The 121896-nt window shown below is 41.8% G+C and overlaps 2 protein-coding genes across 11 annotated transcripts; both read left to right on the plus strand.

Annotated features, from left to right (window-relative positions):
* Positions 1-8532: 8532 nt before the first annotated feature.
* On the plus strand, positions 8533-84769 carry LIMS1 (LIM zinc finger domain containing 1). 8 transcript variants are annotated; one of them, XM_074909473.1, is made up of 11 exons: positions 8533-8664; positions 66575-66734; positions 73066-73132; positions 75210-75330; positions 76166-76315; positions 77487-77637; positions 78453-78545; positions 79968-80016; positions 82221-82296; positions 82551-82742; positions 83135-84769. In XM_074909473.1, exons 1-10 carry the CDS (start codon positions 8624-8626, stop codon positions 82696-82698), a joined length of 1056 nt encoding a protein of 351 aa, XP_074765574.1. In that variant the 5' UTR covers positions 8533-8623; the 3' UTR covers positions 82699-82742; positions 83135-84769. The 8 variants fall into 8 exon arrangements, with proteins under 8 accessions (XP_074765574.1, XP_074765584.1, XP_074765554.1 ...); XM_074909483.1 differs by lacking the exon at positions 8533-8664 and adding an exon at positions 9698-9910; XM_074909453.1 differs by lacking the exon at positions 8533-8664 and adding an exon at positions 48640-49137.
* Positions 84770-87851: 3082 nt separating this feature from the next.
* RGPD4 (RANBP2 like and GRIP domain containing 4) lies at positions 87852-121227 on the plus strand. 3 transcript variants are annotated; one of them, XM_074909527.1, is made up of 29 exons: positions 87852-88084; positions 90468-90535; positions 91009-91120; positions 92005-92157; positions 92947-93177; positions 93605-93750; positions 95182-95374; positions 96043-96133; positions 96987-97196; positions 97750-97928; positions 98016-98191; positions 98513-98636; positions 99003-99164; positions 99500-99637; positions 99728-99874; positions 100349-100531; positions 100609-100692; positions 101194-101332; positions 101490-101587; positions 102143-106727; positions 112219-112386; positions 113801-113893; positions 114795-114988; positions 115487-115715; positions 116229-116327; positions 116500-116642; positions 118201-118474; positions 118612-118946; positions 120656-121227. In XM_074909527.1, exons 1-29 carry the CDS (start codon positions 88010-88012, stop codon positions 120959-120961), a joined length of 9135 nt encoding a protein of 3044 aa, XP_074765628.1. In that variant the 5' UTR covers positions 87852-88009; the 3' UTR covers positions 120962-121227. The 3 variants fall into 3 exon arrangements, with proteins under 3 accessions (XP_074765628.1, XP_074765619.1, XP_074765635.1); XM_074909518.1 differs by having other exon boundaries at positions 87853-88084; positions 114792-114988; XM_074909534.1 differs by having other exon boundaries at positions 88023-88041; positions 114792-114988.
* The last annotated feature ends 669 nt before the right edge of the window (positions 121228-121896 follow it).

Raw genomic sequence — 121896 nt, forward strand, 5'->3', positions numbered from 1 at the left:
TTGCTCCAGATCTCGGACATTGAATTCAAACTCCTTATTCACAGCTGGATTTGGTTAATGTCACTCAAAAGAATGCCAAAACAGAGCGACAGGAGAGATTTGAAATATGCATAAAAATAAGTGCAAGTCATTCTCCTGCTGTGATTTTTAACAATGGAAGCACATGAGTGGAAGGCTATGATTTTGTCTTACTTAGTTCAAAATCAGTTTGCAGCTGACCTAATGTAGTCTCTTCTGCACGATGTTTGCTCAGCTATCACTAAAGAGCTGTGACAAATTCCTTTTAAAGTTCACATATTTCAGAACTGTAGATTGTTTTACATTGTAAGCTGTGAATAAATGTATGCAAGTAACATATATCACTGGCTGTATTAAATACCAGTTGCTTATTGACTTACTTCAAGTCTAAGTTGCATGCTCACTGTTTTTAGTAAAACTCAAGTATTGTTCTTAACGAATGTAGTGGACAACTTGCATTACTATTTTTTTTTTTTTACAATGGAAGATTAAGATCTTAATGTAAAAGTATTTTATTAACTGCTACTAAACTGTGTTCTGTTGCTGAGATTGCCAGAACTTATCTTTGTGGCAATAAACTGTCTATAAGCAAATATATCAAAGTTTAATATACACTTGCAGTAAATGGCATAGAAGAGTGTGGACTGGAAGCATAGAAAACTTTTTATATGTCATATATTTGCATTTGTAATGTACAGCATTGTAGCTGTGATTTGCTTTCAAAAAGCAATTTAAAGTTTAACTAGTACTGTTGCTTCTGATGTACTGTGGTGCTCTTTTTTGGAAGAGCACTGTGCTGACTTTGCTTTCTGGTTCTGTTGGTTGGTTGGTTGGTTTGGTTTTTTTTACAGTGCTGCTGCCTGAAGAGTTTACAAGCTTAGGACCAATTTTTACTCTTCTATCAGCCTGCGTTCAGCCCAAGCCTAAGGAGTATATATTAAAAAACAAAATGGGAGTGGCTGGATTTTTAACTGCCTCTGCTGACTTAGAAACAGGTTATATGCCTTTCATGTTCCCTTTACCCAAGAGGGAGACTCATCTGTGCAGGTGAAACATACTCCAGTTGAAAGACTCAAAGACCAGAACTGGTCAGGCTGTAGTGTAGATATGAGCAGTTGGATTTGGGGTTTGAGATGGCCAAAGAGAACTCATGTTAGAAGTGATACGTGGGAGAGCAGAGTTGCTTTTTTCTTTCATGACCCTCCTTCCCCAAAATGTTACTGAGTGTACATGGGTAGATTATTTTCTAAGTTTAAATCTTCCTTTGGCGATCACCCTCCATCCTTTTGCTTTGCTAACAGATAATTTATCCTGAAATTGTGAAGGAATACTTAAACTCTCCTTAGTTTGTACTAAGTGGCTTTGAGGGCAGCTTAACCACCTGTGCTTCATTTGGCTTATGCCTTAGCTTCACCCAGTGCACCAATAATTCCTCAACTACCTGCTAGTTCTGTTATTACTGGTACTGTGAAAATACCTCCTTTAGGAGCCTGGCAAATAGCAGTTACCATCCACAAGCTGAGAAACCAAATGTTTGAAGAGATAAAAATATATTTGATGTAGTAACTTCAGAATTGCTAATCTGAATAGATAAGTGTTTCGGTTGGAAATACGTCTTTGGCCTTCTCATGTGGCCATCACTTCAATAAAATTCACCTTTACCCAACAGAGTGTCTTTCTTTTTTCCTGGATGCGTGTTCTAACCTGAGAAAATGCTACTCAGGTGCAGGGTATAAAACAAGGGGATTGTTTACTGTAGTATTAAAGAGAAAATTTTATGGGTCTGGTATGGTAGCTGCAGTCTTTACTTGGGAACACAATAACAGTGATGGATACTTCTGGATGAATGGAAGAGGAAAAGAAATTGGTTTGTTACGGGGTTTTTTTTAGAAAAATAAGTTTTCAAAAACAAGGCGCTCTTAAATTACTTCAAATGTATTACTAGATTGTCACCAACAACCTGACAATACCTGACATGGGGGGGGGGGGGATGCAGAAGGTATTAATGTGCTTGTTGGAAGGACTGCACTTAGTACTGGTTTTATTAGACACCTTTATAAATCAGCGTTCCTCCTTAATAGCACTCAGCTTTGGAGTGGACATAACAGCTGCTTCCCTAATTCCCTGTGGTAATTATTCTGTATCTGCACAGTTGTCCTAGTGCGAAGATCAGATGTTCTGTGGATGAAGAGGGGTTGGTTGGTTTGGTATAAGTGAGAGCTTGGTGTGTTTATATTCTTGCCATCCATTTTTTGTTAAGCTACGCTTACTATACAAATACATGGTCACAGAGGGGATCATAAGGTGGAAAAAGAAGTTGACATAACAAACAGATATAAAACAGTTTAAAAAGCCTGATCTTTAAAGTCAGCTTCTATTTCACATAGATGTGTGTATGCATAGTGGAAAGGAAATAATAATCTGACTACTTTTCAAACTGAACTGGATCTAAAATTTATAATATTGTCCTGCAAGGATGAGAAGGTGCTTCTTGGTTTCAAGAGCTTTTTTCTCATCCTGTGTTCTGGCTCATCCTGAGATTCAAGGCTGGGCTGAATAATGAAGACTGAGGATAGTAAAACAAAGTGGAAAAATGCACATCACTTACTGCTTCCAACAATAAAATCCACTTTGGTATTAGCGAATAATTTTTTGCTGTCAGTTGAATGCCTGTAGGCTTCTTAAGAGTTAGTGTAAAAAAGGTAAAAAAACAGTCTAAAAAACAATGTGCTATTTTGCGCATGGGCACAGTCCCTGTCTTCCTACAGTGGTCTTTGAGAGTGTTTTAAATTGTTAGACTTTTGATAGCAGCTGTATATGAGTACAGGAATTAAGGGGGGTTTTGTTTTTTCATCTGGAAGCTTAATTGCTTGAAAATCGAAGCTTGTTCTGAGAACACTCAGACCATTTCCGGAGTGGAGGTACATATTAGTTCTTGGATCTCTTGCCATTTACAGCATGCAGAACATCTCAAAAGTAAAAACCATGGAAACAATTACAGAACTCCAGAAAAGGGCTTTTACTTAAGTAGTTTTACTGCCATTATTCCCCCTTGCAGAGTTAAGTTGCTGATGCTCAGCATTGCTTTTGGCAAGGGAGAAGGCAAATCATACCATTTTGGCTTTTAGCATCTAAATATTTATACAGACTAGTTAATGTTCCTCTCATGAGTACTCACACTATTTACTGAAACCTGCAGCGACAGCAATCTAGGTGAAGCTGCCAGCCTTTGCCGGGGGACAGATGGGTGGTCACCCCGTGGGCAAGGGTCTACTGCCTTTGGAAGAGTGGAGGGAGAAGCAGCTGGACGCAACGAAAACTTAAAACAGCTCCTGTTGATGATGTGGTGGCTCTCTGTCCCTGCCCTATTGTTCCCCACCAGCCTCCCTCTTGGAAACTGGTTAAACCAGTTTGCAGAGCGGTCAGGGACAGTAGATACACTTTTCTTCCAAGAGGAGTATTTTCAGAAAACATAGAAAACTTAATGATATTTTTTGTAACATTTTGTGAGGAATAGAAATTGCAGTGACAAAAAGTGTAAAATAGAAAAATGACTTAAATTACTTGGGGTTGGAACTTGTTTTCCCCTGCCTCTAGTTATCCTGAGGTATTTGACTGACTTCTGTGCTGCTTGACTCGAGCTACATTTCGCCTCTTTGGAGGAACTATGAATTCTAGCATTAGCAAAACCATCCAAATAACCTTACAAAATAATAAGCAGGTAATTATAACTAGTTGTATCAAGTTGTTGACATCAACATCAAACAATTACTTTTTTTTTTTTTTTTTTTTTTTTTAAACTAATGGTGGTAGAACTGATCTTGCCATAGCCAGGGATAGTAGTGCTCAGATATGGTCCATATGCGGTAAAGAAGGATGGGGCTTGTCAGCAAGATTTGCCATCAAACTTGTTCCCTACCTTTGGCATTTTAACAGTCATGACTTTGAAAAACTATTTCTGATGGGTGGGTCAGGAATGTGAGGTAGCTCAGGGAGTGGTTTATTTTTTATGATAGCAGGAACATAATGAGGATAGCCTGGTAAACAGAAAGGATGACTGTGTATTAACTCTTTTTTATAGCTTTATCTGCCAATGTAGAATAAGCTTTCAGTTTGGAACAGACACCCTGGACTTTTTTAAAGCATCCCTAACAAAACACATCACTGTGGACAATTCTCCATATTCCTCTGTTGTATGCAAGTGGTATACAAGTTTAAATAAAAAATGTCAGCATGATCACTAAAAGTCATTGTTACTTTTTAAAGTACCTGTTTTGTGGAGCTGCCATGTGCTTTTTCTTTAGCCACTAGTGTGTCTATCCAATTACTGACCTTGTCGTGAAGCAGAAATTTATGCTGCTAAATATGAAATTTTAATGATCAATTTTGCAGGGTTTTGAGACTGATCTGTAAAAGTTATATCCCTGTTCTTGCACAACATCCTTCTTCCAAAAAAAGGTGAAGCCAAATTTACTAGACATGTCTAAAATGCATGAAACAGAAATTTGCCTTGGCTTTTATGAGGATGTCAGACTGATCACTAAAGTCTTAGCATTTTGAATAAAGTATATACTCTTTTTAAAAATAGCAAAGATTTTTATAGAGATCAAATAGTGGTCAAAATGTATTTGTTTCTACAACAGAGTTATGAAAAATTAGTGATGCTGAGCAAGAATGTGAAACTGAAATAATTTGTTACTTGTGAATTTATTGAAACAGTTTTGCTAGGAAAGTTTAGCTGGACACCCTGTGTTCAAAAATTATTGACTTAAAGGTCAAATTTTGCTGTTGCTTTAACTTCATAGTTTTGGAGGTATGACACAAAGAACACTGACACAGTTTACAGTTGAAATCCATTGATTATATTAAGGTAAACAACCATAGGGCTGTTGTGTCAACAGGCTAAGTAACAACAGTTAGTAAGTTGTTACCAGACAGTAACAACATGAGGAAGAATATACCATCTGTGGTTGCATGAAGTTCTGGGAGAAAGCAAAAGCTAGACCAAATACCATAGTCGGAATTTACTTATTCAGGTCTCTTGATACCACTATGGCAAAACTGCAAAACATTTTTTCTGGAAATGAAAAAGAATTTGGTGTAAAGATGCTGATATTTGTGATCAGAGACAGGCAGTCAAATTCTCTCACCAAGCAGCCTTCTTCTAGTCTGTCTCCCCAATAACCCTTCCTTTCTTACTTCTTCCCCAGTTTGGGGTGAACAAAGCTGATAATGTGTATAGCTCTGAATAGATAAAGGTTCTGTGCTGTCACTTCTACTGCTGACAGCCGTTGGCATTTCAACAGTGATGGAAGACTTAAAGTGCTCTGGAAACAGAACATCAAAAGCCTATGTCTACTTAAAACTGCTTATTACTCTAGTCTAGCAGGGAGAGACGGAAAGATTTAAAAAAAAAAAAAAACAACCAACAACTCAAATTTGTGATTAATATGCTGGTCTGGAGACATGGAGTCCAAAGTCTCTGCTTTGCCACATGCTTCCTTTGTGAATTTAATTTCAATTTCTCTGTTTCCTCACTCATCTGCTGGGGATAATGGTACTTCTCCTCCTGATGCCAAGTACATTAGCAGTAGAATGTTTAATTTTTTGATGGGTTTGTAAGCAGAAATACATAGATTACTATGTTTTTTAAAAGCTGCGTAGGAAGAAAATGGTCATAGCTTTTAATTATACTGGACTGGAAGGACTGACCTTTACTTTTGAGTTTGTGCTGTGTGGGTGTCTCTTGTGTTTGCGGTGTGAAATGATTTCCTCTGAAATTATTTACCTAAGTATTCTGGACTGAATTTTACAAGGTAATTAGAATATCAGCATGCTCTAATAATATGTAATGGAGAATTAATAACAATTAAGGATTGTTATTTCTGTTGTACAGGAAGACACAACTAAAATTTAAATCGGACCCCAAAACCATGGTGCGAACTTGCTGTAAAGCACACAAAGCCTAGAGAGGCAATCTGTGAAACTGTATTCCTGGCTTTTCTTGGTACGGTGTTTCTAAAAGCTGCTAGTACTTAGTGTTTGGCATACGTACATGTTTGGGGGAGGCTCTCCCACTCTCCATGAATACCTTTGCTCCTTTGAGATTATATTGCTAGCAGACTAGACTCTAGGGATGTCATCTTTAAAAGCACGGGGAAACTGCACATGGTGCAATTCACTTGCCATTAAATCTATTAATTAACTCTCTAAAGGAAGTACCCTAACAGCTGCAGTTGTTGGCTGGCACTGCCTGTTAATTATTTCCAGAGTTTACTGTTTGGAGTTCGCTGCCCTGGTAGTCACAGGTCTGCCTAGCCACCCCCACCCCCACCCCCCCACCCCCATTTCAGGCTGTGCTCCTTAGAGGTATTGCTCTTCAGCTGAGCTCAGCAGCCAGGGGCAACTGCCTCATACAGCTTCCCCAGGAGGACATGCAATGGTAGAGGCCCCGAAATCCTTGCAGACAAACTGAGGTTAACTAAAGACATTCATGAAGCTGTCTACAAGTAATGGCAGACTGCCCAAAGTTGAATAGAAAAAACCAAAAGACTAGTATTACTTTCAAGTGGCAGAGAATGGGTGCTTACCTATTTAGATAATACAAGGATGCTCTGCTGACACACTCATTAAAATGAGTGGGTGTTTTAGGTTTGGGGTGGGTTTTTTTGGCGGGGAGTGGGTAGGTATGTGTTTCATTCTTTAACAGAATCACAGACTGACTGAGGTTGTCAGGCACCTCTGGAGGTGTCTTGTCCAACCTCCCTGCTCAAGCAGGGCCACCCAGACCTAGCTGCCCAGGACCATGTCTAGACATCCTGGATTCAGCCACCCAGCTGAGTATCTCCAAGGATGGAGACTCCATCTCTCTGGTCAACCTGTGGCAGTGCTCAGTCACCCTCACAGGAAAAAAGTGTTTCCTGATATTCAGAGGGAACCTCCTGGGTTTCAGTTTGTGCCCGTTGCCTCTGGTCCTGTCACTGGGCACCTCTGAAAAAAGCCTGACTCCATCTCCCTTGGACCCTTCCTTTTCAGGTATTTATATTAATTGATAAGATCCCTCTGAGCCTTCTCTTCTCCAGGCTGAACAGCCCCAGCTCTCTCAGACTCTTCTCATAGGAGAGATGCTCCAGTCCCTTAGTTGTCCAGGTGGCCATTCACTTGGACTCTCTCCAGTACTGACCATGTGTCTTGTACCGGGGAGCCCAGACCTGGACCCAGCACTCCAGGTGTGGCCTCACCAGTGCTGAGTAGAGGGGAAGGATCACCTCTCCCTCTTCTGGCATCCCATCCCTTCCTTTTTCCAACCATATACTTTATTTCCCTCTTTGTGCAGAAACATATTCCCTGTGATGCTAAAATTTTGCTATGTTTGGATTCCTAAACTTGGCAAGCAAAACCGAACCCTGCCAAGGGGCAAACAAACAAATAAACAAAAATCTGACAGATGGTCTGATGTGTCTGTGTTTTCACAGTTGTAGTTCTGTTCAGAACCATGCTTGCAGCACAGCCATCAGATATCTTTTATGAATTATAGTCCTGAAAGTTTACATTCTTTTCCTGGTCCCAATGGATACTGAAGTCGATGTACTCTGTGTAAATGTAGTTCAAATTACTCTTTCTGATGTGTGTTCACTTGTACGTGCCCATGCTGATTTTCACTGGCTTAACATATTCTCCGAGCATGTGGTCTTTTGGGAGCCATACAGAGAACTCCTTAATCCTGGCAGTCAAATATTTGCATTTTTTTATTTCACCACGCCACTTCCTTGTTCTGATACTAAGGATGGCAATGGGTGGTGATATTGGTGGCTTAATAATCCTGATTTTCTATAGCAGCCTTTTCATTTGCCCATATGTCTGAAACTTGTTTGGAATGAGATTGCTTTTCCAAGGAAAGCAGGCCTGCAGGTTTGGCAGCTCTGCTGTTGAAGGTTATTTATTTGTATTTACCTCCTAAATAGGGTAGCTGAACCTGAGCAAGGCGCTGGCCTTTTCCCACACGATTGCTTATTAGTACTGTTACATTTTTAAACACCATTGATTAAAATGGAACCTCACTCCTGCAAGTACTCGCCTGAAGATACCTGGCGTCTTAAGGTGAGGCGACAGCTCTCTTGATAGAAATAATACCGTGCTACACAAGCACAGGTAAGAAATAGCAAGAATACTTGGAATTGTTTTGACAGCAATTTTCTGCTCTGGAACAAAAAAATCCACCAACAGACACCCTCCAGCATCGACTGGGCGCAGCTCTGCCGGTGACGGCCGCCCGCGGCTCCCGAAGGGCTGGCAGGAGGTGCGGGTGGGCTGGCGCCGGTTTAAGCTCCCCGGGCCGGCGGGGCGGTCGCTGGGGGGGTGTGTCAGCGGCACCCGCGTCGCGGCGGCCGCCGGGGGGTTTCCCTCCTCCACCGGGGGGGCGGGGCCTGCGGCTGGCGGCGGCGGGCCCGGCGGCGGTGCGTGCGGCGCGCGCCCCCCCGCGGCGGCGGCGGGCGGGTGCCGGCGGAGCGGCCGCCCAGCGCCATTACCGCCGCCCGGCCCTGCCTCCTCCCGGCGGCGGCGGCGGGTGCTCCGCGGGAGTGGCGGGGCAGCGGCCGCCGGCGGGATGCTGGGGGTGGCGGCGGCGGCGGGGATGAGCTGTAACAGGTAGGAGAGGCGCGGGGGCCGCCCGCCCCGTCCCGTCCCGCCTCCCGTGGCGGGCGGCTGCGGAGGGTGGCGCTTTGTCGGTGCGGCGCGGCCGGGCCGCTGTCACCGGCGGCTGCCCGCTTGCTTGAACGCCCCCCTCTCGGCCCCCCGCTCGCCCCGCCCGGTGCCCCGGGGAAGGCGCTTCCCGGCCCCCCCCCGCCCCGCTCCGCCGTGCGTCAGGCGGGCGGCGGGGCTGCGCCCTGTGGGGAGGAAGGCGGCGGCCCCGGTGGGGAAGGCGCGGGGATGGCCCCTGGGGGGGCTGGTGCAGGGGATGGGGTCCCGCCGAGGAGCCTGGGGGGGTGGAGGTGCGCCTCCTCCTCGCCCCGCGAAGTTTCCGCTTCACGGGGGAACTCTCCCCTTCCCGCCGGCAGCGGCGGCCACGGCAGAAATCCCTTCTCCCTCGCATCGCCCCGTGGGGTCACGTTCACGCGGGGAGCGGTGGGGTGGCTCGTGGGTCCGTGTTACAGCAAACTGGGAATAATACACAAAGCTGGAGCCTGGCAGGGTTTGAGCGGGGCGTGAGGGCGGTGTGACGCCCCGTGCGCTAAAAGCCGTCCTTGCCCGGCGGAGGTGGGGGCTTTCAAAAGCGCGGCCCTGAATACCCTGGGGTGCTTATGCGGTGAGATTCGTGTCGTTTTCTGCATATCCCACAATTACTGAGCAGTCCTGTCTTGAGTTGGTGGGCATGGAATACGGAAAGCAAATGCTGCTCTACTAATAGCCTGGCGTTTCAAAGCCTCACCCCTTGTAGTTGCTTCTTCGGAAAAAATGTCCTTGATTAAAGCACGTGGCAAATGTTCCACTAATCCGTCGAAATCTGGGGTTGAGGGAAGGGGAAAGAGCAGTTTTGTACTTCGTTTGAGCTGTGGGTTCAGGACGGCTGCTGGCACGCACAGACTTTAGCCTGGCTAAAGACCGCCTTATCTTTCCCGCGCCTGAGAGTTCCTCCCGCTCTGCACCAAGCCTACCGAGGAGAGCTGCGGCAGCAGCAAAGGCAAGCCGCGTCGGGGCTACCGTGGTGGGACCCGGTGCCGGTGTGCAGCGGGGTGGGCTGCTGAGCCAGCTCCGCTCCCGGGGTCAGCGCCCCGACGGCTCCGGGGTGAGGGAGCAGAGGCGGCAGGATTTCGCTAGCCTTGACCAGGTTTAGCTGGACACCCTGTGCTGAGGAAAAGGCGATAACGTGATTCACATGTTCACGTCTGTAAAGGTAACTTGTTTTTTCTTCGGTCGTTCCAAAAGCCGCTTGTTTTCCTAGAGGGTGAGGGGTACTTCCAGGCCAGACTTCTTTCTGCATTCCTGAAAATGGCCGAGTTGTCATTATTTGTGCTGCAAGCGTCAGTCTCTTGGGACTCTGAGGATCTGTGTGTTGTTCAGCCCTGCACAGGTGCTTCAGCTCTGGTATGGAGCCTGCCTCTCCGGGTAGATAGAGCAATTTCATATTTGATATCTATTCTGCTGAAGTTGTCAGGGAGCAGGCCAGCGTCCCTGCTCGGACACACTTCCCAGGTTACAAGCTAGGGTACACCCCTGGCACAGCAAAAAATTTTGGGACAAAGTCAGGCTAGAACCTATGCTTGCAGAAGCTTGCTGAGATGAAGTAGCAGAGCACTCTGGGGGGAGCCCACCTCACTCAAAGACTGTTTGGGGGGGAGCTCCTTCAGAGCAGAACGCACGCGGTGCATCTTTCAGTGTGCAGGCAGGTGGCCAACACATCCAGGGAAGCAACAGCCATCCTGGGGTACGGCCAGTGGCTAGAGCATCCTTCCCCAGCAGCAGGGACGAGCCCTGCTGCCTCCCGGCTGAGCAGATCCTCCGGTGGCTGAGAGTCAACCTGGCAGCTTGCCGCTGCTGATGCGCTCTGAATATTCCCCGCTCAACCAGCAAGGGCTGGATGTGGGGCCCCTTGCCTAAACTGGCCGACCGACTCTGTGCCTCTCTCTTCTTGACACTTTTTTCAGGGTGAATCGGCATATCGAGGACCAGGGGCTGTGCTGTGATTAAGGAGGTGAAGGTGCCGTGCAGTGGATTGTGGCAGAAGTGTGGCTGGAGGGAGCTGCCGGCCGGGGCAGGGAGCGCTGCTCCCCTGGCAGAGGGGCATGGTGGGGGGAGGCTACGGGGTCTGCTCCTTTCAGGGGAGCTGGTTGCGGGATCTGTCTGAGGAGGTTTTGTTTAGATGATTCCAGTCCATTGAGGTCAAAATAAAAGGTCAAGGTTCGTGGAAGATGCATTTTGATTTGGTAAAATGCAAGGAGAGGAAATTAAAAATTGGTGTTTTTTCTTGTTTTGATTCTCTGGGGAAGAAAACACTGAAAATGCAAATGTTTCATTCAAAAGCACCTTTTAACAAAACATAAGGTGATCTGAAAGGCTTCTGCAGGCTGAAACTCCTAAGGAATTTTGGAATTTAACTTTTTATTCTGATTGAGAGAGTTTAAGTAATCTGAGTTTTGGGGAAGAATACAGAAAAGAAAAGAATGACTTGAGGTCTCTCTTCAGATTGGTACATGGAAGAGCAGCAGACATCTGGTCAGAAGGTACATGCATGGGGTTTGTTTTCATCTTAGGAAATACTCTTCTTTTTAACTTTTTTTTTTTTCCTCTCCACTTTATGGAGGCTTTTTGAACTCAAGTCACCACTGCGGCTTTTGTTTTGCAGTGAAAGGAACTTTCAGGCTGGCTCTGTAATCTGAACGTGGGTTACCCGAGGCACAGCCATCTCACACAGCATCACGATGGGAGACCAGACCCTGCCCTGGAGGAGAGGGGTTTGGGCAGGGAGGGATGTCAGTGTGCCCTGTCGCTGGGTCAATGCTGGGTAGGGGTCTGTCATTCAGGATTGCTGCGCGTGCTGCTTGGGGCTGGGTAGCTAGCGGTCGCAACTCCTGCTTGCTTTATAAATATCCTTTGAGTTTTGTGGGCAGCTTTTCCAGATGGTTGTGCTGAACTCATCTTGATGTGTTATCATTGGAATAAGTTTCTTGTGTGGTTCAGAGTAAAACATTAGCTTGCAGTTCAGAACCGTTATTATCTTAAGCTTTTGTTTCCTAACACGATCTAAGTTTTTCTTTGTAGCAATAAATACAGGCCAGCATGCAGTAAAATGTTGAACAAAGCAAGCTCCTCTTTATTCAAAGGGTAACTACATTTAGAAAATTAGCATAGACTCATTGGTTTTATAGCTCTTGTTCTGTTGTAAACTATGAAGCTCAAAAATGTGGGCACTTCATAGTGTTACTGGCTTTGAAAGGGGACTCCATAGGTAAGAAGCTAAATGTGATGCTGCAGTTTGATCTCAGTTGTAATGCACAGGTCTTAGAACTGACTCCATGCAGTTACTGCAGAAGAACCGTTAATGGCTCGCAATATACGGAGGATGGTTTGCATAGTTAACAAATTGGTTTTTAAGTTGCAATAAAATATTTATTATTGAAGCACTTAAGTCAGGCTTTTCAGGTCCTGCAATTGTGCTTCCTGCTAAATGTGTTAGGTTAGATACCCTGATTCATCTGTGTTTTGTTCTCTTCCAAAGTCCCGTTTAAAGGTTTTTCACTCGGTAGCATAATGCAGTCTCTCATTACTTTTCAGTATAGGGAGACTTTATTAGCCGTGCTAAAAGCAACTTGATAGTTGGTGGGGAAAATTGCTCATGTCAGCTCTTTCCACGATGGCAGGTGCTGATGACAAGGAAAATCAAACTGACAGTCACATTTTGATAGCCAGAGCTTTCCCTTGTATAAGGAATCCATAGCATGAATCAAGCAGCCGTTTATGTGGTTTGGTGTTCATGTCATTTTAGCGATGTGTTACAGTGCATGTCACCCTTACAGCTTGTGCAGAAGTGCTGGTGTTGAGGCAGAAAGGGTGAAAGGATAGGAAGGTCCTAATTCAATCTGACAATTAGAGAAAACGTAGCAGGGGTCTGTGCCCTGGGGTTAATAGTTTCCTTCAAATTAGGGCACTCCTTTGCAATTACTTCAGCATTTCCCTTCCTGTGGTGTCGAAGTCTTTATGAAAATGCTTACTTACGTTTTTTAAGCAGATAAAAGGAAAAAAAAAAAAAAAAAGCCAAAATACTGTAATTTCCTTGGCTGGTTTTCTGTACCCTAATGACCCTTTACGTGAAACAGTTTCATGAATTTGTCTCAGCGCCTGGAGACAGTCGATGAGGTCCAGGGAGCAGAAGCTTTTGTTGTGCCCAGTGACAAACCATAGGCAAAGTGGACCTCTTGTCTGCAGCCTGAAACCACGTTCCTGTGCAAAAACGGCGTAGTCTGAAGTATCCTAGGGTGCATGAAAAATGGTTCTACAACAAGGCCAGCACCCAGGATGAGGTTTTATGCCTGTATTTTTCATATTAGTTGCTTTTCCTTGTATTTTAACTAAGAAGTCCTTGAATTCCAGCTCTGATCACCTTTTTTTTTTTTTTTTCCATCACTTTTTAACTCCTTAAAAAAACCTACCAGCCACTTCTACAGAATTTGATAAGAAGGTGAGTCCGAAGTCACTCGGTGCATTTAGAATTGTTTCAATCACTGCTTGCATTAAATAGTTTGAAGAACTGAGAATGAACTGGTGGATGGGCTTTTGATTGATTAAAACTGAAACTGATGGGAACAGTAGAGTTAAAACCTTGGGGTTTATTTCTCACATTGTGGATGGGGAGTCAGTGTGGATCATCTGAGAAACTAAGGCAGTGTAATGATGTCATGAATGCTGCCAGAGCAGCATGGAGAAGCTGCTGTTCTCACAATTATAAGGGTTTTCTGTATTAATACATTGTTCTAGTGTAGTTGGAGGCACTGGGAAAGACCACAGCAAAGCAATGCAGTAATGCCAGCAAATATTTGGGAGGCAACAACATGGCAGAGTGGCTCCCGTCCAGACCCCACGCTGACGTGCAGCAGCTGTGGGATTGATGTGGGGAGGCAAACCACGCAGAGAAATAGTTTCAAATCCACCCTGGGACAGGGGGAAGGGGGCCTGTACGCTTTGCAAGGACTCTTTGAGGGTGCTTGGCCATCCCAGCTGGGGGCTGGGTGCTGCCAGGCAAGGAGGGGCGAGGGACTGGCTGTCAGCTTCTTGCCTTCCGGAGCTGCAGCATCCCCAAGTCCTCCCTCGGTGCCTCCTGGTGCACTCCACCTCTGATTTGGGAATGAAAAATACAGTTTGGCAGGCAGGGCAGCACCGGCTGCCAGCCAGCGCTGTCCGCGGAAGTTGGCCCCTTCAGATTCAGGGCTGAATCAGCACAACAGCCTCTGCTTGCAAAACCCTCTGATTTCGTTGAATCCTCCATTGTGAGGAAATGCATGCAAATAGGCGCGTATTTTGGTTTGTAGCTTTACAGATGAACAGCCTGTGCTTCTGAACTGTGTTGGTAGCAGGACAGACTTGTGTTTTGTGTCAGAGACCAACATTTGTGCTGGATTAAGTCAGATGCACTCAGCAGCGATCATCTCCCAGACCCAGCTGTGACTGGTGTCACAAAGCAGGACAGACCATCTCTGGGCCATGCCAGGGCAGCTGTTCTTCCCAGAGGTGGCAATTACAGAGACATTTTAATTAAGAATGTGGTTGCTCTGCAGCTGACCAGGGTGACCCGCATACTCCCATCCCCCAACAACTCTCGTGCCACCACTGGGGACCTGAGCCAGCTGAAAACCCCTGGCGAGAGAGATTGGTAGATACGTAGATTTAAAACTGAGTTTGTCTTGATCTGGATCAGTTCCTTGATCTTGTGAGTGATGGTGATGTTGGGCCAGGGGGTGGGAGGGGATGTGGGAAAAGTGGAAGTACCCACTTCAGCAGAAGCATGGATTTGTGCCTGGATCATATAGCTGTGGCCCAGAGACGGGTGTTAAAGGTGGGAGTCCTGTGAGAAGCTGCAGGAGATCTAAAGAAGGAGGGAGAAGTGTTTGTTGGTGGTCTGGGTCAGGGCTGAGGAATGCTTGCGACTGTCCTGGGTATGATGTCGGGAAGGGGCACATCCATGCTCTTTTGCACTGGAAGAGGCATCTCCTGCCTGCAGGTTAAGGAGGATCGCTTTCTGTTGAAAGCACTCTTGAATACATTCTTTCTGCAGGTTGTTGTCTCCTCCTACAGCCCTGCTTGAAGGGAAACCACCCCAGCAGTGATTTTGTCATGGTTGTCATAGGCCTAGCTTGCAGAAGCTCACCTTCAGAGGATTCAGACAAAGGAGACCCTGTGTCCTGTCGCTGTGACACATAGGTTGTGGTTAAAAAGGACATGGAGAATAGCAACACATCAGTGCCTGTTTAAGTCTGCCTGATATTTGTGGGCATGACACAGCTTCATGATCTGGAGGTGCTCAGGGGCTTGCTTCACCCATCGCTTTCAGGTCCCAGAGGAACTGCATGCTGTTTATAGGTATATTTTTGTACTGTCGACAAAAAAAAAAAAACTGGAGCAAGAGCTGTGCCTGTGAGGTCTTTTGGGTTGCGTTCCACCATACAGAGACGCAGCTGTGGGACAGCCGCGGTGCACGTGGCTGCTTGCTTGTTTTTCTCAAGCACTGTACCAGGAGACAAGGCAAGCTGCTGTGGGAAAGGGGGCTTGATGGGACCTGTCAGTGAGCTTCAGTGGGGCTGAAAGGAGAAGGGCAGGAACCTCTGCATGTGCAACATTTTTGTAGTACTTGTAAACATTTCAGAAAACAAAGGTTTTTTTCCTTTTGTAAGTATATGCAGTTGCAAGAGAGAGGAAATATTCTGATAACATGAGAAAGGAATCAAAGCAGATCATTTTAAAACTGCTGCTGTTAAGAAAAAGCCAAGTGCCGAAATCTTTGTTCCTTCATTCACATTTTTTCCTTTTTGTTAGCCAGCCTCAGGAAATGAGAACATTCTTTTGGCTTTCCGTGCCTGAGTCACATCTTATATATATAACTCTGTATATATATAAAAATATGTGAAAACATCTGGAGATGTTTGTTTCTGAGAGGTACTTGTTTTGCATTAGGGTATCTGAGCTTTAAATGTTTGTACACAGTTGGATGTTTCTAGAGTTTCCCATACTTCTCTGGTTACAAGGATATGTATATTGCAGTAAGAAAATTCAAGGAAAATGTGCTGATAACCTAGGGAATATGGTAAAGCCTTTAAAGAAAGTGAGTATTTGCTGCTTTTTTCAAAAAATAAACTATCGAAGCAGTTGTTTTTATTATGTTTCATGAAAATATGTAGCTCTTTAATGTTTGCTGAGTATGTATTTTTTTAAAAATAAAAGTGTGAGGAGGAAAATCGGAAAATCCCAGTAGCTCTTCTCTTGTTCTTTAAAAAAAAAAAAAAGGAAAAGGAAGTAATTAAAAGCTCATTATGCCCATCTGTGCTGTTCAGGGAGCTGACACTGGGCTCTGGCAGTGCTCTGGGTGCACAGCAGGGTCTCTTAGCCTCCTTCTGTCCTCCCACCGGGGTCACACGGGGATCGTGAGACTTCACTTTAAAAGGAAAAAAAAATCCATTTAGTTTAACTGAAGGCCAAATATTTAACTTTGGCGGGGGAGGTGGTGGGATTTAGGAGAACGAATAAAATTTCCACCCTTGGTTGTTTAACCTAGCTGCACTGAAAATGATGGGAGACCAGGGTGGGTGGGCGCCAGCGGTGTCCCGTGCAGAGAGGAAAGGATGGCGGGATGGTGGCAGGGCATGAGGGGAAGATTGTCCCAAGGGGCTCCTTCTGCTGTGGCCACACAGCATCTGGGTGTTCACGGCAGCTTCTCCTCCCACTGAAATGCCCTTGAGTTTACGGCTCTGTTAAGAAACCTCTCACTGATCAAATATTTTGATTGCATCCTGGCCTTCCTGTTAGCTTCTTTGATCTTTTCTCGTCAGTGGATTATAGTAGACTTTAAAGAGTCTTGCTTGTTGAAATAGTTATATAAATACGGTCCTTAGGGTAGGCATTATTTAGAAAAGTACTTATCTCCCGGATATAAATTTACCTCCTTTTGCCCCTTCAACATGCTCATTTGCCATCGTGCATCAAAGAAGTGGGATTTCTGTAATTATATCAAAAAATAGCAGCTTATTGTTAATTGTTTGAAATAATCTAAAGGCCAATGGGGCCTATTCTTTTGGCTGATTTCCTGCTCATTCAAACACTGAAGAACTGTTTCAGGTTCACATTTAAAAAAACTATAAAAGAAATGTACAGAGCCAGGACAGTCTCTGGCAGGAACTGATGGGCTCGCAGCCTGGGGATGAATCCCCCTCTGTTGAAATCTCCAGCAGTTACAACTTCTCTTTTTTCAAAGAGAAAAGGCTGCCCTTCTCCTCGGGCATCCCGCTCATGTGAAATGGCGTCGTTCAACCCCACTTGATGCCATGCTGCGAGCTGGATGTCTTCAGGCGGTGGCACGAAGCCATCCGGTCACCAGGCTCAGTTTAGCTTTGGAGTGTGGCTGGGGTGCTGGGGGGTTGAGTTGTGCCACAGCTTTGCAGCCAGATGAAGCAAGGGAGGAGGGATAAAATATTGTCAGTGGCTATGTATGATGTAAGCCCAAAGGTCAGAGTTTCCAATCTTTGTCGAAGACTGAAAGCTGTATTTTCCTTTCTGTCTCATGCAGACTGGGGACGATCGCCCCAACGTCTCCAGCAGGACCTGGAGAGGGTCTGAGGGTTTTCAGTGGTGGTGGGTGTTTAATGTCCGTGGCTCTGGCTGGGTCAGGACAGATCCCAGAGTTGTTCTTGAGGGAAGGCAGCAAACACTGCTCTTCAGACCCATCTCTTCCCCAGCCTGCACTAAATCTACTGCTAGACCAGGGCTTCATTTTGAAAAGTACAGAGAAAGTGAAGTGCTATTTTAAGTGTCACATATAAATGATGTTTGACGTGAGTGAAGCTCTTTGTGCTTGCGATTGCTTAGCTGATACACTGCAAGGGGGAAACAATTTGTTGTGTCGAATTGCATCTGAGTCACAAATGTGAAAATCAATATTTTTATCATTACCATGCGGAGATGGGTAAACAGTACGGTTAAGAGGATCCTTGACATCGCCCTTGGGAAAATCACCAGAACATGATAAAACAGCAGAGGATCCAGGAACAGTAATGCCGTGTTATTGCTCAGGTTTCAAGAGAAAGCTTTCTGCTCACCTTGGGCTATTTATTCATTTATAAATAGCTTTGTGAACCTGTATTTAAGAAAGACACTCGAGTTTAATGCTGTTGCATGATATCGATGTCTTTTCAGAGCAGTTTCAGCATGGGCAGATTCCCAAGGTAGGCAGAATTACGAAATGTTTTGTGTCATCTGAGGTAAAATTGCTTTAGTTGTTTCTACCCAGTGGATTTTGATAACATGTAGCTGTGTAGTAGCTTGATTTACGTAATGGATTTTCTGTTAAGTCCGTAAAAAGCGTTACTTCCATGCACATGCAAAAATAAGCACTGTAGTCTGCAGCAGGGAAGGGATGGGGAAGGCGCTGGGCTGAAAGTCACTGCGTGCCCAGCAGAGCCACCATGGCCATCACTTGCATTAGTTTGGTGGTGGCAACATAGCGTCAGGAGGTCTCCTGTGGGGAGAAGGGATCCTTCCTGATGGAGGAGAAACCACGCCACGGAAAGCTGTCTTCTGACGTCCCACCCATGTAGGCATGAAGGATGTTGATGATACTAATGTTAAGTGGAAGATTTTTCTCTCCGATGTCGAGTAATGGTCCTTGTTTGGTTTCCATTACAGATATTTACCAGTTCTCCCTGCCACAGTGGTGGGGAAATATAATGAAAAATTGCTGAGTCCAGATTTTCTAACACATCATTAATCCCTTTTTGTGAAAGTGTGTGCAGAATGAGCAGGGCCTTAGCTCCAGATCAAAAGGTTTTCCATCAAACTTGGAAAAACTAAGTTAAACACTCTGTGTTCATGGTTTAAAAAATAATGTTCTTGTAGTTGGTCTTGGGGATGCAAGAGGGAGGCAGCATATACCTGAAATAGTTAGAAGGATACTCTTAGTTCATCACACTAAAAATATGTTGTTCTCCATTCTGCGGAAATATCTAAAGTTCATCTAAAGTTCATGTTGATCTAAGCCAAAAAAAAAAAGTGTTTGTGCCATCGGTATCTAATATTTCAGATTGTAGTGCTGAATGTTTTGTTAATGCTTGAGTGGAAGTGTTGCACGGATGTTAACAGAACTGAATTTACTGAAAACTGTTTCACTTGCTTCTTTCCTGTGATATCAATAGAAGTCGGGAAAGACAAGGAGCTCATAATATGTCTCAAGTATTCATATCTTAAAGTGAACATTAAAAATTTACACAAAGGACATACTTGTTTTTTGGAAATTCATAAACAGTGGAATGTATGGAAGTAAGAATAAGTGGATTCATTTATTTAGTCTGAAGACAAAATAGTCCTGATCACACAGAGCACTTGAGTTAAATTCTGAGTCAGGGTACAAGTTCAAATTTTCATTTCCTTGGAGCCAAGAGCTCAAGTGTGTGGAGCTGGCACAACACATATCCCCAGTAACAGCACCTGGGTTCACCCTCACTGTGGCTCACACAAGGATTAAACTGAATCTGTACTACTGTATTCTCTTTATAAGCCTTCTTACAAGATGCACGTTTCTTGGCACATGAAGTATTTAATCCAACCAAATAGGTTAAGAAGAGTGGCAGGAGAAAATGTAGATTTTTTTTTAAAGTGATTCTGCCATAAATTATTCTGTAACTCTGTTCATTGTGTACAAGCAGGTGTTGCAATAGGATGTTGTCTCCAGAATACTACTAGCAATTGCCTGGTCAGGTATATAAACAAACACAGGATGCCCTTACTGAAGCCTTTCTTCTGAAGCAAGAAGTACATCAACAAGAATTGCTAACACTTTGAAGGATGATGTTGTGGCATCAAAAGCACTGTGGCAAGTGCTGCTTCGGTTTTTCCTGTTGCCTTCACAAATTGTCACTGTTGGCATTTTTCTCCCTGGATGCTGGAGAGTTGCAGCTGCCCCTCGGTAGGATGATGCTGCCCGTACCTGAGGAGAAGCTGGTGGCGTGACATGATGTGCCAAATGTCTGCTTGGTGAACGACAGAAGTTACAGACCCTGCCGTGAGGCCTGTCCCAATGCACTTCATGCTCTGAAATGTAAAATTTGCTCCCTATAAGTAACAAAGGAGTCGAGAGAAACGGTGGCAGCATCTGGGGATGTCCAAACACGAGGCAGCAGTCAGCAGCCCGCATGGTGCCATGGGTGTGGGAACCCTCCTGGCAGCCTCGCTGAGTGGTGATGCCACGTCTCCTGTCTTTTCTCAACACCAAAATAATTTTTTTTTTCTTACGTACCTTAGCATTTTTTAGTACCTTAATGTGGCATGCTGAGATATTTCATTTTCTAACAGCTCAGGTTTATCCTGTTTCTTTGCTTCTGTAAATACGCGTTTTCTGTGCTAACAAATGTGTGCTTTTACAGAGCGTATCTTCAGTGCTGCTTCAAGTTGAACCACAGCGGTGACTTCCTCTTTAGCATGTGGGCATGAGGCTGCACTATGAACTGATAGCACTCATAACTTATGGGGGGACAAGAGGGGAAACTGCAGCTGAAGTCAGGAATTGTTTGTTTATTCATTAGTTATGAAGACCCAAACTGAGGGTAATTTGTAGCTAGCTGGCCAATGTGCTACTGCTTGCTTCTCTTGAGCTTTCCTGCAGAGTTGCTGCCTGCATCATCCCTCTGGCTGTATCTTTTGGGAGGTGAGGCCAGCAAGGCAGGGAGGATGAAGATTAAATTGCCCACATTTTTTCCAGGAATACAGGAGTGTTTTCTAAGAATACAGAAGTGTCTTCTACAGGGGAAGAAATGTGTCCACCTCTCAAAATTGGAGGAGCGTGACTCCAGAAGGGTTTTTCTGCATTTCCATGTCAAGAGGGAAGTGAGATGGACCACCAGCCACATTTAGCATTTTTTAAAATAGAACAGCTTTTGCAGAGGTATTTTAATGGGGGTTACTTCCGTTTTTGCTGCTTGACAGTGATGTGAAGATACCTGAGGAACAGGTTTTAAGAATATTCCCCCCCCCCCTTTATAGTTCTTTTTTATTTTTCACTTTAAAAATGTCAGTTTTGTCTTCCCTGACTCCTGTATCTGGAATGTTTGGGACATGCTTGTTGGGAACAGGTATCAGTTGTCCAGGTATCATAGTCCTGGTACATAATCGAATGAGCCCTAAGGTTTTACTGTGACATTCCACTTGCTGTTGCAGTTGTCATGATAATAGCTTTTCAGTCAGATGAGAGTTTTGTAGCCTAGACAGGAACTGAATTTGTCATGGAGAAAACAAACTCCCCAAAAAGAAAAAAAAAGTTTTGTTTAAAAAATGATTGTCCTGATTTATCTTCTTGTCAGTCTCTATAATAAAGGTTGAAATGATTAGCTGTAAGAAATACAGATGATTTTTCCTTACTGAGAATCAAGTTCCTTTCAGTTCTGCAGGGAGTGTATCATTAACTTCAATAAAAATAGATTAGTGGAGCTTTGTGACAACTCCTCAAGGCATGTATATAAATAGATAATTCTGCACCAGTTAAAGGTAATATTTGATTATCTTCTGCATGTTGTTAGGAACACAGAAGTACTTCAAGCTGTATGTTTGATCATTCATTGTTTAACATTTCTGATAACATGTAAATGCTAGAGATTAGTGTGATTAACTGATTCGGTGCTGATGGATTACAGCATGTCTTTCCCAATTCTTCTTGAAGCCAACGGATATTCTCTTGTTCTGTTTAATGGGGCTTGGTTTAGAGTCAGGGATTCACAAGTGGAACATCAATGGCCAAATAAGACAAAATACCTGCTAATACTTGGGAAATAATTATGTCTGTTTTTGAAACCTTGCTTCTGTGTCTCAGAGACAAAACTTATCTCTGTTTTGACATAGTTTTGTCTGGATGGTACAGTAAGGTCAATCTTGTAACAGTTACAGCTCAAGAGGATATTTTCCTCATCTGTTGTTTCTCAAAGAAGAGCAGCTGCTCGTTAGATAAATGGGTACAACATGCCTGCCCAGTGTTACATCCCGGTGCTCACAGATAAATGCTTTTAGTTGAAGTTGTCATAGGTTGGGTTTTACACCTAGCAAAGTACATTTTGTATATTTTATGTCTTGCTTATAAGTAGTAACTAAGGCCATTTCATTTTCTTTTTTTTTCCCCAGACAAAACACCTGAATTTGATTAAAAAGTGATCGTTGTGCTATATGATCCTGTAGTTTTATTTACAACTTCAACAGATCTTGGCAGTGCCCTTTTGTGGCCATAATTGGGTTTGCATAGTTTGGCAAACCGTCATGCAAATGCAAATGCGAGAAAGAAAAAGAAAGCACAGACCCGCAGGCTACAAAAAGCAAGTCAGCACAGGTCTGCTTGCTCAGAAGGTTGGCACCCAAATGACAGTTCGTTTGGCTTACACAGAGGAGTATTAAGAAGTTGTATATTAACTCAGTGTAGTGCTAACTGGTATAATTTAATTTACATTTTTAGCCCAGTAGCCACTTGGCTGATGAGCTGAGCCTCATGCTTTGGTACAAACGAAATAGTCATGAATGGGTAAGCAAGAAGCAGGTGTCTGTTCACGCGAGCCTTCCTGGTCCTCAGATGAGCTCTGGGGAGTAAATTTTACAGCAAGCATGTTGCCTTTGTGAAAGGGAGCAGAGGTTTGGGTTGGCAGTGTAGTTACTACTGCAAGCGGGTGGGGGTGGGGTGAGGTTGGAGCTGGTGGGACTGCTGGCTGTGGGGCTCCCGGTGACCTTCCTGTGAGCCAGACTCTGCCTCTGGCCGAGGTGGAGTCCGGGTGATCCCCTGGGCATGCATGGGTCCGGTCTGAGGAGCGTCTGCCTGTGCCACGGACTGGAGGTGTTTTGCAGTAGTTAAGTTTAGACAAAGCCAGACCTCCCCTTCAGAAAGGGGAAAGCAGGGGAGAGGTGCTGCGCCTGGTAGCAGTGGTTAGCAAATGATACATGAATAAAACAGCAGCAGGAAGATGGCATTTATACATCAGCTTGGTCCACTTATGTGCTATCCACAAGCTTCAGGGCTCTGAAACGCCTGGGCACTTTGGTACTGACAAGGGGGAGGGAAGGAAGGGAGGGAAGGAAGGAAGGGAAGGAAGGGAAGGAAAGGAAGGAAAGGAAGGAAGGAAGGAAGGAAGGAAGGAAGGAAGGAAGGAAGGAAGGAAGGAAGGAAGGAAGGAAGGAAGGAAGGAAGGAAGGAAGGAAGGAAGGAAAAGATAACACTTACAATGTCTAAGTCACTGTGGTTTCTAAGGTGCCTGGTGTATTTGTACTGTTTGATCAATGTTTCTTCTCTTACTTGGCATTGTACCAGTACTTTTCAATGACACTGACACAGCACATTGGGATTTAATGGTGAAACCAGGATTTCTGTTCATTTGGTATCATCCCCCACTCCCCTGTGAACCAGATTTGATTCTCAACAACTGTAATGGTTTATCCGTTAAATTGCTGAAACCATAATCTCAGTGTGTGTTGCATTGTGTTTGTGTTCCTAAGTAATTTACTCTGGTGATTTCTGCTGAATGCTGAGCACCAGGTTGGACTGCTCAGAGCTACCTGTTATTATCTCCTTTATAGATATGTGTGGAGAAGCCAATTTCTGAAAGGGGATAGTTGCAAGGCAATGTTAGAAGGGAAGATTTGCTGCCCTGGCAGCAATAGTGGCAACCAAATGTGATATTAAGAAGACACTTGGACTACTTTTCCTTCCTCTCTGCAGTATTCCCATCGTAGCATCCCCAAAGGCAAGGGGGTGGGAGAGGGAGTGCTTTGATCGCAAGGATTGCTAAAAGCCAATAAAATGAGGAGGATGTCCACTGAAATGGGATTTTCAGGAAGGTCTCCATCCCCAGTCTTGTTTTGTGGCCATGCAGTCTTCAGCAGGAGCAGGGCAGTGAAGTGCCTTGGTCCGTCCTGGTCTCTGCTCTTCGCTCAGGGTCCTGCTGCCTCAGAAGGGGCAGTGGTGGATCCAGCCTCTGCAGGGGGCTGCTCTTGCGGCCCAGCCTCGCAAGTGTGGCAGTGGCAGCAAGGTTTAGCTGTGGAGCAAAGGAGGAAAGGATCTTCTGAAAAATTACTTGACAGTAGAGTCTGTATGCTGATTGGTGTTTCAGCTGCATTGCTGGTCGGAGGGTTGGGTGGAAATCCAGGACCAACTCGCTGCTCTTCTGGAGGGATGCTAGATCTCGCTTGGCCTCTCCCCAAACACTCCCGAAAAGTGAAAGATGACTGACTGCAAAAAAGTGGTGTCTGTGTGAGAGTTTTAAAAACCTGGGTTTTACCCAGTAATTGGAAAAAATACCTAGCTTCATGTATATTACAAGTTATCTGTCCTCTAAATCTTTTTCTGAGGGAGGGTTACAATGGTGATGCTCTCTGTTGGGTCATCCAGGTGGGAATCCAGACTTTTGAATTTCTAGAGCATGTTGTATGTGGCCTTGACTTTTGAAATGTTGCTGTAAGAGTACAAGCTAGCATTTTTAGATATGTTTTATTCCAGTTAACAGTATTGGCAGATTTCATTTATGCTATAAGCAACCTTGATTCCTATCCCAGTTTCTGAAAGAAAAAATTGCTGGTGATATTCAGACACACACATTAGGTGTAAGATAAATGTAGCTTGGCGCTGGACTTACACCCATGTACAGTGCTGCTCAGTGGGACAAACATGGTCAGGCACAGGTGCTAACAGTATGTGTGTAGAATTGGGCAGAGCACACAGCGCAGAGTTACTGGAATTTATGCTAGCTGTGGGAAGTCTGATGATAACTTCATGTTAGTAGGTTTTATACCAGGACAGGTCACCTGCCAATATTTTTTAAAAATAGCTGATCTGGGTAGGAAAGTTTATAGTGGATTCAGCACCATGATGAAACTGGCCATCCATAAACTGTGCCTCTGAACTGAGATTTCAAGGAGATTGGAGCTTGCTGAAGGTCCCAGACCAGGGCCAGGAACGGCATACAGATTTTTTTGTTATTGTTGTTTGTTTGGGAAAAAGAGAGCTTAAAAGCAAACAAACAGAAGCAGCAACCAAATGAGGCCTTTGTTTTGCAAAATGTCTTGCTTCTAAGAACATCAGCAATGAGATGCTCTTGAATTGGCCCCATCCCCTGCCTTAGGGGGGGAAAACATTCTCTGTTGTTCCTTAGTGGTGCCTGTTTTTTACAAATCCTTTGTTTTTATGCCCTCAGTTATAGGTTGATTGGACCGATTATTCTGTACTTAGGAAGCTGCCTTTGAGCAACCTATGCATACATTAATAATTGTCCTGAGGATAAAGCAACCTACTCCCCCCTGCATGGAGGATTACAACTGTAGCATAGCTCAGTCCCCACAGGAACATTCATCCCTCCCTTTGGGTAGGTATGTGCTTTTTAGCATGGTTGGCCTATATACATTCCTTAAGTTTTTATTAAAAATATGCATTTCTGTTGTACTTTATCCAACTACAAATAATGTATTAATGAAGGTCTCCATAGCTGAAAGGAATTCAGCAGGAAATCCTGTGGCTGATCTGACCACAGGGGAAGTTTTATCTTCATTTGTTGTTCTTCCCTTTTGCCTCTTACTCCCAGTATCTAATTGCTATTCCACGATTCCTGGCACTGGTGGTTAAAGCTGAGGACTGATTTCATTTTTATTTTTAATATATTTTGGCTTCTATAGGCTGAAAGCCACGGCTTGGTAAGACCAGAATTTAAAGGAATTTGGGGCCACTTTGAGCATGTTCTTTGTGGAGATCAGATTTAATTTCAAGTTTCAGGTACAGGATAGTTTAAGATAATTTAAAAGCTGCTTTTCTGGAATGATTCCAGGAAGAGAAGGCACTGGGTTACAAGTCCCATTTTGGGAACCGCTGAGTATCAGAAGCTGTTCTCATTCCTTTCAGCAGAAGTTCAGATACATCTTTTTGAAGGTGCTCCCCTTGGTCTCGCTTCCATTCACATATTTCATGTAATACTGGTATATATCATCTTCTCTGGCTGTATTACTGTCTTTAATCCATTTACTGGAATTCCTGTGCTTTCTTTTCAAGCATTTGCTGCTAACCACTAATAAATCTGGAACATATGGGGACTTGATGGGATGTTGGGCTTTCCAGGATGAAACTTCATTGTTTCTCATTACAGGCTGTGGCTGGCAATTGCCTTCCCTTCCCTCCCCCTTGGTCATCTGAAGTCTTCTCTTCTGCACCAGCTTTTTCTACACGAGCTGTCCCTTCTCACTGCTGCCTTTGTCACCCCTTCATGCGGATGTCTCTTCCCAGGCTGGTCCTGCTGGAAGATGTGCCCACACTTGCTCGGGGAGGGGGGGGGGGGGGGGGGGGGGGGCAGAAGGCTCCTCGCACAGGCTCCTGCAAATCCCATCTAAACTGCTTCATCTGCAATGACTGTAAAATGTTTAAGTAACTTGAAATGGATCAAAAGAGAAGCCAGAGGCCCAGCCTGAAAGCTTAGATTTGAAATTAATTAGAGTACATTTCTGACATCACATCTTTTACTGAATTCTTGTTTTCACTCATCTTTTTTTGTTTTAAGCATTTAGGATGGGAAGTGTCTTCTCACATTTCTGTAACTGTCCAGTATATTTTGAAGCTGTAACATAAACAAAAAGTAGTAAAAAATGTGTCCCTTAAATCTCCAGTTGTCACAGATGCCAGCATTAAGTAGCAGGTTTTGTCGGCTGCACTCTGGCCGACTGTCTCTTCCCCGGTTTTATGTTCAGTCATGTGGGAACAAAAGATGTCAAAAAGCTTCTGCTTTTCACCCAATTGCCCCTGCTCACAAGTTGCATCATGGCAGAGCTGTAACCCCCTGCAGCGATGGGGTGGTACCTGGGACAATGTGGGGAGCACACGGGAGATGATGTGGGGAGGTGGACTCCCACGGCCGAGCTCCCAGATGCCGAGTGTTGTTGGTTTTTTTAAAAATAAAAACTTCCTCTGTCTTGTTTTTTTTTTTTTTTTTTTTTTCCTGAAGTTGAGGGAACCCAGATTGTTTTTCCATGTGTGGTTTCAGATGAAAATGGGGTTTTTTCCTTCCTCTTTCTGTCAAAAGAACTAGTGGAAAATTTTTGGAGTATTATTCAAAGCCTTTTAATTTTTTCTCCCCCTAGGCTTACTCTTTATTTTGGACTGATGCCTCATTTTTCCGTAGCAGATCAGAGCTACCAAAAACCATGTCTGCTAGACAAGCAAAGTAACTTTTTAAAAATCAGTTTGGTACTCTTTTCATACATCAAGATTGATCATTGTATGTTATTGGTGTTGCCATGATCTAAAAATGGTAGTAAAATAAAGATGCTTTCAGCTTGCACTTTTTTGTAGTCCTGAATGAATTCTCTAATGGGCTGTGTTCAGAATAACTTGGCATCCTTGCAGCTCTGCATTACTTAGAAAGCAAGGAAGTAAATTTTGGAAGTAACTTCTATTATTGGAATATCTAGCACACAAAATAAGTGTTTACTTTTTGTTAGTCACAACATCTGGGGATTTTTGTTTCTTCTGCTAAATCTTATGTTCAAATTAGGGTGGTGATGGTTATTGAAGTACATCAGGGGTTTTTTGAGCTGTATGGCAGCATATTTTCAGATGAGTTCTTTGTAATTTTTGAGTGTTTATGGAAGTTCCAGGTCAAAGCACATTTCCTTCTAGGGCTTTTCCTCATCTCACCTTTCTAGGGTATTTTCCTCATTTATTCCTATCATTATTATAAACATGTAATTTACCACAAGGGAATGAATTAAAGGGAAAAATAAGCATGTAATTCTAATATGAGTTCTGGTACTGCCCTTATTCTTCTACATTTGCCCCATTTTCCACAAAAATAAGTGACCTGTACCTTATCTCACACTTGATGTTAAGTTAATGTTTATATTTATTTATATGCTCAGTATTTGATGTGCTGCTGAACTTCGTGACATGCAATTTTTCTAGCAGGTAGAAGTAAATGGGAATAGAAATGGGAGTGCCTGTTGTCAGAAGAAGCACAGATGACATGCCAAAATGCCACTGCAGATTAGTACTGACTTTAAACCTCTGTATTTAAGTGCTTGTTAAGGGTACACCATGATAGTAAACATGATTATTTATATGCATTACACACTTCATGTACAACCCATATTTAGATTGCTGTTAGGATCTCTGTGAGTGTTCCTTCTTCACATTCTTTGATGAAGGGTGTGTGTCCACAGAGGCTTTAAAAACTACTTTTAAGGGAAAACATTTCTGAGAAATACCACACCTTCTTGCTCCAAAGAAGCCTTGTGCTGTTTTTCTTCTGGTTATGTTTCATTTTGTTTTCTTTATCCTTCCCAAGATGCATGCTACCTGAAAGTTGCCCTGGAGTGTTTGATGGTGATACTGGCCTAAGAGCCTGCATGATGGCCCAGTAATAGGGAACAGATGACAGTTGATGTATCCATATCCTTCTTGCATCAGTGGTGAGTTGTGCATGGGATCATCCTTAAAGCTCAAAAATCGTCTAAAAATCTAAACAAGGATGGTTATCCCAGTTTATCCAAGTCAGATTGAAAGAGCTCTTCAACCACTGCAGTCTTCATGTGTGAACAAATGCACTTTTTCTCTGGCTGTTCATGTGCCCTTCACTTCTGCAGACCCCACAAGCAGCATTTTTGCTTGGGGTGGCTTCCTGAGCAGGTACAACTGCAGAAGGCTTAGAGTTTGATGTGATCCTTGTTTTAGTCCCAGCCAAGGAGAGCAGGCTGTGGAGGGGCTGTCTGGGGACAACTTTTCTTGGATGAGAATTTTGCAGAAGACTAGCTGAGATAAAAAAGGGGATAGGGGGCATGCAAAGATATGACCTCCTGCTACTCTGCTCTGGACTTCATTTCCTGTCTGTTTCACCATTTGTCTGTAAATCTCTTCAGCTGACATTAGACCGAGCACTTGGGTTTCAGCAGTTGTCTGCTGGTTGTTGATACATGTCCTGCTTCTAGCACCAAGCGGCCACTGTCACCGTGTTATCTGGCACAGCCGTCTCCAAAGGGATGTGTGTGCACAGGGTGTTGTATTGGAGTGCAGGAAGAAAATATGAGGAGGCTAGTAAAAAATGCACATAACTTATAAGTAAGTGTACATATATTGGGGATGCATGCTCAAAATAATTTTTCTGGTAGAGGTACGCGATCAGAATAGCTTGGAGACCACAGCTCTAGCAGATGGCAAATCAGTTTTCTTTTTTCCCCCTTATTTGCCATCTGATTATGGCTCTGCTAAATTCAGCCCTCCCCAAATGCAGTCTCCTCCCAGCTTTTAGATAGTGTGTACTGAAATGAATCCCCCGGGTAATTTGGCTGAATATTACCTCTTCTCCAACTGAGGACATGAATGAAAGGGTCAGGCTGAAAGGGAAGTATGCTTGCAGCCTGCCTCTCCAGTGCAATTAATTGAAATGATCCTCGTGATCTCTTCCTTTTGATTTGAATGGGACCTGGTTGGTTTCCCAGGAGAGGCAAAAGAGCTGTTTTTTTCTAAAGCAAAATGCTTGGTATCTGATGCTCAATTTACCAAGGCCAGTTGAGGGAAGAAAAGGCCAAGGGGCACAGCCAGGCAGCGGGGTGACTGAGGCAGAGGGGAGTGACCGCAGTGCCGAAATTTACAGGGCTGGCAGGGTGCAGCAAGCGTGGAGGTGAGGTGACTCAGGCAGCATCCCTCCAAGTGCCTCTGGGCCCAAATTCCTCCCATCCCACCGCTCCTTTTCTCTTGGAGCAGTGCTTCCCCGCCCTCTCCAAAAATGAAAAAGCAGGAGCCTGCCAAGGTGCTCTGGAGGACGGCCTCAAGTGGGGCGCAGCAGCGGGAGCAGGATCTTGCTCCTGGTGGCAGCTGGACGAGCTTTGGGTGAACCCACAACTTCACCCCATTTGGAGTTAGAAACGTGGGTTTGTGCTAATGGCCTCCACATGGCTGCCCAAGTGGGTGGCCGGCACAGCAGAAGCGATTTGCTTCTCTTTGCACCATCTGGTTAAAAACTCAGGCAAAGGAGTAGGAAAAGGGAGTGGAGTGGACAGATGGACATCCCATGTCTAGCTATGTCTCCAGCCAGCACTTTCAGAGACAGCTCTTAAATGCCAAAGCCCCCCAGCCCAGCTGGCAGACAGGCTTCAAATCCAGCTGAGGTGGGACTGTGCCGCTAATGAGCACTTTGCTCACGAGCTTGAGAGCCTTGAAGTCCTTCCCTTTTGCTGAAGTTAAGCTATTCCAGTTTGTTTTCCTTTCTTTTTAACTCAACAGCCTTTCTTCTAGAGCGTACATCCAGGCTGCAGGTGGTCTGAGGTGAGGATGCTAGCCCAGAGCAGGATTTGGTCTCCTGCGCTGCACCATCTCCTGCTCCTGGACCTTTGATAAGTGGTGTTGCCTCTGTTCCGGCTCCACGGCTGCCAGTGGAGCTCTGCACCACCTCCATGTTTTATGGGAGTGCTTGAGGGCAAATAGTTTAAGGACCATGAGATGCTCAAAACTAGAGTCGAATCTGTACACAGCAGAGGGAAGCAGCCAGTGGAGGACTGTGTAAAGAGGTCAGTCATCTGGGGAATGGGTCCCTGCCTTGACACGCCCTTCTTCCTGCCTAAAATAAGCAAAATCAGGTAAAACTGCAAGAGGAATGAAACTCTGGGATTACAGTGTGTTTAATATTCCACAGGTGGAATTGCCAAAAAACCCCCAAACATTGGTGCTAAATTCATTATAATTTATTATTCAATAGTAAGCAGTAGGGTGATTGACCTTGATTTATAATGAATGTATTTTTGTTTCCCCATAGTGACTGCTTTTGTTACAGCCAGCAGAATGGAGCAGTACCTTAGCTTATCCTGCAGATGTAACTGCCCTGCTTTGCTCTAAGGTGTCCCCATTTTTCAGACAGAAAAACTAGAGAATCAGATGATGGTGCCAACTTGGAAAGTTATTGCATAGCTGCTGTCACATAAAGCAGAATTAATTGCAAGAGCTTTAAAATATATGCAATAAGTGTACTGAATTTCTGCTAACTGGCACTCTCAGCAATTGCTGGTAGTAATTATGCCAGAGCTTTGTGAGGTCAAATGCAAGACTTTAATGGTGAATGATTACAGGTAAGGTTTTTTATCTTCTGAAGGGTATCCTTTTGCTCCTTACTGGCTTAAACACGCAGCACACGCTTCTGCCTCTCTGTTGCTGCATGTAATGCTGCACCTTGCTGCTGTGCTGCTGTAAAAGCACTGATATGGAAAGTAAGTCCCTGGATAAGTGGTTGGGTGAGAGGAGGAGGGTGCTGAGGAAGGAGAGAAGGGTGGGAAGGGACCAGCAATACACATGGATGACAGAAGGGGAGCTGGATGAGAAGCTCGGATGATTCCTGCAGATGCATAAGCACAGTGCTGTTGATCTGAAGGAGTGGAGATGTTCTTGAGGGTTACTGCACTGACATGCAAGACAGACATGTGGACTAGAAAGGTTTGTCCTGTGAATAAAAGTACTTCTGGCTATTACGGCCTTCAGAAAGAAATGTTGCATGTATATCCAGTTGGTTATAAAGTCCCTCTGCTTGGAGGTGAATTCTCATAGAAGTCTTTGCACTCTTCATTTTTTCAGTCTCCCAGAATAGAGTGGGACAAGGACAGGAGAGGAAAGCAGCATGGTGTGTGAGGTGGGAGGGTGAATGGTGAGCACAGAAGTTGTCAGTGCCACACATATGTGGTAGTAATTTCTGATGCTTGTGAAGTATGCAAATACGCCAACCAGCATGTAATAAAAAACTTCAAGGCAGTTTCATGTTGAAACACAGATTTATTCAAATGAGGGACCAGCTGATGATGTGATTGAAGTCCAGTAATCAAAACAGTTATTCATAGGTAGGATATTTCAATCAGAGAGCCCACAGTCTCTGAGTCTTTAAAGTAGTTTGCAGTCTTGTGAGAGATTGTATTGAGAAGACTTGAAATTTTGAAGGGTGACTCACTGTATTTTCGCTTCCAAACAATTAAGCTATTTCACTGAGCTCATTTTCACTGGTCTGATATGTAATAACTTGTTTTTCCCTCTGCTGCTGCTGCCTAGATTTATTCCTCTAGCAGTGTTGTTAAATGTGAACCTTTTTAATGACTTTTTTGTTAATGCTACAGTCGATGAGGAACCTAGAAGTTCATAGCTGCACGGAGGATTGCCACAGGTAATGTAATTCTGTGCAGCTTCTTAATCTGGGCATCAAGCGAATCACTCTTGAAAGAAATCCAGTCTGTGCAGCAGGTAGGTTTTTCTGAACTTTCACTCAGGTTGGGGCAGGCATTTATGCCCCAAATTTCTCTTCTGCTCTGTGGTCCAGTCCTGATCAGGTGAGCAAGTCCAGACGAGCATTATCTTGGCAGATCCTTCAGCCAGAGAACCCTGAGGTGGCTCTGAGATTCAAAGACAAAGTAAATGTCCCCCGATGCCGTGGGTGTGTGGGCTTTCTTCACAAGCTGAGCCGCTGCCGTCATCTTGCAAAGGCTGGGGAGCAGGGCAAGCCCCTGCAGTGTCCCGGTGATACAATGGCAAGCAAAAATTATTTGGTAGCACTGGGAGGAGAGGAGGAAAGGAATAATTTATATTCCTGAATCCTGATGGGTGAGACAGTGGGGAGCGAAAAGGAAGGAAGTGAGACAGGAGGGAGGCAGGGGCTCAGACGGAGGCAGGGCGCCCAGCAGTGGCCATCTGGCCCCAGGTCTGTGGCAACGTGCCTGGGAGGGAGATCCCTGGTGTGCTGCCAGCGAGTTTGGTAGGAAAACGGCTACCAGTGGTGTTAGTCAGAGTGCGGCTGTTCAAAGCACTGGTGCGCTGTAAGCATGACGGATTGGGGTTTATCTCATTTCCCTTTTCACGTAACCCCAGGGATGAGGGAGACCATTAATGAAACACTGGCAGTGAACAGAACCAGAACCAGGCTGAAATGTGTAAATAATTGCTCATGGGAGATTTGTCTTTCAGTCCTTTTGTACCATTCCACAGGCATAACCTTCCAGTTTGCATGTTGTTTATTTTCCCCTGGCTGTCACTGTTCCTGTTTAATCCTTAAAGATCATAATAGGCAGTAATAATGTTGAGGAAGAATGCTTTTCTTAACATTAACGTTAAACATAGTGTGGTACAGTTTCTGTAATTTTGGCTTAATACTATGCACATGGTGCCAGCAGTAGTACTGAGCGGTTCAGAGACTGCTGTAATGCTCGTTAGGGATGCTTTTTCAGAGCTCATGTAAGAAGCCCCAGAAGATGTGCAGAAGAGTGAACACAGTATTTATATTTGAGAACGGTGGCAAAAATAGGCTGCTGGAGAATTAAAGCTCAGTCAGCCTAGCTCTTGAGCCCTAGCAAGGCATGAATGCAACTAACAGTCGATATATAAGCACTTAGTAGTAGTACAGCATTAAAAAGCCATGTGCATTTCTAAGAACAGATTGTTTCAAAGCAGCCTGTTTTCCAACTCTGACAGATGAGCGTGCCTCATGAACAGAAGGGAGGGAATAAACGAGGTGTATCTGCTGATGCTGTCTTGCACAAAATTTCATAGGCAAAAAAGAGAAAGAGGCCCTAGAATTATAGCCATGGTAATTAACTTTGATGGAGCACAAGCCTTGCATCTTCTCTTCCTTGGTGTATCCACCCCACCTCTCTTGCTCCCTTGATTTGTTGCTGTCCTAGCCATTCACAGAAGTGCTGCTCCTACTTCTTCCCATTCCTTCATCATCCCCTTGCAAGACGTATTAATTTGGACTCAGTGCTAGGTTTCACTGCTGTTGGCTTTGTTCAAGAGAAGCACATAGCAGTTTGGAAATCACCAGAAGGGAAGTGTGCAGCTGCTTGAAAAGAAGCATTTGGGCAAGAATTCTTGTTTTGACACAGAGCCCCTACCAGGACCTTCCTGACAGCACCTTGCAGGAGTTCCTCCTTTCCTACTTACATTCAATAACTTGATCAGTGACCTGGATGCTGGAGCTGAAAGTTGGCTTATGAAGTTTGCAGGTGTCCTTGACTTGGAGGAACCTTGGTGGACAGAGGAGATTAATTCAAAATGATCTTGGCAGGCTGGAGCGAGGGTCCACGATGAAGTTGAAATTTCATGGAGAGAAGTGCTGAAAGTTGTACTCATGAAGGAGAATCCAAACCGTTGTGGGCTGGGCCGTTTGGAGGATGTATTGAAAAGACAGCATGCCTTACGATGTGCTTGCACAGAAAAACAGATCTTATTTTGGAAAGGGTTGACCTAGATTTTTTTTAAGAGACTGTATATTCATTACTGCAAAAGCCTGAAAACCATTGTCCTGCCAGAGGAGAGTAACAGAGAGGCCTTGTTACAGCCAAACTGCTTGAAGAAGATTGGAAAGAGTTCAGCAGCCGCTAGCTGCTGTGTGCTGCTTTACTTGAAATCTAGGAACAGGGTTGTATCCATGGATGGCAAATCTGTTTTGCTTGTGAGTTAATGCGTCTGTAGGCTCTGTAAGGGAAATGGGAGAAATATGACTAACCAGGAATTTGAATCACTTTTTTTCTCTGAAACAGCATTTCCTCCTTCCATGTGCTATTCTGCCAGAAAGAAGATGGGTATGGGGGGTAGGTAGGTGAAGTCAGAGGTCCTGAAATGAGACCCATGCCTTGATATATCCTTAATGAGTGTGTGTCAGTTTGGGATGAGAAGTGCCCATGGCTGTGCTGTCTGCATGGGAGTCTCCCCGCATGTCAGGATGCAGACTGCAAGGAACCATCCAGCCAGGCTGGGCAATATGTAGCTTTCCTGTTTGTCTGAGAACTGCAGAGCAAGAGGCTGGGGAAAATGGCAGGGATGGTGTCTTTCCTTTTTGGCCGTGAGGATCCTGGTGTTAGGATTTGGTCAGTGCAGCTTTGGACTCTGCAGATGAAATTATAACAGTAACCAGGACCATGGGCAGACTCAAATTACATGAACATTAATGTCTTTGGGATTCAAAAGGTAACTGGTGAGTAGTTGTGGTTTGAGCCCAGAGGGCAACTGAGCACCATGTGGCTGTTCTCTCACCCCAGCATGAGGGAAGGAGAAAAAAGACTCTAAAGGCTCAGGAATGGAGGTAAGGACAGAGAGGGGTCACTGACCCATTAACAGTCACAGGCAAAAGACAGGCCCAGTAGGGGAAGAAAAAGGACTGTCACTTTAATTCAAAATGCTAAGATAACAGTACTTAACAGACAGAATGGGACCGTGAGAAGCCTTACCCTATCTTAAAAAACACCTCCCCTCACCCCTTCCTTCTTCCCCGACATCTTGACCTCCTCCTCCTGTGGCACAGGGGCAGGGGATGGGGTTGCAGTCAGTCCCATGGCTTCTTCCTCCAAGGAGGGGGAAGCACTCATCTGCATTCTTCATCCTGCTCCACATGGTGTCCCTCTCACAGGAGACGGTCTCCACAAACTTTCACTAGCGTGAGCACTCCCCACAAGATGCATTCTTCTCAAGATACTCTGTCAGGAGTCACTTCTATGTGTTGCAGCCGTCTCAGTGTCGAACTACAACAGTGGTGGCTGCTTCTTCGCACAGTCCTCCACTGCTCCTTCGGTGACCTCCATGGGTGGCAGGGAGGGCAGCCCTGCCATCTTGCCACAGGATACAGGGGTGCTCTCTGCTCTGGTGCACCTCCCCCCCTTCCTCCTCCTTCCTTCCACTGACCTTGGTGTCATTCTTGTCCTCAGAGTTGTCCCCCACCCCTGCAATCTCAAGCTTCCTTTCTTAAATGCATTATCAGAGGCACAGCTGGCATTGCTAATTGGCTTGGCCTTGGCCAGAGGCTGGTCCAACTTGGAGCTGGGGGAACTTTGGAGAAGCTCCACCACTGTAGCCCCCTCCCCTGCTACCAAAAAGCCCACCACACAAATCCAGCACAGTAGTGTGTATTGTTTTTGGAGCAGATTCCATTGTTTAACTGCTAAACAAGAGAAATGCTGCTTTCACTTCTTCCAGCAGTACACCTGAACAGTACACAGAAAAAGCTTGCCTTTCTGCTGTTACTCCTAAGTATGTTAGTGGAGAAGGAAGCTTTTGACAGCTCCTAACATCAAATACTTCATTCGATCAACTACTGCGACTCCAGTCCGGCAGCGCAGTAGGTGTGCCATCTGCTTGTGTCTGACACTTGAGTCCCTGTGCTCTGCTCCTTCTCCGCTCAGCCTGCAGATGCCACTGGGACTGGGAGAGGACCCTTGGCGTGGAGAGCAGATCTGCAGTAGAGCTGGTGTTTCCCATCACACCTTGGCGAGAGACCCTCAGCCAAGCAGTGCTGTTCATCTTACAGCATCGCTCTAGGCCTGTCCCAGGTGCAGCAATAGCACCTTTGAAAAAGTTGCATTTAGATATTGCAGAGTTCAAGAGGAGAGAAATGGCTGTTGGTCCTCTCATCAGTTGAGAACAGATTTTTTTTTTTAATTGCTTTCATATTATCATAGAATAGTTTGGGTTGAAAGGAATCTTTCAAGGTCATCTAGTCCAACCCCCCTGCAATGAGCAGGGACATCTTCAAGTTGATCAGGTTGCTCAGAGCCCCATTCAACTTGACCTTGAATGGTTCCAGGAATGGGGCATCTATCTCTGGGCAATTTCCAATGTTCCAGTGTCTCACCACCCTCATCGTGGAAAATTTCTTCCTTATTTGAATGGCTGCAATTTTGACTTCTTGCCTGGACCTGAGGCTGGTTCCAAGGTCCAGCTTTGGTTTCAGTGAATTTGCTGTTAGCCTTTGGTGACCTGCGATTAGCTGCTTGGAACAGCAGCTTTGATGATGCTGAAAGGAAGGACTGCAAGGGAAACCCCATGGGCCTTTCCACCCCTCCCCCCCACCCCCCTTCCTTCTGAACAGGCTGTACCTTTGCAACATGTGGGGCCCTGCGTGGGGAGAGTGGCAGGCAAGGTTCGGCCTTAACAAGAGGGTGGTGAGGGCAGACGGCAGCCACACCTTTGGGAGAGGGAGTGTTGTGAAAAGGCTCTTGATGGAGCAGGGATCGCAACTCTCCCACTCTGCCTGCTGATGAGAGCAGGGATGGCTCCCCCCGTGGGTCCTCACTCCCCAGCGTGGGGCCTGGGCATGGTCCTTGGACCCATGGGTGGCAGCAGGCAGGGGTTCCTCCTGCAGGCTGATGCTCTTGGGCTGTTGGTGGGGGAATTGCTTCAAGGGCGGCAGCTGCCAAAGCTGCTGGGAGCATTTGGTGTGAAGAAGGAAACTAAGGGAGGTGTGAAATGGTGGTTCAGAGCTGTGGCCCATCTCTGCACCACAGTATGAGCCAAGGGTCTTAAGTTGGTCAGCATGGAGTTCACACGGAGATGATTTTTGAAATGTATGAGAGCCATCTTCTATTTACAAGTGCTTTACGGATTCCATTTCATCACCTCAGGAGAGGTGATTGCAAACCTTGAGAGGGCTGGGATCACAACATCCCAAAAAGATGATAAATACAGTTTTCACAAAGTTCCCCTCCATTCCAGTGCACTCGTGGCCATGGCCTGCTGCCCCCCCCACACCTTCTCCCTGGTTTCCCTCCCTCCTCCCTAGCCTGCAGAGTTACCTGCTGCTGCAAACCTGGCGGGAGGGGATGTGCTGGCCAGTCCCGTGCTAGTCATCCCAGCACAACACACCCACACTGAGGGAACATCTCACTTTTGCTGGAGAGGTGCTTTCTGCATCATAATCCCTTGTGCTGGGTATGGTGCTCACTGGTCCTTTTCCCTGTACCAGTTGCATTCACTAAGCCACACCCCAAACCCCAGGTTTCTACTGATCTGCCAGGCTGCATTGGCTGGGAGAGGGCTCTTGTGAGAGCAACGAGTTGGTTTAAAGGAGTGTGCTACTTCTTGTGGCTGGGGTGGAGGTGAGGGGAGGAAGGAGTGTGGTTGTGGGGGAAGGAAGAGCAGCAGAAGGAGAGAGAAGGAACTAGACTTTTGGTGGTGGTGAGCTCCTAGATCAGCTCAGTCATCTCATGTGTACACCCTCAGCAAATGGGAACAGCTGAGGCATGTGTATGTGTTTCCTTCTGCTTATTTTGCTCCGAGAATGATGATCTCACAGAGTGGTGAGGCAGACAGCTGCAGGGTGTGACTGTCTGGCTTCTCTGCCAGCTCCTGGCATTGCGGGCACCTCAAAGATCTCCTTGCAGAGGGTTACCCAAGTTGTGTGAAGCAGGGAGAAGGACACAGACCTGGCCAGGAGCTGGAGACAGTTGAGCATCCTGGAGCAGCCCTGGGTAACTGCCTACACCTGTTCATGGTGGCCTGCTACAGGAGCAAAGAAAAGTACTATGGGAAATGTGGGTCTGAAGAGATGGTCCCCTCCTGTAGTCAACCTTTGCTTGACAGTGCTGGTCTAATTTCATGCCTAGCCCGGGTCCAGCCCCTCTGCTCTACCTCAGGAGCTTAATCATCACTGCAGAGCCGTGGCTGCTGCTCCCATCTTCTGCTGGTGCTGGAAGCCCTGGCGCCAGGACCAAGCTAATGGGCTTGGCTGGCCCGTGGGACTTTGTCTAGAGCTGTTGATGTGGCTCTGTGCTGCACTTCCCCTAACGCCTGCTCCAGGCGACCGCAGACCGCAATGATCTGGCTGTGCTTGTGAGCATGGTCTCTATAGGGCTGGCCTTGTCCTGCTTTCCTTGGCTGTAATTTTGTTCACAAGTTCTCTTCTAGCACAGCCCTTTTGGAAAATGGGTTGGTGATACAGCAGAGTCAACTACTGTGAAGTGAGCAAAACTGAAAAACGTAGTTTAGCCGGGCCAAACTGGTTAGTAAGTGACCCAAACCTGTTTTAAAAAGTGTTAAGAGTTAATACTTGTTTTCCTAGTTCCCTTTTAACAGATACTTATTGGCATTCTCCTTGAAGTCTTGCAGCTTTTACAGTCATCATGAATCAACAAACTGTCCTTGCCTTCCTGTAAAAGTGGAACTGCTGGCATATGAGCAATACATGAAATAACACGCATTGCAATACCAAGCGAGGCTTTTCTTCATTCTGTATGGCAACTGGTTTATTGTGATTTTCTTCATCCTTGAGAACAAACTGCTTTTACCTTGACATTTGCCATGTTGTTTTGAGAGACCAAGCTGTAGCGCATTCTTTCTTCTAGGTTAGTAACTGTCCAGTGATAAGTTTTAATACAACTTTGCTTCTGTTTTTGTACTTGAAGGGCCTTTTTGTAGGAAGAGATAAGAAGTTCAAATGAGGCAGCACTGTGTGGCAGTATGGGAAACAGCAGCTTGGAAAGATAACTGACATTGTTAATTTGTCCACAGCAAAGGGTTAGTGATAATGTTAAGTGGCCTGAAGACAGAAATAGAAGGAGCAAGAAGCAGGATGTAGTATGCCACAGTGGAGAAGGAAAAGCAAAATGAAGCATTATTTAGTGCATATGGTGAAAGCAGGTGAAAAGGGTTAATGTCATGCATGTGCATTGTCTGCCAAAAGTATTGTAAGAAGGCAAGGTATTGTGCACCGGACTTCACCAAAATGCATTGAATGTTGCGGATATTACAGTGCACTAAGTACAGTTTTAAACATCTGAATAGAGAAGTTTTCTGCATTGCCTTTAGGGTCATTGTCAAATGACAGAACAAATGTGGTGTCTGAAAACAGCACATCAGTTTCTCAGTTAAATGCTTCTGTAGAACTGGGTGTGGCCCTACACAGTTTCACAGCTTGAAAGCATGGAGGGCAAGTAGTCATGTTTTCAGGTGATGTTTGCTTTTAAATTACCTCCATCCATAAACAGACAAATTAATAAATACCCGTCTGAGTGACTAATAAAAAAATAACAATTTTCTTGAATACCTTTATAAACTCTACTAGCATAGCTCGTAACAATTAGTGTCAATGAGTGGTAAAATAGCGTTATGAGGGTTAGACATTTGCAATTAAAAATATTAAACCTTTAAAAATTGTTTGGCTTGCTCTGTCCAAGCCAATATTTACATGGAAGAAAGCTGCCTTTAAATGGATTGCATGATATATGAAAACTGTATCTTCATAATCTTTCTCTGTAACCAGTAACAGGCCAAAAGGCACGTTATTAAGAGCATGCAGTGGAAAATGCTGATGGGTAGATTGACACTTGTACATGTCTGGGAGCCGTACTGCTGTATGAGCAGAGCTGGGGACAAGTTCTGCCTGGAGACATGTCCTGCGTGTCCCCTGTGGAGGTCAGGTTGTGGCCTTGTTTCTCTGTCCCTGTCACTGCTGGTGAGTAAGGATTTAGGCTCACTTGATACAGCTGTGGTTGTGTAGCAAGTGGTGGGGGACATCGACACACATTGTTGATCTTGAGTATATTGCTGCTTTAACCTGGAAAGGATTGCCTGGAGCCTTTGAAGAGGTGCACAAGGGATTCAGATGGCTTTAGGAAAACTGAGTTTGAGCCTCTGTCCACACAAGAGGGATGCGGCTCAGCTCTTGTTCAGTTGTGCAGGTTGATCACCCTAACCTGTTCTAGGAGGTAGTGGTTGTTTTCTCCTCCCAGTTAGTCCTTGTCCTGGGCTGGGGTTGTCAGAGATGGCAGTGGTCTTCCAGTAGATTGAGAATGAAACTGTCTGCCTTCACTCAGAGAAGGAGAAAAATCAGAATATATTCCTCCTTTCTAAGTAGGTGGGAAGAGAGGGTTTTCCTCCTCCCCTTGACATTGACAGAGGTACTTGCAGTGGGGTAGGATGGCCCTGTGTGGCTGTACACTGCTCACCAGTGACTCTATGGGTTGCTTTTCCCAAGTAGGGACCTGGGACCCTGTCACGCTTATTGAGATGTCTGGGGTTATGTGCACAGAGTTCTTGCCCGTTCCTTTTCTCTTTGTCCCCAGAATAACAGTTTAAAAAGCCACAAGTTAAGGTGTACCTCAAGGGAGACAGAAGTTGTCAGAATCTTCTTCAGTCCCTGGAATATCAGGAAATTTGTGAGATTAAAACACCTCAGTGATCCCAAGAAGTGGATCTACAGTTATTGGCTATTCCCTCTACCAGTTTTTTGTACTTCTGTAATTTAAAAAATACTGATGGTATAGCTAAAGCTATGCCCTTTCCTGCAGTGAGGAGGATTTGCTTCCTTGTCTCTCCTTAGTGGTTTTGGGATGGAGAATTTGAATTGGTGTGACACAATTTATGGAACCAAACTGTGAACTTTGATGAATTTGCCCTTTTCTTTAGAGTATCAGAATTGTACAGGGTAAAAGAAGGAAGTGGTTTGCTAAGTCACTTCTTTTTTTGCTGTTGTTTTATCACAACTACCAGTAATAACCACAGGGAAAACATGCAAAAGAGTGAGTATTCAATGTAAAGCTATATATGGGAAATGCTGCTCATTGAGAACCTGCTGCCAGTGAGGCTACACCCTGCCAGTAAGTGTCCACTCGACTGCTTGGGCTGAGGGTCTGACTGTCGCGCCTATCTGTTTGCACATTGTGCTGCTTTCCAAGCCAAGAGCCTGGCAATGAATTGTATGGTCTTTTAGTGCTTTGCAGGGAAATTCTTATGAGCAGGAGCCACACATAAATGGAGTTAGGAAGAGGATGGATAATAGTTTCGCTTGCTGGGTTTTATTACTACTAAAAGAGAGCAGCACTGGTAACAGAGCTTTGAGCAAAGTGCTTCATCGTTCTTGACATATGTAGAAGTGTCCTGGCATTCCCAGTAGTTTTTTATGCACTGCTTATCTGGAGTGTTTTTAGGGACACTTATTTTGTCCCCTCCCAGAACAGAGGATTCATGATCAGTTTGATCATGAATACCCAGTTGCCGATGGGGTTTTTTGACCAATGAGATCTTAGGCAGACACTTCTTCCTCAGCCACTTCAGTGACGGAGTAATTGAACCCAAAAGTGTAATTCCAGTGGAAGGAATAGTTTTGTTCCACCTGTTACAGAAATTGTATCACTGCTGATACGATTTGAGGGACTCTTTATGTTCAGAAGTCAGTCACTTTTCCAGCAAAGTATATCTTTTATGGTAGGGCAGCTGTGTTTTTTTGGTTTAAGGCTTTTGTTCTAATTTAAGAATCTTAACTATGTTTTTCATGTGCTAAAATATTATGAAAAATCCACATGAGATTGTGTTTTTATTTGTTGTGCTGAATCCAAAAGTAATTTTTACAGTGTTAAGGGGAGGGGTGGTGGCGTTTCTGTTTTACATTATTCTGAAGTTTCACAATGAATTAGTTCCATTTCTTTTGCACTGTGAATTTCTCAGTATGGATATTTCTGCATGGATATGGATTACAAGTTTTAATAACTTTGAAACCAAAATGTATATACTTAAAAATTAAGATTTTTTGGGGATGGCTGAAAATTGCACCTTGCCTGTGTTTCTTGAGCGTTTACACATATGCAGCTTTATTTTTCTAGACACACGAGCTACTTTGTATATTCTGCTTTAGAGAGTACATTAATTCTTAAACTGGAAACCATCATATTACTGGTCTCTGACCTTTTAAAGGCGATGATCTCTAGGCATCCACTGCTTCCTACCTTGCTTGGAAATGCTGGTTAGAGTATAGGACCACTTTTCAGTATATCTGGTCTCCTGTGCTATCACAGGTGTTTTCTCTGTGCGCCCACTGCCTCTCCCCTTTTTTTTGAAATGTGTTTCCTCTGCCTTGTTTTCTGGGCAGTAGTGACCATGTGGGGTGGCTGTATGGTATGTTCACAGACATACAGCCAGGATCGTTGCTGCTTCTGGGCTGCTAAATTGACCATCCCTCACCATGCAGCAAATCGTTCTTATAGCCAGCAGCATTCACAGGCTTCGGTACCTTCTTGGGAGCTCAGGGATGGTTTGTCCTTCTAAAACCTCAGCACCTGCAGCCATAAAGTATCATCACCTACTTTTTTGGCCATCACATTTGGTTGTGTGCCATGAGGTGGTGGTGCCTTCAAGCATGTGCACGTTGTCAGGGTCACCAGCACTTCTAACATTCTTCTCAAGGGGAATGTGCCATCTTCTCTCCTTGGCAGTTTAATTTCACTTCAGTGTGAAGAATGCAAAACCTTGATGAGAGGATTTTCTTTTTCTACTTGTAGTGTTAGTAATTTGAAAAGTATTTGTGAGATGGAAAAGAAAGGGGCCAAGAGAGTAATTGCTGGGCAGTCAATAGAGGAAGCAGTTTATAGGCTGTGGTTTTGTTTGCATTTATTTAACCCTGATGAGTGAGTTTTCGAGAAAAACGAAGACTTCCTAATACTCCCTTTCCATCAGCGAAAAGGCAAAGTCAGTCTGGGGCCTGTTTTGAGATCTCCCACTGACTCTTCAGCAAAACCAGGTCTCAGCAGTTGCCCATCTGGAACGGCTCAGACAGCTTTTCTGCAGCCCTGGAAGGGCTCACTGGCTTTCAGGGCACAAGCTCAGCCGTCAGAGTAGGTAATTCCTCAGAGTACCTGGGGCAGCAGTTCTCCAGGCAGTTTCCTTCATTTGCCATCCATTTTCAGCTTCTGTCTTTGGTTTTTTGTTTTTGTTTTTTTTTCTTGGAGCCTTCCTCAGTCTTTCGTAGAAGCTACTGGGGAACTTTTAATCACCCAGTAAGCCAGCTGGTACCAGGGGCCTTTTACTCCCATTTCCAAAGGTATTTTATCCCATTACAGTAAACATTCTGGATATATCTACTGTAGTAGGGTGCAAGTTTAAAGATAAGACTTTTCAGTCTTCTTTCCAGACTTAGGATCTTCATGCATCATAAACAAAGTGCTTAAATGTAAAAAGTGTATTTCTGACAATTTTAATTCCAAGACAATAAACATCATTCTGAAGGGAAGGTCCTGTATCTAGAAATGCAGATCAGGAACTGCTTGTGTGCCTTACCCGTGTTTTTCCACATGTTCTAGGCTATGAAGATTAACCTAAACTCTGAATTTGCTAGCTTTAAACCCTCCCTTCCCCCATCATTTTAGTGTGGTTTTTTTTTTCTTTTTTCCTTTTTTAACATGCCTGTCAGATGGAGTTCAGGGTCCATATGAGTAATTGCACCCATTTTAAAGCTTCAACTGCTTGCCAGCTTGTTTATCACTCTTTAAAAAAAGAGGCGTATTTATAAATGGCAGGACAAAACTGATTTATGCTGTGTCACATCATTTGTTCTTTGCACACCTACTCATGCATTGATCATCCACTGATTAACAGCATAAATTTCTAGCTACAATGCTAATCTCCATCTTCAGCCGCTGGTCTGTCATTCCTCTCTGCTCCCAGCTTGGTCCCAGTCTGAATTATTAAAGCATATGTGAGTTAATCCATACCTCCCTCTGGCTGTAGAGAGAAACACTGTCACTGAGAAATAAGGCAGCATTCTCCCAGTAGAGGGAGGTATTGTAAAGCTCAGCCAAAATATCAAGGATTCCACTTGTGGGAGAAAAATGTGTCTTTTGCAGTTGTTTGTTTTTTTTTTTTTTTTCTGAATTTTAGGAATTCATGGGGCAGCATATGCAGAGAACTTGGAGGAGGCAGCTAAAAGACTTTGCTCCACGTTTGGGTAGTCAGAAGATTTTCCTGTGCTTCTTTTATATTTTATAATAATAATAATAATAATAATAATAATAATAATAATAATAATAATTATTATTATTATTATTATTATTATTATTATTATTGGAATAGAATAGTTGGAGTGAGAGCAGGGACCTCTGCATTGTCTCACTAAAACCTGATGGGCCACCTGAGGTGGAGGTGGAGATGCCTTTGGTAGTGCCAGAGCAAGGAGGGACCCTGTCATGCTCCCTGCAGCAGCCCCCCTGCCTTCCCTTCACCTCCTCAAATCCCAAAGGACTTTAGTGGGTTCAGTGTGTCACTGCTGAGAAGGATGCTGAGCACACCATCATGTAGTTTTTTTACTTTACATTGTATGGCAGGGACATGCATCCATAGAAGAGGTTTAAAAAAATGCAGCAGCTACCATTAAATTGCAGCAAATGTGGTTGGTCAGCTGGAGCATGGATATAAATCCATACTGCTGCTTTGCAGTGTCCACGTGGGTAGTTCAGGTGCCTTACTACTTAGCCTAATCCACAGATTAAATATGCATACTTCAGGATTGATTGATTGATTGCGAAGTGGAACAGGGCAAGAAACATCAAAACAGATGTTGAGAGTCACATTAGATGAGGAAGGAAATGTGTAATTAATTAATTATTTAACTCCTTGTATCAGCAGTTTACACTCTTAGGAAGCTTTGAAACTCTTTTTTTCCAGGTTCGCGTCCTTAGATTTGTGGCTTGATTTCTCTCTACTCATTTCCTTTTATTACCACCTGCCCTAGCAGGGACCCAAGGCACGGTATGGTATTCCTTGACACCCAAAGCCATCAGTGGGGACTTGCCTCAGCAGCCTAATTCAGAGAGGTTTAAAAGCTTCATTTGTGGTTGGTGCATCATTTGCACGCTTTGGGGGTTCTGGAAGGGTTATTGCCACTTTCCTTCGCTTGCTCCAGCAAGTCCTGTGCGTTTCCACTGACTAACAAGCCTTTTCCTTGATTTTAAAGAGTGTTTTTCTTCCAAACCTTGTAAGAAATAGTAGAAAACCAGTGAATGCTCTTGGACATGTTCCAAGATAAGATAGATGAGCAATGGGGGATGGAAAGACGTGCTGCCCCACTTGAAGCCACCTTTTAACTGTGTGCATGCTATGGGCACTCCTATAGTGTTCTTATAACGCTCTTCTGATTCTTTTTTTTGTCTGTTTATGCTGCCTTGAAAACAGCTTTTTTTATTGCTTTGAAAATCTTCAACTAAATTTAATTGAAATTTGGTAATTTCTTCAGAGTTTTAAAAAAAACAAGAATGTGCCACTGTAGTGAAAAAAAACCAATTATATCAATAAAGGCTTCTCTGTGTGGAATGAGAGCTAAAACTTTTCTGGTTTTTGTAGTTAACGTGCATTTTCTGTAAATACAGACTCATGAAGAAATGTACTGCATTTGAAGTACTTGGCATTTTTTGTTATTCCTAAATTGAACAACATGGTTTCCAGCATTGTGGATTACTGTTCGCATCCCTTTGAACATAGTGAAAAGTAACCAGACATAATCTGTCTGTCTTAAAAGATTTTTAAATTGCAAAATTCTGCTGAATATATACAGTTATCAGGACAGCAGCAGTTTCACACAAATTTGAGAGCACTTCAGGCCTCTTATATCAAGATAAATGCTTTGTAGGATTGCAGTGAAAACTCAAGCATGAGCCTTGTCCCACATAAGAAAAAGTTTTATTTATTGCATAGGACGAATGAAGGACTGCATAGTTTCTGTCTAGGTTCCGCCTTTTGCTGCTCAGACATAGGTGAATATTTTACTCTTGTAAAATACTGATAATACCATGTTTATCCATCAGATTGCAGTGAAATGTTAGCTTTCTCTGGGAGCAGGAGGAATGTTGGTTGCATGAGTGAAGAGGCATGCACTGGAAAATGAAGAGTGAACCTTCAAAGTACAGGACATAAAAGAAGGCTGCGTGTTACTGGCAATAAGGAAAACTGTGGTAACTTGGCCAGCCCTCAAAAATTCTGACGGAATGTGAAAGGTCCAAGTGGCCCCGTCCCACATGAGAAGAATGTAATCTTTCAAAAAAGGAATTATAAACAGCAGATAGGGGCTGGAAGGTAAAAGGGGGTGTGGAGAGCAGGAGGCACTCACTGGGAAAGTTCTTTCTGCAGAGCGAGGTCCATCTGAGTTGCTTTCTGGCAACCTTTAAGCAAGTTAGTGGAGAAATAGCATTTGCATTCTTCAACATCTCTCCAGAAACACCCTTACAACATGTATTTGATACTCAGAATTTAAGGTTTGGCTGTTGGAGTAATTTCAAATTTGAAACCTCATCTCTCATGAGAATTGATGGAGGATCCCACAGGGCAGAAAAGGAGTCTCGTTTGGATTTCTTGTACAAAGCTTTTAGCTTGTTCTCAAGTACTCCAAGAAGGTATTTTCTGAATCAGTTAGATTCCTGTTGGATTTTGCTGAAGAAGCCTGTGAAATAATGATGCTGTGGAGCTGACTCCCAGGTCTATTTAAAAAAGCTAACGATCTTGTCCCCTCCTTTATAATGAGGTGGATTTGATCTTTATAACAAACAACTAATTTTTGTGTCTGGACTTCTTGTATTCCTTCAATTTATATGCTCTGTCTGGTCGCATTGATTTTGTTTTAATAATACTGGTTTGGTGCATATCTGATTTCCAAGTACTTTTTAGTAAAAGCTGTTGTCCCATAGGCTGTCCAAGCACAGCAGCTGTTCATGCAGATAAACATGAATTTTAATGCTATGTACTGCACACTAGTGCAATTTGTAGCAAAGTGAGTGAAGGAGTTGTCCTTTAATTTTTGATAGGCTTGTGTCATGATTAATACAGACGGATTCAGTATAGGCTGAAGAGACTGCTACTGTAGTGAATAAAAATTTATGAACAAATTTGTAGGTAATAGTTCAATTTTGTTAGTTTACAAAGAGCTTCTTCAAGCAAAAAATCTACTCTGTCTTCACTTTTTAGATTATTATTATCTAAAATTGTTGGGCAAAGATAAATCATTGGTAGACTGGTATTTAAAGCACAGTAAAAAATGTTGTTAATGTATAAAAGCTGCTGTGCCATGAGCATCTGTCATCTGCCACCCTTAACCTCCACTCATAACAGCATTAACATTTCATCGAATTGCTGACTGACTGCAGGGAATTGGCATTTAATTATGTTTAAGCTTATCCTACTGCATATTGAGAAACAATTTTAAATACTTCATTTGAATCTGGAATGCAGCATGTTTAGACAAATATTGTGACCGTTCGCTCTTATTTTCTGAGGACAGGAGCTCAGATGTATAGCTCTTTGTTGACATTTAAGTGTGTGCAACCTTCTGACATCATATAAATCACTTTGAAATTCTCCAATCATTATCTGTTTATCATATCTATTGATTTTTTTTCCAAAATAATTTCTGTTATTTTTCCATTGAGTGATGTTTTATATTACATGTTGATAACATTCCAGACTGAAGCACATTGATAGTATTATATAAAATTAGTGTGCTTGTGTGCAGTCTGGTAATCCTGACAAAATTGGTATCTTGGGATGTACCCAGTATTACATAGGTTATGCTCTCCTTTGTTACCAGCATTCAAAAATAGTCTTACATGTATTCTGCTACAAAATAACCACTTTAATAATGATCTGTGAAATTCATACCACATAGAACTTGTTTCCTATCCTAGTCAAAACAGTCCTTACAAATTGTTAGATTTCTTGGCTTTTATTAAATGCAAGTTCATTTAGAAAGCACACCCTTCCCACCTCCCAACATAGAAGTAAAAACTCAGAATTTAGCTTTTGTTTATATATGCCAAGGATAATGTCAAAGAAACTGTAAAAATTTTTCAAAAAGTTGTAAGCTTTTTTGAAGCCTCCTTTTAAGTTGAATGAAGAGTTTTATCACTAAAAAATTAGTAAATGAGATGAGAGGCAGAGCTTGAAAATCCCTGCTAGTCACCTTCCTGTCTTACAGGAAACCGTAAGTACTTTCATTCCTGTTTTACAATTACACAGGACACTCCATCACTACAAAATGTGACAAATAGTTATGGTGGTTATGTTTTGATAGCTGAGAGCAGGAAGAAAAAAACATTGTGGTTTTCTTCTGATTTTCAAGATGTGTGGAGAAGAGCAATTTCTGACAAGCACAGTGCTATTGTCTTTCTGAAAGAGTATTTTAATGCTGGTTACTGAGGTTACTTTGCTGCACACTTTGCTGCATTAATCTCCCTGTCAGAGTTTGCTCAAATGCTTGAGTAACTCTGAATTTTCAAAGCTCTAATGCCTTTCTTTTTGTCATAAATTATAGCTCATTTCAGCCCTGGAGATTTTTAGCTCATGGCAGCAGATGCTGGGAGAGCTGCACGCTTTGCCCAGTACACGGGGCAGCGAGAGTTCGAAGAAAGCTGGAGGGAAGGCGGTGAGCTGGTCGCAGACATCCCTTAGGTGTGATCCAGTGATAAAGGAAATGTGGTGCCCTTCGGGAGGGTGTGTACCTATGAGAAACAGGAAGCCGAGCAGCGGCCGCCCGCCTGCCCTGCCTGTCTGCTTGCTTGCCTGCAGAGGTTGGTAGCTCGGGCGAGCGCAGGTGTGCCGACACGCCGCCGAGCCTCTTCTCTCCAGGCATCTTGGCCTCTTCTCTCCAGGCGTCTTGGCAGGCACGCTCCTCGGCAGCAACATCTGGAAGAGGCAGTGGGGAGGGGGGGAAAAACCCAACTCAAAGCCAAAACATACCCCCCCCACCCCACTCCCCCTAAAAAAAACCAACCCTCCAGGTAGAGAAATATGACGGCTTTGCAGCTGAAAGAGTTGTCACACTCAGGTCTGTACAGGAGGAGACGGGATCGTCCTGATAGCGTGGGACTGCCCGGGTCACACGAAGAGAAGTTGAGGTGAGTGCAAATTGACGGGTACCGCCAGGGTGCCAGGCCCTTCTTGGCAGCCTGCTTGCTTTGGTGGTTTTAGCAAGCAAAATGCAGACATGGCTCTGGAAAGTCACTGCAAAACACATGCATCAAGAAGCAGTCCCGAAGCACTACAGAAAAAAAAACGGAAGAGGTATAACAGGAGCCATACGGTGACCTTGTGTGTTTTGGCAATGGTGTGACTCCCTTCCCCAGCTCTGGGAAGGGCAAATATTAGCCAGTGGTTGCTTCTGGATCCCTTCTGACAACCAGCACTTGCAAGTAAATAACTTTCCTTAGCCTGACAACTTTTCTCGGTCTGGTTTGAAGTCAGTTTTGGGTCACCCGGGTGCTGTGGGTTGTGCTGCTTCTCGGGGGCTCTTGGTACAGCCCCTCCACCAGGCTGGTTTTGTTGTGAAGGGGCTGGGGCAGCTCCTGGGCTCTGACTTTCTTCATGGGGGGTTCTTTGTTGTGGAAAGGGCTGTAGACAAAAGAATGCAGCAGGACCACTTAGCCTGACCTTACCCAGGAAGGGTGACCAAAAACTGGAAAACCATTTAATGTCCAGGTTTATCTTCCTGATGCAACTTTTGACGGAATAACTGTGAATTTTCAAAAAGCCTCTGTTTGGAGCAGGGAGATTAAAGAATTGTTTGTAACCTGAGTAAGAACAGACACAGAAAAAAAAAAAAAAAAAAAGTAAAAATGCAAAGGTTTTTTTCTAAATGTGCTCAGTGTGAAAGCAATCTGTTCCCTCTTAAAGCTCCTTGGAAAATGATCCTTGTGTAAATGCTAACAAAAGCCTTGGTGGAGAGGAAGTACTTCCTATCTCCTAATGTCTATTCTCTAGGTGTATTTTTAGATTATTTTTCATTGTTGGTGGTTGTGCATTGGATTGGAGTGCTGTGTAATTTAAAGGATTTTTGTTACTGTGCTTTAATTGCCCGAGTTAGCAGTTTTAAAAGGATGGGTATTCAGGTTTAGGGGATTTCCCCTTTTATTATAACTCAGCACCTTAATTAAAAATTATCGTGGCAAAATGGATGATTGTAACCTACTGAGATTATTTGCCATGAGATATCAGAAATACCAGATCAGTTCTAGGAATATATTAACTTGCTTGGTATCCATTTCTAGTATTATTTCTGATTTCCTAGATGGATTCTAATAGCATTAGCAGTATATATTCTATTCATATGACTACAGATGAAAAAATAATCAGACTCAGTAGAGTAAGAGATGTGCAGAGATTCTTGACTTTTTATGTTTAGTTTCTTTTATACAAAACTAGCAATGAGGAAGAATAGAACTTTTTAGGGAAGGGAAAGCTGCTTTTTAAAGCATATACATAAAAATGAGTGTTAGCTCTCTACAGTTGTGTTGCTGTTTCTTTTATTTATATGAGTGTCCAGGATGGGAATAAGACCCTTTTTGGGCTGGATGGGGGGAAGGGGTTGTCTGTACCGGTATATGTCTAGGTGTTCTGATCCTTTCCTGAGCCTCTTCCGGTTAAAGACGAGAAATATGTGGAACAGGGATCGGTCTTGAGAGATAAAATCCAAGTTGGAGGAAGTAACAAATCAGGGGACTTACAAATCAGCTCAGAGCGGAGTATTAGAGATACAAGAAGGTGAATAGAGCATGGTCAAATGATGCTCCTAGAGCGGAGGGACAACCCATACCTAAAGACAGAGGTTCTCTTATATTTGTGAATAGCTTAAGCTGGTTCTTATTCAAACTAAACCTTGCTCCTTCATAACCCATCTTGTGATATTTCAGTATGTTGCTAGGGAGCCTTATTTGTCATTTTTACTGCATTCTCCATGACAAAAGGCTATGGCATTTTAGATACAAAATAATGACATAACAACAGGGCAAAGAGGAAGAATACAAAAAAAAAAAAAAAAAAAAAAGAGAAAGTTCTTTTGTTTTCTAAAACTGGAAAACTTTAGTTTTTTTCATGTACTCTCCCCAGTGACACTAGGATGCCTGTCCTTAGCAAATACTTTCAGAGTACCTAGAGTCCACAAGAAAGACAAGAGGTTTCTTTTATATCTGCTAAATATAGCATGCCATCCTCCACGGCTTTGTAATGCTCTCCTGTAGTTTCTCTCTCCAGTTTTTTGTTCTAGTGCCTTTGTATTTTGTTTTACATACATATTAATCCACATGTGTTAAATAGTATCAGCCCTCGAGGAACAGTTCACTGAAAGCTGCTTTCTCGGTTCAAGTACCGTATTTTTTTAATCCCGAGCCAAAACGTACTCGAGATGCCAATGTCCTCAAGGTATGATGTGAGAATTTCTGTATGTAAGGAGAAAAAAAAAAATCACCCTTTGTTAAAGTATGGTATCTGCCAGTTTTCATTTTGCAACCTTTTACACCTTACCCCAGTGTGAAATTTCTTTCTCCTGACCTTTTTAGGGTCTGTGTCTCCTTTGGTAGCCATTTCCTGGGATCCAGGCTGGGGTGTTCCTCTGGTGAGGCACAAACCAGCAGTAAGTAATGCAGCAGACAGCTGTTCCCACCCCTTCACTTTGACTGCAGGGTGTCTCGGACTGCCTCTGCTCTGCTGCTGCAAGCACTACTGTAATTGTGGCTCCTGGGTCTGGCCATCGAAGCAGGCACTGGATGCTACTCGGTAGGATGGGGACTTGTGTACCTACAAGCTGCGTTCAAGACCTAGCCAAGTGTTGGCAGTGTCAGCACTGCAAAGCAGCTTGGGGGAGCCTGGTGCTGAAATTCTGCCTTTCCTCTTTCCTGGGAACATCAGTGTCATGTGTACTTAAAACACCTGAGATTACAAATAATTAGGGCACTGTGAAACAATGTACTGGAACTCCTAAATATGTACGGAGCATATGTTTATCATTTAATGATAAATAATATAATTTACAATATAAAAATAGTTTCCTGTGTTGACATAGCTTCATGATAGGTCATGTGCCATGGGACTCTGAGCTCCACAACAGGAAGGCAAGCTTTAGCTCATGTATCTGTGTCCACTGATGTCACTTCACCCAGAGGTTTGACCCCCAGATGTGCTATTCAGTTTATGATGGGTCTGTGTCTACACACTTTTCCCTCAGTCTTTTGCAGGAAAGACCATAAGAAATATTTTGGTTCTTTCCATTAAGTTTCGCAGCCTGTCAGATTTCCATTTACAGTAGCTCCTAAATAAATGTTTAAGCTTAACAGAATCTCTCCAAATGCCTTTTGCTCTAACAAGTAGGTGCCACGTCATTTTGAGGGGAAGTCATCTCATGCAGCTGTGGCTATCTGCAGGGCCTGATTTGCAAGCAGCAGAGCTTTCACACATGGTTTTGTTTGTTTTGCCCACCCAGTGGATGGGATTCCTCATCCTGCTGTGGACAGGGTTCAGCACCTTGCATTGCACCCACTGCCCTGATGCAGTTTACAGGCTGGTGCTTGGTGCCAGGTCAAAATCTGCCCCAACTGCCTCAGTGCTGCAGGTGGTACGGTGCGGTGGCTGAGCAGCTGACGTGTCCCACTGGCATCAGTGAGGACCTGAGGTGGCGGGAAGGACCACCAGAGCCCATCCAGTTGAGGGCATTTCAAGAGAAGCCACCCGTAGCCATAAAGAGCAAGCCCTAAGCTCAACTGAGATCGGGACCAGGGTGGGAAGGTAGGACTCATCCCAACTTTTAGAAACCTATCCTATGATGGAGTGAGTTGCCTTCCCAGGGAACCTCTCTCATCCCCTCCACCCCACCTCCTCCTGGCATAACCCATGCCCAGGTTACCCAGTCAGTTGTGGTGAGGTGGAAAGAGTCACAGCCCTTGTCCTGACAGCACAGCACATTGATGGGGGTGGGAAATGTGGCTTCTCTCTTCCTACCTCTCCCACTTCACATATCATTTAACAAACCCCATATCCTCTCTGGGAGCCTTTTAACCTGCTGCTATCAATGTCACTGGTGCTTTACTGACCTTATAGGAAGCTGGAACCTGCCTGCTCAAGTAAAAGGTGGTCTGGATAGCTCATCCTCTTCTTGAACTTGCACAGTAAAAAAATGTGCTTGGTTTAGACCTCTGCTGGAGTAGCTGAATGCAGTCCTCTCTTCCCCTGCTTGAGCGAGGCTCACCAATGCATACACCTTAACCACACATGGTGCTCCCCAGCTGCAGAGCTGAAAGTGCAGAGGCTGCCCGGCACCTTCACCTCTCCCCTCTCTGCAACAGATGCAACAGTCATTGAACTAAATACAACATGAGAAATCTGCTTTTCAGAATGGAGGGGAAGACTTGTTCTTTTCCAGCTGTATTGATTAGGTGGAAAAAAAAAGACATCTCTGATAAATCTTGTCTTGCCTTGTTTTCAGAAATGGCATGTAAAAAATTATGACTGTATACTGAGCTATTCTGTCTTGCTTTTCTCAGCAAAGGAAATTGTAGGCATACATCTATGATTAATCACTAGGAGTCAGTTAACAGTAGTAGTATACTTGCTATTTTTGCTCTTTCCCCATCTCATCTCATGGCCTTTGTAAAAATAAAATAATTTCTCTAAAAAGTATCATAATATTAATTTCCAAAGCTCAGTGCAAGGTACTGGGAAAAGTAGGGGCAGGGTTTTTTTTTTTGACAATTAAACTTAAGGTGAATTTGATTGCTGCTGTCCATAGCACTCTTTTCTAAGTTCATATAGGTTCAAATGCAATTAAAAGTTTGAAGAGGTTAGTCTCAAGTTTTTATCCAAGCGGTGAATTTCAACATGTGCAACAAATAATCATTGGCAAGCTTCAGCCGGTGGCTATCAGTTGCTCAGATAGTTCTCTGCTCAATTCTCTTGTGGAGAAAGCACCATAGATGTTTTCCACAATAATAGCTTTAAAGTATCTGCCTTCGCTTTGCTCTCAGCTGCTGAAGCTGATGGGTACATTTGCGTGAGTACGTGCAGGCAATCTTCTGCTGGGTCCGTTGAGGCTCCCGCCTGCCTCTGCACACTGACTTCAGGCTGGGAGGCATGTGGATGTGCCCCAAAATTTCATGCACAAAGAATCCATCGCAGATGAAATAGGAGACATAAGCACGTTCTTACATCCCACTGAGCCTTGGGGGGATAGGCTCTGCACAGCAAAGCTTGTAGGTGAGTATAAAAAGAAACAAATGAATAAAATCCCACAAACATCAGCAGTGTGGTAGGGCTAGGTGCCTCCCTTATGAGATCCAGCATTCGGAAGTTGTACGAGGTCACAGATCACCTCATCCTGCCATCAGAAACCCATGTGTAGCAGCCAGCCAAGGTGTGCAGCTGTTTCCAGCCGCCCATCCTCCCTGAAGACCTCCTGCACTTCCTAGGAGGGAGAAGAAATGCTGGTTGGGGACTGTCAGAGGAACCAGGGACCCTGTTGAGCTTTTAGATGCACTAGCGTACTGAGGACAGGGGAAAGCAGAAAGAAAAGATCTCTCTGCTCCTGAAAGCACTGTAAAATTTGATTTCCACTGGTAACATTTCTTAATAGCATCACAGTTGTTAATATTTATATAGCTCCTTTGTGTAAGCAGATGTTTCACTTGCTCACAGTGCCAGTGTCAGCAGGTAAAGCAGTAGTTAGTTATTCAATACATTGGTAAAAAAAGAGACTAATTTCTTAAACTAGGAAGAGCTTGAAAATAAATGTTAAGCCACAAAAAAAATACAGTTTTTCATTTGTTGTGGTTAGAAACTGCTGGAATAGTAGAGAGTTGGGACCTAGAAATTCTCATTTGAATTAGATACTTGGGAACTCTTGATTAAAAAACACTTTGGCTCATCTGCTAGCTGCTCTAATTGAAGAGAGGATTTGTCCATGTAAACTTAAGACTGAATTATTAATTATAATAACCTCCAGCCAGCAAAAATATGCTTCATGGTTATATGTTAATATTGCGATACTTAGAATTTGTGTTGAGCCTTAGTTTGAGGCATCCAAATGACTAGAGGGCTTACTTTTCATTTGTGCTGTACTTTTCATTGCTCTAGGGGTTAAAATAACTCATGAGGAACACACCCTTTTTTTTTTTTTTTTTTCCCTTCTCTCTCACCCCTTGTCTCCTGCATTGCATAACAACTCCTAAGCAATTTTATTTGACTTGCTCACCCCGACTATCACCTCCGGTGACTCCAAATGACCGGAGGTAACGGCTTGTGTAACAGAAACACAAGCAATTACTACTGTTCCTCTTACACTTGCCTCATTGTAATAATCTATGATTTTAGTAAATCATTAATCTTCAGTAATTATAACAATTAGGACTTTCATTGCTCTTTCCTACAGGATTAGGTGGCTAAAGATAAGTTGTAGGTTTCTTTTTTCACGCTTGTTTTCATGTGTTTTGATAACACCTAATCAGAGGTTCTCTCTACAGAAAATGTACTGTGATTGCTCATTATTCTTCATTATAATTAAGCTTTCCTTTAAATGCAGTCTGTCACCCTGAAGTGAATTTACACACAGAAGTATTCTGCAGAGGAGAGAAAAACTAAATTATGTCAATGTCACCACTTAATAAAAATTACCAACATGCAGGCATCTGGGAGAACAAGTTTAAAGGCTGTAAGTTTGGGTTCCCTTTCTGTTTATTTTGTTTTCCTGTGGTCTCTGAGCTATTCTAGGAAATGCAAAGCTAACAGACACAGTGTCCTCAGGAGAACCGTGAGCCTTTTACATGATGCTCTCCAGACATGGGAACAGCTTTAGCTTGCCAACTGTGTTGCTTCTGATGGTGGCCAAAAGCTGATGCCTGTGGATGGAGGTAGGAGAGAGTGGGCCTTTTATGGGATTCCCCTTGGTAGTAATCCCAGCTTGCCACCAGCTGTGGCTCAGGGACTTCCTACAGAGTTTGGGACATTCAGTGTTTTTCCCTTCGGTTAACTCCTCTGGTTTCTCCTTGCACCCAGGAATCTTGAGGCATTTCCCAAACAGGAGTGACGCTCTGAGTTTTCATGTGTACCATCTGATACTGTAGTGCATACGGTTGCGTGTTCATTTTTTCTCTGCTTGATTCGTCATAGCAGCTTTAGGCATTATTCAGTTTTCATCTTTCTATCAGCCAGCTTTGTAGAAACTTCTGATCTTAGATAGTTCCTGGTAGCATTCTGAAATGTTGGTTTCATATATAATGGTCTGTGAGCAGTGTTTTGGATGATAATGCTCAGCTTTTCCAGCAGATTACAAGTTGTCTTGTGATGCATTTATATATCAAGGGAGATGAAGCTTCATGAATTTCTGGAGCCTTCTGTGCAACAAGAGGAATTTGGTTTGTGACTTTTGTGACTTGTTTCCCTGTAGCTTTTTTGCTTTTTCTATCTCCTTTAATGGCCATGATAGAACTAAAAGAAAATTAATTAAAAACTATTAGCTGAGCCTCAAAGGAAGTAATGTATTGGCAGACACAGCTAGCAATACCTGGCAGCATTTCTTAGCTCTGCCTTTTAAAATGAAACATTCAAAAGATTCAAGCTGTTCCAACAAGGAATGAATGGACAAAGGTGAAACGGATGTGAAATGGCATTTATCTTTTCCAGCATGTTAAATCCATGCATGCCATGCTCTTCATAGATCATAAAGTTCTTAATACAGCATTGAGTCTGCCTTTTGAACTCTGTTTCTATGCAGCTATTGGAAAAATGTTACCCACTCGGAGTCATGACTCAAAACTGCTCTGGCTAGTCCCCTTCTTGTTCTGGTTTGGAAAGTTTGCATTGAAAACTGTTTTGCTTCACGTTTGGCATTTCAGTTATTGTTTTGTACGTTTCTCCTCAATGACTTCAGAAACTAAAGCATACACTATTATTTGTGATACATTAAAAAAGCTACTCCTTTTATTTTTATTTCTTTATTTAAAAGGACACAGTGGCAGTGCAGCTTGAGGACAGGATAGCTCCATGAGTTACCAGGTTGCAGGTCATGAATTTTGCCCGAAGTGTACAAGTAATTGCTTAGTTTTAAACTACATTCCTTCTAGAGCTAATCCTCAAATTACACCCACTTCTCCGTGGTACATAGCAAAGAGGAAAGAGGTTTGGCAGGGCTCAAAACTCTCTGATCCCAAGCACAAAATCCCATTGTCTTCCCTTTTCCCTTCACTTCTGTTCTACCAAGCAAATAACCTGCACTGCTCCTTCAGAGAATCCCAGCAATATGCTGTTGCAAGGGGTAACTTCTACATCTTCCCTCACAAGTCTTACAATACATACTATAACCGTTCACTCCTGCTTTGCTCATTCAGGATTAGTCAGTTGTTGGGGTGGAAACCATTACTTTAAAAAAACCCTCGCAATAGTTACCAGAGCCTTTGGTTTGGAAGACGCATGGAAATGTTACTTTGTACTGACTGATACTGAAATTCATTCATGATTACTTGATATGTCTGCTACTAGTATTGAATAGCTAATAAATAAAAAGTACAAGATACAGACCTTCAGTTTGTATTACCAAAAATCTTAATGAATTAATCATAATCAATTGTGAAAGTAATGCTATTTTGTATTAGCCTTATTTGTCGATGCATTACTCACACTTGACTCTTAGGAATATAAATTGCTTCTGGTTATTCTCTTTCGGCTGTGGAATATTAGGGCCATTATTTAATTTCACAGTGTTAACTGCAGATGGCTCAGCTGTCTGCTATCCTCTGCTGGTTTTAGAGCTTGGTGATGCTGCAGTGAATGTGGGAAGAGAAAAATGTGAAAGCAAAACCTGGAGTGACTAATAATTATGATTTAATATGTGTGAGAAAAGAGCAACAGCTGAGGAGATGTTTTCTTTACCACATTCTACTTTTGCCCAAAATAAATTAATTCAAGCAATGAAAAACTTTGCACTTTCTCATATAGAACAGAAAAACAAACTTAATGAAGGTGAAAAATCCTTCAAGAGGTTATGTTGCTGGAGGTGTAGATTATTAGTAATATTCGAGAGGAGATGTGTGGAAGTGATGTGCTGCTTAGTAAAGCCGAAAGTCAGTCCTCAGCATGGGGTCCTCAGTGGAGACATTACTATAATAAGGATGTTGCTGTGAGCTGTCAAGACTGGTGTTGCAGTTATCTCTGCCCTACAAGGAACTGTGTGGATGTACTGTAAGTCTCTCCTGGTAGTTGGGCTGTTATGTTGAGTCATGGCATTAATTATAGCTCCTGCATGAGCCACTTAGGTCATGGTGTTCAGCTTGTGAAAACATCAGTTCCAGTTAGCATGGGCAGATGGCTCCGGCAGCAGCAAAGGCTGTTACTTGCTTTTACACTAAGGATTCAGTGAGGGATTTTTTGTGGATTTCAGTGATAGATGACATGAAATGAATATTGGTGCTACGAAATTGTTACTCTGAAGAGAAATACATAGTGCAACATTTTAGAATCATAGAATCATTTAGGTTGGAAAAGACCCTTAAAATTACCAAGTCCGGCCATTAACGTAACACTGCCAAGTCCCACTAAACCATGTCCCTAAGCGCCACATCAACACATCTTTTAAGTACCTCGAGGATGTTGACTCCACCACTTCCGTGGGCAGCCTGTTCTAATGCTTGACAACCCTTTTGGTGAAGAAATTTTTCCTAATATCCAATCTAAACCTCCCCTGGCACAGCTTGAGACCTTTTCCTCTTGTCCTGTCTCTTGTTACTTGGGAGAAGAGATGGACATCCACCTCGCTACAACCTCCTTTCAGGTGGTTGTAGAGGGCAATGAGGTCTCCTCTGAGCCTTCTTTTCTCCAGACTAAACACTTCCAGTTCCCTCAGCCGCTCCTCTTACGACCTGTGCTCCAGACCCTGCACCAGCTTCGTTGCCCTTCTCTGGACACGCTCGAGTCATTCAATGTCCTTTTTGTAGTGAGGGACCCAAAACTGAACACAGGAATCGAGGTGCGGCCTCACCAGTGACGAGTACAGGGGTAAGATCACTTTGCTAGTCCTGCTGGCCACACTATTTCTGATACAAGCCAGAATGCTATTTTTCTGAAATGTCAGAAAACGCAAAGATCAACCTCATACATTTCTCCATATTTGAACTTTAAATCTGTTCCTTAATCAGTGGAAGAGGAGCACACGTACACTGAGTTGTGATTTGCTTAAAATTGCTTGATCACACACTGTTGTACATCCCTTGACTTTCCAGTGGTTTGATTTCCACTAGTATAAAGATTATTCTTCCCAAACACTTTCAAACTTTAGAACTGAGTGACCTTGATGTTGTAAAGTTCACTGTGTGTATGTCCAAAGAGAAGGATGCTTTTGAGCTTGGTAGGCCTCATCTTGTCTCATCGGTCTTGACAAGATGGTTCTTTTCAGAGTATCTCAGAGACATTTAATGTGCAGCCCCTAGTACTGACTAGCTGGCCTTTTTTATTATTCTTAAATTGTAAATGGGGATAGAAATGTTATTGTATGAAATGCCTTAGTGCAAATGCATCTTTAAAATGTATTGAGCTGGAAGAGTTTGGATACGGTATTTTTACCATAGTGAAGCATACAGGCAGTCAACTATACAGGGTGCAGATTTTAAGAATAACTGGTAGTATGCTATATCTCATGCAACACATATTTATTAGGGCTCTTGTAGGTTCTCATATGTAATACTGTGTCTTTTTGTTGTTTTGTTTTTTCTGTCTGCATGGGATTCAAAAAATAGTAGTGGTGGAGGAAGAGATGGCTTTTATAAAGAGTATCAAATATCTGTACTCAGAAGTAATTTCTTGTTTTACACAAAGCGTGGCTTCATCTGGTAATGTTTGTAACTGGGAGAAAGAAAATACAATAGTTATTTGAAATAATACTTACAACAGGAAAGTGTTATATCTAAATACTGCTCTCCCTTGCCACAAATTCTGTCAGAGACTGATTTTTAACTGTGCTTGTATGGCTGATAAAACATGTGGGAAGGTGCTGCTTACCTGTTTATTCCAGTTATATTCACTTCCTTATGGAGAGATGGAATGTAAACCTTCTCTGTTTGCGGAGACAAAAGCATTTTTTGGACATGTTTATACTAGAATAAATTTATGTTGAATTATATGAAACATCTAGAGTTGCCTTTTTGTTGCCCTGTTTAAACTCCCACCACATAAGCTTAATCATGCTTTTTGTGGTGAAAACTAGAGGATGAAACTTCTATTAGCACTCAGAATTCACCTGGTTTTTATTGCAGTGGTTTCAAGATGGTTTTCCATCCTTCTTAATAGAAACAGACGTTAAAGCAGCGCTGGGTGCATGTGAAAATCCTACCAGTAATGTGCATTTTTATTATAAAAAAGATTTATAACTAATTTCAAATTGCCTTAGGAGACCAGTTTAACATGGGAAGTATTTTATTGCTTAAGAGATGAACAATTGTAGCAACCAGAACCCAAGAGTGTTTTTAATTTCAATGAAAAAAAGATGCAAAAGGTCAACTAGTGCTTTAAAGGGTTGGTGCAGAAATCAGCACAGGGCACTGCAAGTCCACACATATTTTGCAGCAAAACTTATGTTCTAGTTGTTCTGTATTTTGAATGAGAGGGCCATTGCATAGCATCTTTGTCAAGTGTAGTTAAAATGAAGTCACCCTTACCTATGCGGGAAGGGGAGGGATGCACTGTGATGACGTATCCTCCCCCTGTATAACCTGACAGGCACGTGGCCTCCCAACAGCACCAGTGACGCAGTGATATTTCACGATGGCGTGAGTAGGTTGCCAAGTAGCAGCTGCTTTTGCCAAGCACCTTGTTTGGAGCCGTGACTGCTCGGCACGTCTATTTGTGGCATGGAGCGAAAAGCTCAGCAGGGCTGGCCGGCCACCGAGCCTTCTCTGTAAGAGTCCCTGTCTGCCTCTGGCAGCTGCCAGCACGGGCAGCCAGATTTGAAAGCTCTCCAGAGAAAGCAGTGTGTGAGTAGGGCAGCAGTCGTCCATCAGCGATGATAAAGCAGTATGGCTATTTTTGCTCTTGTTTTCTGAAGCCCTCCTCCATAGCTGCAGTGGGACACTTCCACTCTTCTGCCATTTCCTTCAGCACTTTCCCCACCATCAGCTTTGACTTCTGATAAGGTCCTCAGTGTGCCAGGAGAAGCCTCTCTGTCTTCTTCCTTCCTACATACCTCTTCCAGTTAAATACTCAACTTTGCCCTTTTCCCTTTATCACTGCTTCTTTAATAGCAGGCTGGGAATGCCCTTGGGATGCTGCTGCTGCTGCTGCAAATCAACAACTCCCTACACGCTTCTTGCTCCTCATGGACTTCACCTCAGAGTAACCTAGAATTCCCTAATGAAAATGCCATATATTTTTAACAACGCATTTCAGATCTTGGCAGCACGCCTCCAACAAATGACAGAAAAGAGAAAGATGGCCAGCTGCTCTGGATTTGTGGATTACCAAACCTTCACAGTAGAAACTGTGTTTTGCTTCAGTAGCAGGCCCTTTTTAAACTCCTGGCAAGCTCCTTTCTTGCTTAATGGAAAACAAATTGGGAGTAATTCCACCAGCATTGATGGCAATAGACCTCAGGACAGGCAGCTTCTACTTATTGCACATATGGAGTCCTATTACCTTTCAGGGCTGCTTCTTGAAAAAAGCTAGGAAGATTAAAACAGGCTTTTTGGATGGACATCTTACTTCACTGACTTGCTGTACTACTTGCTTTGCTACAGCTGTGCAGAAGACTGCACAGTAGAAAGCCAAAGAAGCAAGCAGATATTTTCCTCTTGACCACAGAAGATGCAAGGCAGCAGGAGTGGCTTCCAGCCACCTTGGTGTAGCCTGTGGATTTTGAGTTACTGCAAGGATTGAAGCAGTCCACAGGGAAAGAAACTCTTCAGGGCTCTGATTTGCCGCAGCAGCCTCTCGGGAGAATTGCCTGAGATCTGGGACAAAATACAAGAAAACAATTGAGGAGATGGTTAGTGGTAAAGAGAAGAGACAGATTGACTTGCTGTTTCTTATCTTAGTGGCTTGGTGCACCTGCACTAGTCCTGGATGAATCAGCACGGTTAGTCCATTGCAGTCAGCCTCCCTGGAGTTTTCATATCCATAAAAGTTCAGCATTGACCTGTGCAGGAAACATTGGGAAGCAGGATGGAGAATAAGAGCTGGTATCGTTATGCCTGCAATTCTGTTGGCAAACAGTGCTTGTTTTCATCACTGGTGCTCCAGTGGATGCAGAAACCATTTGTTCCAGCGCTGTTTTCTGCAACGGTGCTCCAGCAAGATCACTGTGGCCTAGGGCTAAAACCTGAGCGTTGCTTGATCTGCAGCTTGCTCCATGACAGGTAAAAGGAGGGCTTGAGCTCCAGCCAAGCTGTGATGAGGGTGCAGCTTCCTTAGCTTGTGAGTCCCAGTAGGTCTGGTGCGAGATGGATAATCACACCTACAGATGGGTGAATGAGCAGCGTCATGCTGCCTGGGTCCCACCTACCATGATGTCCTGTGGCACAGAGGAAAAGCTTGCCCAGGGGTTGCTTTCTGCCGAGAGGAGATGAAGGAGAGTCACCTGACCAAACCCATCCCACAAATTTGGCAGCAGCAGAAGTGTAGTGCTGTGTTGGCCAGGCTGTGGGAAGATGGCTACATGCAAGCCCAGGCCTGCATGGACAGTGGCGTGTGTGCTGCTCTGTGCTTACTGAGCAAGCTATCCCAACTAGTGGTGAGAGATATGGCCCCAAACCATCATAAACAGACCCTCTGCAGTAGGACCTAGGAAGGCATATTAAGAAGGACCAGCCTTGACTGTACTTTGTCATATCCATTGTCATCTTCTAGTCCTAATTTCTCTACTTGTTCCCTCTGTTCATCTCCTTCCTGTCCTCTGCTTTCTCATGCCTCCCCACAGACTAGCAGATTCTTCAGATACCAAGGTGATGTGTGTCATGAGCACAAAGTGCATGTGGTTCTGCAGTGCAGTTGATTGCTAACAAGGCTGAGCCAGTTCGACACAAGAGGTATTATAGTTACTCAGGACAGCTTCCCAAAAGCCTGCTTTGACTGCAGTTACGAGCTGCTGGAAGGCAAGTATCCCGTGTGCTTCAAGCAGAGAGCTTGCAAGTGTGGAATTATTAGCTGCGAATCTGCAGCTAATAGACCCTGCCTTCCCTAGTAAGCAGTGTACAACAGGTTTTTTAAATAGAATATAACCATGAAGTAATTGCAGCATTCAGAGAACAGTCTGTGGTGAAGGAATGATTAATTTTCATTCTTTCTTCCTGGTCTTGCTGTTTCAGTTCCCTAATATCCACAGTAAATTACGTCAGTAAGTGTTATTATGTTAGATGATTGTTCTAAACGCAGCACATCACTGGAAATCCAGCTTCATTTTCCTCCTTCCTATATTGCCCATTATAGCATACCTGGCAGTTCGGTTAATAGCCTGTGAAGCACAGCAGAAATCAAACTATCAATCTGTACCTACCCCTTCTCTGAACTACTGACAGAAAGAAAGATGCCTATAGATAAATTCAGCACATATGACTTAGAAAACACAAGTGGAACATTAAAGGCCATTTTTACAATGTCATTAATGTAGCATAGCATTAAAGCAATATTTATCTAATGACAGAAGTCTTCTCTTTGTGCTTTCCACTGCTGGTTTGCCCACAGTAAAATATTGTTGGAATCTGCCTCCACCCTCCCTCAGCAGAAAGTAGCTGCAGACAAGTTTGGTGGTGAACATATTTGCTCACATAGGTTACTCACACCACAGATGCCCTGGGCAGCTTCTATCAGCAGCCGGCAGCGAAGCCCCTTTCCAGCATCCGAGTTTGCATGAAGACCTGGTAGGGGAATGTGCTCCTCTGCTCACAGCCAGCGTCAGTAAATCACAGCTTGACGGGCTCACTGCCCTGCTGCTGAACTTTTAACTTGAAGCTCTAGCAGGGCGCTGAGTAGCTCTGGCTATATGACACGGAGCTGTGAAAGTAAATCACTTCGCTGGGAACAAGGGGAAGTCCAGCACATTGTTCTGCAGACTTTGCCTACAGCTTCTTTGCAGTATAAGCATAGATTATATATACCTGGGAAAACCATTAGAGAGAGATGGACTTCCAGCACAGAGCTCACCCTTACCGCATCCCGGAGGATGAAGAGGTTGCACACAGTGTGGCTCCTGATGCTCACAATTCCACAGGAAATGAAGGCGAAAAACCGGTGTCAAAATTGCAACGTAGGCACAGTGACATAAAACTCTACAAAGAGTTTTGTGACTTTTATGCAAGATTGTAAGTTCATTCTGTTCGGCTTTGGGGTGTAACTGTGGTGACATTATTGGTGTATTGTACATATGTATTTTATTATCAGAGCTCTGGGCAGGCTGTGCAAGTTGTTCTCTAATGCAACTTTTGCCTCTGTTCTGCTTGATACATTGCCAGTTGTAATCGTCAACTAAAATTTGATCTGTTGCTTTAAACTTCATCGTTAATTGCATCGGAAATTTTTATCAGCAGTTGAAATGGGATTGGAATTTGTCAAGTAGTCTCTCTGACTTTACGTTGTTTGCCTGTTATTTTGGGCAAATGGATAAACTACTTCACTGATGCAGAAGCATTACATACATTGCTGGTTTTAAATGTATGATGTGTTTCAAAGTGAAGTACTTCTGTATATTGAGGAGGAATGCTTTATGTTTTCATTTGGTTTTGAACTTTGTTTCATGTTTTTGCTTGGATTATACTTTGCGTGTGGCAACACTTAACATCCTTAGTGCTTGAGAACTGTTGAGGTGATGATGAAAGATCCCTGTTTCTGCTGTGATTATTCATTTATATTGATAAGGAGGATGGGGAAAGTGATTGAGGTTTTCCGCCCCAGAAGGCATGCACAATCCATGGAGACCATTGGCGAGCTTTATAGTTAACCAGTTTATATGCATAATCACAACAGTTTGTCCATGGGCTTGTCTGTTATGTATGGGATAGACCATCCTCCATCTGATCTCCTTGTGAAGTTTGCCCACTTGTTTCATCAGGAGGGCAGTGAATATTTGCATAGTGGTTACTGTTTTCCTCTTCTGCAAAGATCTCGAGAGGGAATGGGGGAAAAAAAAAAAAAGACAGCTAATAACTCATAGGATGTGGCCTTGCATAGTGCTCTTTTGTGAAACAGTGTAAGAAATAGATAAAGCACATTCCTTTTTGAACCACGTGCTAGGTGTTTGCTTGCTCCCTTGGATGCTGTGCAAGGAATTAATTCAATTCCTGTTGAAGGTGGTGGGTGTCAAGAGGTCTCATCCCCGTTGGGGGAAAGGCTTGGCATCTTGCAGAGGACTGAGGGCTCTGCACTTACAGGTGCAGCCTGATAGCTGTATCAAAATGTGTGCGCGCATGCGCATGTGTTTAAAATAATGTCCGTTGTTTAATATGCTTCCAGATAGACATTTGAGTCAGTGGCTTCGCCAGCCGTGGTCAAACTGTAATGAAACTAGACCATGGCCCTGTATATTTTCTCTGCTATCAAATGGTACTAGGGCAGAGAGATGATCCTGAAAGGCTTAGCTTTGAGAGTCTAGACATGCGTAAGGAAACGTTTGTCAAGGAAAAATCAAGTGAGCCTTTTTCTGGCTTTAATTAACTGAAACAGAGCTGTACTGCCTTCTGCAGATATGGACACAGTCCTAGGGAAGTAGCTAATTCCTCTGATATTTTGCAGCTACCACAGTCATTTTATGGTCGTGTGCCTTTGAGAAGCAACCAGGGTTGCTATTTGAGTATTTTTTTGCATGCCCAGCATGGGCTTGCCAGCTTGTGTGGATCACAGTGGGGCAGCCAGAGCATTCCCACCTTGGCCCTGGACCAACACCGGCACGCTGTGAGCTGAGCTCCCTGAGATGAACCCTAACAAACCAACCAAAAATCCCATGACTTCAAACTAAATTTGTAAAATGACTTGAAGCTGTGCAGAGCTTATATGGGGAATAATTTTTACCTGCTCTGATTTTCAGTAATATCTGCCAGACTAGATACCATACGCTCTTTCAGATTGCTTATTTAGAGCTTTTGTGCCAATGCTGTTATATTTTAGAAATAATAATTATTTTGGAATTATCCTTTATGTTTTCCTATCTGATGCCAGTCTGTAATTATTGTTAATATTTGCCCTTGTTTTCTGTATTTCTAATGTATTTCATCATTTTTATAGTACTTCTGTGAATTGCTTGCCTTTTCTCATCATAAAAAGCCTGTAAATGTATCTGTAGTAATGATTTTTTATTGGTTTTTTGAATTAGTAATTATCAGATTACATTGCAGGGGTTTTGTTTCTGAAGAGTTTGGGAGCAGGGGGAAATGGCAGTTTTATTTCTGAGGTGATGTCATAAATCATTATGTCCCCTGAAAAACTTGTGTTGAGCAGCCTAGTGTTAAACTGATGCAGTTGGCTTTGAGGAAAGAAAAGAGACCCACAACCTGTGGTATTGGCTATCTGGCCTAATTTTCTGTTTCTTTTTTTTTTTTTTTACAACAGCAACATGGCGAACGCACTTGCAAATGCCATCTGTGAGCGCTGCAGGGGTGGCTTTGCCCCTGCTGAGAAAATTGTCAACAGCAACGGTGAGCTGTACCACGAGCAGTGTTTCGTCTGCGCCCAGTGCTTTCAGCAGTTTCCTGAAGGGCTCTTCTACGAGGTAAGCAGGGCAGAGTGTCCCTCTCACCCCCAGCCTTTGCTGTATGCCTTCATGGCAAGAACTGGGCTCTGAAAGGATATGCCCAGTAGAGGGAGAAAAAATCAGAAGCATTCCTGTGCTAATTTGGAGGACATGAGTTGTATAACCTTGTTTAAATGTGCATCCAGGTATTATCAGAAAAAAACTGCTGGAAATTTTTTTCTCAGTGCGGATTTTTTCCCCCGAAGTCTGTGCACCAGATATATCATACTAGAAATACAGAGAAAGCATACTTCTTAGACAACAGACATATAGAGGGAAATGCCATCATCCTAGGAAGCATCATATCCATCATATTAGGAAGCATTTCTTTACAGAACAGGTTGTGAGGCGTTGGAATGGGCTGCCCAAGGAGGTGATGGAGTCCCCATCCCTGGAGGTGTTTAAGAGTAGAGTCGACATAGCGCTGAGGGATATGGTGTAGTTGGGAAATCAATTTTAGGTTAATGATTGGACTGGATGATCTTCAAGGTCTTTTCCAACCTAGACGATTCTGTGATTCTGTGATCCTGCGGTCCATAAGAGGTTTATTGCTGAGTTGAGTGAGACCAGCATGGCATGTGAAAAGTGTCTCGTGGAGATGACCTGTAAGTGAGCAGGCTGAGATCAGGGTGTGCAGGGAGCCCAAACCAGATGGGGACTATGTAGGGTCAGATCTAGGTTTAATGAACTGGAGCATTCAAAAATAGCAGTTTTACATGCTTTAAAGGGTTAAAATCTGCCCTCACGCATATTTCTCAGCCCCAGGTAGATTGCCCTCAGCTCAGATGGGTATTTTGGTATCAGTATTATTTTCTTTTGCCTTCCCCTATAGTGGAGATTCAAGATATGCCTCAGCTATCTCAAGCACAAAGTGGCTTTAGTGAAAACTTTAGACTAGTTCATAAATATGAAGTGATTGGTATAAGGAAGGGTAGATAACGTGAGACAGGGAATTGCTGTCTGAGAGATAAGGTCCTATTCAAGTAGCTTGTAGTCCAACTTACAGTAATGGTTATATGGTTTATGTCATACTGTGATCTGAAAAGGAAGGTGAGCAGTGTGTTAAAAGCACAATGTGTGCTCTCACATACAGTGTGCCATCCTTCTGGCAAGAGCACAACAGTTTATCTTCCACAGTAGTATTTCTGATTTTACAGAGCCACGTTATGTGGTGATGAGGAGAGGCTGAGGGAGGAGTGTGGATTGGAAAAGAGACTGGCAAAGGGGATTCCTGGGGTTTGTTTTCTCTCAACTTCTTTGAGGATCAAAAGACTTTTCAGTGCTGTAGGGATTTATGTTGCACAAATTGTGGTAAATGAGCCACTAGTGTTCCGTAACACATCAAAAGTTGAGCTGCAAGGCAGTAGCAATTAAATTAAAAAACCCACCCCCTAGATACTTACATGTTGCGTTACAGTTGTTAATACATAGTGAGCTGCTGCCTGCTTGCAGTCCATCCTGACGTGTTAAGACCTGAGGCAACCATAAAGTGATTTGAAAGTTTTAAAACGAAAATATTTATAATTGTATTAATAAAATTGTCTTAAACCAATAAAATGTATTTTCTCTAAATAATGAGTATTTTATTCATCCTTTTTCTGACAAAAAAAACAGTGAGACACTCCAGAGACTTCTTTCAGAAAGCAAATGGTCCTTTCTTAAAGATGAAAGTTTGAGAAATCCTGCTCTAGGCAGTCTATATCTTGCAGGGGATGGACAAGGACTGCCATGGAAAAAAGGCCTTGCTTTTGCACCTAGTCCAGGAATATTACAACCTCTCTGTTGCTCATGGGTGGCCATACCAGAATCACTTTGGCAGGGGCAAGTATCCTGGTGGTATTTAGATATATGGGATGTAGGCATTTTGCTTCCTACTGCTACCATGTTAACATTCATATTTATTACGGTTGGTCTTTGAGCACTCTCTTACTGCAAAGTGATGCTCCCTGTTAAAGACAGTAAGTCAGAAATGTCAGCAGATAGTCCCAGGAATGAAAATAGCTCCATGTACTGAACACGTTTTGGTTAATGTTGCTAGGGTTTTTTTCAGACAGGGTAGAAGCTTTGCTCTTGAAAAATGTTACACAGAAAGTGGGAAGTTTCATTTAAGAATAGACACTTTTTGCCACAGCTATTACAAAGGTAAAATAATTACAATGAGGATAAATTAATACATAAAGACTTGTGTGTGGCATGAACTTTGCATCACCCTTCTGCCTCTAGCCCTTCTAGTGTCCACCACAAGTTCTTGCAGTTTCCACATGAGCAAGTCTGTCTGCTGCTGTTAAAGAGAGGTACTTTTCAGTCTGTTTAAGCCCTCTGACAGCCTTCAGGTGATGGCTTATAAATCTCACCCAGGCTTCCTCCCCTATCTATACTACTAGCCTGTCCTGAGCATGTTCTAGAGACTGGTGAGGTCAGTGGATATCCATGCTGTCCCAGTGCTTGTGCCTTTGGGGCTGTTTCAGCTGGAAAATCTTTGGCAGGGCTGCCTTCTCTGTCTCTGCACCCTTTAGGATATCCACATGTGTCTTGTGCTGCCATAAAGGCTCTCACCACTGAAGTGGCCAGTGAGATGACTGAAGTGGAAACCCCAACATGTTTCCTGGTGGTGCTGCTCAGGGGAAGGATGGACAAGGGCACAGCTTGCTGCTCAGGGAGAAGGGCGGACATTTGGCACCTTGGTACTAGAGATGAGAATGTACTGGGTGACAGCATTTGGGGGAGAGGGAGGGACAGCCCTAAGCTGGGTAGAGGGTAGGCTTAGGTTGGTCAGTGCTCAGAAGATGTCTGATGGTGCTCTGAGGACTTGAGATGATGTGTATCACTGTCAAGAAAAAGTGACTGTCAAGAAAAAGAGAAGACAGGCAGAAAAGAGATCTTCCTCTGACTTAATGCACTCTTTGAGAAGATGGATGTGTTTGGAGGTGTGGCAAGGTAACATGTTTTTCTGAGCAGGTTCCCCATGGGTAAGCACAGGCATTGTCAGTCGCCCAGGATGAGTTTGTGTTTATTCTGTGCCAGGTTAACTAAGCTAGTGTTTCTTGGAATTTTTTTCCAGCTCTTAGCAATTGGGAAGTCAAATATTCTTTCCCTGCCTATCGCAAGACCTTGCAGAGTTCCACCAGTTAGTCATTAAGTTGCTTATCACATTTGCTGTCAAATGCTGCCATGATAAGCTTTTCACACTGTGTTGCATGGGTGGGGGCTGAACTGAGAGGTCAGGCCGATGGGGGTCTCCTGTGCCATGGCATGTGTCTCAAGGCTGCTTGTAGGGACCCTGATCAGCACAGCTCGCTGTAGGCTGGCACGGGAGCCGAGCCGCTTGCAGGCACAAGCATTGCCACGCCAGAGCAGTGCCCATTTGCAGCTTGGAGTTTGCACAGCACAGCAGGAATTTTGTTGATGTCCTCATGAGCCTGTGGTAGAAATGACAATATGGATTTGTAACCGGCCAGTGTTGGCCTCGTTGCGTAAGGGTGTAAATGAGAGCTGTGTGCCTAATGTTGCATGGGAACTGTGGGTTTAGGACCTGCTAAGGGTATATTTGTGTTCCAGTTTGCTCAGTAGCATCAGTTTAGCACATTTTCCGATGCACTCAACCTAAACAAATTAGTGCAAGCACACACCAGTAGAGTTTCCAAACTCACTGTGCTTTACTGTCGAATGCAAAGTGGTAGCAATTCTGGTCTGCTTTTACTCCACTGCCTGGAAGCCATATATTCCCTGGAGCTGCTATTGCAGAGACTTACAACAGGTCCTATACTAATGTCCTATACTAATAGCAGAACAGCTGGCTGAAATGCAGAGTTTTGGTGGTAGCATGCTCAGAGGGACAGGTTGGCCCCACTGTAATCAGTCAGCAGGCATTTCCTCCAGCCCACATTACTCTCGGGTCCAAGAATGGCTCCCCCTTACTAGAGGTTGCCCGTGTCTCCTACTGTGGAGTGTGGGCACCTCACCTTCAGACAGGGGAGTTTAGGAGAGATGAGTCCTACCCCCTGGTCCAGCTGTTCGTTAAAGAGTCTCTTGCTGCATGCTTTCAGAAGCAACCCAACCTGCTCTGCACTGTGCTGAGGTGGGGGAGATGGAAGAGCTTAGAGGGGTGCATCTCACAATAGAAGAAACAGCAAAATCCTTTTGGACTACTCACAAGCTATAATTGAGGAATCTGTATCACTATTGTTGTTATTATTATAAGAGTAAAATAAAATGGAGTGGCACATGACTTTTGTCTCCTAAATGAGAGGGAGTTTCTTTAAGTTTGTGGTTTTTTTCTAAGATGTTTGTAATAACCTATAGGAAGATTAAAGAAAGTTGCAGCTGTAATGCACTTGTCAGATTTGTTTCTGTTCCAGTTGTACCTCGAATGTTTTCTTAAAATGGGCTTTAACAGAAACTACCTTAGAGAAAGGGTCTTTAAAGACTCAGGTTTTGCGCATGTCTTTCCACAAAGTTAGCTAAAACCATAGAGATCAGCTGGACATTATATCACAGTGAAATGTTCTATGTAGAGCCATTTAACTTGTGGACCTCCAGTATAGTAACAGTCAAATGACCTTGGTTTTAAAATATGTGCTCTGGGATTTGTTACAGAAGCTCAAGACTTTCTCTGATGGATGAACTGCTGGGTCATCCACAAAAGGCAGCACAAATGAGCTGAGAAGGTTGAAAAGATAAACAAGACTGAAGGGTAACCAACCTGCTTGATGCAAACCAGAGGGGAAGAAAACCTGTTTGGTCTGCCCAGATCAACATGTGGTGGCTCCGAAATCCAAGCAAACCTAAGCATCTCCCATTGGACCACCTGTTTACACAAAACAGGAAGCTTTTGGATTTTTTTCAGTTCAAAAAGGATTTTATCCATCAGGAAGCAAGTGCAATTCACAATGAACCAATAATTTCCATTATTCCTTGAGAAAGTAATGGCCCTTTGTGTCTCATTTTTTTTTTAAAAGCTCCAATTTAAAAATTCATCTGTTTTAGAGTATTACACTGGAAAAACACCTGCTAAGTTGCTAGCAGAGACTTCTGAAAGATTTTGTATGGAGCATGTGTCTTTGTGTTTCTAATAGGTGCAATTCAGGTTGGGCACAGGAATTAAGTTTCTGATTTCAAGTATCCAGTGACTTCTAGAGTGTTTCATTAGATCCCCATCCTGCCAGTGGTTCTGTATATTGTACGAGTAATTAGTATACTTCTATTGTATTTGTTCCTTGGAATTTCATAGTATAAAACAGGTAAGCTTGAAACAAGTTGCTCTGTTTTCTGTCTGTGCACCAAAACCTAATTTGTGGACAGCATTTTATATTACTCACTTCATTTTGTCTTAGACACAGTAAAAAAGAGCGGGTTTTCCTCCTGTCCCCCTTTTCCACTGTTTTAAACTGAGACATTAAAATCCAAACATTTTATAGCATACCTAATATTGTCTATCTGGTTTTGACATGCCAGTTGGCATTTATGTCTAGTAATGATGTGCCTGAAGGCACATCGTTCCCTTCATTTCAGGACATACTTGCCTACATGTTTTTACATATTCTTCAGCTAAGTTGCTAATGCAGGGCTGTAGAACCTTTTTTTTTTTTTTTTCCGTAAGTTTTTTTTCTATGCAAGCTTGAACTGCAGCTGAACTTCTCAAAGCTGTGAGAAATTTCAGATCCAAATCCAAATCCCTTAAGACTGGTTCCCTATTTCATCTGGTCAATGTAGTGAACTTTGTTCCTTAAAATTTGGACTCAATAATCTTAAGGGTCTTTTCCAACTTAAATGATTCTATAATTCTATGAAATAAGCCTTATTTCCCATCATGTTTTGGCTGTACTGCTCCATAAATTGCAAATTCTGCCTGTTGGTGTTCTTCCTCCCCCCATACTTACTTCCTCCGTTATGCTGGGTCATTCTTGCAGGAAATACAGAGTGGGGAAGAGATCAAATGGGTTCAGTGAAAATGCTTCCCCCCACCCCAGGAAGGGTTTTCATTAGCTAATTTCCTGCCCAGAATTTGCTCAGTTGCATCAGTTTCAGCAGTCTGTCAAAATGTAGACACCTTTTGTGATGTAAATGGGTGACGGAAAATGCCTTACACTCTCAGCAGTATTAGAGGAATGGTGTGCTATTAATGCCACATGCTAGCTAGTAGCTGAATTAAGATGGGTGGATTTAATGCCTAGCACATTGTCTTGGGTTTTGTGTAGCCTATCATGTTTTGCTACCTAATTGCATCTGGAAACAAACTGCTGTGTTACAGCATTTGTATTAAGGGCATGCTCCTCATCCCTCTAACTCTCAGATTTTTTTCCATTTATAGTTTGAAGGGAGGAAGTATTGTGAACATGATTTTCAGATGCTTTTTGCCCCTTGCTGCCATCAATGTGGTAAGTTTTACATCGAGGTGAAGCACTTCACACTGATCACAAGGGGGAATGTCACTGGGGGAAGATGTGCAACCCTTGTGTATGCTCTCTGGGAGGTGGCCCTGTGTAGCTGATCATCTGAACTTCCAGAATGAACTAGACTTCAGAGAATTCAGGGAGCTGCTTTTCCTAAAAGTCAACAAACAGTACGATTTAAAAAAACCACTTTGCGTTATTTGAGTAGTTTAGCTGTTGATCCAGTGATCCAATGAATGGACCATTCATGAACTCCTGATTATATATACCATTCATGACTACTGATTATATATATCTGTACATCTGCACGTGCTCATATTTGGCCCTTCTCATGCAGCTGAAACCTTGCAACAAGTCTTTGTCATCTGCTTGGCTATTGTAACCCACCTGTGCTGTCCTGCTCCACAGAAATGGGGGCATTCTTCATCATCATCTAGTGTTATAATCCACTGACAGTCAGCTGGTCCCCCATTGTATTTTTGAAACAAATACCTTTAAGGCTTCAGCGTCTACATAACATACACCCTACATAACACTGAGGGCTACTTTTTATTTGCCACTGTTGATGTAAATGCTTGTATGTCTGCTGCGCTGTAATCATTTGCACATTTTTTTCCCCCTGTGTGTGACACATCATGCTTGGGCGGGGCTGGGAAGGCATTATATTACCTGACTGTTGCTTAAACTGGCCTGGAAGCTCTCATGTTTCTGTGGCACCTTGGCAAGGTGCTACGGCTTTCACTTATCTGAGTGAGGCTTTTCCCCACGTGAAGGGAGGGGTTGAACACAGAGAGAAAGGGAAATAGATGTTATGGATCTTTGAATTTAAAGCTGCAGGAGTGAACAAACAGAGAAAGAGGAAAAAATGTGTCTGACAATTTCTGAGGAGCTACGCTGCCTATCTCTAGGATTTCTCCTGCCCAGCCAGTACAGCTCCCACTTCTCCTACCCTGGCTCCTTGTAGTGCCAGCTCTCTTAAAACCTCATCAAGGTCCTGCACAAAGCTGCTTGGATTTAGTAAGCACATCCAAAATCAACAGGACAGTTAGCAATGAGGCCTCAAGCATTCCTGACATTTCTGGAGTCCATCAGGTTTTGTTCTTGAAAAACTATGACTTCATGGGAATGCCACAGAGTCACATGCTAGATGTTATTGTCTGCATCAGTTCCTTGCCATTGCTCCCTTTTGGCAGCTGTTTGAATTTTACATTCTCCAAAGCCAGAACTCAGCCTCCCACAGCACCGGGAAGCTGGGCTCCCAACACTTTTTAGGCAGAGTCTTTGCACCAGTCAGGGGCCTTGGCCACAACATCCACATAGAGAATGACTGAATCACATGTGTGGTGGACATGGCTCCACCACCTGTGCAGTAGTTACACCATGCATACAAAACAGTGGTTCTCACACTGTTTTTTAAATGCCTCACAGGACAAGACTCCTCGTAGTAGGTCAGAAGTTGTGTGTGTTGGATTGACTGTTCTGCAGCTTCACTGCAGCTTTGCATTTTGACTCCATGGGAGTATTTTTGCAGGAGGTCCACAGCCACCCCAGCTCAGTTGTGTGGTGCTTTTAGTATCGAGCCCCTCAAGGCTTGGTCCTAGTGGAGTAGAAACCACTGCTATGTATCTGACAAGTTAAAACTGTTATCTTCTTAAAGAAGAGAAGAAGGATGATTAGGACACAAGAAAGCCATATTATATAAAGAGCTCCATATATTTCTTAACAGCTTGAGAACAGATAAGTAAAAACAGCAAAGGGACTGAAAAATAGTGATTACAGTGAGAAGGTGGAGTCACTTTGTGTGTAAAGAACAGAAGGTCCTCCATCAGCAAGGACGTCTTCTTCTGACCCATAACAACAAAAAAAAAAACAAACAACAAACAAACAACCCCAAATTCCAGAGTTTAGAACCAGAACTGTGATACTGACAGCAGTGTATCCTACCAGATTTCTTTGAAGAAGGATGATGATGATGAAGATGTTGTCATAGTGATTCTGTTGTGAGTTGCTTTTAACTTGGTCTAGCATGGTATTTTATATCCTGGTGTTGTGTTTCTTACAGGTGAGTTCATTATTGGTCGTGTTATTAAAGCTATGAACAATAGCTGGCATCCAGAGTGCTTCTGCTGTGATATCTGCCAACAAGTATTGGCCGATATTGGATTTGTCAAGAATGCTGGCAGGTAGATCTTCACCCTTCTTTCTGTTAACTGACCCTGAATAATATGAACTGAGAGGTTTTGGCTCATGAAGCGTTCCTGCTGAGGTGGAGCAACTGAAGCATCTTTTGTGGGGAAAAGATGTAAGAGTGCATCACAAATCTAAGAATGGGTATCTTAAAATATACACTTAAAATATTAGCAGTTTAGCTACTTCAGCATCAGGTTTCTTGGCAAATGTTCTCTACCTGGTGATATTTCAGGGCCATTGTTATATATAATAAGAGAGAAAATATTCAGATACAGAAGCACTGTCTTTATTTTTTTAATAGAAATTTTTACTTTCTTTTTCCAGCTTGGGGTTCCAATTTTGGTCTAGTTTAGCACCTTATTTACTAATTGCTTCAAGTTCAGTGGGATTCTTCACAGAGTAGGATATTTACCAGCTGTGATCAGAAGAATGTTTTACAAGTGGATTCTATGGCCACTGGCTTCATATGTATAATATGAGATAGCTACACAATTAGGACCTCTGTGTTCATCCAGCTTCCAATCTAAATTTTTAAGATTCTGAGAGTTAAAACATTCAGCAATGAGAATCTATAGAAAACTTTGTTTTCTGTGTTTCAACACAGCTTAAATTCAAATGTGCTGAAGAAATTATATTCCTGCGGTGACAGAAAATAAAATGATCATCCTGCCTCTTCTGAACTTGGTTTGCATAACAAGAAAATTGTTTTAAAGACTTTTCCCTCCAGAAAGGGCTGACTGAAATGAGCTTCTAATAGATTTTTGGTTTATATTTTACACTGCAGTACCTGGTACCAGTACTTACTTCTCTTTTTTTATGCTGTTTTAGACATCTCTGCCGTCCTTGCCATAACAGGGAAAAAGCCAGAGGCCTGGGAAAGTACATTTGCCAGAAGTGTCATGCCATTATTGATGAACAGCCTCTCATATTCAAAAATGATCCTTATCACCCTGATCATTTCAACTGTGCAAACTGCGGGTAACTTGAGTTCTGCAAAGGAGAACAGGAAAATGCTGGGTGTATTTGCTTCGTCAATTTACATCTTAAAGTGAAAGCCTGTGCTGTACAACTGGCAAGAGGGGTGGGATATGGGTACCTTGCAGCCAGATGTGTGTTACTGCTTTTGGGATGGTGGAGCTGGACATTTGAGTTCAAACAGCAGCTGACCTGTCAGGGAGTAATGAAAGATTGGACTCTGCAGGACAAAATGGTACCTTACAAAATAGAAGTATGGACACAGATAACAGTTTCTGTAGCAGTGAAATGATAGTTTGTTATTCTGCTATGAGAGGAAGAATGGTCCTCTGACTGCTTCACTTGCCTATGTTCTTTCTTTTTAGTTGAGTGGCACGCAGACTTTGTTCTCTCCTTTTAAAGCCTATCTTTTTCTTAGAAGCTTTCTCCCACCTCATTTTATCAGCTTCTGCAACTGCAGTACATGAAGCTGCACATTTCTATTCTACATCTTGCACTGATAAACAAACCATGGAACATTGTAGGATATAGCATGGACTATTAGTTGTTTATTTCTGGTGCAAAGGAAGCTACCATTTCAGTGCCATAGCAAAGGCTGATCCGAATAACAACACGTAGCGTTGTGTCAGTGGCAACCAGTTGAGAGCATTAGTTAGTACGGTCATGTTCAAAGTTTAGCTGGTCTCAGTATTCTAACCATGCAAATTACTGAAAAGTAGAGTATATGAGATTATGCAACTGGCAATGAATAATTATAGCTAGCACATGTTTGTTTGATACAACAAGGAAAATGTATCTAGATGTAGAAGACTACATTTTACTTACAGTTATGCAAATCTAAAATAAACTGGTAAGAGTGCCAGAATATAAATGAAACATGTCTACAGCTTTCACACACACATTTGTGATACATAATCAGAATGCAGAATGACAATAGCTTAGTACCTGTTTTCAGAGACTTAGTGTGTCTCGCTTAGCAGCCTGTTCTCAGTTTACGGTGATCAGTCTTGAACTATATTGAACTATATCATATAATGCTGCTGCATCACTGTAGTACAAATACAATTTCAAAAACAAATGCTAATTTTTTTTTTTTTTAATTTTCAGAAACTCTCAAGAGTTGACATTGTTAAGTGCCTTTATTTATGCTCTCAATTCGTTAACTTTTGAACAGGAAGGAACTTACTGCTGATGCTCGTGAGTTGAAGGGAGAATTATACTGCTTACCCTGCCATGACAAAATGGGTGTCCCCATCTGTGGGGCATGTAGAAGACCAATTGAAGGCCGTGTGGTAAATGCTATGGGCAAACAATGGCATGTGGAGGTAAATATCAGATGATAGATATTGTCTTTTACAAGCATTAACATTAACATACTTGCCTGTGATTTTGCTGATCAATTTCAATTAAAAGATTAGCAGAGTATGCAACAATGATTACTAAATTCTGTCTCCTAATCCCATCTTCAGCCTTCTTGTGGCTGGTCTTCCACTGTGAAATAGTAGTTATTTCCTACCTTACAGGGAGCTTTGACTGTGAAATTAAATTCAGTAATCAAAGGAAGCACCGTGAGGTCTTTACAAAATTTCAGAGTGCAGAGTAGTACATGTGGAAAGGCAGGAAAATTCTGTGGCAAGTTACTGAGCATCATAACACCCTTATGTCTTCTATAGTCACCTGCCACGTAAATATCTCTAAAGCACTTTATGTGAGAGTTCATATTTCAAGGCCATGTACAAGATTTCATTCCACATCTTCCATTTAAATTAGAAAGATAAACAGTTTATTCCTTTTGTTGTTTTGAAAATCTCCTCCAGCAAATGCTTTCTTCACAAGAATGTAATGATGGTGCAGATTACTTAATATCTCTTCATTCTGTTCATTAATAACATATAAGAATCCCTTTGCTGATTTTTTTTTTTTTGTAACTTTTGGATTGAAATGTTGAAGACATTAAAAGGAACATTATTTTAGTGGTCTAAATGTAGAAACAAAAAAGTTTTAACTCTCCTTTTCAAAATGGTACAGCTAGCTCAGTAGACTCCAGTCATGTTCAATACCAGGCTTGCTTGGTTTGTTTTCCAGAAAAAATACCATTACTTCCCAATAATCAAAAAAATGTATGTAACTTTCTTTGTAGCATTTTGTTTGTGCAAAATGTGAAAAGCCATTCCTGGGTCACCGTCATTATGAGAGAAAAGGCTTGGCATATTGTGAAACCCACTACAATCAGGTAAGGTTGCATATTTTTAAAAGTGGTGTTAATTGGTAAACTCATGAATTGGTTTTATTAGATAGAGATGGAATAGCATGGGCATTCTTTGGTTTTCTGATAGGCACCTGTGGGTGTAATGCCAATTAGCAGATGTTCTGTTGCAGTTAATTTATACAGGTTTCTCTACACATTGGTCTGGTATTGAGAAAGAAAACTGCAGAAAATTTCACAAAGGCAACCAGGACAATCAGTATTGTGTTGTTCTTCAAGCTTAGTGGTACTTAAGTAGAGCTTTTAGGAGCTTTTACATGTTTGTGAGATCAGAGCAGCTAATGACACCCATTCTTTCCCAAGAAGCTAAAGAAGATTTGCCACTCAGTAGCTGCAGTTTAAGACGAGGCCCTTGTGAGTTGCCTGGTCTTCCCTGCAGCTGCTAATCTAAAGTGACTGTGTTAACATACACTGCACCACCCAGCTTGTTCATTAGGTTGCTGGAGACTGCGGAGACTAAATTTGTCAGAGAACACCACCTAGTGACCACTTGCATTTATATAGGAGTTATATTTATGGTACCGTCTCTCTTCAGACTGCCTTGACTGTGTAGTCCGGCACCACAATGTTTAGACCTCTTTTATTTGGAAGTCATCTGTGTTGTGTCGTATCCACCTCTTTGCTTATATAAATAGAAGAGTAGGGGTTACATATGGGAGTTGTAAGGCATTTGCTAATTACAGATGGATTCTTAATTTGTCAGTGATGAAAGGCTGATGACTGAAATGTTGCTGGCGTACCTGTACACAAGAAAAGCCATGACATAAATAGTAATAGTGTTGCAGCTGTGATGGGGCAAGTACATATATCAGACAGGAGCTGTATGTAGACTGGATGTCTTTTACTAGGTTAATTACTGCAGTTGGAAAAAATACGTGAAATTTTGGGCACTTCTTAATTGTGGATAAATGTTAAGTCTAGAAATAGAACTAATAATTTTTGATCTAAATTTTCGTGATTTTTTTGTTTAAATAAAAATAGTGTTTCCTTGCAGTTTTTGCCAGAAACAGCAATATGTTGTTCTAGTTACGCCTGTAAGTCCAAATGTTAAATTGGCTGAATAGTAATGATCTGTATGTGACACCAGCTGCTGTATTTCAAATGTTCAGGATTAGAGAAATGTTAAAACAAAACAAAATCTTATTTACAGAGGATCAAACAGACGTAAACAAATGTTTTTAGCTTTAATATTATAATGACTTTTTGTGATGAGATGATGCAAAACATACTTGGAAAACCAAACCAGACTTGCCAGCATTCTTTTTAATTTACTGAAACAAACAGAAATATTGTGCCCATTAGCTGAAATACAGTTATTTTGTTAGTTTGAGAAGTTACTGTCTATAAAATCATTACATAAAAATTTAATTACTTCTCTTTCCTCTTCAGCTCTTCGGTGATGTTTGTTTCCATTGCAACCGTGTGATCGAAGGAGATGGTAAGCACTTTTCGAACTGTTTCCTTTATGTTCCTTTCTGATGGAAATTCCCTTGAAAAGTGGAAATAAGGGGAAAGCAACCCCCTGTTGAATACTTGATTGTTCTCATTAAAACAAAACCAGCCATTCTGTTGATCAGAAATGAGGTTCAAGCTGATTATTCAGAGACCAGATGGTAAGAAAACCTTACAGCAAGTGTTTAATGATGGTAGAAGATCACCCAGTGGCTGAAGAGAACCATGGTTCCAAAGAATTGGAAACTCCTTAGTGACATGCAAATGCCAGGGATGCTGGGAAATGCACAGAATTGGCTTTCCCGCCTCACCAACTTCAAAAAACAACACATGCAAGGGTAAGAATGACCACACAGGCATCTTCTCAAATGACTTGATCATGAACCAAATTTGGAAAAGTATTCAGATATTGAAAGACATGAGTGGGCATTCAAAAGCACCTAGTTTCCATTATGTCAGTTTAGTTCCTAGAGATATTTACCTATCACAGGCACCTGTCTTTTGAAAATCTAGGCTGATGATAATGTCACAAAGCCAGGAAAGATCATACTTGGAAAGATGTGTCCTGTAAAGACAGGATTGGAAGCAAGTGGTTTGTTTTTTTGTTGTTTGGTTGTTAGTTTTTTTTGTGGGTGGGGTGGTGGTTTTGAGGGGTTTTTTGGACAACCAGCTATGATAAAATGCCAAAAGCAAATTACTGTACCTGAAATAATGCAACATTATGTGCCTACTTACCCCTGCCTGAAGTAAATACTATTATATAATACCAGTGTTAGCCTCACCTAAGCCAAAGCTATTAGCAAAGTAGGAGGAGCCTCCTGTGTGTAAAAAAAGACATAAACTAGTTTATAGTCATGTAACTATAGGGTGAGACCTACATTCCAGAGATGTGCTTTCCCCACATTTTCTGGACTGGACTATACCTGCAGAATGGCAATCCAGAATGCTTTAAGAGGAAACAGTGTCCTCCTCTTCAGTAAAATCCTACTAGACTGAGCAGAACTGGAGCTTGAGGTGTATGAATAAATTCAGCTTTGTCTGATAGCTACACCTCCGTATGTTTCTAACCTTTCACCGTATAATCTGACACCCGTATTGTCTGTTTTGGTCTCTGAACGAGCAGAATATAGTGTAATACAGTAATTTCTTTATTTTCGATGTATGTTTTCAATTACATTTCTTCTTTCACTTCTGCACACAAATTTGACATTGCTGTCACAAATTATGAGTATCCAGTATTGTGCTTTCTCTGTCTCTCTGTCTGGTGAAACAAACATCTGTGGCAGCAGTTCTTCAGGAGGCTGTCTATGACTGTATTACAGAGGTTGACTGGGAGCAAAGACTTTCATCTGACTAGTATTATTTTGGCAAGAAGTGGTATAACTGCATCTGTGGACATGCTTGTCCCATAGTGCAGCAAAAAAGCTCTGCATGACAATGATTTGTTTCTGTTTGTTGTTAACAAAATATTCTGTTTTATGAGAAAACCGTTGTCCTGCATCCTCTAACTTAAAGAAGAGGCAAATTTTGGGAGGGAAAACTGAGAAGATACATTTAAAGAGAGGAAGAACAAAAAATTGATTGAGATACAGAACAAAGAGAAAATAGTTACTTCCTCTCCAAAGCAAAGAATAAAACTAATTCAAGTTTGTATTCATCAAGTAATTTATCCCATGAGTCCATAAATTTTTTGACCTGAGTAGAGCTGATCTACTGGCAGCATCCTGCCTGCCAGCTTCACTTCACATTCTCTTTGGCTGGGCAAGTGCTACTCTTGGTGGCACTGCAGTCTGAACTGGATCCCAAAGATTAAGCCAAATAAAAACATAAACACAGTTTTGCCAGATTGCTCTTCAGCTGAAGAAGTTTCCTAATTAAGTTGGAAACATGGCCTCATAGAACAGTTGCCTGAGGCCAGCATGCTATGGGATGACGTGGAAGCAAGAAACAGGAGGCAGAAATAGGTTAAATTGGTTTTACCTCAGAGACAGCTTTATCAGTGCATCACAGTCCTGCTACACTGCCTTAATGTGTGCCTCCCTAATCTTGCCTTGTTATTGTTATGGTTCTTAAGACTTGATACAAGAATCAAGTGACTGTTCTTCATGCCTCATGAACACGTGAGCTTAACATTTCTGTAATAATTTTTTTTTTTAATGCTAATGATTTCTTTTTTTCCCATTGCCCTAGTTGTGTCTGCTCTGAATAAGGCATGGTGTGTAAACTGTTTCGCTTGTTCGACTTGCAACACTAAGTTAACACTCAAGTAAGTTTATCGATAAGTGTGATGTCTTCAAAACGTATCAGTGGTTATCATCAAAGTATAGATGTTGCTATAGTGTAACTGTTATGGTATGAAAAACATAAAAGCAACATTGAGAAAACATGTCCATCTTTCTTCCTCTTGCTCCACTTACTAGTTTAGATCTTTTTGAACTGTCTGTTCAGTTCTTCCTTCAGTTAGTCTTCTTAACTCTCTTCCTTTTCTGTCCTTTATTTTTTCTGTATTTAACTCTAAAGGGATAAGTTTGTTGAAATTGATCTAAAACCTGTCTGCAAACACTGTTATGAGAAAATGCCAGATGAATTTAAGCGACGACTTGCCAAACGGGAACGGGAAGCAAAGGATAAAGAGAAGCAGAAAAAGAAAAAGCCAATCTGTTTGTAAACTTATTTTCTCTTTCACCACCACCTCTGCTCCTTTCTTCTTTGGTCAGTGCTAAGGATGCTTTTATTTTACGTTTTTGCATGAATTTATGGCAATCAAAACCAAAATATTTTTCACACAACTGCAACTTGAAATACTAATCTGTTATTCCATTATCTTATGTTCAGTCTGTTTAGCTCTATAATTATGTTTGAAAGGCTTTTTAAATGACATGGTTAATAAATACAGACGTTTGGGTAAAAACGACGTAACATACTCAACAGGGTGCTGTAGTTACTGTCTACAGTGTATAACCTTGTAAAAGCAATTTCATATATATGTAAAAATTGCAGTTGTCATTTTTTGCCTGTGTACATTGAATAAGATCCTTTAAAAATTTTTTTTTTCACTATCCCTCCTGCTAAAACTTTGTCTGTTTTTTTCTTTGTCTTTTTAGGAATAAATTTGTTGAGTTTGATATGAAGCCTGTCTGCAAAAAGTGTTATGAGAAGTTTCCTCTAGAACTGAAGAAAAGACTGAAGAAACTAGCTGAAACTTTGGCAAGGAAGTAAAGACTTCATCTGCTTTCCCATTCCTTTGTGAAAATCTTACATATATTACTTGGGGGGGTGTGTGGTGCTGCTTTGAGGCTTCAATCAGGCAACAAATGGTGGTGTATGCCTTCTATCAAGTCGAAATATCTTAAGATTCTCTGTTCTTTGTACATGTATGCTTATTTGTTGATAAACAGACCATACTTCCAAACTAAATTAGATACCAGCTCACCTGAAAGGCTTCTGACCCTGGTAATGCAGTTGAACTGATGCATGTGACCCATTCTGCACAGTAGCCTCTGCAGAATTTTACAGAGAGGTAAAATTTGCTTGTGAATACCTGTGAAAACAAACTATGCAAAGGTATCCAACTTTAGGGGCATGTATTGTCATTTATATTACTGAAAGTATTAACCTTCATATTAAGCATGCACACAAAACTTGCCCAAGTGACTTGGGCAAGAAACCAACATACCTTGCCTCGTGGAAGAATTCATGCTTGGATTTCAGGCCAAGTCGTCTCATTAAGGAGCCTTGTTTCAGATGGTGTGAAAAGTATCAGGTTTCTAAATACAATCGCTGTACAAATGACCTACTTCTGATAGATTATGCTTACATGATGCATCTTTGTACATCAGGCTTAGCATGAAGTACCTATATAAAATATGTATTCCTATTGCAAGAAATGAGCATACTCAGAACTACTTGAATTTTGCTATATTCCACTCAAAATAACACATTAACTTTTATATATGCTTTTGCAATCTATTTACTTTTTGTGCCTTATTCTGCTGGACCATACATAACGGTGTTCCATTAAATATATATATATAGTTTTATTTTTTATTTCATATTTTTATGCAGAAACTATATACAAGGTATTTTCAAAAGATAACATACTTTGCCTTAATTATACAGGATGCAAGAAGTATTTTATTTCAAATGTGAACACCTGAGCTTAAAATTTAGCTTCTAGACCTCATTAATTTTCAGAACAGTACTGAAAATGCATATTTCAATTAACTGGCAATATTACTTTTACACCTATGAGTGTAAATATACAAGGTTTGATCCTGCTAGGATCTATTTCTTTAGCCATCCTCAAGAATTGAGCTTACAAATCATCAGAATTTCTTATAACATACATTTAATTGTTTTATACTGTTGACTTCTATCCATGCAAATCTATTTTATTTTTCCCTTTCTTATAGAAAATACAGTTGCCTAGGACTTCTTGATGGTACTCATTACGAAGTATGCAAACATTTTAAATTTTTTTTTATATTAGTGACTTAAACAGATTTTATGTAATTACATCATAGGAAGTAAAATTTTCTTTCCTGTTTATGAAAAATTAGTTGCTTTAAAAGGTCTGCTTTCCAGTGTCATCAATAAAGGCTATGTTATTAAACCTTGTATCACCTCTGTTAAGTGAGTGCTTGAGAAGGGTGGGAAAGCACTAGGCTTTCTTGGTTTGCTATGCTTTTACCTGTGACTGGATGTAAATACTTCCCTATAATCCTCATTAAAAGGAGACACATGCCTTTCCTAAATGTTCCACTGTAGTTAATTCTTAGGTTCGTGAAAGAAACTGCAGTTTGGTTCATAAAGAACACCTTGATTCTTCTGGATATTTTCAGAAGTGGCACAGTCACTAGGTTTTCCTACAGAAAATATCTTGTCTGAGTTTAAAATGTACACCTTCCTATCAATTTTTTTCTCTCCTCCTTTCAGTGTAATGAAACTGTCACCCCAACCTTCCAGTTTAGTGCTAGGTAGGATATTTGTTGACTATTTAATCCTAGGTAGTTATTGAATGCCATAACAGTTCAGTAACTGATTGTAGGTAGTCCTAACTGTGTTCAAGACTAGAAAAGCTTAAAATGTCCCCCAAAAAGGTTTATATGACTATCATGGGAGCCCTGTTGGGATTTCAGACTGTACCATGGATTCAGTAGACCATACTCAGCAATGCTTCCTTTAAATTGTAGTTCACTTCTTGTTCTAGGTTTTTCATGTTACACTGACTGTACATCTTTTCCTTCAGCCTATGTATGCCCAGCCTTACTGCTCAAAGGGTCAGGAAGGGTCCCTAACCCTGAGGCTAAACGGCAAGACCTGGCTCACATCACATTGCTTGGGGATTACATCCATCTACAGTGGCCTTGTTTGTGCTGTGCAGCCATGGGCCTCCCCTCAACTCTGTGGTAGCCTTGCGGCCCTAACACGGGGTGGGGTATTTTTTCTGTTTCCAAGTTCCTGGCGGTGAACACTGTGCTACAGTTCACCAAGGCAGCAGTTTCTATTTGATGAATGTGAGTGTGTGTACACCAGACCCCGCGATGCAGTGCTGAGAGCAACTGTGGGTACTTGAGGGTTGAAAGCCTGATGAATCATGGAAGAATGTTGGTGGGGAGGGACTGCTGGTCAGCTAGCCCAGCCATTTGCTCAGAGAAGGTCTAACTTCAAAGTTGGATCAGTACTAAAGGTCTTGCTCAGCCAAGCTGTGGGTATCTCCATGGAAGAAGATTTCAGAGACCTTTGTGGGCAATACATTCCAGTGCTTCATCACCCTCATAGTGAATATTTTTTATTATTATTGGAGTCCTGTCTTGAGTGTAGGGTTCCCCAAATCCACACTGCTCTCTTGGGAGCTGTCTTTGGAGTGAACTGTCATTGAAATAATACCCCTGGACATTGTCATGAAGGGGATTAATTAAAAGCAGTTGCAAAACAGAGCCAGAGAGCAAACTAGCAGTTAGGCAGCCTGGACAATTATACAGCTGGTGTTGAAGCTCACTTCCTGGCCTGTCAGTATTACAAATATTTTGCATAGCTGCACATACTTTCCTGAAAGAGGCAGAGTTCATTATTGTTTTTCTACCTGTGATTCCTACTAGTCCTCTCAAAAAGGCTGTGAGCCTGAGGTTTGGGAATGGTGGCCTCAGAAACTTTGTCCCCCTTCTGCTGCATGGGATCAATCATTCATGGGCACGAGAAATTCCTGTTCAAGCCCCTGCTCAGACTAACAGTAGGGAGCACTTCAGAAAGCCCAGTGGATGTAGCTGTAGGGGAAAAAAAGCTGAGCCTGAAGCTTTTTCTGCTGCTGGCAGCGGCAAACCCAGTGCTCTGTTCCAAGGGAAAGGTAGCGAGCCAAGCGGAGCATGGCCAGGTTGCAGGGACAGCGCTAGAGTCAACTGTCCTGCCTGGTCAGCTGCCTTCCTGGTGTTGCAACCACCCACCAGGTGCCACTTCCACAGGGATGGGTGAGAAACAGCAACCAGCATCATGGCACTGGACCTTGTCTGTATGAAGGCAATTTCCCATTCCTCCCCATCAGCTGTAGAGTGGTAACTTCCTCCAGGGAGCCAACTCCACCATTCTCTGCACCAGCACCAAGAGTTTTATTAGTCTGGAAGGTGCTGATAAATTGTTCAGTAACCCCATTTGTAGACACACCATTAAAAAGTACAGAGAAAAAAGATCCTCTTTCTTCTTAGGGAATTAAATCAGTTGTCTAAATAAATCACCATTAATAGAAGAAATAATAAAAGAGAAGGTTCATTCTTTCAGTCAGGGTGTTACATGGATGCTGCTGGCCTCCTTACAGAAACAAGTTGGGTTATGGTTTTTTATTTTTCTGACAAAGATAGTAGGGACTCTGGGTATGTCAGTATTTCTGAGGTGTAGCAGGAATCACACAGCTGTCAATGGGTTGCCTGAGATCGAGAACGGGACAAGTTTTTAACGATACTTCTTCAGAGACAGAGCCCAGTGGCCTCATTTTGACCAAAGCGCCTAAACTGTCAGAAGAGAGACAAGATGGGCAATTTCAGCAAGCAGAATCTGAGGCTGTCAGCTGGGAGTGACACTGTGGGGTCACCTCTGGTGCTCAGAACCACCACACTCTTACAGCTGCAACTTGCACCTTGAAGTGCTGCTGATCTCATAATTGTCTGACCCATGTTCCCAGTTGTACTTTAGGACGGTAACGAAGAGCGTAATTATGCAGTTCACAGTACCTGTAAAATAAAGCTTCTTCCCATAGCTCCTCCAATGTTTAGAAACTCATTTTCTAAAGCACTGGGTCTGGGTGATAGGGCCCATGCTTATAGATCAAATTTATAGTTGCAAGATCCAGTTTTAGGTGAGAAAAACTAAAGCTTGGTTCCACAACACGTAAAAATTTTCTGTGACGGCCTAAGGCCCACACACGAACGGAACCGGTTTAGTAACAATGGAGCAAAAATCAGTTCCCCCTTAAAATTTAGGTGGATACAAAGACAAGGCAGCCAGCCTGGCTTCCCGGGAAGCCGGGCAGCCCTTCAACGCCGGCTGGCTAACGGCCTCGGGGGGGCGAGGAGATCTACTATCCTCTCACCGGCCCGACGCCCTCTTAACCGCGACACCGGGATTCACTCCTGAGGCCGCAGGCCAGGGCCCTGTCGCCCCCACGCCCTCATCCCCTCCAAGGGCGCATGCGCGGGGCGGCGCATGCGCAGCGAGCGGGCCCGGGCGAGGCCCCGCCCCCCCGCGGCGGTTGGTGGCGGGAGGCGGGGGAGGGCGCGGGGCGCGTTCCGCGCTGTGGCACGGGAACTTACGTAACGCGCGGCAGCTGTCGCCGCCTCCCGTCGTTGCCGCGTCCCTCCGTCGCTTCCTCCGTCCCCTCCTTCCTCCTTCCCCTCCCTCCTCCTTCCCCTCCGAAGGCGCCGCGCGAAGGCCGGCGGCGGAGGCGTTCCGCCTGGAGGGAGGCCGGGCGCGGCCCCCGCCGCGGCGCCATGATGAGACGCACGAAGCCCGAAGTGGAGCGGTACGTCGCCTCCGTGCAGGCCGCCGCGCCTTCCCCCAGAGAGGTGAGCTCTGCCGGCGGCCCGGGGCTGCCAACGGACCTTCCGCGGCCTTGCCTTTCCCGCCCGCGCCGGCCCCGGGGGTGTTGCGGCCGCCTGGCCCGGCCCGGCTCGGAGCGGTCCCTTCCCGCCCCCGTCTCGCGTGGCGCCAGGCCCGAGGGGCGGCTCGCGTGGGGCGGCGGCGGCCTCCCGGGAGGCCTCGCTGCTTCTACCGTGCCGGGGAGGGGGCAGCCGCTTTCCGCGTGTTCTGCGGCTCCCCGCGCTGTGACGGGCGTTGCGGCGCTCGGGCTCGGTCTGCCCTTCCTCATCCCCGGCGGGAAGGGGGGTTGTGGTGTCTCTGGGTGTGTTTCCGAGTCCGTATTTGCTCAGCGGCGCTTCAAGTCCAGTGAGGTAGGGGAAGCTGCTGTGAGGAAGGGGATGTATAGGGTTTCGCTTGCTAGAGGCGCTTCCCCTAAGCAGGAGCAGTGGTTTACCAGAGCTCTGCACCGGCCTTTTACACCTGGTAGGTCCTAAAGTAGTTTTAAAGAGCCCACCAGCTCTCTTTAAGTATGAGTGCAGAATTTCTTCAGTTTTGTGAGAGCGTAGTTGCGAAGTTTCCTGAATTTCTCTTTGCAGAAATAAGAAACTCAAATAGGGAATATGCGAGACACTTCCAGTTTTCTTTTATGTGCCATGTAGTTAATATTTTTGTCTGTATAACTGCTTTTTGAAGTAGCAGTGCTAAGAGAGGGAGAGCTGGGAGGAAATAATTTTCCTACTGTATTTTAGTAACTAGACAGAAGGATGAGAAACTGCATGATTGGTTACTATTTTCTATTATATCTGCAAAATGGTATACAGGTCATAGTAAGCAGTCTGATGCAATTCATGGGAGCTGTTTAATCCTGAAAGATCCTGTTCTGCTGCTCTGAATTGATTTTATTGCAGAGTAGAATATTCAGCAGTGTGTTGTATAGTGTGAATGCATCCATGTTCACCATTATGCAGTAGGGTCTTTATGCACGGCCTGCGTATATCATCATCGCTTGTACCTTTCCCAACGGCAACAAAGTTGTCCTGTGACTTTAATTGACTTGGGTGCTGCTTAGACCAGACACCGTCAAGTACATCACTGCCAGAATCAGAGATGCTCTTTAAATCGTTTTGATATTCATACTGAACTCAACAAGAACAACAAATTATTACTCTTCCGTTGGGCTTAAGGCCAACTGATGTATATTTAGGGTGGAGGGTTTTTGGTGTTTTTTTAAAATAATGCTTACAACTAATTGTATAGCACAGTCAGTGGTGGTAATCATTATGGGTTTTCTTGTTCTGTTGATTTGGGGGGGCTTATAGGGCTGCCAAGCACTTATTTTGAGGTTTCTTTTCATTAACGTTTTAAAGGAGATGCCAGGTGTGACTCCACTCTGACATATGTTAAGGTTTCCTTTTTATAATATGCTTCAAAAATGCAGACTGAAACCTTGAAGTATCTTAGGAAGCCTGCTTTCATTCTAAACCACTTAAAATTTTGTATGAATAGCGGGTATGGAAGAAGGAAGGAGATTAGTAATTCAGGTGTATTCAGAATGTACATGCTTGTTTGGAATCATAGGTGTAACTCGTTTCAGCGTATATTGGTTCACATGTAAAATCTGCTTTTGAACTGCTACTGGGAGCTCAAGCTTTACATTTTTGTCCAGTTGACTTTTACCTTGAGGTTTTTGCTTGTGACTTAGTTCTTGAGTTCTTTCCTTTCATGGTTTTCCTCCTGTCCATGCTTCTGCCATCTTGCTCTCTGCCTGCTCTCTGTGTGTTTCTTCTAGTTTTGTTTGTTGCTTCCTTGTTCTAGAGTGTGTATGCTCAAGTTATCTTAAGCTGACAACATCGGAAATAAACTATTGTATAAATATCTTTTACCCAAACTGAGAATGACTTCGATAGAAATGACTTTTTCCTCAAATATATTTAAACAGTAGTGTCTGATGACAGCATACTACAGCAGGGCTAAATGACAGGTCTGTCTTAGTTTATAGGATTTTTTTTCTTTGCCACATTGCAACAAAAGAGATTAAATGTAGCTGACCCGATTCTTCCTCTCTCTTTAATCAGAAGTGTTTATGAAATGCCACAGGTGTAAGGGCTTGTTGCTTGCTTCACTTGTAATCTCTATTTTGCCTAGTAGCCTTTCCCAGTTATAGGAAAAACTTACTGTTTTCATTCTTAATCCTACATCTTTCAAAAACAAACTCTTTAATGTGAGGTAGGTTTGAGCTGATAACTAGTTGACAAATTCAGTCATTTAAAAGTATTATGCACTGCTGAAAAAAAGGGTCATCGCCCTATTGAATTATTTTTAAAGTGCCATATGTCTAAAGCATGTCTGTCATGTTTTTTTTTCCTTCAGAAATCGATGAAAGGATTCCTCTTTGCTAAGCTGTATTTTGAAATAAAAGAATATGAACTTGCTAAAAGGTAACATGTTGATGTATGTTTGTTTTTCTGCTTTCTGAAGTGTAAGCGAAAAGCTAAATTAATATGAAGTAGCCCAGAGAAACCAAGATCAATATGCTGTTTTAAGGTAGCAGTAAATGTGGGTATTAAGTGCCACTTAAATCTTTATAAAACAACTTAAAAGTAGATTAATTATGTGGTGCTGAAAAACTTACCTGGGCGAAATGGCTTTTTTTTCCTCATTGTATGATGTAGTTCTTACTGTTTCTGCAAACTGCTGCTTTTTTTTAACAAACAGAAATACTTGCTGGCAGTAACTAGCATCTGTACATGTAAAACAATGTTGTTTCTTACTTTCAGGTCCAGACAAACTATCTGGAACAAAATATGTTTATACTTTCTGTATGGCAGATTAAGTTCTCATTATAGCTTGGGGGGTGGGGAGTATTATTGAAAAATATTGGTCAAGTAACTGACTTTTTTCCTCTCCATAGGTATATATCTACATATCTCAATGTACAAGAGAGAGATCCCAAAGCACACAGATTTCTTGGACAAATTTATGAAGCTGAGGATAACATAGAAAAAGCTTTTGGGTGTTACAAGGTAAGTACTACACTGACCCATAATGTCCTGCTTTATTTCTGTATAAATATGGACTTCTAAAATCCTTCTGTGCTGGACATTCTCAAACCCACAGGAGGAAAAATGTATCTGGGGAAACTATTATGTATAAACATTTGGCAATGGAAGGCATATGAAGCACTACAGAGGAGATTCTTCACTTGATACCACTTGCTTCAGTAGTATATTTTAAGTTGATTCTTTGGGTTTTTTTCTAGACTTGATCTTTGTGCTACATGCTGTTAAATTCTTCCTATGCCATACATCGCCTTTTGGACTAGGGATCTGTAACTGTTGTAGAATTCCTTAATGTGGACTGTGATGACAATAGGAGTCTAGTTGCTACTAGAAGACTGTAGGCCTAGTGGGGTTTTTTGGTTAGTTGGTTTTGGAGGGGGTGGGAACAGAAGGGATTGGCAAGCATATAAATGTCAGATTTCCAATTGGAATGTCTTTGTTCTGCTTTTGGGGTGGAAGATGATGTGCACAAAAGTCTGGTTGCCAACACAGCTCCATGAAGTACTGTCACACTCTTTAAACTGTGTACCTTAACTGCTTTGTGTTTGGTTTTTTTTCTTCCATAAGTATCCACATCTGGCTAGACTGGACGGCCGTATAGTCCTACTGCCTGTGTGTTACAGTAGCTACTGGTAGATGCAGAGGAGCTTGCTTTTGCATTGTTTCTCTTATGCCCATCTGGATGCTGTAACCTAATGCTGGCATCTAGAAAGGCTTTGTTAATGTATTCTGTATTGATAGATCTAACTAATTTGAATAGCTGAGTCTGTACGGGTATAACTCCTGTTCTGTGTGGATTATAAGATCAAGTTACTTTTTTTTCCTTCTCTGTGTGTGGTGAAAACTAGCGTTCGGTGGAGTTGAACCCAACACAGAAAGATCTTGTATTGAAGATTGCAGAGTTACTATGCAATAATGACATTACAGATGGAAGAGCAAAATACTGGGTTGAGAGAGCTGCTAAGCTTTTCCCTGGGAGTCCTGCTGTTTACAGGCTGAAGGTAAATTCCAAATTACTTCTTTCAGCATCTGACTGGAGTGCTTTTTACATGTCACCTCCCACAAAACTTCCTGGCTGAATTGGTTTAGAATCTTTAATATTAAATCTATTGAGTGTTACTTTCTTTGCAGTCTGACATTTTTATCTAGCTTTCAAGAAAGCTACAGGCTTTCATACCCTTTTTAGTGTTTCAAGGTTAATCCTCTTCAAAAATGCTCAGGAGCTGTGTTGGTTATCGCATCTGAGAAGTTGAGACTAGATAGGCACTGCATGATATTTCTGTTTTGTCACTTTCAGGAAGGTAGCAGGCCACTGAACTCAGACTTTTTTGCTGTACACCGCTTTTTAGCTTTTGAATCTGTATTATGGCCAACTCTGCAGAATGTGAGAAATGCTGTAATTTTCTGTGTAAATGCTTTGTCACGCAGTCTTTCTTTCGCATAAGTATATTAATATTCTGTAGTTAGGCAGCAACCATATTGAAGTCTTAAGATGTCTGTTATTTTTAAGCAAGGTAGTCTATGGCAGGGTATGCTGTCACTGAACAGCACTGGTCTGACAAGCACCGTTGGTAAGAAGCAAATTCTTCTGAGGATTTTCTTCTATGATAGTTATCTCAATTTTTAAATATTTGAGTATTTCATCAAACTTGGTGTAATGCCTGAAAGCTATTAAGAGTAGTGTAGGTCGAGTGGTGTAGTCTGTAGTGGAGGAAAGAAAACTGGTACTGTAGCTGCTGAAAAGACTCGTGGGAAATGAAATATTAACATGTTGTCCTCATGTTTAACAGGAGCAGTTATTGGATTGTAAAGGTGAAGATGGATGGAATCAGCTTTTTGACTTGATTCAAGCAGAACTTTATGCAAGACCAGATGATGTCTACATAAACATCAGACTTGTTGCACTCTACCGTTCAAATAATAGATTAAGAGATGCTGTGCTCCATTGTCAGGAGGCACAGAAGAAAATACCTTTGCAGTCAAGCTTGGAATGGTGTTCCTGTGTTGTAGAGACATTTGAGGTGTTTAATATTTTGATCCTGTGATAGTCTTCCATATCTTTTTAACTGGTCTGTTTCTCTTAGTGCCATTACTCTGACAGCTATTTCTCAAGTGATTTAACTCCTTCAAATGCAAGTCTGCTGAAACCAGTGGAATTACAAAATACTTCTTGGGTTTTTTTAATTGGAATTTTCTCCCCAAAATTAAGCCTTATAGAGCTATTGAGTTTCTAACTTCAAAAGCTGAGTTAGATACAGCAGTTCCATTAGGGATAAAATTGCTCAGGCAAACAGTTCCCTGGAACTTTGCTGCTGAAGAGTATGTTAAGGTCTCACCTGTGAAACTGGATTATGCAGTAAATGCTACTAATATGTTTTGGAGAAGTACTGCCCTTGCCTTCATGGAAAGATGACTGTTCCTTATCCTGTGATGAACTTTCTTCTTTAGGAATATCTGGAATCTGTACAAGACTTGGAGTCTGATAAAAATAACTGGAGAGCTATCAAGAAAGATCATCTGCTGGCCTATACCAGCTTTGTCAAAATGACACTTTCTTCTAGAGATGTTCAGGAATGCAGAGAGGCACTTGAAAGGTACTGTTTTAACTTCCCCGTAGTAAAAAAGAAAATTCTTTAGGAATTTTTTTTTTCCAGGTCACAGAACATCTGCCAAACTTTTTTTTCACTGCTTAATTTGTTTGCAGTGTTGATGTGAGAGGGGATTCTTTGTGCTAGCTTTGTAATGGTTCTTACTGGGTTTGAACCCCAGGCTGTCTTTTGACGGAGGTGCAAGCTTTGTTTGAGTAGTCAGCAGACAGCCATGGAGAAGTCATTGATATCCTGGGTCAATTAACTTTGTACCTTCTTTCACTTCTGTAAGAGAATGTTGTTCTGTACTTCGGCAATTCAGTCATCCAGACTTCCCAGGCAATTTAAAAAAACCCCACCCAACAACAACAATACACAAGCCATGGTTTTGGCTTTTTATCAGCTTTGTACTGGTCACTTTGGTCTAAAGTAACACAACACATAGTGGGATAGTTAGGAACTTTAGGTGTATAGTATAATTGGGAGGGAGGAAGCCGCTTGCAGTAAGATGACTCTCCTTCACGGGAGACTGGAGGTGTTACAGAGCCAGCCAAGCCAGCTGACTTTAAGGCATATCATCTGTGGCACACCTAGAGTAGTACGAAACAGGGTTTGTAGTCAATATATTGAGTAAGATCTGTGGTTTTTTTCTTTGTTATCTTTCTTACTGGCTTTTATTGACTTATCTTTGTTCCTCAATTACACAATGGTTGTTAAATTGTGTTCAGTCTGTTAATCTTGAGTATTTGAAGCTACAGACAATGGAGGAATACTTAATGCCCAAGTACGTTTTATTTTCTTTTTCTTCTCTGACATTGGCCAGAACCATCTTTTGTTTTGGGGTTTCTGCTGCCATTTATTAGAGCCTTTCAAGGTGACTTAATCTTAAGCACTTCCAGGTCATGGCAGTGCTTACAGCCATTATAGTTTTGTCAAGTAATTGAAAGAGTGTTTTAACTGTTTTCTGGAAAGCCTCTCCTGAGTGGGGGTTGTATACTAGCCTGCAGCTACTCAGATTTCTACAGTACCTTCTGTTTTTGAAGAACCTGTCTAGCTGTATTTTAGGACTTTCTGATAAAGGAAGAAAAGGGAAGAGCAGAGTGACTGGTGTCTCCTGTGTGCCTCTAAATCTGCAGTAGTGAATAGGTTTATCCACGGGGTTTGGGAGAATGGTTTTGAAAGCAGCTGTGCAAAGATGTGCTGAAAAACACTGTAAATATCTAGGTAATAATATGTTTTACTTCAATAAACAGAAGTTGAGAGCTTTTGGAGTTTGAGACCATTATTGTACTTACTAGTGCAACTTGGGTTTAGGCAACAGAGACAGTACTGTTGATTCATGAAGATACTTGATTCACAGTTAAATAACATGAACCAAACCATCTGCTATAGCTTTTACCAGGACTCTCTTTAGAATTAATCTTCTCTACGTTTTAGTTTTGATCGTGTGCTTCAGTCAGTGAAACCATATGTGAATGGGGCTGATGAGTTGTCTCGTACCTTTGTGGAAATGAAAGGACAGCTGTACATGCATGCTGGAACTTTGCTACTGAAAATGGCCCAACACAATGAGGCACAGTGGAGAGTTGTCTGTGAACTAGCAGCATTGTGTTACCTGATAAGTTTCCAGGTAAGTAATTTTTCAGTTTATGTGTTCAGTTAATGCAGTTCTTGAAACGTTCTTGCTGTGTTGAACTCCTGTGTTCCTGAGATGAACTGGTGTTAGTGTGCTGAAGGAAAGACTCCCTCCTCACTTACCAAACCCTACTCTTTCACAATTCTTTAAAAGTTTTCAAATGACATGGTTAGGATAAAAGTGTATCTTCAGCTATTTCCCTTGTCCGAGTAACTTGATTCTTAAAGGCTAGTGAGTTTGTTTCCTACAGTATATTCCTTTTCTGTACACATACAATATTAGGCTTGTTGCTGTAGGGAGCAAAGGGGATGAACTGAATAGTTCCCATATACTTGGTGCATAGACAGCACAACGAAAAAGTCAAGCTTAATTCTTCGCCTTACAAAGTAAAATTGTCCTTTTTATGCAGCTGCTTGCATCCCAGGTGTTACTATGTCTGTGCGCATTTAACGTTACTTGCAATAGTTATAGTTGCCCACCTCGGGGTTTTGGGTGGGTTTCCCACTCCCTGGGGCATGTGACATAGTACCTTCAGAATGAATAATGTGTTTTTTTCTATAGCTTTCTAATGTTAAAAAGAAGCTTGTTTCCTAATTCTTAAAACTGATTTAAATGATTCGCTTTTATTGTGAAAAAGCTGTAACAATTCTCTCCTTCACCAGGTTCCTAAACCGAAGTCAAAACTAATAAAGGGGGATCAAACTGGACAAGATGTGCTAGAAATGTTGGCCTCTGATCGAAAAAGCCAGTCTGGTAATAAAAATAGCTACATAGTTCCATTTTAGTGTTATGGATTGTTACTTTAAAGGCTGAGTGGCTTGTTAAAGAACACATTCGTTACTTTGAAATGTAATATTAACACTTCAACATGCAATAAAACCTTCTGACTACATATGTAAAACAGAACAGTGGTTTGATCCTCACACCTAAAGTTTTTTTTTCTATTTAGCATGCTAGTAGAGTGTATTGTCTTTTTTCAAGTGTATTTTTTTTTTCCTCCTTTTTGCCTCTTCACCACACTAAGATAGAATTTAACTTTTATGGTCTCCTTAATCTACAGGCTTCTGCCTGCTGATACTATTTTGCGAGTATTGTTAGCCCCAAGAGGAAAAGAAAACATTACTGTTTCCCTGTCCTTTCCATCCTCCTACTTATTAATCAGCGTCTCTCTTCTTGCTGCTGAGAATAGACGGTTTTTCTGTCTACAAACTCTTGCAGGACCTAGATGAAAACAAATGAACCCACTAGACATCAGATTCCATTTTTTCAGAATGGCTTTTGTTAACAGACTTCTACTTGAATTACAGCTACTTATTTTAAGGACAGTTGCAATCCCCCTAGAACAGTAATAACAAGAAGATGGCTTTGTTTTCCTGAAGAACTGGATTTACAGATGCCTTGGGATTGTTGTCACTAAAAGCTTGGAAAGCCTTTGTGCTGAAACACTGACCTAATTACAGAGAGAACATAACAATCTTTAGGTTTCATAAGGGGAAATCCTGATTCCCACCCAGCCTTCAGTAGCAAAAGCAGACCAGTGTATCAAATATTACTTTCCTTATGTTCACTGCTTTATTTATGTGAAGTGATGGTTTTTGTTTTCTAGGTCATATGCTGCTGAACTTAAGCCATGGCAAGCAAGACTTCTTTAAAGAGATTGTGGAATCATTTGCAAACAAGAGTGGTTCATTTACATTGTTTGATAGCCTGTTTGAGAGTGGAGCTTCTAGAGAGAGATCTTTTATTGGCACGGATGATATTGGAAATGTCAGTACACAAGCACCAGTGCAAGCGGAACTTCATAAATATGATATTGGTAAGAGGTGTTAATTTCTGAAACTCAACACATTTTTTTGCACCAGAAGCTCTTAGACAAATACTTCATATTGCAGCAGAAGACAAATAGCTGGAGTAACTGTCCAAAGTTGCTCTAGTGGCCTAGGCAAGACTTAAACTTCAATGCAAAATAAGGAAGTGCTTCTTGAATAATACCTTATTTTGAATAAATATATTGTATATATTGTATTGAATAATACACTAATTTTTGAGAAGTAAATAGGTTTGCTAAAAATAACCACCTGTTGGACTGAATACGGTGAGGGTGGAAGTGAAGGGAAATCTGAGACTCACTCCTTCAAAGCCTTAAGCTTCTAAGTCTTGAGCACTCAGATGAACTGTCTATTTAATATGTTTGGCTAATTTGAAATTTGTAATCTTTCACAAGTGAAAATTGGAATCCTGATGGTCATTGGTCTGCAAAGTATCTTCAGCTGCTCTGACAGTGAAGTGTGAAATTCAGCTTTGATCAGATACAAGTCCTGCTGACTTGTAGGAAGTTGACATCTGCATCCAACTTTGTTTTTGCATAGGTGCTGTTCAAATGCACAATGGCAGTCTCCAGCACCTTGTGTGGCTTGGCTTGCAGTGGAACTCCATGTCAGTCTTACCTCCAATGCGCAAATGGTTAAAACAGCTTTTTCACTTGCCACAAGAAACATCAAGACTTGAGACAGATGCTCCTGAATCCATTTGCCTATTGGACCTTGAAGTAAGTAAACTTTCCAAGTTCTTAAGTGTATGATTTAAGGGGTTTTTTTTGGTTTTTAATACCTTTTATTTATTTTTACAAAAACAGGTATTCCTACTTGGGGTGGTATTCACTAGCAACTTGCAATTGCAAGAGAAGTTTAATTCTCACTACGGCGCGCATCAGCCTCAATTCTTACCGTTGCCAGTGTGCAAACAGCTCTATACTGAAAAGCAAAGATCCTGGTGGGATGCTGTTCGTACTCTTATTCAGAGAAAAACAATGTAAGGCTTTTTCAGTTTGGAAATGTTTAACCAAGCCTTTAGGCAGCTTCTGCTAGAGCAGCTTTGATTTGTCCTGATAGATTCTTGGAAAATTACATTTCTTTTTTGACATATTTTGGACATTGAAGCTTTGTTACACTAGGGACTTTATACACTTCAAAGACTTCTAAAAATGGAATTTGCATTTCTAACGTGCATTTTTTAAACTAGAGGCAGGTTATATTCATATTTATACTGCAGGTCGTGTTCATTAAGCAAATGATTTGTGAACAGATGAAAAGTAGAGAATGCTAATCAAGGAATATTTCTTTTGATATTTAGACCAGGAACAGCAGCAAAATTGAGGCTTATCGTACAGCATGGAATAAGTACTCTGCGAACACTGGAGAAGCATGGCCTTCAACCTGCCTTAATTATACACTGGGCAAAAAGCCTGCAAAAAACAGTAAGCTGAGATTGTTTTTAAATATGTAGATGCTGAAGTGCTTTTCTCCCTTATTTTCCAAACTATAAACAGACTGGGGAGGTGAAATCAGATGAGAAAGTATTACTGAGAACTGCTCTTTGTTTTGTCAGGCGGATTAGTTGCTCTAGTCACCCTATGAAGTACTCTGTCTTAAACTGTATTGTTATTGTCTACATGTATGTTACTTTACATAGTTCTTGAGATACCCCCCCCACCCCCCCCCAAGGTTTATCTCAAGTGTCAGAGAAGCACTCAAAACTTTTCAAGAAAACAGGAAGGATATGTATGAATAGCATTTTAACTTGAATTTGTTGAAATTGTGTGCTTCTGTTCCCTTTTCACCAGGGCATTAACCTTAACTCTTTCTATGACCAGAAGGAATACATTGGACGAAGTGTCTACTACTGGAAGAAAGTTTTGCCTATGCTGGAGACTATAAAAAAGAAGAGGAGTATTCCCGAACCTATTGATCCTCTTTTCAAACACTTTCATAGTGTAGACATTCAGGTACAGATTGAGTAAGCCAAAGCTGAAGTTAAGGAAAGGTCTATGTCAGAAACTTATATAGTTGTGGGATTTCTCTCTGTGTTGTACAGCTCATGTTGTTACTACTGTAAAACTTAATGATGAGATTTGGTAATATCAGTCTCTGATAAAGGGGAAAAAAATGTCTCCTTACAACTTTATTTTTGCCTGTGTATATGATTTGAAGACACTGAACACCCTTAGTACCAACTTCCTTTAAAAAGTATTTGTATTTTCCCTGTATTACAAGGGGAAAAAAAAATAACCGTTGCATCATTCCGTTGTTAAGTATGAGTTGTCTTTCACTTTCTTCATAGGTCTTTCAGGTTGCGGCGTATGAAGAAGAGGCACATATAGCATTTGCAATGTTGGATGCAGTTGATGGCAAAACTGATGATGCTTTATTAGCATTTGAAGCTATTAAGAATGTGGTTTCATACTGGAATCTTGCTGTGGTAAGTTTATAAATAGCATTATCCTGAAATGCTTTCCTTTATTCAGTTGCCTTCTGACTGATCCTAATTAATATGCATCCTGTGTTTTAGATCTTCCAAAGAAAGGCAGAAGAGACTGAAAATGATGCCACACTGCCAGAAGAACAAGAAGAACATAAAACCTATCTTCTTAAAAGCAAACATTATCTAATGAAGATCATTGAGGAAAGCTCCTCAGATATGTCAGTAGCTGAGAAAGTAAGTAATTTTGGTTTAAAAAAGATGTGGTGGCTTTGGTTACTGTTTCAAAATGAAACTATTTGCTTTACTGTTACCTTTTTTAGACCAGGCTTTGCATTAAGGCAAGTTAAACTTATTTCTTCGCTCAAGGCAAATAACCTTTTTAGCACCAGTGGGTTGATAAACTCTGGGTAACTTCTGTAACCTACCAGATCATGCAGTATTCCAACTACTTTGTGGGTGAAGACTTTAATGTAAACAAATAGTTTTTGCCACTGTCTTTTTATAGAAGTCAATAGTTTGAAAAAATAGAATTCATGTTTGTGTGAATTGTTTTCTTGCAATAATCTTAACAGATTTAGAGCTTTGCTGTAAGAACAGTATTTGTGTAATGAAAGCCTTGTGAATTGTTCAGCTAGAATTCTGGATGTTGTCTGTTTGTGTTCTGAGGGAGAATTGCAATTGTGACTCATGTTTCGAATAACTTTCTAGCTGCCGGTGTCTGTTGAAACTGTGAGGGAAATGCTAGATACAGTGATCCAGGAACTTGGTGAGAATGGTGAAGAGGGAAATCCTGCCTTCAGAAATGGTCTGTCACGAGCTGTAGATTCAGAGATGAAACATTCTACTCCATCACCAAAGAAGTTCTCTCTTTCACCAACTAAGAGCTACAAGGTATATTAGCCAGCTGGTATTTCAGGGTATGGTTATGTTTGAAGAAAAATACACAAGATTCAATTTTTTTTTTCTAGTTTTCTCCTAAAACTCCTCCTCAGTGGGCAGAAGATCACAGATCTATACTTCAGATGATCTGTCAGCAAGTGGAAGCTTTAAAGGTAAACAATTTTGTCTATATTCAGTGAAGAGTAGTTGGCCTTTTCGTTATGGTAAGGATGTAGTGATAATAGTATGGGCAACTTAAAGTTCCTAGACTACTACTTAAATTGGTGAAATTATCTTCTGTAAACATCTGACTAAATTGAATGCAAGTGTAAATCTTTTTGCTAAAAAAACTCTTATTTGGGATTTGAGCAGGAGTGCAAAGGCAAGCCCGTCTAAGGACTTCATGCAGAAAGAGTTCTGCTTTTATCAGCTTGCTAGATTGCTTCTCATCCACTTGGCTCTTTTTTTTAATTTTTGGCTTTAGAACACAATCTTAGTACTTTGTACTGCATGGGCAGATCTTGGATGATTCTGGCAGGTACTTCTTGGGGGGTTTTAGTTGTTTTTTTTTCTGGAGGTTGAACATGCTTTTAAATAGCAAGAGGGAAGGGATGATTCCTTATGTTTTCTTCTACAAATACCTTATGCTCTTGATTGGCACACTGTCTTGACAGAATGAAATGCAAGAAATGAAACTTAATAATTCCAACTCAAATGCATCATCTCATCGGTGGCCTGCGGAAAGCTATGGAACAGATACGATGTCAGAGGGTTATCAGAGAGCCCAAAATCTTCATGAAGCTCCTTTAACAGGTAAGTTGCTGCTGAATTTTTTACATGCTTAGCTAAACCAAGTAAGACTTTTCAAAATAATGCAGAAATGTTTTAGTGATTCACAATTAAAAACTGATTGTTGGGGAGAGTCCATTCAAAAAAACAAGTATAAACTGTTCCTGTTGTTACTTTTTAGTTGCTACCACTGGCCCATCTGTTTACTACAGCCAGTCACCTGCTTATAACTCTCAGTATCTTCTCAGAACTGCCGCAACAAACGTAACACCAACGAAGGTGAGAACAAATCTATCCACTTATGATCTACTGAATCTATCCACTTAATGATCTACTGAAAATGGCTGCTTTTGATTCTATATGTGGTTGGATTTGGACATAGTTGCAGTTCCTTATATAGTTTTTGGTGAACTTGGGCTTCTAGGAATAAACTGATAATTTACTTTTCTGCCTAATTTTTGGCATGTGGGGCTTGGGAGGAAAAGCTGTCATGTCTGTAATATGTTAGTAAGTGTCCCCTACAGCGTATATATGATAGCACTTAATTTCCCCCCCCCCCCCCAAAGTAGTATGGCAAAAGACAGTGGGGTTTTCAATGCTTTTGTTATTAAAAAAACCCGACTCATCTTGTGTCCCTTTTTCAGTGTTTGTTCTCAGATGCCCTTCAAGATTTAAACCAATCAGTTTAAACTAGGTTGAAATTAGTTTAGATTTAAACTACTGACAGTGTGCCCTGCTTTTAAGAGTAAATGTTATGTGAGCTTCAGCACGATAAGACTTCATCTTCTGTGTTACCATAATAAGCAAAGCAATTGTTTCCTGCTTTTTGTTTAGGCTCCTGTCTATGGCATGAACCGACTTACACCTCAACAACATATATATGCTTATCAACAACCAATGCATACACCACCACTGCAAAATACTTCTGCTTGTATGTTTTCCCAAGAAATATATGGCACACCTCTGCGTTTTGATTCTCCTGCACCTGGACTCATTTCACCTCGTGGGGGTGATGATTATTACAACTACAGTGTTCCACAGGCAAGCACAAATCCACCATTGCCTGAACCAGGCTATTTCACAAAGCCTTCAGTCCCACCACCAGCTTTAAAGCCTGCAGAATCAAAAGTAATAGAATTTCCAAAATCTAAATTCGGACAGCCAGGAACAGCAGAAGGACCAAAAACATCTCTGCCAACACCAGCACAGTCGAGTCAGCCAACAACTTTTAAATTCAACACTAACTTCAAGTCCAACGATGGAGACTTTACTTTTCCTTCTCTTCAAGTTGCAACACAGCCTCCTAATGCAGCTTTTAACAGCAGCGAAAGCCTCCTTGATCTTCTGACATCTGATAAACCTTTACAGGATGATAGATATATCGAGCAAAAACCAGTTAACGATCAGACAAATAGTCAAAGAAATATTTTCAATTTTGGCAGTAAACACACTTCAGGCATCTCTTTTCGAGAAAGCGTGGGACAAAATGCACACAAAAACCTGGGTTTCGAGAAGAGCAATATGTTTAATGTCCAAGAACCCAGCAAGCTTGGATTCATGACTTCAAATTCAGATTTGGTCAACAGAAGTCATGAAACAGAGGGAGGAAGCACTCATGGTGGAGATGAGGATGATGATGGTCCTCACTTTGATCCTGTGGTGCCACTCCCTGACAAGATTGAAGTAAAGACAGGTGAGGAAGATGAAGAAGAATTCTTCTGCAACAGAGCCAAGCTCTTTCGTTTCGATGCAGAATCTAAAGAATGGAAAGAAAGGGGTATTGGAAATGTGAAAATACTGAAACATAAAGTATCTGGCAAATTTCGTCTTTTAATGAGACGAGACCAAGTGTTGAAAATCTGTGCAAATCACTACATAAATACTGATATGAAATTAACTCCAAATGCTGGGTCAGATAAATCGTTTGTATGGCATGCCTTAGATTATGCAGATGAGTTGCCAAAACCAGAACAGCTTGCAATTAGATTTAAAACACCTGAGGAGGCAATGCTTTTCAAAAGTAAGTTTGAGGAGTCACAGAACATTTTAAAGACCTTGGGATCAAATGTTGACACAGCAGTGACTCAGAGTAGTGGCACTGCAAGACAAACAACAGATCAGAACATCAAGGAGCCTAGCAGATCTATTTCTGGGACCCTGAACTTTAGCATTCAGTTCCCAAAAGATGGGGTGAGCAGTGAATCTGACAGTAAAGGCAGCCTTACAGCCACATCAACTGCATCTGGCCCTACCACTTTTTCATTTGGAAAGGAAGCCCCGCAAACTTCTGGTGGGTTTGGGCAGCATCTCTTGAAGAAGGATCAGTGGGAGTGTAAAGTATGTTTAGTTCCAAATGAAGCAACGGCAAAGAATTGTGTATCATGTCGAAGTCCAAATTCAGATATGTGGGAAGCACATGGCGCCCCATTAGCTGACTCTGCAGCAAGCTTCAAAGACAGCGGTAACACTGTGCAGGACAAATTTGGGTCTGCTTTTGCTAAAAAGGAAGGTCAATGGGACTGCAGTGTCTGTTTAGTAAGAAACGAACCCACTGCCTCCAAGTGTGTTGCCTGCCAGAATCCAAACAAAACTAGTACAGTGGTATCGGGTCAACAAACTTCCTCTAAACTTGGCCAAGCAGTTGGTCCAAAGGCTATGCAAAATGACTTGGGAACAGCTTTTTCTAAAAAAGAAGGTCAGTGGGACTGCTCTGTATGCCTAGTCCAAAATGAAGCAAAAGATGTGAACTGTCGTTCTTGTCAGAATCCAAACTCTCAAAGTCAACCAAATTTGCCTGTACCTACTGTTCAGGCATCTGCTGCTCCCATGTTTGGTTCCCCTGCTGATGCAAGTAAGCCACAGAAAAATGGATTTGAAGGGCTTTTTGCTAAAAAGGAAGGGCAGTGGGATTGTAGTACTTGTCTTGTGAAAAAGGAAGGTTCTTCACCAGCCTGCATAACCTGCCAAACACCAAATACATCTGGTAAGCCCACCGGTGATGCTTCATCAGCTGCTTTTGGCTTCAAAGGCAAATTATCTGAACCTGTTAGAGAACAGTTGGGAACAGGCTTTAAGTGTGATTTCTTAGAAAAGGGCTTTAAGTTTGGTCATGCTGAGCAAGGCAAGTTACCGACATTTAAATTTCAGCTTCCTTCTGATACTGAAGCTAAGTCTGGAAAGGAAGGATTTAGCTTTTCAATACCAGTGCCTGCAGATGGTTTTAAATTTGGGATACAGGAGTCTAGTAAAAATACCACTAAGAAAGATGAGCCATCCAAAGAGTGTACAACTGGCTTCTTAAAAAGCACTGATGAAAAAGACAAAAAGGAAATGCCTTCAGATGGCGGAATTACGTTCCAATTTCAAGAAACAGCAAACAAGGAGAAAGGTGACTTTGTTTTTGGGCAAAATAGCAGCACTTCTACTTTTGCAGAGCTTGCAAAAAGTACTCCTGCAGAAGGCTTTCAGTTTGGCAAAAAAGACCCTAACTTCAAAGGCTTTTCAGGTGCAGGTGAAAAGCTGTTTTCTTCTCAGGATGCTAAAACGGATCACAAAGCAAACACATCTGCTGACCTTGGTGAGAAGGATGATGATGTGTATAAGACAGAGGACAGCGATGATATCCATTTTGAACCTATTGTTCAGATGCCTGAAAAAGTAGAACCATTTACAGGAGAAGAAGATGAGAAAGTGTTATATTCCCAAAGAGTAAAGCTGTTCAGGTTTGATCCAGAAACAAGCCAGTGGAAAGAACGTGGGGTGGGCAACTTGAAGATTCTTAAAAACGAAGTTAACGGCAAAGTAAGAATATTAATGCGGCGTGAGCAGGTACTGAAGGTGTGTGCAAATCACTGGATAACAACAACAATGAACTTGAAACAGCTGTCTGGCTCAGACAAAGCATGGATGTGGATGGCCAATGACTTCTCTGATGGTGATGCAAAGCTGGAACATCTGGCTGCAAAATTCAAGACGCCAGAGCAGGCTGAGGAGTTCAAACAGAAGTTTGAAGAATGTCAGAGGCTACTACTAGATATACCACTGCAGACACCTCATAAACTTGTTGATACAGGTAGGACAGCTCAACTTATACAGAAAGCAGAAGAAATGAAGTGTGGCTTAAAAGATCTCAAAACATTTCTAACAGATGACAAAACTAAACTGTCAGAAGAGGAAAATGTAAACTCTGTTTGCACCAGCAGTACTTCTGATCTGGTTATAAAGCCGCATGCTGAAAGTACGGGGCCTACCCTGGAATGGGATAACTATGACTTGCGTGAAGAAGCATTGGATGATAGTGTAAGTAGTTCTGTATATGCATCACCTCTTGCAAGTAGCCCTGTAAGGAAAAATCTGTTTAGATTTGGGGAGTCTACCACAGGTTTTAGTTTCAGCTTTAAATCTGCCTTAAGCCCTTCCAAATCTCCTGCTAAACAGAACCAGAGTAGAACATCAGTAGGCACAGATGAAGATTCTGATGTTACTCAAGAAGAAGAAAGAGATGGGCAGTACTTTGAGCCTGTGGTACCTCTGCCTGATCTCGTGGAAGTGACCAGTGGTGAGGAAAATGAGCAAGTTGTCTTCAGTCACAGAGCTAAGCTCTACAGATATGACAAAGATGTTAATCAGTGGAAGGAGAGAGGTATTGGGGATATCAAAATATTACAAAACTACGACAACAAACAAGTGCGTATAGTAATGAGAAGGGACCAGGTACTAAAACTCTGTGCCAATCATAGAATAACACCAGATATGAATATGCAACAAATGAAAGGCTCTGATAGAGCATGGGTATGGACTGCATGTGACTTTGCAGATGGGGAAAGGAAAGTAGAACTTCTAGCTGTGCGATTCAAGCTGCAAGATGTTGCTGACTCATTTAAGCAAATTTTTGATGAAGCAAAGCATGCCCAGGAGAGAGACACACTGATAACACCTCTTTCTTCTCGTGCCAATACACCGAAGGAATCTCCATGTGGTAAAAATGCTGTAGCTGTACTAGAAGAAACTACCAGAGAAAGAACTGACCTCAGTCATGGTGATGATACTTCTGCTGCAAATGTAGAGGTCGCAGAGGTGTCAAACACTTCTGAAACACCAACAAAAGCAGTGGTTTCTCCTCCAAAGTTTGTATTTGGATCTGAATCTGTCAAGAGCATTTTCAGTAATGAAAAGTCAAAGACATTCACATTTGGAAATACTTCAGCCACTGGTTCTCTCTTTGGCTTCAGTTTTAATCCTCCAAGAAAGAGTGAAGATCATATTACAGCATCTCAGAACACAGCACAGAAAGAACTGGAAGCCTCTGAAGCACCAAAAAGCTCTAGTGCTCAGAAGTCTCTAGACAGCAAGGTAGACAACTTGCCTACTTATACACAATATGGACCCTCCAACTTCTCATTTAAAATTCTGGAAAAAGGTGAGTGTCAATTGAACTAGTAATATATTCAACTGTGCAGCTTACTAAGCAGTCACCTCTATGCTATTTCTTAGTTTGTTGTCCTGATAATACGTAGTTCCTTTCAGTTTTAACGCGGGTTACCTGTATCTTCACAAGTTCTCAAGAGTTTCAACTACAGGATTGAATTCTAAGTCCTAGTTATTTTCATATGAAAATGTGTGATGCAGGATACAGTTTTGTTAATTAGTGAGAAGAGGGATTTCAGGTAGGAGCTATAACTCTGAAATGGTGTACCTGAATCTCAGGCTTAAGTGCTTAAAGAAGGAGCTGTAGATTCACTTTTTGAGACTTAAATAGCTAGTTGGATTGGTATTGTATGTACCTAAGCCTTTGCTCCAAGTGATGAAGTGTGAGAACAGCAAATGTATGCTTCAACTAAAATTTGAATTATCTCCATGATTGAACAGACAGGTATTCTAAACTGCTCTCTATATGTTTGTTTGAAGTCTTAATTACTGGCCTCTGCAATTTCAAGTGTGTGCAATTTCAGAGGCTAACATCACCAGATGTTAGCCTCTTTCCTTAGCCTTGAAAAGAGAACATGTGATTCCATCCTTAGTTACACATTTTATGACGCTGAAGAAGATGCGCTTGCAGTAGTTGTGGCTGTGACTTGGCCACTATAATGTGCTGAAGTGTCTTTTTGAGAAGAATGGGGTTTACTAGCGGTTTAATGGTATTCTCTTTGAAGGCTTCATGTGGCACTTCCCATCAGTGCAAGACTGTTTAATCAGATGAGTTTTTAATTTACATACTAGTCTCAAAATTATCAAGACACACTGTCTGTTTATTAACTAAAGTATAATAAAGTGATGTGGTAGAAGATGATAGCTGCAAGCTATTTGCACAGGTTGGAGAAGCTTGTTTTGAATTAACAGCTTACATTTCCTACTGTGAAATGCAAGTACAGAATGCTTCCAGTACATAGATACATCTGTTTTACCCTTTTAAAATTCCAGGTAAACACTTATATCCAAACGATTTATTTTTTTAGGATTTAATTTTAGCCTTTTTAAATCTAATCCAATGGCCTTTTGGACAAGCACATCTTCCTTGCAACCTGATAGTAAAGGTATTTACATACTGCACTGAATGTGTGATAAAAACACTTTAGCAGGCATGGACAGTAACTCAACTGTGACAAAACAGTTGGCTCAGTGATCCTGATAATTAACATGCATGCTGAGGAAGAGTACTTAAAATTGTGTGTCTGTCTACTGTTGTTTGTTCTATTGGAGAATGTCTCTAGCCCTTAGTGTGTTAGTATGAGCTAGCACAATGGATGGCCCCGTTTAAGCTTTTGGCTTCTGTTTGCCTTATTTTCTGAAGGTGTCTGCCTTGCACTTTTCCATCACAGTGAACATGCACACTGGATCTCTAAAATGCCCCATTTCCTAAAGAAATTAAATTCTCCTGCTGTTTTAGAGAATACATCTCTTAGTGCCTGAGGTCTTCCACTTCAATGAAATATACTTGAAGATCTCAAGACAGGTTATCCATCAAAGCACTTGAATGTATTTAGACTCTATTGGAAATGTTTAATTTGGTTTCCCAATTATCAGTGTTAACTACTGCACTTTTAAAAACAAGGAGTGCACAGAAATGAGAGCGCCAGCTTCTTAGCTGCTGCTTATGTGTATATACTTCATGTATAATATGAAGTCCACGTTAGCTAGTCAGGAAACCTTTGCTGAATAACCAATTTGTTTAAATTTGGAACCTGTAACTAAAACTGTTACAGCTTATAGTTTGATTCTATGTTACTATAAGACATTACTAACACTGCTTCTTGCAAATGTACTCAATTTACACAGATCAATAGCATTCTAATTTTAAAAAGCAAATTTTTATTCTAGTCTGCAGAAGACAGTCTTCTAATGTTAGTGTCTTACATTGTTTAAAAATGTCAAAAAGTCATTCCAAACACCATTTTCCCAGAACTGTATTTCTAGAGAAGCTGTTCTTATTTAAACACTGAACTCCTGTATATATGATTTAAAGTCAACTGTTCTGTGTTTTTAGGCATCCCAGTGCATGGAGTTTATTAACAATTCAGTTTTATTTTCATCATTTGATGTCCATAATGTGAAGTGATTACGCATTCTGTGCCAATGCATATGTGCAAGAACTTTTGCTATCTCAAATTGATTCTTTTTCTATATCGGGGGTGTGTGAGTGTAGATTGTGTGGATTTTAAAAAAAAAAAGCAACCACAAAACAAACAAAATACGTCATTCTAGTAATTCAGACTGTCTGCGCTTTTACTTTTCTGATAACTAGGATATGATTATGTACTTAATGATTTATGTACAGTTGATAAGTCTTCAGCATAGCTTTTTGGTGGCTTTGTTTTAAGCTCTGACTTAATAGCAAATGACTTTGAGAAGTCCTTTCTAAATTAAGTTTTTCAAGCTACCCAATGCTAATACAGTCTGAGGCTTTCTCCTGGAGAACGTCTTTTGGGGAGCAGCTTCTGACTTGTGCTAAAGCAACATTCAAAAGAAATTTAACTTCGTAAGTACTTTTGCATGGAGGTGCAGAACTACTTAGTTTTTGTCAGGTCAGGTCATGAGCTTCTAATAAGTGCTTTACAAGTTTGAAGTTATGTCAATTGCATGTTACTGTATCAGTCACGTGCATTAAGGTTTAAACTGGTGCTTTTCTCTTATATCCAGGAGATATTCATTGATGTATGCATAAGAAAAAAAAAATACTGTTATTGTGACTAGCTAGGTATTTAGGCCTAGGTGGTCCTACTGTTAGTTGAAACACAAGCAAAAATACAATACACCAGTAAAAACTGTTGTGCATGGTATTGTTCTTTATTTTGTTCCTTCCGTAGACTAACAATGTTTTGTGTGGATTCCCCCCCCCCCCCCCCCGTAGAAAGTTCTGTTATCAGAGAACCAACAGTCTTTTTAAGAATGTTGTACATATGCATGGCTCTTTGTTTTCATGACTGCCTGTGAAGATATATTTAAGCTGTTTGCAGCATTTTTGAATAAGAAAAGTTTAACTTTCTTGTGGGGAGGGTGAGTAGAAACTGACTTAGCCGAACCAGTGGACAACTTGTTCAGTTTTAGTATTCTGAGGGCAAATATGTGCTGTAATCTTAATCTTTGTTGTTGAACCCTTTTGTCACTTTGAGTGGATGTTTGGAACACTAGAATCTTAATCCAGTATTTGATAGATGAGCTTCATGGAGAACTTCACCCATGGTTCATCTGAAGTGGCTATTTAATGTATTTCTCTTACTCAGCTACTTTGCACAAGAACTACTGCATGATAATTCTTTGGGAATGCTGTCTGTCCAGTGCGATGGACTGTATCATCTGTTGCCAGGGTCTTCTAACTAGCATTATACTGCTCAGGTTAAAGAAAATTCACACTTTTACCATCTACCTGACTGATTTTAGAAGACGTGTTTTGGTTTTGAAGATTTTTTTTTTTAAATTCTCTAATCCTAAGAAAAGCTGTTTCTTATTGTTACTTTTAATGGCTGTAAGACTAAATACTCCACACTTAAACCTCTACGATGAACCTGGTGCAAATTTACTTAGTTCAATCAAGACACTTGCTTAACTAATCTGAGAGAATAGAACACATGCCAATATGTAGGATACCTGCATATTTTTGTAACATGGTACTAGATGTACTCCTAATTCTTAAATCAGCTAGGGTTAGTGATGAGTTTTTTGCATGAGATTCTGAGAATATATATGTAAACATCTGTAGCCTCCTGTCATGATATGAACTTAGAAATTTGCTGTTCAGGAATTTTATCTTACATTTACTTTATACAGGCTCTGAAGAGCTATTGAGATATAAAAAAAGAAGTGAGCAAAAAGAATTAATCTGCAAGACTGTATGTGCTGGTAATGGGTTTGACCTATGCTCTGGTATCTAAATGCCTGAAATCATTAACTTGTCATCAAAGGGAGAGTCAACAGGAGCAGAGTTTGGGAAGGGAACATTTTGGAAAAAAAACTTAAATTGAACTAGTACTTTAGATTTTGCTTTCACTCTACTATTCTTTTTATTGCTCTTGATCTACTGGAAGATACTAGTGCGAAAGCTACTTTTGTAAAGATCTATTTTAGAGTGTCAGACCATCAGAGGGCGTGTCTATAAACATTGCACTTCTGTTCTTGTCTCCTCTTTCAGTGATGAATATCAATTTGCATGATCAGGAAAGCTGGTGTTCCTCAGGAACCGATTAGTAATCTGGTTCCTAGCTGAAGATTTAGGTTCCCACTGACTACACTGCGCCACAGACTTATCAAATATTATCTACTGAAAAGAACAGTGAGCTTTTGAGAGCACCCTTCAAATTCTGCTGACTCAAACGTGCAGAACATTAACGAATAGGTTGACTTAGTATAGCAATCAAATTTTTCTTAGAAACAGCTGATGTGTGGATATTGATGTGTTTATGGGGTAATTCTTATAAATAGGTAACAAATTTATTTCTCACTCCTTTACCTTCCAACTTTCCCTCTCAAAACAACACTAAAACCCAACCCAAACAAGCAAAATCCTAAACAAACAGTGCATGATGCTTAAACTGGTATATCCTCCCTCTGCTTCCGTTCTTGGAAACAAAGATTTGAGTTTATTACAAAGCTGTTTCCTTGTTCTTAGAGCCATATGTTTTTCTGCAATAGGCTCTCGGCTGTGCTTTCAGCTTTAACCTTTGGTTATGCACTGTTTTTTCAATACAAGTGGAATGGGCAACAATGTTGAAGGAGAGAGGAGAAAAAGCTATATAATAAAATTCATAGTGGTATTTGTCCTTGTTGGAAAAGCTAGTTAAATAGACTGAAAGCAATATTTTCTTGTTGTTCAACAGGGAGGAACTATAAATGACTTTGCTTTTGTAACAAAAGTTTCAGCAACAGCTATTATGGTACATTGAGATTAGCTAATGAAAAGCTCATATTTCCCATAGGTAATCTGAAATGTCTATTCAGTTGCTGTTTAATATTTTCTAGAACTTAAAGCATTTTTAAACAATGCAATAGGACATGTTGTTGTAGACAACTTCACTTTTTCTTTTTTCAGGCCTGAACTTCGCCTCTCTACCTCTAGATAACACCTATATCCCTTTTCTCTGTAGTTATATTTTGTTTGACATGAGGACTTAGTTAAATAATCCTTGTAACGATATAAAGACGCAGGGGTTTTTTCTGTTCTGATACTTAAATTCTGAAGTCAATAGAAAGGATGTAGTTGGGCATGCAGGTTAGAATTTTTTAACAGGATACTCTGTCCTAGAATCCCGTATCTTTAATTTTTGTTTCCTGTGGATCAACAGAAAATATATAGGATCCAAATGTATTTCTGACTGCCTTAGAATTAATTCAGTTCTGTAATGATGGCACTGTGAGATTATTATAATTGCCTGTTCTGAAATGATTGTTTTAATGGTTTGCTCAATTTCTGTAAAAAGCTGAGAAGACGACGGTGTCAGAAGATGATCTGCCATCTGATGAGGTTATAATAGTTTATGAGTTAACACCTACCCCTGAACAGAGAGCTCTTGCTGGCTTTCTCAAGCTACCTTCAACATTCTTCTGTTACAAGAATAAGCCTGGATACGTGAGTGATGAGGATGATGGTAAGGAGTTCCAAAGTTGATCTTTGTGTTGCCTTTTTGTGGGGAAAGGGTGCAATATACTGCACTGGTGCAGCTGCACTTCAGGCACTGTGTGCAGTTTTAGGTGCCTCAGTGTAAGAAGGACATCACACTATTAGAGTGTGTTCAGAGGAGGCTGACCGAGATGGTGAAAGGCTTTGAGGGCCAGGATTACGAGGAGCTTGCTGAGGTCACTTGGTTTGTTCAGGCTGAGGGGTGGCCTCACGGCAGTCTGCAACTCCCTCAAGGGGGGCAGCAGAGGTGGGGGGCTGATCTCCTGTCTGTGGTGACCAGTGATAGGACATGAGGAAACCGAATGAAGCTGCATCAGGGGAAGTTCAGATTGGACATAAGAAAAAGTTTCTTCACTGGGAGGGTGGTTGGTCACTGGAACAGGCTCCCCAGCGCAGTGGTCACAGCACCAAGCGTGTCAGAGTTCAAGGAGCATCTGGATGATGCTCTTAGTCATATGGGTTAGTTTTAGGTAGTCTTGCAAGGAGCGGGGAGTTGGACTTGATGATCCTTATGGGTCCTTTCCAACTTGAGATATTCTGTAATTCTGTGAGTACTACCAGAACCATTATAGACACTTGAATATTCTTGTTTGAACTGGTAGGAAATAATCCCGTCATCTTCCTTATGGCCAAAAATGTACACTCAGGTCTTCAAGACAAAATAGTACAATAGAGGCCCAAGAATGGGTAAAGTGAATTTGTACTGGTGTCTTATGGGGGTTGACACTCACATTACCAATGCAATTTGGTTAGGTAAGAGTATGTAATTGGGTATTAGAGCCTAGTCTCATTTGAGCAAGAGGCTTGCTTTTGTAACTATTTTTAGAGACAAATACAATGTAGCCTTTATCAAAAAGGAACAGGCCCAGGTTCCCTAAGTGCTTATGTCTTATAGTTTTTGTAAAGAAAGTTCCTAGTACTAAAATGGGACATATTTTGTATCTTATTGCATGCAACTAAATTAATTTATTCAGCAGCAGATCTATTAAATGGAAGTTCTGAAGCATTCTAGTCAACAGAATGGAAGACAAGCCTCCTTTCACAAATATCTGAGCTTGCTAGTTCTTTTATAAAAGATCTTCAGTCTTCCTTCCCAGTTCTGTTTAGTGGTACTCTTAATAAAATCATTCAAGTAATATGTTTTCTGAAAACAAAACCTGGGCAATGCATCCGTAACAATCTACGCTGAGAAAAGTGTCGGTAGCACGCTGAAGCACATGTATGCAAAACAAGAAGTGAAAGCTTGCTGGCTGACCTATGGAGCTCTTAAAACATAATCAAAAATTGTACATGCTTGCTAGGCTTGTGTGTCGGAATGGCTTAGCTGACTTCTTTGTACTTTGAGAATGCCTGAGAACTTACTCTTGTTTCCTGTATTTAAGATGAAGACTATGAAACAGCTGTTAAGAAACTTAATGGAAAACTGTATCCCAGTGATTCAAAAGAGAAAAAGAAAGTGCAAGATCCTGTAAATGGTATGTCTTAAAACACAATATTTAAAGTTACTAAAACATAAGCACTAAATCTGAAGGACACACGGGCACTGAGATTTATTATGTTTCCTGAGATAGTTTTTAGAGGCACTGATGCTAGGAGCAGAAAAGCTCCATCTCAAAATAGAGTTTTAAGTTCAGTATGTTGAACTGTTAGTTAGCAGTAAAGTGGTACCTGGATGAGAAATGTACATTTCAGGTTGTCTCTAAACAAGAACATCAAAGTGTCTTCCTACCTTAGGCCCTTTCTGAATATGAAGAATTCAGCTTGTGGTACAGTACAAAAGTTGTCTACACCTGTGAATATTTGCTACTTCTGCAGATAGTCAATTTAAGTTCAGCTTATGAGTTACTATTGTTCAATTAAAAAAAGGCGCTTGGTCTTTACACTAAAAATACTGGTGTGGAAGATTGAATTTGTTGCTTATGTTTATGTTTACTTGGGCTGTGCCTCAGACTTCAGCACTGAAGAACTAAGAATCTGAGAAGATAACTTCTGGAAGTGAAGTTTGGGGGGTTTTTTGAGGATATGTGCTAGAAGGAGGTAGTATGTATTTGAGCCATCTGAAATATGAGTAAATGTTGAAAGAAGCTATTAGTAATGGCAGCTGTGGTGTTGGACTTTTCATCATTGCATGGAAGTTCCCTGATAGCAATAGAAGACCAAGTATGATGAATTTACAGTTCTAGTCACCGTAAGTGGAGTTAAGTTAGTTTTCACTTCCAGTGGTTAAACAGTAATACTGTTTGAAAAACTCTTGCAGTTTTACTTCAAGTTGCTCTGGCTATCATGAAGTTATTTTATAATGTAGGTGTCAAAAATTGCTTCAGTATTTAGCTGCCTTCCAAGCTCTTTTCCACTAACTTTTATTCTTTGCAGTAGGCATCACAGGAAAAAGTGAATTCAACAATGAAGGAGAATGTGCTACTACTTGGGGAGAGAAATCAACTGCTGAGGAGAATGCTAAAGCAGAAACTCTGCAGGTTCCTCCTACATCTGTCTGTGGTGTCAGCAGTGATACTGAGGATGACAGTCCAGAAGATTTTCAGACAGAAGTTAAAAGTCAAGAAATGAAAGTAAAAACTAAATCTTTACTAAACTTATACAATTATTTCATGTACATGTGAGACTTCACATACTTTTTACCTTGTGAGAACTAGAACATACAGTGGGGAAAAACTGTGACTGTTTTCTGGCTGTGCCTCAAGTCTTTGCCAACACTAAACCAGAAGCTTAGATCTTAAGTTCTTTGGGAAGAGAAGGGAGGTACAGCTATTCTTATAAACCAGTTTGGCTAGTAAAATCACTCCTAATGTCTCTCTATAAGGACTAATTAATTTCAGGAAGTAATAGTATTTTTTTGAAAGCGTAGTACTTCAAAGTTACTGTAGTCTCTTGCCAAGTTAATATCCTTGTATGTTAAATGTAATGGAAAATGCCAGAAAGCTTACAAAAACAAGTTTTCCTGGTGTTTTTTTTCTAAAATGACTGTTCTTAGTCTCCTGAGGAGATGGTTTGAATACTAGGCTTTTCTAGCTTATTTGCTTATCACTTTACCTTTTTATTAATCTCAGGAGAATGAGATTACAAGTTCAACTGGCTTAGTCTCTACCAGTCAGGAAGAAGTACCTACTCCATCAACCAGTAAGGTGACAGTATTTGTTCAGTCAGCTGCCAGCAATGAAGAACCAGATTCCACCACTGAAACTGTGCATGTATCACAGACTTTATCAGGAGCTGATGACAAACCTGTAGACTTGTCAACTAAAAAAAGTGTTGACTCTGAAGAGTCTGAATCACAAGGTAAGGTCAGAGGTATGTTCTGGTTTTTGTAGGAACCTAAGTGTGCTTTTCTGTAGATTAGTTTATCTGACGTAGTTGCTGCCTTGGAAAGAAGTAGTACCAATACTGAATTAGAACTAGCATAAATACCAATCTAGTAAAAATGTGACTGGGGGTTAAAATAATTATATACATCAAATTCTGGTGTATTCAAATGGCACTACTATAGAGCAATGGTAATGTTTGTGGTGTATCTTTCAATGAAAATACATCATATATTTTACTGTTAAATACAGTATGAATGCTTACTAGAGCTCTGTGGAACTGCATGGAAGTAGCATGCTGACACTATTTCACACAGTCTTGAGCCCTTTTTTAAAATCATAATAAATTGAGTGTCATGCAGATTTGAAATTTGTTGGACGGTAAAAATACTGTAGAGACTTCTCCAGTTTATTCTTGTGACTACATAACACTAAACACATTTTCTTTAAGGCAGAGAAAAACCTTTGACTTTTCCCTCTTATTTGATAGAAAACAGAATCATCTCATTCGGTTTCGGCAATACTGCAGGCTTGTCATTTGCAGATCTGGCTTCCAAAAACTCTGGGGACTTTGCTTTTGGCTCAAAAGGTGAGTTAAACTAGTCTGAGACAGACACTCAGCTGAACTTGTGCTTCATACAATACACCTTTTTGTGCACCAAATTTGTACTGATTGATTGATGGACAGCAGGTTTTTGCAAGTGCTTGTCAGGAAGAAAAAAACTATACAAAGTTTAAAGTGTAACTCTCTTTAATTACAGATAAAAACTTCAAATGGGCGAATACAGGAGCAGCTGTGTTTGGAGAGACGGCCCATAAAGCAGATGAAGATGAAGGTGGTAGTGATGATGAGGTGGTACATAGTGATGATATCCACTTTGAGCCAATTGTGTCCTTACCAGAGGTAAGGTGACTTCTGGAATATAAACCAACATTAAGATAAGGAGGTCTTATAACACAAAGTTTTTTAAAAATGCTTGGCTTAACTACCTTTGTTTGTGTTGTGTGCTTTGTTCTGTAGTTCTTGCACTGCCTATGTAGCAACACCTGCTGTTTTAAATCCTAGTACAGCATAGCGCTGGGGAAGTGTCTGGTGCATCAGTTAAGATCTTCGATGTTTATTATACCTCGACTGAGTGTTGATCAGTGTGCAAATTTATACACATAGCTTTTAAAAGCTAAAACTGATTCATTATAGCAGAGTTGAAAACCAATGGGGAACTGAATACACCTGTGGCTTTGTATCAGTGACTTGTAGATTCAGGTCTGTGAAAGCCGTAGCAAGTAAAATTTGTACTCTAAGCTAGGCAAGGGATTCTAGAGTCACTAAGCAATAAAGATGTAGTGCAGTTAACCGCACATGAAGGCTAAGGGGAACTAACTTAGTGCTTTTTAGGAAGTAGGAGAGCCTTCAAACTGTTGGTAGCCTTGTAACGTAGTGAGGCTTCACACAGTTGTTCATGTCTTGATTTGGTATTTAGCTGTAGTGTGCCTAACAACCATTTCAAACTTTTTTGATGTTGTAATCACATTGTCTGGCTTTCCTATAAATAATATAATTGAATTATAGATTAGTATAATTATTAAGCAAGACAAATAGAGCACAAATAAACAATTTGCAGTGTCCTTTAATTTAAACAGCAAATTTGATTTAGTTTGTAACATGCCTTCAACCACCTTCTGCAAAATTTAGTATACCTTTACTCATCTGTGTGTCATATTATGACTTTATGATTTTTTTTTTCTTTCCTTAATTGCTGCTTCTCTTCAGTCTTATTTCTCCCTCCACAAGTAGTTGTTTGTCATGTATTGCTCCAGTTCTCTTCGGTGTTCCTTATCTTTGAAAGATATGTTAACTAAAGGAGGTTAGAGGCCAGTAATATGCATACATAAAGTGAGGAGACACAGCTGCCAGGCCTCAGTTTGTTTTACTCAGTGTTTATGCTCCGTTGGTGTTTATGCTGTTCAAGTGCAAATATGAAGTTACTTATCAAGGTTCAAAAGGTAATGCCTGGTATGGTAATAGTACTGTATCTTCACTTTTCATTGTGTACATCATTCAGCAAACCTGAAACTTTTCCTAGGAAACTGGCCAGAACACTTGATGGTGGGTTTTTTTAAGAAAAAAAGCCAACAAACCACACACACCCCCCAAACCCAAAGAAAAAGCCCATCCCCAAAGCAAAAACCAGCAAACACCCACCAAAACTGTATGTAGCATGGTAAAGTAGTATTGCTGTGCTATAATTAATCTCACACAGTGGAATTTCTCGGGCTCTTAAATTCTAAAAGGCTAAATGTTTTACTCATTTTGGTGTGTGATGAATATGGTGGTGGAGAAAGCAACACATGCAGTAATTTTCTATTGTAATATGTCACAATCATCGTAAGTGTATGTAATAATATTTAATATTGGTGGGAGCAGCTCTCTGGGAAATCACAGGTATATTGCTTTTTTTTAGGTGGAGGTAAAATCTGGAGAGGAAGATGAAGAAATTCTCTTCAAAGAGAGGGCAAAACTTTACAGATGGGACAGGGATGCTACTCAGTGGAAGGAGCGTGGTGTTGGAGAGATAAAGATCCTCTTCCATACACAGAAGAAATACTATAGAGTCCTAATGAGAAGAGACCAAGTTCTTAAAGTCTGTGCAAACCACGTCATCACCAAAGAAATGAATTTAGTGTCCTCTGATACATCAAACAATGCTTTAATTTGGACAGCCACAGATTATGCTGGTGAGTCTTTCAGGTGGTTTTTTAGGTGGTAGTTTCTGTGGCTTTGTTTTTCCCTGGAGATTATCATAGATAAAAGCTATTTGTTTCTGACTGTACTGAATAGAACTAAAGAAACCTCTTCTCGGATTTATTTTCAGATGGTGAAGTAAAAGTAGAACAACTTGCAGTCAGATTTAAAAGCCAAGAAATGGCTAATTCTTTCAAGAGGAGGTTTGAAGAATGCCAGCAGAGCTTGTCAGAACTGCAGAAGGGACACTTATCTCTGGCAGCGGGACTGTCAAAGGACACCAACCCCGTTGTATATTTTGAAGTTTCTGCTGATGATGAACCTTTAGGGCACATAACCATGGAGCTGTTCTCAAATATTGTCCCTCGAACTGCTGAAAATTTCAGGGCCCTGTGCACGGGAGAGAAAGGATTTGGCTTCAAGAACTCCAGCTTTCACAGAATAGTCACTGACTTTGTGTGTCAGGTAAGCGTAACGGGAAGCTTCTTCATTGAGAGTGTGAGATGCATCTTGACTAATAATGGCACTTCAGAAAATCACTTATACAGGATAGCACATTCTTGTTGGCCACATGGATTCAGTGTGCCAAGATGCTCTCATCTGCCCTTTCCCTACAAGGAAATGAGAAATGGTGCAAGCAGTACATGCTGCCCTAAACCCAATAATTTTACCTGTGTCTACCAGCTGCCTGATGCTTTAGTGTTACCTTGGGCTGCCATGTTAGTGTGGAAGGAAAAAAAAGGAGATGGAGATTTCTTCTTACAGCGGGCAAGGGGCCTGCTGCTAAATAGGAACACTAAGGAAAGTAGGGGTTCCCAAAACTACTGTTCAGCCTTTTCTCTCTACAGAAGCAAACTTCTGTATGCTCACCTGCTAAGAGCACTTACTTTCCAGGCTTCTCTTACATTTAGAAAAGTGTACTTTGTATTTCAGATAACATGCACTTTAAAACTGATATTCCAAGTGTTTTAAATGCTAGAGTTTCCATCTAAAATAAGTAGTCTTAAAATACTCGAATTTTTCCCCAAGAGTATCAGCCTGCAGTGCATCTGAACCCCCATGTAGACAGTGTTGGTTTTAAACCTCTGTGCATTCAGTAGCGCTAGCAAGTTCTTCGTAAATGCTGAAGGCTTTGGAGATTGATTATAGCTCAGACCTTTCCTAAAACTCTCAATAATTCAGTGAGTTTTAGTGACTTGTAACTGGCAGAATGAACCAACTTCCTTATGCACTACACTGAAGTTCCTGCATGTCACTACATCCCTGAAGCAAAGGCATGACCTGCAAACTCAGACAGTGATGTGTGAATGGCTTGAATTAAAAAATGTATCCAGTCTCCTGATTGGGTATCACCTGTGTCTGAAGTATGCCCTTTATGGCTCTTTTGTTAAAACTTTGTGCCGTTCTGAAAAGGAAAGCAGCGTTGCTGGTTTAGGGCTTAAGCTTGTTTCAGTGTATTCTACATTCTACAAGGAGCAGACTCTCTTCTAAAACAGTTAACTGCACCATGCATACCCTGATGAAAAGTGAGGTTTTATCCCATTAAATTAGTATATCCTAAGTTTGCTCAGTTTGCCTAAACTTTCTCCAGGTACAGTGAGAAGCTTTTTAATGAGAATTAAGGCTTTCCTTCAAAGATATGGTAACCTGTCAGATAATCAGGAGCCAGAAGCTTGCTGCCTTGCAGAAAGACAAAAGATACTGCTCACTAGCAGTAGCTGCTTTCCTGAACAAGCAGTAATGTGGCAAAAGCTGCTGCCTGCACAGAAGCAAGACATTACTGTTCACTGGTACCTTAACCTTTTTCATGTGATAATTCCATGCTTGCAGGGGCTAAGCAAGGACAGGCCTTCAGCAGGCCCCAGCTGTCAGGGCCAACTGATGCAGGAAGCAGGCAGTGGAAAACATGGGCCTAGAGGAGTGGTCACTGTGGAACGGGAAGATAAAATGCTGTATTCAGAATAAACAAGGAATAACCTTTCCACTACTGTTTCCATTGCTGTGAACAAAGCTGCTGAATCTGGGAACCCTTATGTCTTAAGTAAATACAGTACTTCTGAAGACCGAGTTATCGCAAAGCCAAGTCTTTACTGTTGAAAGGGAATATAGTTGTGCTGTTGGTTTATGTTTTGTCACTTGTAAGTTAATGCTCTGCCCCCTTTTTTTTTTTTAAGGGAGGTGATATAACTAACCATGATGGAACAGGTGGACGGTCAATTTATGGAGCAGCATTTGAAGATGAGAATTTTGAAGTGAAACACACTGGTCCTGGACTGTTGTCAATGGCAAATAAGGGCAGGGATACAAACAATTCTCAGTTCTTCATAACACTTAAAAAAGCAGAACACTTGGACTTCAAGCATGTGGTATTTGGGTTTGTGAAAGACGGAATGGATGTTGTGAAAAAGATTGAATCCTTTGGTTCTCCTAAAGGGCTAGTAAATGGAAGAATTGTCATTACAGACTGTGGGCAAATATAGAATTATTGCTTTGAGTATACAGATGTTCTTGCAGAATAAATTGGTATTTAGATGTTATTGACTAATTATTTCAACTCATTAAAATGGACACTTCTGATGTATAAATGTAAAATTACAGCCTCTAGTTGCATTTTTTATGTGTTCTAATTGATTTTTTTGCATGTTAAATAAAGTTCAGACACTGGCATATTTCAGGTGTATTTGTGTTATCCTGACATATTTGTATTAAATGTCAAATTTTAAAAATTAAATCTTAGTCTTGTTAAAATAAATGTCTTGTCTTCACTTTGATTTGTTTAAAAAAGAACAACTTGAATAATTTGGCTTCCTGCTCTCCTAAGTCTTTATTTTGAATATGCAAATTGTGGCTCACCAAACGTCGGCCTTTGAAATTCAGGGCTTACTCTGCACTCCTGTGCAGAAAGCAGGTAGGTAGTGGTTTGTGCTGCTTTATTGCACTGCAATATTTGAAAGCTAGAGCATAGCTCCAAAACGTTTTGGTATTTTGCTAAGGAAGTGTAACCAACTTTTTCTGTGTATGTAGAGTATTTCTAACTGACTTAGTGAAAAACGTCTACTTAACTCTATTTCCCCTGAAATGCTGTAGTACAACCCCCTACTACTGCTCTGACCAGCTTGTCCCATCTATCTTTCAGCTCCCTTTCCTGGGGCAGACTTCTCTGATTTCACTGCAGAACTGAGTAACTGTATTTTACATGTCAGGATCGCTTTTAAAACTTTGTCTCTCAATAGTGACTATGCGTGAATAAATGTGGGATTTTTAAAAAACTTCGCTACAGCAAATGCCGGCATTATCAAGGGTTTTCTTCAAGGTAACCACACTGGCATTGTGATGGGTTGTATTCAGTTTTAAGCTGTGTTTTAATTTTTTTTTTTTTTTTAAGGGATAGTAGGAGTACAGACTGTGAAACAGA

This window comes from Athene noctua, chromosome 1 (assembly GCF_965140245.1).
Source record: "Athene noctua chromosome 1, bAthNoc1.hap1.1, whole genome shotgun sequence".
NCBI lineage: Eukaryota > Metazoa > Chordata > Aves > Strigiformes > Strigidae > Athene > Athene noctua.

Excerpts from the sequence above, each read along its gene's own strand:
- LIMS1 (XM_074909435.1), top strand. The coding sequence starts at position 64,154 with ATGGACTTCCAGCACAGAGCTCACCCTTACCGCATCCCGGAGGATGAA. Across the intron at positions 73,133-75,209 it reads CCCTTGCTGCCATCAATGTG|GTGAGTTCATTATTGGTCGT; the intron begins GTAAGTTTTACA and ends TGTTTCTTACAG. Across the intron at positions 82,297-82,550 it reads AACACTAAGTTAACACTCAA|GGATAAGTTTGTTGAAATTG; the intron begins GTAAGTTTATCG and ends TTAACTCTAAAG.
- RGPD4 (XM_074909518.1), top strand. The coding sequence starts at position 88,010 with ATGATGAGACGCACGAAGCCCGAAGTGGAGCGGTACGTCGCCTCCGTG. Across the intron at positions 91,121-92,004 it reads AAGCTTTTGGGTGTTACAAG|CGTTCGGTGGAGTTGAACCC; the intron begins GTAAGTACTACA and ends GGTGAAAACTAG. Across the intron at positions 96,134-96,986 it reads TGATCGAAAAAGCCAGTCTG|GTCATATGCTGCTGAACTTA; the intron begins GTAATAAAAATA and ends TTTGTTTTCTAG.